We start from the raw sequence: 139,855 nt of genomic DNA, 5'->3' as shown, positions 1-139,855 counted from the left end.
GTACCTACAAGAAGGGCAGGCTGGTCCTGCAGGACCCCTGTTCCAGCCTGGAGACATGGCTCACTCTGCCGGCACCTGCCTGGCCTGGCCCCTCAGGGAGTCTCCCCTGGGCAGATGTCAGACGCTGCCAGTGGTGGCTCCAGGCCAGTCTGGGCGGGGTGTGAAGGTTTCTTGACCCTCTTTCCCACCCAGGGCCCTCCGGTGCCCTGGTGTAGATGCAGCCCAGCTGTACCTCCAGGGTCAAGCTCTTTGGGAAACAAATGCTCTACATCCCTCCTCAGGACCTGTCTCTGCAGTGAGATCACACAGTATTTGTCTTTCTCTGACTTATTATACTAGCATAATACCCTCCAGGTCCATCCATGTCTGTGTGGTTTTGGTATCTAATTGCCATTTTTGTAGGACTCAAAGAGGTTCAAGGGTCCCTAAATCCTTGATTTGATGACATAGGAGCATTCCTGAAAGCCACCCCCAAGGTAGATATACTGCAGTAACCTAGCTGCAACCAGAAGTGATTGCATCTCAACTCAGCATCCCCCAGATGCCTCCGACCTTCCAGGACAAGCTGACACATGGGAATGCAAGGAGGGCCAGTGGGAGCGTCTTAAATGCCTGTATTCACAGGAGTTGACTGCTGTGGATTTTACAAAAGCACACGACCACATGAGCTCCTTATTGGCCTTTGAAAGGGCATTTGTCCACCATTTGGGTGAAGATTAAGTAAATCAGAGTGTATCCTTAAGAAGGAATGTTACACAGCCAAAGGAAAAAAGTATTTTCAAATTCAAAAGTACTCTCCTCATGATAATGTGCATTGTAGGAAATTAGAAAAATCAGATAAAAATACGTAAAATGAGAAAATGAAAACATCATATTCCTACCACCCTGAGGTTGTCACAGTTTCTACCTTGGGATATATCCTTTTAGATGTTGAAACATTTTGATGACAGCTTGTGAAGTAAAAAAAGAAAAATCAGTGCGACAGCTGTATCTACAATGACACTGAGTTGTAAAGTTATGTACGTATGAAATATACTAAACACATTAATGGGACTTATCTGTGAGTTATGGGTTTAGGGTGATTGTTACTTTCTTAGGTTCCATACTTCCTACAACAAAAGGCATGCAGGCTTTTATAATCAGAAAAACGAGTCATTTTAGAGAATAATTTGTAGTCATTTTAAAAGTGAGATGTGATTGTGAATGTATGTAAAATCGGATAAACAGCTTATTTTATGTCTGATGATTATGTGGTTTCAGGTTTTCCTCCCTCAAAGAATCAAATCAGATTGTGATTTTATTCCCTGACACTAACACGTGGGCGTTATAGGAGCGTGTATGCCACGTGGTTAATTCATTGGCAGAGGATTATGTCATCAAGGGAATAAACGCGAAATTCTCAAGGTACTTTGCTCCTGTAATCAGGACTTTATTTGTCTCTAAGCTAAAAGAGGGGATTGAATTCTTTAACAATGATCAGAAAATGCTTTTAGGAAGATTCCTTTCCTATTAAAGATTTTCTTAAAGTAGCAGTGCACACAGTGGGACCTGCCACGCAGAGGGCTTGATGGGCAGGTCCCTTTACCTTGAAGGCACAAGAAACGATGTCATAGGATCCCCACAGGGAAAATAATTTGGAAGAGGAGAGGGTTGAGAACAAGGGCAGTCAACGTTGCTGGTGGCAAACCAGCTAGGCTTTCTGGCCCAGTCACCTTGAGGGGCTTCAGTTTCCCAAGCAAGTCTTACTTGGTGATAAGACTACCATCATGGCCAGCAGAGTGTCTCCTAAACCAGTGGAGAAACCAAGGCCTTAAAGTAAAATCAGATTCATGCAACTTAGTTGTATTTCAGCAGTTTGATTTGAGTGCAAGTTCTGTGTTTAAAATGTGAGAGTGTGTTGGTGGTCTGGTCGTGCAGGTGGGATTGGCTGGTACCCATGAGCTGACCCAGCCCCTGGAGACCTGAGGCTTCCACTGTGAATATGGTAGGCCACAGGTGCTTACCCCACCTTTTCTTTGGGGGTTGCCCAGAATCTTGGGATATTCCCTTTGACTTGTGCCATGGCATTTAGGCCTCTGGAAGGTGACAACAGATTCTGTATCCCCAGGCCACTGCCCAGAGGAGAGGACCTGCTTCCCAGAAAAAATGGCCACGTCCTGTCCTGACCAGGAGGCAAGCAGGAGCCCTAGCCCAGTCCAGAGCTTAGCTAGGAGTCTTCTACGCTCCTCTGCTGTGTTCCCAGGGGGCTTGGAGGATGGGGACACCACCTACCTGGATCTGAGTGCAGACTCCCTCCAAGGAGGAAGAATCAACTCACGGTTCTGTGTTCAGAACCACATACCAAGACGGTTGACAGTTGCAGGTTTAACCCAAGAGAAAGCCACAGCTCAGACATAAATAAGAATTGGTATTGTACATGATTCTTTTGACCTATAAACCATTGACATTAGGTTCTTTAACAATTTTCTGGACACTTGAGTATAATCTACTCCTTCTAGGTAACTGGGGAAAACGTCATGGCTGAGAACTAAGTAAGCACTGAAATATCAAAGAATGTCTATGCAAATCTCACTAAATCCTTCTGGTGTCCTAGGGATTTGCTCACATATATGGAACTTACTGGTCATAAGAGTCTTTTCCATTCCATACAAGATGATCCTGGCTGCTTTGTAAGTAAGGTTGTATGGCTGAAAAATCATGCCCTGTAGGGTTAGAATGTCATGTGTTGAATACTGTGTGATCTTGGGCAAGTTACTTAGACTCTCTTAGCACTAGATTCATCATTCTTAAAAAGGTGATGAAATGCAGTCACATTTTATGACTTTTGTAAATACAATTTCTACAATTGTGCAGAGAGAGAGAGAGAGTGAGACAAAGCATCACAAAGGATAATGTAAATATCGGTAGTCACTCAACCAGCACTCCCCTGATAAGCACGTGGCCCAGAAAGACAACACTTCCCCTGGTTGTTCTCAGCCCCACGTCATTGTGGAGTGTGAGCCTAACACTCCCATAGGTGATTCACTGAGTGAATCCTGATATTCTCAGACGGTTGAGCTTATTGAAAGGCGGTAGGTCAGCTTTCCACATAGCAGCTTCCCAAGAGATATTCAAGTGCAGTCTTGACCCTTTGAATGTGGTCCTCTGCTCCAAGCCTTGGGGAGCCCATCCTGTGGTGAGTCATGGCTCCAGCACTGCCTTGTCAAAGGCTGGTTGTGCAAAGCTTTAACCTGGGGACATGACTGGATACATTAGGAGCTCAGGAGATGTATATTTTCCCTCCTAGGGGAAATATTGAGTCTAAAGTCAAAGGATAATGTAACAAGACTGTGGGATAAGCATTTTTTTCTTTTCTTTTTTTTGGCCATGCTAGTTCCCAGACCAGGGATGGAACCTGCACCCCCTGTGGTGGAAACATGGTGTCTGAACCACTGGACTGCCAGGTTGGTGAATCTCACCTACCGGGCTAGGTGCTCCACCTGCCCTGTGGTAAAAGATAAACAGAGGCATATTAAGGGAATTCTTGGATGGTCCAGTGGCTAGGACTTTGCGCTTTTACTGCTGGGGCCCCTTGTTTGATCCCTGGCCAGGGAACTAAGATCCTGAAAGATGCATGGCCAGAAAAAAAAAACGGGGTTTGAGCAAAAAATGTTTTGCATCATGGTGTGTTAAGTCCAGCAGGTACAAAGAGCTCCAAGGAGGTGTGCCAAGTGAGACTTTCATAGCCAGAAGGGAGTGGGAACAAGGAAGTTTCACGAGACAAAAAAGTGGGTTGTTTATAGAAGGATCACTTCCCTTTAGGGGACAGCAGGGGTTCATCAGGCAGATGACCTCATGAGTGCTGACAGACAGTTAAGATTCCCCTTCTGGGAGAGTGGAGACTGGGTCGGGTCTGGGTTTGGTGACTCAGTACAAGCAACTCCACATGGCCCTGTTGTCTAGTTTTAAACTCCAGATTCTGTCTGTCCTTCCCATACCTGCGGAACACACAGTGTTCTCACTTTACAAACAGGAGCTGACAAGGGGCCACCCTATTGCTGAAGGTCACAGGTGGCAGAGGGAGACCCAGGCCAGCCCAGCCCTGGGCCCTGGTTTGCCCACCAGAGCTGCTTGGAGTCTAAATTGGAGCTTCTTCATGTGTTACACAGCCTTTGACTGTGAGGATCACAACAAACTGTGGAAAATTCTTAAAGAGATGGGAATACCAGACCACTTTACCTGCCTCCTGAGAAACCTGTATGTGGGTCAAGAAGCAAAAGTTAGAATCAGACATGGGACACGGACTGGTTCCAAATCAGGAAAGGAATACATCAAGGTGGTATATTGTCACCTTGCTTATTTAATTTATATGCAGAGAAACTTATATATCATGAGAAACGCTGGGCTGGAAGAAGTACAAGCTGGAATCAAGATTGCCGGGAGAAATATCAATAACCTCAGATATGCAGATGACACCACCCTTATGACAGAAAGCAAAGAAGAACAAAAGAGCCTCTTGATGAAGGTGAAAGAGGAGAGTGAAAAAGCTGGATTAAAACTCAACATTCAAAAAATAAAGATCATGGCATCTGGTCCCATCACTTAATGGCAAATAGATGGGGAAACAATGGAGACAGTGACAGAATTTATTTTCTTGGGCTCCAAAATCAATGCAGATGGTGGCTGCAGCCTTGAAATTAAAAGACACTTGCTCCTTGGAAGAAAAGTTATGACAAACCTAGATAGCATATTAAAAAGCAGAGACATTACTTAGCTGACAAAGGTCCATCTAGTCAAAGCTATGGTTTTTCCAGTAGTTATGTATGGATGTGAGAGTTGGACTATAAAGAAACCCGAGCGCCGAAGAATTGATGCTTTTGAACTGTGGTGTTGGAAAAGAGTCTTGAGAATCCCTTGGACTGCAAGGAGATCCAACCAGTCCATCCTAAAGGAAATCAGTCCTGGGTGTTCATTGGAAGGACTGATGCTGAAGCTGAAACTCCAATACTTTGGTCACCTGATTCGAAGAGCTGACTCATTAGAAAAGACCCTGATCCTGGGAAAGATTGAAGGCAGGAGGAGAAGGGGATGACAGAGGATGAGATGGTTGGATGGCATCACTGACTCAATGGACATGAGTTTGAACAATCTTTGGGAGATGGTGATGGACAGGGAAGTCTGGTGTGCTGCTGTCCAAGGGGTTGCAAAGAGTCGGACACGACTGAGCGACTGAACAACATATGTTACAAAGATGGGGAGAGGCCCTCATCTCCCATGGGTGTCATCCCATCCTGGGGCCCATGCAGCAGCTCCTGGGGCTTTGATTCTGGGCTGAGCATCCCTACACCCTTGCCTTCCTCTCGCCAGGTGCCAGGAGGCCCTCCTGACTCACTGGCCCCACACATGAGCCGTGAGCCTCACGTGGACTTGGAAGCAGGGGTGGGTGACTGTCACCCTGGCCATGTCCATACAGATGTGTGACGAAATTCCCCTCTAGGAATTTCCTCCTTGCCTTAGGGAAAGGGAAGACCAACTACAAAAGGGTTAAACACTTTATTTCGATGGCTGTGCTTGTTCTGGAGAATTAATGGAGGATAAGCTAAAAGTTCATTTATAAGAGTATTAAAGGATAATTATGATGGAGTAAGTGCAGAGAGTCAAAGGACATTATGCTGAACAGACTGAGAACACAGAGCTGGGGAAAATAGGCTAAAATACACTCAGTAATGTAGTACTAACGTTTCCCCGCAAATTCCAATCTCTGTGAAAATCTATCTTCTCTTTCTCCCTTCTTTTCTATTTTAATTAAAAGTATAGTAATTGAACCCCTGTTTAGGTCATCTATGAAATTATTATTATAAATTCATCTCAGGAACTAAGAGTTTGAGGCAGATCCAACTAGGTGACCTTTTAATAGCAACAAAATTAAAAAAGAAACAGACTTTGTGTAAAATCTGCTTCAATCAGATTAGATGAAAAGTGGGTAAAGCTGATTACAATCCCACTAAAGGCAGTATTTGGGCAGTATTTGTTCTAAAACAATAGTATTAGTTCTTCTTTAACAAGTATTATCTGAAAAAAAGTCAGTAATTAATGGGCACTCAATATGAACTCACAATGAATTAATGGCAAATCGAGATGACCTCCCTGTAGATGATGCCACGGGCCACGCCTGACCCGCGTCAGAGGATGGCGCCCAAGCTCCTCAGGCTTTGTGTTGAGTGAGTGAGTGAGTGAAAGTCGCTCAGTCGTGTCCAACTCTGCGACCCCACGGACTATATAGTCCATGGAATTCTCCAGGCCAGAATACTGGAGTGGGTAGCCATTCCCTTCTCTAGGGAAGGGATTGAACCTGGGATTCAACCTAGGGATTGAACCCTGGTCTGCTGCATTGCAGGCAGATTCCTTACCAGCTGAGCCACTAGGGTGGCCTTTTAAAAACATAGTAAGTTTGCTGCAGTATAATTCATGCACATAAAGTTCACCCACTAAGTGTATAGAGCAGGGTTCTCAGGGACTAGATGCCAGGTATTCCGAGCTTCTCAGCAGACACGACAGCAAAAATGGTGGGCGCTTTGCTGTGGCTTTAGCTTTGGAGTGTGGGTATCCACTTGGGAGGTGGGGGCCACAATGATTTAAACAGGATGATCTGCCCCTTCACCAGAGACAGCTCTCAGGTCCTCTGCTGTTTCCAGGGATGTTTTGTTTGACCCAAAGATTATATTAAAACAAAACTTTGAGCTACATTAAAAAATAGGAATTTTTTAATGACAAAAATCGGGATTTCTGCTGTTTACTGCAATCAGAAGATCTACAGACTCCAGGCCCTTGTTCCCACAGGGCTGTGATGACCTGGATTTAAGTCACGATCATGGGTTTCATGTGGTGTCTGTGCTTTTGAACTTGCAATCATCACTTCACACGTTTAGATTTAAAATCCTTTGAAGTTCAGCCTGGTCTTATCCATGTTATTGCTTAGATGTCTCATTTAATGTGGTTTAATGTTAATGTGGTTTTTAGTTGATTTAGCTAATTTTCATTTTCTTCTCTGCTTACTCTGTTCTGGCTTTCTGGAACTCCCATTATTGGATAGGGAACTTCCTTGTTAGATCCTCTAATTTTCCTGTCTCCTATTTCTACCTTCTTTTGCTGTATATGTTGGAGGAAGATTTCCTCATTTTTCTCTTCCCAACACTTATATAGAGTTTTAAATTTCTGCTACCACATTTTCAAATGTCAAGAGCTCCTTTTTATTTTCTGTTCCTTTCGATAGCATCTTGTTCTTGTTTCATGAATGCATTCTTCCCTCTCATCACCTGCAGGGGGAAAACTCCTAAACACTGAATTTCATTACACACCTGTATGGATGCTGCACCCTTGTCAAAGATCATTTAACCATACATGCAATGGTTTATTACTGGGTTCTCCAGTTGTCTACATGTCTGTCTTCATGCACAACCACATTGTTTTGATTACTGTATCTTTGTAGCAAGTTTTGAAATTGAGAAGTGTGAGTCCTCCAGATTTGTTCTTTTTCAAGATTGTTTTGTACAGGGCTCTTGAGATTTCATATGAATTTTAGAATTTCTATTTCTACCATAAATATCTTTGACCTATTGATAAGTACTGAATTGAATCTGTAGATAACTTTTGATAGTATGAACATTTTAACAATGTTAATTCTTCCAATCCATGAAAACAGCATGTCTTTTCATTAAAAAAAATGTTTTATTTATTTATTTGGCTGAGCTAGGTCTTAGTTGCTGCATGCAGGACCTTCATTTGTGGCATGAGAACTCTTAGTTGTCACATGTGGGATCTAGTTCCCCTACCAGGGATGGAACCTGAGCCCCCCTGCATTGAGAGCACAGAGTCTTTACACTGGATTATCAAGGAAGTCCCAGGATGTCTTTTCATTTATTGGTATCTTCTTTGATGTCTTTCATCAATGGTTTGTAATTTCAGCATTCAAGTCTTTGGTTAGGTTTATTCCTAAGTATTTTATTGTCTTTGATGCTGTTATAAATGGAATTTTTTTATTCAACTTCCTTTTCAGATGTTCATTTCTAGTGTGATTGATTTTTGTGTGTTGATTTTGTGTCCTGCTAACAGATTTGTGTGTGTGTGTGTGATCTTGAGTGTTTTCTACATATAAGATTATGTCATCTGTGAACTAGCTCTCTCTCTCTTTTTTTAATAAGTTTATTTATTTGTGTCGGTTTTAATTGCAGCAAGCGGGATCTTCAGTTGTGGTGTGTGGGATCTAGTTCCCTGACCAGGGTTTGAACCTGGCCCCCCTGCATTAGAAGCTGAGACTAGACTGCAGGGAAGTCCCCAGCTCTCATTTTTGAAAAATAATATTAGTTGTACATGCTGCTAGCTGATAGTTACTTTCCCTCAGTTTTTGAAAATATCCTGCTATATTCAGGCTTCCATTGTTGCTTTAGATGCAGAGACAAATTCTTCTCTACTCAGACATGTTCTCAGGGGCTTTGTCCAAAAATCCTCTCCATGTTTTCTGCCCTTTCTTTCCAGAATTCTCATCACCCATATGTTGTATCCCTGAAGTGATTCACTAATTTCACTAATTTTCTCACCTTTTTTCTTTTGTTGTTTATTCTCTTGCTCCTCTCCACTTGTTTTCTGAGCACCATCTTCAACCTTATCTTACAGTCTCACTACTGAATTCTTCCTTTTTTTTTTCTTTCCTGAATTCTTCTTAACTGGTTGTTTTGTTTTTAACTTCTGGAAGTCATTTTTACTTTCTAACTGTTCCTTTTTAAAAAGCCTGTCTGTTCTGGTTTCATAGACACAACATCTCTCATCTCTTTGAGGATATTAACTATAGTTCTTTTTTTGGTTATTTTATTTTTAGTAAAAACTTATTATTTTGTATTGGAGTTAAGCTGATTAACAAACAATGTTGTGATAGTTTCTGGTGAACAGTGAAGGGACTTGGTCACACACATACATGTATCCTTTCTCTCCCCAACTCCCGTCCCATCCAGGCTGCCACATAACGTTGAACAGATTAACTATAGTTCTTTTACATCTATCCATTCTGTACTTTCTATGTCCACTGTATATCCCTAGTTTTTGATGATTTGTTTTGGTCTTTGTCTCCAACATTAAGGATTTTCTTTAGCTACCCTTTCCTATGGAGAATGAGTAACTAAAATGAGATGGAGTTCTGTGTGTGAGTGTGGTGGTGGGTTTCCCTGCAGGTACTCAGACATCAAGCTGGTGCCCTGGGGTGGCCTAGAGGTGGTGGGAGGAGGCACCTCAGGGTTTTTTCTCACTGTTGCTGCTTCCTGTCTGGTGCCTTAGCCCTGCTTGCCACTGTGCTCCATGTCTGTACCTCTGGAGACTTTCTGGGTCAACTTGTCCAGAAAAAAGCCCCAGCTTCTGGAGGGCAGGGAAGAGTGGCCCATGGTGCAAGGGGCTGGCTCCCGGAAGTCACCTGGTCCCTCCTGCTGACTTCTCCACTTTCAGCGGCAGGCTTCATCCCGCCCACCCTGGGACTTGTCTCCAATCCTGGAAGCTTCTGGGTCTACATCCTCACCAACATTTGTTGTCTTTTGTGATAAGAGCCACCCTAACAGGTAGGAGGTGATAGCTCGTGGTGCTTTTGACTTGCACTTCCCTCACATGTCAGTGATGCTGAGCATCTTTTCTTCTGTTAAATTACTTCCTTAGGATAACTTCCCAGGAGAGGACTAGCCACCATCTTCATGAGCTTTGTCCTCTATTCTTCTTCTGGCCTGTAGCCACGCTTGTCTGAGGATGTGTCTACACCAACTTTTATTTTCAATTGGCTGCAACAGTGCTGTTTTGTCCCCAAGTGTCCTCTGTGCTCAGCATGGTATCCCGGGACTGGGCCGAGGATGGGGCAAGGAAGAGCATGTGGGCTCATCTCTGGGGAAGGCCAGAACCTTGCAGGGAAAGGTGGGTTTTTTTGACAAGTGGTAACACTGGCCGCAGGAAGACGGGGACAGGTTGTGGACCAGGGGAGGGGCCTCTGTACGACGTTTGGTCGTTGGACATTAATGGGGACATCTGTCGCTGTGCTCACTGGGGAGGGCCGCTTGCAGCCCTTGTGACAATATGCTCTGAGCCTCATAATCACTTGAAAAATTTCACGTTTGCAGAAGGTTCTTCTAGCGTTTGTTGAAAATCCCTCTATTTTATTACAGAAATCCTGGCAAATCCTTCAGCAAGGGGGGGACTTTCTATTAACACACAGCTGTTAAGTGAAAATTAGAACAAACAGGAGAGAAACCAAGCCAGACCTCAGATAATCACACACTGGCCTTTAGAGCTTTGAGCGGTGCTCTTCTGAAGGGAAGACAAGACAGAGACCGCAGTGTTGACGGTGTGATGAGTCCCAGAGGCCTCTGGATGGCCCTGGGTCCACACTTTCCTCTCCCGCCTCTGTCTTCCCTTCCCGTCTCCTGCTTCCTCTTTTCCTCCCCAAAGAGAGATTTTTGTCCCATACTTGCCCTTGGTCAGCACTGGGGACCCTGTGGGAACGACCTACCCCCAAGCTCAGTCTCCCTCCCCTCCTGTGAGATGCTGTCCACCCGGAGGCAGAACATTTCAAACACAGGAAGCAGGTCATGCTTCTCTTTGCCTTTCGGAACTTTTTTCTTGGTTAACGTGTTGTAAACAGATATATTTTCTCCTTGCCACAGCAACTCTTTCCCATGGTTCGTCTTTTTTTAAAGATAACTTTATGGAGGTAAAATTGAAGAGCAGTAAGATCTATCCTTTTACTTGATGCTCTCTGGCGACCTAGATGGGAAGGAAATTTTAAAAAAGAGGGGTATGGCTGATTCACTTTGCTATACAGTAGAAACTAATACAATGTTGAACAGCAGCTAACTATACTCCAATAAAATTTTTTTAAAAAGAGCCACCTGTTTTAGCATATAATCCATGAGTTCTAGTCACCGACCCTCAAAAGCCTTGGAGATTGATTGTTAAGAGTCCCATGGCTCAGGAGGGTTTCCCAGAAGCAGAGCTGGAGGCAGGGCTTTGCTGAGGGAGGGGTCCCAGGAGGAAGGGATGAGGGGGTGGGATGAGGCAGGGAAGGGGCTGGGTGGTGCCACCGAGAGCCCTTCTGAGAGAGGGGCCACCCTGGAGGACCCTTTGGTCAGCCGGTGGCCAGTCCTGGGGAGGCTGGGACCCGGCCACTTCAGGGCAGGTGGCTCTGCCCCCTGGGTGGTTCTCCAAGGAGGTAGCCCCTGTGAGCTCACAGCCATCAACATTCATGGCAGCTGGGGAATGGCCACACCAGCCCAGAAGTCACCTGGGCAGGCAGCCTGCATCCAACTGAGAACCAGAACATTCAACACACACACAAGCCATCTTGGGAACACCGTGCAGGAGGGAGGGCGCCCGCCCTGCACTCCCGACCTTCCAGCCGTAAGGAAGCTTGCAGAGGGAGCGTGTGTGTCTTCTGCACATTTTGATGTCGGGGCAAAGTGGGGTGGGCATGGTTACCTTTACTTCTCACTGATCAACATTCTATCCACATGGAAAAAGAAGATCTATGTTAGAAATAAGTTCCTAGTTCATATATTTTAAAAACACTCATCTAAGACTTCCTTGGCAGTCCAGTGGTAAAGAATCCGCCTACCAGTGCAAGGGACATGGTTTTGATCCCTGGTCTGGGAAGACTCCAGATGCGGCAGGGCAGCTGGGCCCACGAGCCCCAACTACTGAAGCCCACGCGCCCTGGAGTCTGTGCACCACCAAAGAGAAGCTGCCTCAATGAGAAGGCTGGGCCCCACAACTAGAGTAGAGAAAGCCCATGGCAGCAATGGAAAACCCAGCACAGCCGAAAATAAATAAATCAATGAAAACAAAAACAAGACGTTCATTTAGGCTTTTAGGGGAAATAGTTTCATTGACTTTTACCAAAAGGTTGTTGGGTACTGAAAATCCATGAAATATAAAATATAGGCTTGGCCAAAAAGTTTGTTCAGGTTTTTTGTAAGATGTCATGGAAAAATCCAAATGAACCCATTCAGCCAACTCAGTGTAAATGAAAGCATATTTAACCTTGGGTACAAGTATCAGGCTCACCGCTCTGCCTTGCCACAGTGGGGCCTCCATGGAGGCACTTAGAGATGACTGCGGCCAGCGGTGCCTAAGCTAGGATTTCAGTGCTCGCCCCCAGCAGAAACAGCCTCTGAAAGCATCATTGGAGAACCAATTCCCTGAATTTGAGAAAACCGGCTTCATGTGAGTGGGATTAATTCCTCCCACTCAGACCGGAGGGGCTGTGCTAAATCCGTCATAAAAGTAACTATAGAGTCAATTCCTATGTGTGTTTATGTATGTGTGTATCTGCCTCCCCATCCATCTGTCATGTCTTTTATTTTTAAGCACTTTAAGGTCACATATAAAATGGAAATCGATGGACTGTGTTAGTTTTTATCCAGAACTGCCAGGAACGTTTCCCAAATGTACATTTTCCAACTTTACCTTGGTTTTACAATTTTGTGCCTGTAACAGACCTTTGTTCCTATAAAAGACAAGAGGGAAAGCTTTTCATCTTTAGCTTGGTGGGTTCCTTATGCAGGTAGGTTTCACATCGACCCCCCCTCAAAGCTTTAGATGGTCCACAGGGCTGGCGGTGGCCTGGCATGGTCTGGGCAAGGAAGGGCCAGCTGTGCCCAGGGGTGGGGGCTGGAAGAAGAGAGCCTGTAGGGGTTCCCGTGTGTCCAGCTGCACCCCGTCCTTTGCCCCACCCCAGGTATCAGACTTGGCGTCACATTCCACAAGTCAGCAAACTTGCCTTGTGCATAAACTGACTCAGGTTGGTTCTGACACTTGTAACCAGAGAGTCTTGAAAATTTCACCTGAAGGAGAACATTTGAGTTCCATTTCCAGCCACAACTTGTAAACTGATTAAATGGAAAACATCTCCTAGAAAGAAAATAGAGCACACATCTTCTTAGTGTCATAACTTCTCTCTCAACATCTGGGGGAATTTCCAGGGACCAAAAATGAGGGTGAGAACCAGGGGTGTGAGGAAAGCTGGAAGCCAGCCCTGTGAGCCGTGCCAGCTTCAGTAATTAGACTTTCCTTCCCTCTTTATTTTTAAAAATTGAGGAGAAAGTACAGAGAATTCCCATGTACACCCCTTTCCCCCGCCCCTAGGTACCACCTATTACTAACAATTTGCATTTATTACAATTGATGAGCCAATGGTGGTACATCAAGTAAAGTCCATAGTTTCCATTGGGCTTCCCAGGTGGGACTAGTAGTAAAGAACCTGTCAACCAGTGCAGGAGACTTTTTTAAGAGATATAGTTTGATCCCTGGGTCGGGAAGATCCCCTGGGGAGGAAATGGCAATCCACTCCAGTCTTTTTGCCTGGGAAATCCCATGGACAGAGGGGCCTGGCTGGCTACCGTCCACGAGGTTGCAATGAGTCAGACACAACTGAAGCATCTTAGCATGCACACACATAGTTTACATTAGAGTTTGCTCTCTGTGTTGCATATTTTACAGATTTGACAAATGCATAATGTCACCCATACACCATTACAGCAAATTGGTTTTCCACCTGGAAAATCCTCTGCGCTCTACCTCACCATCCTTTCCCCCACCCTCTGGCAACCACTAATATTCTTATGTCTCCAGAGTTTTGCCTTTCCCAGAATGTCATAGAGTGGGGATCATGTCACTCTTGGACAGCGTGTTGCCTTTTCAGACTGGCTTCTTTCACTGACAAACAAGCATCTGAGTTTCCTCCATGTCTTCTTGTGGGCTGACAGCTCATTTCCTTTAAACACTGGATAGTGTTCTGTCTTCTGGACATGTGATTCTTTGTTTATATATTTACCAGTTGAAGAGCCACCTTGGTTGCTTCCAGTTTGGGGCTATTATGAAAAAAAGTGGCTATCATATTCATACATAGGTTTCTGTGAGAGTGTAAATTATCAACTCAGTTGGGGAAATACCAAAGAGCATAATTGCTGGATTGTGCTTTAAGACTATGTTTAGCTGTATCAGAAACCACCAAGCTGTCCTCCAAAGTGACTGCGCCAGGTTGCATCCCTAACGGGTGAACAAGGATTCCTGCTGTTCACCCACAACTGGGCAGCAACTGCTGTTGTCAGCATCCGGGATTCAGTCCCAGTGTGTAGGGGCATCTCATCGTTATATTAACCTGCAGTTCCCTAACAACATCTCATGTTAACCATCATTTTCATAGGATCATTTGCCACCAGTCTCTCTTCTGTGGTGAGGGGTCTGTGCAGATCTTTTGCCTGTTCCTAAATTGGGTCACTTGTTTCCTTTTTGTTGAGTATAGAGTGTTCTTTCTATAGTTTGGGTACAAGTCCTTCAAAGATACCCCTTTCGATCTGAGTGACCCCTCCAAAAAAGAAAAAAAAAGATACATCTTTTGCAAATATTTTCTCTTAGTCTGCATCTTGTCTTCTCATTCTCTTAAGTGTCTTTCGTAGGACAGACATTCTTAGTTTTCATAAACTTCAACTTATTTTTCTCTCTCATTGATAGTGTTTTTGTTGGTGTTGTTTCTAAAAATTCATTGCCGAACACAAAGTCACCCAGGTTTTCTCCTAGATCATTTCCAGGAAGTTTTATAGTTTTGTGCTTTACATTTAAGTCTATGGTTCATCTTGAGGTAATTTTGGGGTCAGGTGTAAGGTCTGTGTCTCGACTTATTTATTTATTTATGTATTTGCCTACAAATGTCCAATTATTATTCCAGTATCATTTGTTGAAAAGACTATATGTTTTACAGGAGGGAGTGGAAAACCTCTGAACTCACCATCTCCCAAATGACAAGTATCTACAGAGCAAGAATCATAGAGAACAACTTACACACTAGCAGGATAGATCTTCTACAACTAAAGACGAAACGAAGGAACCACAACGAGATGGGTAGAAGAGGCAGACACACAGTCAGGACTCATTTTCCAAGCGGGCGACTCACAACAAGAGGATAATCACAGTTGCCGAGGTTCTCCCCTAGGAGGGAGGGGTCTCAACCCCACATCAGGCTCCCCAGCCCCGGGGGGTCCTGCACTGGGAAGATTGGCCCCCAGAACTTCTGACTTTGCAGACCAGTGGGGCTTGTAAACAGGAGAAGTGGAGGGCTATAGGAAACAAAGCTTGTTGTTAAAGGGTACACACAAAATCATACCCACCTCAGGACCAAGTGTTAACGTCTTACACAACCATGGTATGTTTATTAAGATGAAGAAATTAACACTGGCACATTACTATTAATTAACCTCACCCTCTATTCAGACTTTTCCCAGTAGTGCTCTTTTTCTATTCTGGAACCCAAGCCAGAATACAACATTGAGGGGATTTTGTTTAATAGAAGGAAAGGACTTGAGTCCATATGAGGCAGCGTAAGGGTAAATAAAAGTGAATAAAGGGGGAAGAGGCGGTTTTCTCATGCTTCCCTTCTTAAAGTGTCTATTTGGGGGACACAGTGGCTTGGGTCATTTCTCAAACCTTTGGAAAGTAGATAAGACTCTCCAGGGACTAGAAAAACCTATTTTAAAATTCAGACATTTCTGTTGGGTCCCACTTGAAATTCGGAGTTGATGTAGCAGCATATCTTATGGTGTAACCATTTGTTTTTTTGGAGATAAGGAAGCTTTATTATCCTTTTCAGAGGAGGTCAGTTAGCTAAACAAATAGCTGTCTTGATTCCCCTGTGGACTTTGAGTCTCTATGCTGTATAAATTGTGTGGGATTTTATTCTGACTTCGTAGTCTCTTGCAAGCTACTTACACACTTGTGTTCTATTAGCTTGTCCCCCAGTGAATCAGTTATCTTTCTCTATGTTGGTTGGATTTTTACTTCCCTAACATGAGACAGCTAGAACCAGTTTCTCCCTTAGAAGCAGATACCCTTGAATAAAAATACAAGGGTATTGCTTGTGGCAACTCTATGCCCACAAGCTTGATAACACAGAGGAAATGGATCAATTTTTTGAAAGGCACAACCTGCCAAAATTTCTGTGAGAAGAAATAAACAACCTGAATTGGCCTGTACCTGTCAAATAATTAAGCGGGCAATCCATATCCTTCCCAAACAAAAAGGAGCAGGTCCAAATGGGTTCACTGTGAACATTTAAAGAGGAATGGACACTAATTCTCTTCCATCTCTTTCAGAAGATAGAAGCAGAGGGAATACTCTTCCTAACTCATTCCCAGCATCACCCTACTAACATAATGGTGGAGTCATAGTCATAGTTCAGTCGCTCAGTCGTGTCCGTCTCTGCGATCCCATGGACTGCAGCACGCCAGGCCTCCCTGTCTTATCACCAACTCCCAGAGTTTACTCAAACTCATGTCCATTGAGTCATCCAACCATCTCATCCTCTGTCATCCCCTTTTCCTCCCGCCTTCAATCTTTCCCAGCATCAGGGTCTTTTCAAATGAGTCAGTTCTTCACATCAGGTGGCCAAAGTATTGGAGTTTTAGCTTCAGCATCAGTCGCTCTAATGAATATTCAGGGTTGATTTCCTTTGGGATGGACTGGTTGGATCTCCTTGCAGTCCAAGAGACTCTCAACAGTCTTCTCCAGCACCACAGTTCAAAAGCATCAATTCTTTGGCGCTCAGCTTTCTTTACAGTCCAACTCTCACATCCATACATGACTACTGGAAACACCATAGCTTTGACTAGACGGACCTTTATTGGCAAAGTAATGTCTCTGCTTTTTAATATGCTGTCTAGGTTTGTCATAGCTTTTCTTTCAAGGAATAAGCATCTTTTAATTTCGTGGCTGCAGTCACTATCTGCAGTGATTTTGGAGCCCCAAAAAATAGTCTATCACTGTTTCCACTGTTTCCCCATCTATTTGCCATGAAGTGATGGAGGAGTAGTAATACTAAAAAGGATAAAATCTTATAATTTCTCTAAACAAATGAAATGCGGGGGACCTGGGGCGGAGAACTCACAGTGAGCACCCTGGAGGCAAGGAGTGGCCCTCTGATCGAGGGCCAGAGGACCAGGAGCAGAGAGCTCTGGAAGGGCTCTGTCGGTTGGGCAGCTGACAGCCTGGCCTGTAACCGCGCTTGAGGAACTCTGTGTCCCAGAGATCGCCGTTTCCTCTGAATAGACGCATCTCTGTTGCGCTGAGGAAGCGGTTCAGCTAACGCCGGTGCCGCGATGGAGGACTGTCTGGACTTCGAGTCGTGCCTTCTCCTTTCCCGCTCCCTCCTCCACTCTTAGTAAAGATGGCACGTCTGGGGCAGTGAGCGCGGTTCTGCACTCGGACCCGCTCCCTCAGCGCGCGGCCAGGCCCTGGAGGTCACCGCGTGCGCCCCCGCCGCCCTCGGCCTCTGCTGGCGGAGACCCCGCGCGAACCAAACACAGTACCGGGGAGGCGGCCCCGCGCACACATCCCCAAACCCCCGCTGGAAGCCGTGAGCCAAACAGCCTTGTACAGAGGCAGAAGGCAGGCGTCAAGCGCACAGCCCAGTCCTGTGAGCCGAGGGCCGGTGGCCCGGCTGGACCGCGGTTTTGAAGTGGGGCGGGGGGGGGGCGGTCCTTCCGGCCCCTCCAGCCTTAGGGGTACTCGGGAGGAGCTCTCAGTCCACTTTCCTCAGACTCGGCCCTGGCAGTGGGGGAGGCGTGGGCGGAGGCGAAGGGGGACGGAGAGGGGGAGGGGAGAGCACGGGAGGGGAGGAATACTTAAGGTTCCCCGGGGGGTGGGGGGCAGGCGGGAGGGCCCCCCACCTCAAGCTCTCATCCACCCTTGGCGGATTCATTTCCTCCGCAAATCTGGGCTGTGCGCTGAGTATCCGGCCCACAGGCGCCAGGAAGGCCCTGGTTTTGTGGAGTTTACCGGCTGAAACTCCGATACTTTGGCCACCTGATGCGAAGGAACTGACTGATTGGAAGAGATCCTGATGCTGGGAAAGACTGAAGGCAGGAGGAGAAGGGGACGACAGAGGATGAGATGGTTGGATGGCATCACCGACTCAATGGACATGAGTGTGAGTAAACTCCGGGAGTTGGTGATGGGCAGGGAGGCCTGGCGTGCTGCAGTCCACGGGGTTGCAAAGAGTCGGACACGACTGAGCGATTGAACTGAAGTGAAGTGAACCGACTGTCCAGGAGTGGGTTCCCTCTCCCACAAAGCAGGCCCTGAGACAGGGACGGGGTGAACTAGTTCATCTGGAAGGTAAAACGAGTCAGTCCTGATGAGGGGCAGGACACAGAGAAGGCTCTGATACTGAGTGGGGTTTGTGGGTCCTCTCCTGATCAGGCCCTTGGGACAACTGTGCGGAGCCCATTTCAGCCCCCAGGGACAAGGATGCTGGGGTATTTGCCCACCAATTCCCAATCACCCTTGGAGGGTGGCTGCTGGGGGCTTACCTCCCCAGGCCCCCAGGCCTGGCTGCTGCACTCCTGGGGCCTGTGAACATCGTCAAGCAGAGGGGTGGGTTGATGGGAAAGACAGCAGACAGTGCCAGCTTGGGCATCTCATAAGGGGGCCAGGTAAAGCGCAGTAAACCAGCAGGCAAAGGAGTGATTACAGTTGTGGGGGGTGCCTTGTGGGGAGCAGGCAGGAGCGAGCGCAGTGGAGGAAGGAGGACCTCCTTCTGGTGGGAGACGCTGTGTCCAACAGGGAACTTGCAGCCCCACCTCCCTGGGAGAATCCTTCTCACCCTGGCCAAGAGTGACTACATGTGAGTCAGGATGGTGATCGTGTGTTCAGTCACTGACAACGGGCTAACAAGATGCTATTTACTATTAGGTTTCTCAATTGCCAGTAGATGACCGAATGCTTGACACCGGAAAGTCACCCACAGCTCCCACCTGCCGTTAGTGACCTCTCCCCATAACCTTTTGGCTGACATGGCCAATGTCATGCCTCCCCCACCCCATGTCCAAGGAACACACCTGTTTCCATCTGCTGGTCCCTATCCCCCTGTGGAGGCCACGCAGATGTTTCTGGAGTCTCTGCTCAGGGATTCCTCGATCCGTGTTGGGTGCTGTGTTGTCTCCTGAGTTCTACTGACCTGGGATTCCTGAGGGAGCAGATGGGACTTGAAGAGTGTGGCCATGAGCTGTTTTGAGGGGCTGAAGTGAGGGAGGAGCTAAGGGGGTGGGGATGAAGAGGAAAGAGGACAGACATGGGAGGAGTCAGGGCAGAGAGAAGGGAAATACAGTTCTAGGGGGCCAAAGGGTTACCTGGGTCCCTACCTGGGGTTTCCCTGTTAACCTCAGGACCTAAAGAGAAGAGCTGGAGCATGGGCACCGGAGCCTCCTGCAGAAACCTGCCTGACTCTGTCAGCTTGGTTCCTGGGGGAGCAGCTCCCCTGGAAGGGGCGTGGCCCTCCATTGCCTAGTCCTGGGCCCTTGGGGAAGGGGAGGTGGGAGGTTAGTGGTTGACGAAATCACATGGTGGCCTTGGGGCTGTGGGATGCTTTACTCTCAGGACTCTTTCCAGGGTTCCCCCTAGTCCTTCAGTCCACACAACCCCAGCCCTCTCTGGGGTCACATGGCTTCACATAATGATTGGCAGGTGAGGAAGTTTCAGAAACCAGGAGAAAGAAGATGTTTACTTCACATCTGTCTTCGAAAGTAAACCAAAGGCAGCCATGAAGGATGGATTGAAGGTGTGTGTCCAGAAGGGACAAAAGCCTTTGAAAATGATGTCCTAAATGCATATTTGATGATACACAAAGCCGTGATCTATGTTAAGTAATAAGGCACATTATAAGTGAATTAACAGATGAGGGAAAAAAAAAAAAGAAATCCGCCTCGAGCCCATGGCAGCAGGCACTGACAGCACCTGGAGCAATGCAAGATTAAGGGCTTCACAGGACACTAAAGACAAGGCCAATGCTAAAGCTCAGATAAGTGTAGGGAATCCCTGACATTGTCATGTTCCACATCGTGACTTAGCTGCTTCCAGTGTGACAGTCAGGTTTGGGTCCAGGCCTCTCTACTCCCCGCCAGCCTCATTACAGTTCTGCCCAGTTTTCTCAACCACAAAATGGGGATAATAATAGACCTCGCTTATTAGGGTTATCACCAGTATTAAATTAATTGACATGAGTCAAGCACTTAGCACAGCACCTGGCCCAGAAGAGGTTTTTCTAGCTGGAGGAAGGGAATCTGGGAAGGACTCAGCCAGAGGAACCCTTTGGCCAGGGCTTCCATGGCAGGGTCACAAGAGCTGTGGAATAAAGATGGATTTCTGGGGCAAGGGGAGGGGCACAGAGAAGGTGGGGGAGATGCCAGAGGTGGAAGCCCAGTGCCCAAGACAGGGCTCTTGGATGCAAACCACATCCAGCCAATTCATGCTCCAGAGAAATTTACAGGATGGCATCACTGTTTTCTTTTTCTCCAGACTAATGGAAGGTTGGAGAAAAAGAGTAGGGCCATGGCAGGCCAGGCCAAATTATGCAGGGAACAGTGAGGGGGCACCAGGGAGTGCAGAGAAGTCACTGGGTACTCACCACTGCTGCTGCACAAAACCCAGAGTGGACTCTGAGCCCCTGGACAAGCGTTTATCTGGGAGGAGACTTCAGGCAACACCGGTAGGGGAGTGTGACAGTGAGATGGAGTGAGTCTCTAGAAGCAGAGCTACAAACCTGGCCTGGATGCATGAGCTTTATGGAGGGAGGTGGAATTCAGTAGTGAGGGGACCAGACAGGAGGGAAAGGGTGGACATGGATGAACACTTGGGTCCAGTTAAGCCTTGGCCTGACCTGTGAGTGGAGAGGGGTTTGAAGCAGAGATAGCTCTGCAGAGTCGTTTCTCTGAGAGCAAGGGGGCAGCCTTGTACCACTGTCATTTCAGTCCATCATCCACTGTTTATGTGGGTGTGCCTGTGGGTGGTGTGGCTCGGATTAGAGGATTTTGTCAGCACAATGTGGTTCTCCTGACTAGGGGCAAGAGCCTGCACTGGAGTGCGGTGTGGGGTGTGGGGCTGGGTGGTGTAGGGTGGGAGAGGTTCAAGAGCTCTGGAAAGGGCCAACCACAGCACTTAGGAAGAAAGCAATTTGGGATGTGATAATTAGTGACAAGGGGTTCCCCTAGGGTTCCCAGGGGTTCCTGGGTACCCAGGTGCCCAGTGGGTAAAGAATCTGCCTGCAATGCAGGAAATGCAGGCAGACTTCAGTTCCATGTCTGGATGGGGAAGATTCCCTGGAGGAGGACATGACAACTCACTCCAGCAGTATTGCCTGGAGAATTCCAGGGACAAAGCCAAGTGGGCTATAGTCCACGTGGTCGCAAAGAGTCAGACACGACTGAAGCGACTGACCATGCACAATTAGTGATAACTGGTGCAGACTCAGCTGGGGGCTTCTGGGAGGCCTGAGTTATCCCACCCAACACCTGGGGCGGTGTTTATACTCCGACTCCTGCTATCTTTGGTCCTGGACTTCTCAGGGCATGTCACCCCTTGGTATTTCTGGCCAGCAGACTCTGGAGATCAGAGAAAGCCCGCAGGCAAAGATGTGGGGCCTGGGCACTGCAGCCTGTGGAACTGCAGGCTGCAGGCAGAATGGTCAGGGCACCAATGTGAAGAGGACAAAGAGCCTCACTACAACAGCCCTTAAAGGCGACCAAAAAAAAAAAAAAAAAAAGAAAGAAAGAAAGAAAAAGCCACGAAGAAGGAGGAGACAGAGGCGGGAGGAAAATTCAGAGGCGCAGAGCCCTAGGACATCTTGGCGTAGATACATAGAGATGCTCTTTATTCCCGCAGTGCGAATCCCACTCCTAGCGCAGCTGCGCTTTATACTAGCAGCCTGGTGAGGGGGCGGCTCCCCAAAGCCTGAGACTGGTTTCCCTGAGCCACTGACATCCGGGCCAGCCTCTCGGCCTGGTGTGGGCAGGAGCCGGGACGCCTCCAGGCAGGCGGAGAGAGGGAAGTGGAGCGCACATTGGTGGTTGGCCACAGACAGCGGCTGGAAACCTTCCCTGGAAAATAATGAGCGGAGAAACCTTTACTGATTAGTTAAATCCTAGATAATCCTGGTTGATGAAGGCAGACCCGGACCCCTTAACGGATTTAGGGTTTCAAAAACTGACTTGAGGGGGGTGGGTGACCCGGGCGGGGACGATGGAGCGGGCTCCGGCTCTGTCCTCAGATTCGTCTATGTTGGGAGGGGGCTGGGAGGCGCTTCCCTTCCACCGTTCCCCAATGCTGTCGCCCAACACTATCTGGACTCGAGGCACCCGCCAGGGCGCCGGGGGACAGTGCAATGTGAGTGGGCTCAGGGCCGGCTCACTCCCTCCACGTCTCCTGAAACCCTGGGCGCACTTCCCTCACTGCGCCGACTTTGAGCGGAGCGCTAGACCCGATACCCAGGGGCTGTGGCCCTAGCCGACCCACGGTCCCACGCAACGCCTGCGGGTGGGCGTAGGGGCGCAGATTAGCGTGGCGGGGTGGGGACGATTCTCACACGAGAGGGGGCAGTGAGATTGCCCGCCCCCGCAGCGCCCCCGCAGCCACCAGGCGGCGGAAAGGAAGGCGCCCGGGGCTCAGCTCTCGGTTCATCCTGGTCCCGCCCGCGAGCGCCTTCCTGTAGGTGGGGCCGGAGCGGGCGGCAGTGACTATTCCGTTCAGGAGTTGCAAGATCTCCTTATAACTCCCACCCCGGGTCTTTCCTCTGTTTCACTTTACTTTCTCGATTTCTCTCTGCGTGTCAGGTGTGAGCGGGTTAAATACACCTCAGTTTCTCTCATCTGCAAAATGGGTTTTGTAATATCCTTCCTAAGGGGTTGGAAACCAGTGTGCTGTTGGCACTCAGCGGCGGTCGAAATTGGGCTCCTTTCGGCCGGCCTTTTGGTACCCCGGGAGTCCCTGGCCATCTATTCGAGGCCTGCTCTGGTAGGGACTAGGGGACAGAAACTTCGAGACCACGGCCCAGGCCAGCGGGTGCAGTCGGCCCTCCAACCTGCAGACAGGGCGCACACACGTCAGCCTCTGAGACCAGCCCCTGAGAAGGCCCCAGGATCGGCCACCTCAAGGCCGGTTGTCCCACCTTCCTGCCCAGGATGTTTGCAGTTGTGTGCATCTTTAGCAGTCTTCTTGACTGCGGCCCCAAATCCTGATTTACGAACTCCTGCTCTGCCGGGCGGAGAGCCAGAACATCGTGGTTGGATCTTGTACCCCAACAGTTTCCCCTAAACCCAGAGATAAATTTGGGAAGAAATTCCTGGCAGAGCCCAAAACGACGCTGGTCCCTAAAGCCGCCCCCAGCCCCGAGCGACTCAAATGACAATTATCCTAAAGGAAAGTTATGGTTTTGCTAATCTCAGGAACAGCTTGCGAGGGGGGAGATTTGGGTCTTCTTTTAATAATGAAAAGTTAATGCGCAGCCTCTTGTAATTATCTTTATCGGAAGCCCCTCACTTAATCCTGAGGTTTGCTGGGGACCCACCCGGGTGCTCAGGCTTTGCCGGATTCAGCTCCAGCTCCGGATCCTTCTCGGCTCCGGCTAGTCCCGGCTCCGGCTCGGCTCGGCTCGAGCTCGGGCTCGGCTCGGGCTTCGCCGCGGGGTGTGCGCAGAGACCCACCGGGCGCCCACGCTACTCTGGGAGAGCTGCCGCACCCCTCGCTGAGCGCCCACCCGCCGCTCGCCCTCTCAAGGGCTGTACTGAGAGGTTCGGCTTCCCGGATCCCGGGTTTGAGAAGGATGGGATCCGAGCAATTCGGGTTGGGTAGGCTCGGATTTTCCGAGTGGGAACCAGGAGAGGTTTACCCACGTGCTGCGTTTCGAGACAGCTTTAACAAATACGGGCGCTTCACGTGAAAATCAGGCTTTCTTCGAAAAATTGTAAAATCTGATAATAATTTGCTAGCTTCTGTGTGGGGTGGGTCCCAGTAGACACGCCCTATTTTCCAACTTACCTTCCCCATTTAGGTCTCGCCAGATAATATACTGGTACATACTTATAATTTAAAAATTCACTGTTCATCTGAAATTTCTATTTCACTGGACCTCCTGTAATGCAATTTGCTAAACGTGGCGCCCTTGCCCTGGCCCGGCCAGCCCGTTCAGGACTGTCTCTACTTCTTCAACTCTCGTGAATTTTGCGACCCGGGACAGTCCGGCCGCTAGAGCGCTGGGGTGGGTTTGGCTGAAGATGGAGTAGGCACGGATTAAATAAATGTTTTCCACTCCTTTCCCCTTGGGGATTTTCAGGGAAGGCCTTGGCTCAGGCGGTGGCATTGGAGGGCTGGCGGGGTTCATACTGGCGGTAGTGGGGAGAGTGTGGCTGGGAACGGAGTCTTGGTCTTAATGGGCGACTGGGTGCGGGCTCCGCGCCGGGCCCTCACCGGGGAATCCACCGGGAAGGGGAGAGAAGACTCCGAAGGAATCTGGAACTTTCGGCGTTTAGAGGTTTAGGGAGGGGACGACTCGCGCCGAGAACCGGGGTGGGCTTGGTAGGGGGGACGACTGGAGAGGAGAGAGGAGAGGGTGCTGATGGAGGGGACCGCAGCTGGGAGGGCGGCGACCGAAGGGAGGGGGGCAGGTGGCGTCCCCATGTCGCGGGGTCCCGGGCGTGACGCGTCCGCGCCGCGCTGATTGGAGCCCTCCAGGCGCCCGATTGTATAAAGCGCCCTCAGAGCTGCGCCCCCTCCGCGAAAGTGACGGACGAGAGGGTCCAGCCTTGCCGCGGGAGAAGCCATGACCGGCCGAGACGCGCTTTCCGACGGGCGTGCCAGAAGCAGGGCGCTGGTGCCCGGAGGCCCGCCCACCGGCTCGCGCCCCCGGGGCTTCGCCATCACCGACCTGCTGGGCCTGGAGGCCGAGCTGCCCGCACCTGCGGGCCCGGGGCCGGGATCTGGGTGCGAAGGCCCGGCAACCGTGCCCCGCGCCGGCCCAGGGCTCGGAGGCTCCTGCCCTGCACGCGGAGCCCTTCCGCTGGGCCTCGGCCTCCTCTGCGGCTTCGGCGCGCAGCCCCCTGCGGCCGCCCGGGCACCCTGCCTGCTCCTCGCCGACGTGCCCTTCCTGCCGCCCGAGGGGCCTGAGCCCCCCGCCCCGCGGGTCCCCGGCCGCCCACCGCCCCTGGCCGCCCGCCAGAAACGCAGCGAGAGCGTGTCGACGTCCGGTAAGGAGGCCAGCCCGCGCCCCTACTATCTCTTCCCTCGGCTCGGGTGGGTAGAGTGACACTCTGGCGCCGTGTCGGGCCCCACCCCAGCCCCCCAGATCTGCAGAAATGGGGACCCCAGAGCGTAGCCGTGCCGGGAAGCTCATTCTCGCACCCGCACCCTCTACCCTCTCCACCCCCACCCCCAGCCTCTCCTCAGGGCTTGGTCGCCGCCAACCCGCGGACACCACCACCCGATCCGGACCCGTCCTGGGGTCTCAGCGACCCAACCTCCGGGGGACACTTTCCGCCACGCGGGGCTCGGCCTCTGGGTGCCGCAGGGGTCAGGAAACCTGGGTGGGCCTGCCTCTTTCATCAGCGGCACGGAACCCGGTACCCAACGGCTCCAGGAGGGATTAGACGAATTGATTGACGGATTGACAGGCCCTTGACTAAGCGCGGGGCGGAGGCCTGGATCTGTCCTCCTCCAGGTGCTGAAGAGTGAGTCTGGGCACCCCGCTTCTCCCCTACTCTACGCACCGGGGAAGCGAGCTCGCCCGTCTTACAGCAGCTGTGCCCAGATCCTCAGAGAAGTCGGCATGGACTGTGGGGGAAAGCAGAGAGCAGTGGAAATCGACAAAGACAGGGCGGAGAAGTCGAGAGGTTTGGGGCGTGGGGGAAGAGAACGGAGAATTTCAGAAGAGTTACAGGGAGAACAGCTATGTGATAGTAGACCGCAGAGCTGAGCATCCAGGCGGCTGAATGCAGAAACTGCGCTGGTCTCCACTGCTGATTAAAGGAAGCAGGTGCAGTCAGCAGACACCCACTCTGACAGGACTTTATTTCATGAGTGTCTACTAGGTGCCAAGTTGCTTCCGTCCTCTCCGGCTCTTTGAGACCTGATGGACTGTAGCCCGCCAGGCTCCTCTGTCCATGGGATTCTCCAGGCAGGAATACTGGAGTGAGTTGCCATGCCCTCCTCCAGGGGATCTTCCGGACCCAGGGATGGAACATACATCCCTTGTGTCTCCTGCATTGGCAGGGGGGGTTCATTACCACCAGTATCTAGCAAATAACCTCCCCCTTCCTAAAAATGCAGGAACTGATTTCATACTGTGGATTTTTTTCCCTGTGAGGACCCGTAAAGCTAAGGCAAAATACAACCACATCCTAGCCTGTGAGGGTATTTCTCAAGACCAAGACCAATACTGTCCTGTGGAAACACCATGTGACTGTGAGTGTAATGAAAATTTCTTAGAGCCACAATAAAAAGGAAAAATAAATAGGTGAAACAGATTTAAATACTATGTCTCATTTAATCCAATAGCTACAAAATATTGTCATTTTATGTGTAATCAATTTAAGAGTTATTAATATTTTACTCTGGGGGGGTCTATTGTCTTCAGTTCATTGGATATTTCACGCTCACAGCTGGTCTCAATTTAGACTGGCCACATTTCAGGGCTCCATAACCTTATGTATCTAATGGTATCAGATTGGACAGCACAGATAGTATAATATCATAATCCAATTTTCTGGTGAACTCATTGATGTAGGAGTAAAACTGATATTATTTTACTACTTTTGCCTTTGTTAATTTACATTTAGTATTTTGAAACATATATGCTTTTTAACAACAAACCTGACCATAGTTTGGTCTTCTAAACTTTCTTTCAGCCTAAATCTTCACTATAATGGATTTCAAAAGATAAAGCATAGGGGAGTGTGTTCTTAAAATTTTTGACACACATCTGTGAATCATCTGGGCACCCTTGCCAAGAATGAGTTTCCCAGGTCCCACTTTCAGAGATTTGAAATCAGTACAGCAGGGCAGGGGCCAGCTCTGAGGAGGGTTTTGATGTCACAAACCTCAGTCCTCACCTTGAGAATGGTTGGCACAATGGCTAAGATAAGGAATGTGAGATGGAAGCAGAAGGAAGTGTATGAATTTGGAAGCTGAAGGGAACAGGAAATGCAATTAGTGTTCAAGTAGCTTAAGCTTCACACACATCTGGGGTTTGAATCCCAACTTAACTGTTGACAACCTTTGTGATCTTGGACAAGTTAATCTCTCTGTGTGCCTTGGTTTCCTCCTCTATAAAAAGAGGATAATAATAGCAGCTGTCATGGAGTTTTTTTTAATTTATGAAGAATAACGTTGATATGCATGTGCAGTTGGCTAAGCGTAGCACTTGGAATACGTCATCAGATGTGAAAACTGTGATCTTGTCTCGTTAAATATTCACATCCCCGACAAGTTCATAGCTTCAATCCTCAAATTAAAATCCAGATGGCAAAATGAAAAATGTGCTCACCTCTAAAGTCCTCTTCCTCTCCTTGTGCTAACAGATGAGGACAGCCCTCCTGAAGACAGGAGTGACCGGAAGGCGTCCTTGGCCCCCAGCAAGAGGAAGAAGAGGAGGCACAGGTACTAAGATCCCACATGGCATTCCCCACCCCACCTTCCTTGAGACTCTGTGCCTGAGAAGGTCTGGTCCTGCCTTGGGGCAGCATGGGAAAAGACACAGTAGCCATCTGGGAATGTAACTGTGCCATTCCTGGGGGCTGCAGGTCAGCCTTTGTAGCATTTTATTAATGATGATGATTATTATTTTAAAAAGTTTTTTGCCACACCATGTGGGATCTTGGTTCCTCAATCAGGAATGGAACTGCCTGCATTGGAAGCAGAGTCTTAACCACAAGACTGCCAGAGCATTTTGAGCGCAGCATTATTAGACCCTGGAGCATTTTGAAGACACGATTTTGTGGGCCCTTAAAATAGGTCTTCTTAAAATGAGCTGGTGGAATTTATTGAGGAGAAAAAAAAGGACCTAAAGAGCTCTGTTTTGCTTGAACCAAACTGTGGACTTCCCAGAGGCTACTCATTTGGAGGTGGGGTGCCCAGCTCTCATGAGGTGGGGAGCAGGCACGGGGTCCTCTGAGGCTGGGAAGCCTGGCCGCCTCCTGTGGTCATGTGCCCATGTGCCTCCCTGCAGGACCGTTTTCACCACCCACCAACTGGAAGAGCTGGAGAAGGCCTTCAGTGAGGCCCACTACCCTGATGTGTATGCCCGGGAAATGCTGGCGGTGAAGACTGAACTCCCCGAAGACCGAATACAGGTGCAGGGGCCCCCTCTCCTCCCAAAGGCACCCAGAGACCACGTTGTTCTCACACGCAGCGAGTCAGCCCACAGCCACCTCGAAACAGCCCCTCCATCCACAAACTGAGGGTCATTTAGATGCCAGAGTCTCCCTTTGTGTTCGTTTAGACAGGATGACCCCTGTAGCCTTCCAGCCTTTTTACCTTTTATTAAATCATTCTTAGAGTTTGTGGTGGACAGGGAGGCCTGGCGTGCTGTGATTCATGGAGTTGCAAAGAGTCGGACACGACTGAGCGACTGAACTGAACTGAAATCATTCTTAAAAATTGTACAATTTGTACCACATGTAGAAATTATATAAAGATATCAATGAAAAAAAATGACTATCCATCCATGGCAGACCCTCAAAAAACCAGTGTAAGTAGCTGATGAGGACTTTCTGCACACCAGCTCCCCGCCATATACACACTTGACCCTGAAATATCACACTCACACAGAAGACTGGTCTTTGTCTTCATGTTAAGCCATCCTATGTGCTGAGAGCACATCTTCTCCAAGTCAGAAGACATGCCACTCACTCCTTTTTTTAAGTTTTATTTTAATTAAAAATATATTTATTTTAATTGGAGGATAATTACAATACTGTGGTAGTTTTTGCTATACATTGACATGAATCAGCCCCCATTCTGAAGCCCCCTCCCACCTCCCTTCCCACCCCATCCCTCTGGGTTGTCCCAGAGCACTGGCTTTGGGTGCCCTACTTCATGCATCAAACTTACACTCGTCATTTATTTTACATATGATAATGTACATGTTTCAGTGTTATTCTCTTATATCATCCCACCCTCACCTTCTTCCACATAGTCCAGTAGTCTGTTCTTTATATCTGTGTCTCTTTCGCTGCCTTGCATATAGGATCATTGTTACCATCTTTCTAGATTTCATATATACATGTTAATATACTGTATTGGTGTTTTTCTTTCTGACTTACTTCACTTTGTATAATAGGCTCCAGTTTCATTCACCTCATTAGAACTGACTCAAATGCATTCTTTTATATAGCTGAGTAATATTTCATTGTGTATATGTACCACAACTTCCTTACCCATTCGTCTGCTGATGGACATCTAGGTTGCTTCCATGTTGTAGCTATTGGAAACAGTGCTGCAGTGAACATTGGGGTACGTGTGTCTCTTTCAATTCTGGTTTCCTTGGTGTGTATGTGCAGCAGTGGGATTGCTGGGTCATATGGCAGTTCTATTTCCAGTCTTTTAAGGAATCTCCACACTGTTCTCCATAGTGGCTGTACTAGTTTGCATTCCCACCAACAGTGTAAGAGGGTTCCCTTTTCTCCATACCCTCTCCAGCATTTATTGTTTGTAGACTTTTTGATGGTGGCCATTCTGACCGGCATGAGATGATACCTCATTGTGGTTTTGATTTGCATTTCTCTGATAACGAGCGATGTTGTTTTCATGTGTTTATTAGCCATCTGTATGTCTTCTTTGGAGAAATGTCTGTTTAGTTCTTTGGCCCACTTTTTGATTGGGTTGTTTGTTTTTCTAGTTTTGAGCTGCATGAGCTGCTTGTATATTTTGGAGATTAGTTCTTTGTCAGTTGTTTCATTTGCTATTATCTTCTCCCATTCTGAAGGTTGCCTTTTTACCTTGCTTATAGTTTCTGTCATTGTGCAAAATCTTTTACATTTAATTAGGTCCCTTTTGTTTATTTTTGTTTTTATTTCCATTACTCTGGGAGGTGGGTCATAGAAGATCTTGCTGTGATTTATGTCAGAGTCACTCACTCTTTTTAAACAATATCTGACATTAATCTTTTGTTAAGATAAAGCAATACAACAACTGAGGTTATAAGGGACCATTGCTCGGTGAACATTCCCATCAGAGTAAAAACTGGCTTCTTTGCGCAGTGTGGGATGCTCTGATTTTGTCTTGTCATCCTTGACTCCATGGAAACTTCGGTGGAAATTGATCCGGATCACCTAGCACTACCAGCCCTGTGAACTGTGATACCAGGTGCTCCCAGAGAGGGTAGCTGGTCCTTGCACCCCTCTGTGCTGGGTGGGGGGTCTCCTCCTATAAGCCTCTCTGCTTCCCCTCCCACCTCAATCTAGGTCTGGTTTCAAAACCGGCGGGCCAAGTGGCGGAAGCGAGAGAAGCGCTGGGGCGGCAGCAGCGTGATGGCCGAGTACGGGCTCTACGGGGCGATGGTGCGCCACTGCATCCCTCTGCCGGACTCTGTCCTGGGCTCTGGGGAGGGCGGCCTGCTGGGCTCCTGCGCACCTTGGCTCCTGGGTAAGGAAGAGGGCCTTGCGGCCATGCCGCTTGGGCGATGTTCGGGGTCCCTACGCCTGGAAGGCCACTGCCAAGCCAAGCAGTGTAAATTTACTCCTGTTTTTAATTAATTACGAGGCCTGGACTCTGATCGGTTGCCTTATTTTTCATTGGAACTGTGTAGGCAGTGTGTGGACAGGTCCAGTCAGGCCCTGGTTCTCTAAGTGGAATGATACATGTTCATTACGTGAAATATGTATTTCCAATGTTGAGTGCTGTCAGCCACACAGTTCAGAGCTCATGGCAACAGGAAGCAAGATGGTGCAGGCAGTGAACCTACAGGCTGTTAACCGCATGCACCCTGGACTGTGGAGGTCTAGTTCTCTGTCCCGGTTCAGCCGATAATAACCTGCGACGTAGCTGTTCTGTCCCCTAGTTTTTGTGCTAGAACAGTCTGCTCTGTTGGGGTTCAAGCTTTGAGGCTGGACGTTCTGAGAAGCTGGCATCCTTACTGGTCTGTTGGCTATTACCGGAGAACCACGGGCTTGGAGAAATGAGTTATAGACAGCATCCAGGCAAATTAGGTGGAGAAAAAAACAAGGCAGAAAGTTAGGATTGGGGGATGCTCTCAGGGGGCCAATTTTAGGCTGCGGAGGAGGAGGGTTTTTGTTCAGCAAAACTTTTTTGAACCCCTACCCACCTGAAACTATGCTGGGACTGGAGATATCAAGTCATCTTTGCCCTCAAGGACTGGAGAGCTTGAGAGGGAATTCTGGGCAGGTCACCCGGCCCACCCTTCTGAGCTTACATGAGCAGGTGGGGTGAGCTTACTGAGTCTACAGGTCTGCGGCCTTACAGGAAAGTGGGCCTCGGGTTGCCAGACACCTGACTTTTTGAGAGAAGCTGGACATCTGGCTTTTGATGTAAATCTCTTGGTTTTAAAATCTTGCCAACAAACTTTAAAATAAAAATTTAAAAACCACCATGTCATCCAAATAAGGCATTTGCCCTGGCTGTGCCCAGTGTTGAGAGTTACAACAAACCCTAATGTTGAGAGTTACCTACAAGACTCTCCGGTAGGCCCCAGACAGGCACCAGCAACGGAAATCCTAATGGGATTTAGAGAGCAATGACAAGGAAAAAATTTACTTAATTGCTATATTTAAAGACTGGAGAAGGAAATGGCAACCCACTCCAGTATTCTTGCCTGGAGAATCCCATTGACAGAGGAGCCTGGAAGGCTATAGTCACAGAGTCAGACACGACTGAGTGACTAAGCACATATTTAAAGATATCTGTTTTTATTTAATTTTTATTTTTTGCCAGGGATGCATAAAAAGTCTGCAGGGACGATAAGGAAAGCAGAATGTGAAGAAAAGCTGGCAGCACTCTGGGGCTCTGAGCACCTCAAGGAAAGTTCTAGCCCCTGTCAGGCGGGACCCCAGAGGGGCTTGGAGGAAGGCAGTCCTGTGAGCAGTGTGGAAGACGTGGTCATTGATCTCTCCAGCTCCACACGCCAGGAGACTGAGAGAGTGCAGCAGGGGGCCGGGGCCCAAGGACGTCCAGACTCAGAGGGGCTAGAGGGGCTCCAACCTGGGAAGGAGGGGGCCTTATGAAACCACAGGCCTCTACTCCCAACACGCAAAGGCTGGAAATGTGCGCATTCCTCACCAGCATTTTTCAAAAGACAAACGTTGTCCAAGACAATGCTCTCAGCTGGATTTTCTCCTTCCTGTGTCAGGATAAAATGCAATGTCACTTGCTTTAAGAAGACAAATGGTGACTCTTGGAACATTCCACTGCATTCTAGAATGGAAATCACTCCTTGAAGGCACGTGAATCAATTAATTAGATCTAAAACTTTCATTCTCTTCTATAGGTAGAACTTGAGGAGGGAGGATTCCAAGCCCCAAACGCATTCTCACTGCCAGACATCCTGAGGTTTGGTTCAGTAGACTATGTAGATTCATAGGCTAAGTATGCTGTCCTTACTGAATCAAAAAATACAGAAGTATTTAATCGACAGAGAATCATATATCTTCATAAACAGTGAAGACCTTGTGCAGCCCACATATGAATGAAATATGATATTCTTACCTTGAACTTGGCTTTAGACATTTCCATTTTTTTCTTAGACAATGATTCTGTGTCCCTCTGAGTGTCATTTGATTGGGTCTGTGTATCTTGGAACACTTTCTCCAAGGAAGCCCTCTCTCCCTTCCCTTCTGATACAGCAGGGGACCATTTCTGAACAACTGTTAAATATCTATAAACAGGTTTTAAGGTCAGATCAGGCTTCTCGGTTTGTTAAAATTTATGTTTGAGAGCACTTTAGAGACTTGATTTCATGAATGTTTCCTTGCCTCTATTTCCTTCTTTTATTTATTATTTAAAAATAAACGTTTTGTGGTTTGCTTGGTTCTCTGCACCCCCTCTGTCCACATGTTCATCTAGTGCCACCCTGACCAAAGGCATCCCCATTTCCTGCCCCAAACTTTATGCCTGAAGCCTTCATGCCTGGCTGCAGCTCTTACCCTATGTTGCTCTGTAAACTCCTATAGGGCAGTGGCTGTGTCTAACTCCTTTTTTTTTTTAAAAAAGGAAAACTTTTTATATTGAAGTATACCCAATTAACAATGTTGTAATAGTTCCAGGTACACAGCAGAGGGACTCAACCATATATTATACATGTATCCATTCTCCCCCAAGGTCCCCTTCCATCCAGGCTGCCATGTAACATTGAGCAGAGTTCCCTGTGCTAGAGTAGGACCTTGTTGGTTATCCATTTTAAAATATAGCAGTGTGTACATGTCGATCTCAATCTACCTGCAATGTAGGAGACCACCTGCAATGCAGAGACACAGGTTTGATCCCTGGGTGGAGAAGATGCCCTGGAGAAGGAAATGGCACCCCACTCCAGTATTCTTGCCTGGGAAATCCCGTGGAGAGAGGAGCCTGGTGGGCTACAGTCCATGGGGTCGCAAGAGTTGGACACAACTTAATGACTAAACCACCCTCACCACATGTCAATTTCAAATTCCTTGACTATCCCTTCCCTCGAGTCCTTTCTGAGTTCAGAGTCCAGACAGAGCTTATGGCTCACTGATGGGGAAGCTGAAGGGGAAAACGTGCCTCCCTGCCCCCCGAAGAGGCAGAGGGGAAGGAGGGTGGGGACCTTCTACAGGTGACTTCCCCCAGGAATGGGCGCAGCACCCCTCAGGCCGGACTTGGCTCTTTAGTCTCTGCAGATGAGATGACAGAGCCTCTTCCCTGTGGCCTCTTTTCTCATCCTGAGCTTGTCCTAGACTACTGTGGAAATTAAATGTCACCTATGCTTACCATCGCAGCAGCAAACCACAAGCCCCACTTTCTCTCATTCATTCTGGCACCTGGCGATCTTGCTCGAAGCCTGGGCCTGATGGTGGGAGGGCTGTTGTGAAGAGAATCTGGAAGTTGATTTCTCTGCCTCCCGCTGGACTCACAGAGCAGACCCCAAGTGACACGGCCACACTTCTTCCATTCCGTTTCCTGCCTCCAGCCAGTTCTCAGATTTTTGCCTCCATCTCTTCCTAGTTTATCCAGAGTTGAGTTTGAGGGAGAGAGCTAGTAGCCTGTGCAATTTATGTATATCCCACTCATAAAATAAAATATTATGCAGCCACTAAAAATAACAACGAGGCATATTTCTGTGGAAACATGTTCATGAAATGTTGCTGAATGGGAAAACTCCTAAATGAATCCCCCAAAGGATACAAGTAGGAAAAAATAGGTAAAGCAGAATAAAAATGCAATAAGGAAACTTAACTGGCATAAAAATGATACAGATAGTGGACAAATTTCTAGGCAAAATTACCTAAAGGAGGAGAAAGCAGGTAGAAGCAAAAGAGAAAGGTCCTAGAGACAGTAATAGAGGCCATTTAAAAAGTATATAAAAACACCGATGTCGCAGTTTTTTTCAGTCATAAAATGGGAATCATAACAGAGCACCCTTGTTCTCGAAGAGAACGCAAAGATGTGTATGAAGTGCGTACCTCCGTTTCCAGCATGGCAGAGAAAGAGAAAAATATTGACTATTGTTGCCACTGTTACTGGCACTCCTCTTAGTCTTCAAGGCTCAAGGAAAATACTTGCCATCATCATTATATAACAACATGGGACCCAATAAATAAATCATGGGATACAGGTCGGAGCACCGTGCAAACAGCTGTTAAGAGCCCCAGGGGCAACGGCTTAACTCTACTCAGTGTCTGCGGCCGCAGGAGAGGAGGTGCCCAACACGGAGAAACGCGCCTTGCCTGGTGAACTTGAACCCTGGACTGGGCCTTCTAGCAGCTAGGGGACGCAGGCACTGTCTGTCCTGACTCCTTCGCCTTCCCCCCCACCCCCCCACCCCCCCCCCCCCCCCCCCCCCCCGGCTTGTCCCCCGACAAAGCCACCGGACACTCCGCAGGCCTCCTCACTTCCCATTGGTCAGAATTACTGTCACTCTTGGCTCTAAACCAATCAAGAGGGCAGAATTCCTCCGTTGGCTTAGGCCAGAAATTCACTGCTGGAGAAGGACATGGCAACCCACTCCAGTACTCTTGCCTGGAGAATCCCAGGGACAGAGGAGCCTGGTGGGCTGCCGTCTATGGGGTCTCATAGAGTCGGACATGACTGGAGCGACTTAGAAGCAGCAGCTGCAGAAGCAGCAGAAATTCACTGCAAGGAGATCCAACCAGTCCATCCTAAAGGAAATCAGTCTTGAATATTCATTGGAAGGACTGATACCGAAGCTCCAATGCTTTGGCCACCTGATGTGAAGAACTGCCTCATTGGAAAAGACCCTGATGCTGGGAAAGATTGAAGGCGGGAGGAGAAGGGGATGACAGAGGATGAGATGGTTGGATGGCATCACTGACTCAATGGACATGAGTTTGAGTAAACTCTGGGAGTTGGTGATAGACAGGGAGGCCTGGTGTGCTGCAGTCCATGGGGTTGCAAAGAGTCGGACATGACTGAGTGAACTGAACTGAACTGAACTGAAAAATTAACCTGTGGTCCCCAAGCTCCTCTTGCCCTGAAACTACCACTGGGCTTCTCCCAGCAAAGAAGAAAAAGGAGTGGCCACTGACCAGCCAAGGGTCAGGCTGGCCACAGGCAGGATGTGAAATAATGTGTATGACATTTAAAAAACAAAGCAGGTGAAAATCCTTTGAAATGTTCAGAGCGTTTATCTTTGAATCATGGGTTAATAGATACTTCTTTTCATATTTTCTATGTTTTGTAAACTTAGTATGTAAAAATAAAATAGTTAATATGAATAATATTAAAATGCTAATTCCTCTTTCTCGATTTAGGGCTAAGTACACACAGGACAAGAATCTCATTTAAAAAACAGTGAAAACATTTTATAATACAGAGTCTGTATTTTACCTGCATTTCTTGTTGGGTCAATACAAGTGCCAAGTTGATAGAAAACACATGGTCCCTTTAAACCTTCACTCAAATCATGCAGCCAATGGGAATCTGACCACTGACAGTAGGACAGAATTGTTCCCAGCTTTCAAAATTGCTTGCCAGCTGAAATTTTGGCTGTAAAAGCCTAAAAGGAGATTTTTAAAAATTATAATTTTAGCAAGGTCAATTTGGACGAATTCTGACTATGAACCAGTGTCACCCTGGCTGCCTTTTGGTGACAGGAGCAGTCCATCAGTGCATGAGAAACATGTATGACCCCAGGAGATATTTTCAGAAATGATGGAAGAACAAGATACAGTAATCAATGTTATTTCTGTGGGTCCACCAGTATAAATACAATAAACTATTGTTCTCGGTGGTCTACAAATCATGCCCATAATGTCTTTTTTGATTCTCACAGCAGGTGAGAAACTGAGCTGCAGAAAAATTAAGTGAACTTGCTAAGCTGATTCTCAATTTCTAGGGCTCAGGGCTAGAAGAACTAAGTCACCCTTGAAGTAGACGGAGGTGGTGACTTGCTCGGCCACATGTGAGCCCTGCCTGAAGCTGTCTGGTCAAGCCTGAGAGCAGACAGACTGAAGAGCAGGGAGAACAAACGTGTGCAGATACAGAGGTGGCAAGGCTGGCCACCGAGGAAAACATTCACTTTATGTTTAAAAATAATTATTTGGCTGCACCAGGTCTCAGTTGTGGCATGTGGGATCTAGTTCCCTGATCAGGGATTGAAGTTCAGAGTCTTAGCCACTGAACCACCAGGAAAAGTCCTGAAAGCGTTCACTTTTTGATACATTATTGGGACAACTGTTTATCCAAACGGGGAAAAATGAAATGGACTTGTTTCATGCCTTACAGGAAAATACGTCCAGATGAATCAGACAAACATGAAAGGCAGAACTATGGAGCTTTTAGATGTCTGGGTCTAGAAGATGCTTCAGTTGCCCCAAAGTGGTGGTTGAAAACAACCACTTTATTTTGCTCACAGTTTCGTGGGTCTTTTTACAGCATGAGACTTACCAAGCCTCAGCCTCTCTTTCCATCCATCTATCATCTCATCTCTCTGTTCACATATTAGACACATTTTTCTGAACCATTTGAGAGGAAGCTGTTATCTCTGTTTTTCCAGCGTTTATTGAGATATAATTGACATATACCATTGTGTAAGTTTGAGGTATACAATACGATGATTTGATACACATATAAATTGTGAAATGTAATAAGGTTAGTTAAAACATCCACATGGTTACTATTTTGTTGTTGTTACGAACATTAAACCTTTAGTTTCATAGCATCTTTCAGATATACAGCACTGTTACCTACAGTCATTGTGCTGTACATTAGAGCCCTAGAATGTATTGATCTTGTAACTAAAAGTCTGTACTCTAACATCTTCCAACTTCCCCCATTTCTCTGCCACCTGGCCACTACCATCCTACTCTCTATTTCTGTAAGTTTGATATTTTTAGATTCTGCACAAGCCAGGTCATACCTTGTCCCACCTTCTCTGTCTGACTTGTTTCACTTAGCAAAATGCCTTCAAGGTCCATCCATGTTGTTGCAGATAGTAAGATTTCTTTTCTTTCTTTCTTTTGGCTGTACCAAGTGGCCCATGGGATCTTACTTAGTTCCCTGACCAGGGATTGAACCAGAGCTCCCTGCAACTGAAGTGTGGAGTCTTACCACTGGAGGACTGCCAGGGAAGTTCCTGGATTTTCTTACTTTTTAATAGTGACTAGCATTCCACTGTACACACACATACTACACACACTACATCTTTACCCATTCATCTGTCAATGGACACTTACGTTGTTTTCATACCCTGATTCTTGCAAATGAAGTTGTAGTGAACATGGGAGGTGAGGATAACTTTTCCAGACAGTGAGTTTTATCTCCTTTGGATAAAATATCCAGAAGTGGAATTGCCTGATCGTATGGTAGTTCCATTTTTAATTTTTTGAAGACCTCCCATGCTGTTTTCCGTAGTGGCTGTTCAGTTCAGTTCAGTTCAGTCACTCAGTTGTGTCCTAATCTTTGTGACCCCATGGACTGCAGCATGCCAGACTTCCCTGTCCATCACCAGCTCCCAGAGTTTACTCAAACTCATGTCCATGGAATCAGTGATGCCTTCCAACCATCTCATCCTGTCATCCCCTTCTCCCACCTTCAATCATTCCCAGCATCAGGGTCTACAAATGAGTCAGTTCTTTGCATCAGGTGGCCAAAGTATTGGAGTTTCAGCTTCAGCATCAGTCCTTCCAATAAATATTCAAGACTGATCTCCTTTAGGATGGACTGGTTGGATCTCCTTGCAGTCCAAGGAACTCTCAAGAGTCTTCTTCTACACCACAGTTCAAAAGCATCAGTTCTTTGGCGCTCTGGTTTCTTTGTACCTACCCCTTTATCTCTTGATACTGTGTGTATTTTCTAAAAATAAGGACATTCTCTTACATAACCCGAGTAGTTATAAACTTCATAAAACTTGAGTACAGTACTTGAAATCTCAATACAAAATTCTAAACCTGAGTAGAACACAATACTCTGAATACAACACTTTTATCCAACACAAATACGGAGTTAATTAGATACAATATCAAATAGTGGATTAAATACAGTGCTCTCATTTGAATACAAAGCTATTATTTGGTGCTTCTATCTAGCATTGATTACAATATTCTAAATCTGAATACAAGACTTTTATCCACCTCTTTGCTCACATTCCAGTTCTGCCAACTGACAACAATGGCCTCCACAGAGCCTTTGTTTTCCACCCAGGATCCAGTCTAGAGTCTCATGTTGCATCTAACCATCATGTCCTTCATGACATGATGTCCTTCTGCAGCCTTTCTTTGTCTTTTGTGACATAGACATTTTTAAAAAGAAATTATTCATTTGACTGCACCGGGTCTTGGTTGTGGCATGTAAGATCTACTTCCCTAACCATGGATCAAACCCCGGCCCCCTGCATTGGGTTTTTGGAGTCTTAGCTACTGGACCACCAGGGAAGTCCCAGTATTGATATTTTTGAAGAACACAGATCAATTATTTTACAGGATATCCCCTCAATCTAGGTCTGCCTAATGTTCCTTCATGATGAGATTTCAGGTTATCCATTTTTGGTGGGAACAGCACTGAAGTGAGCAGCATCAAGGACTGAAAGGCTGACTCTGAGCAGAGAGTGAGAGACAGGAAGTCAGGGACTCCCAAGTTAACTTCTGGAGAGCTTCCTGTGTGATTGAATTTTTAACAGGGACATATTGAGCTTCCCTGCCAATGCAGGAGATGTAAGAGATGCAAGGTTGATCCCTGGATTGGGAAGATCCCCTGGAGGAGGGCATGGCATGCCACTTCAGTATTCTTGCCTGGAGAATCCCATGGACAGAGGAGCCTCCCAGGCTACAGTCCATAGGATTGCAGAGTTGGACATGACTGAAGCAACTTAGCACACATCATCGATGCAGTTTTTTAGCATAAGAGAAAGGTACTACCGGAGGTCACCTAGTTTGGAGGTAAGCAGGCAGGCTAATCATCTTCTGAATCCTTTGAGTAGGCCAAAGACTCAGTGGACAAGACTCAGTATTTAGGAAAGCTTCCTTTCTGCTCAGTAGAGAAAGCCACTCTCCTCCCTCACCCCTGGTATTTACAGACTCTTGCAGCTGCTAAATGCTCAGAAGACCCCAGAAGGTCAAGAGTCCTGCCTTCTGTCTGCTCTGTTTTTCCATATTCCTGCTGGGCATGTAATAGCAGCGAGCAAACCCAGGGCTGTGGATCTGATCTTGCCTTGGGTATTCTTAGGGCCTCACTGTGGAAGCTAAGCAGGGGCTGCAAAGGTTTCAGAATCCTGGGCATGGGATCAAGGATTTTGTCCTGTGTACAACCCTAGTGTGACCTCTCTCAGAGAATTACTGGGAAACTTTTTGTTTTCCAATGTTAACTTCTGCTTACCCAGACCCTGTTCATGGGATTTTATCAGGGAGCCCACCTGGAGAAGGGCATGGCAACCCACTCCAGTATTCTTGCCTGGAGAACACCCATGGACAGAGCAGGATGGCTGGCTACAGTCCATGGAGTCGCAAAGAGTTGGACACGACTTAGGGACTAACACACACACACACACACACACACACACGCACCAGAGCGCCCACAGGGTATTCCAAACCCTGTTTGGGTGAAGACCACCTTCAGCCACACCCTCTAATGCCGCAGAAGTTTTCTCCTCTAGGGAGTTTCTCATGCAGCCATATTCAACCCAAACAAGCGTGCCATGTCCCTGTCATCACTGACAGTCCCTGTTAGTGGTCGCCCCATGCTCGTGTAGGGCTCCCCGATGATGCAAAGAGTGCAACAACTTCCGAAGAGAATGAACTGACGAGTGTGTTGTGCTCTTTCCCATACCCGTAACCCGGCTGGAGAGAGCAGAACTGTACCCATGACATCCAAGCTCAAGGCCCAGATGCAAGCGTTCTCTTCCAGGAGCATCTTACATTACGGCTTCCTCTGGAGTGATCTGTCAACAGGGAACCGTAGGAACCCATGGCTTTGTTCTGACTTCTTTGGACCCTCTCCACTTAAAAATTCATCCAAGGGTGACTGCCTTCTTGCTCTTTCCATCAAAATAAATGGGTAAGGAAATCCTCACGGGAGCTTCCCTGGTGGTCCAGTAGCTAAGACTCCGCGCTTCCAATGCAGGAGGCCCAGGTTTGATCCCTACTCAGGGAGTTAGATCCCACATCACAAATAACACGCTGGCGCCACCTGTTGGCAGAACTGTGGCTGTGCTTGGGCCTGAGTCAAGAGTCTGACTCTGTTTTGTCAGACAACCTGCCGCCCCCACCCTTACCCTTAGGCTGCACAGTGCAGAAACGGAAATCCTAGTTCCCCCAACCTGGCATCCAAGCAATGCCTCCTGCGTTGGGAACCCTGTGTTGGGACCACGGAGTCTTAACCCCTAGACCGCTAGGGAAGTCCCACAGGTCTGATCCATCTAAATGCACAGGTTGAACACATCTGTGTAAAGAAATTTCTGTTTTTCTATCGTCTTCCTTCCAACTCCCTACCGCTGTGGGTGTCTCCCTTTTGAAATATCTTCAGTCACATAATTGTCCTGTTAGCCACCCGTTGCTGTGGTTAAGTGCCCAATTTATGGTATTTTGTTATAGGACTCAGACATAAAAACCTCTTCTTTTCTCAATTTATGGTAATTTAAAATAAAGAACCCACGTGCCAATACAGGAGACATAAAAGACCCAGAGTCGATCGCTGGATAGGGAAGATCCCCTGGAGGAGGGTTTAGCAACCCACTCCAGTATTCTTGCATGGAGAATCCCATGGAGAGAGGAACCTGGCGGGCTACAGTGCATAGGTTCTCAGAGTTGGACAGGACTGAAGTGACCTAACTGCAATTCCCATTATTCCCCCTGCCCAGTCCACCACCTTGATCTCTGATGGCTGTGTACAGTAGATCTCTTCCCTCCTTCCCCGTCCCCAAGTTCAAGGCTGCCCTGGGCACAGTCAACCTTTGCTGACCAGTTCCTAGAGAGATGAGGACTGTTTAGAAGGCCTTGTTGTTCAGGAGATGCTCCTGGACTTCCCTGATAGAGATGTGACTTCAAGACTCCTGCTCTGTTCTGTCTGGTCCTGAAGCAACTTAGTTAAAGGTAGAATCCATCACTTCCCTGGGCTTCCCTGGCAGCTCAGACAGTAAAGAATCTGCCTGCAATGCGAGCCACCTGGGTTCAACCCCTGGGTCCAGAAGATCCCATGGAGGAGGGCATGGTGACCCACTCCAGTATTCTTGCCTGGAGAATCCCCACAGACAGAGGAACCTGGTGGGCTGCAGTCCATGGGGTCGCAAACAGTCGGACACGATTGAGTGACTAAGCACAGCACACAGAATCCATCACCAGGTGGCAGTGTTGGCCAGCTTTAAAATTTGTCAAAATCCACACGCCTAGAAATTTGAGTGCTGTTTTCTATCCCTCGCCTTTTCATTCAATCGGTCATCAGTCTGTCAATCCAGATTCCTAAGGCCCCGACTCAGTCCACACATAACCTTCCTGGGTCCTCAGCTGGTGCCTGCAGGGTTGGGCTCTGTTTATTCTGGGGCCCCCCAGGGGCTGACCCCAGAGGAAGTGATGTTCACACCAGGAGGTCAGCACAGATTTGCTGCTGACCCTTCCCTGCTGTGGCCTTTGTCTCCAAGTCATGCTCCTATCATAAACCTCCACATTTGGGGTGGTTGTGCTGAGAGGCGGGGGAGCCCCAGAGACTGGTGGTGAAGTGGTTTCAGCTACCTTTGCTGTCTGGGGCAGAAAAAGGAACTTTACTTCTCCGATCAGCCCAGAGGCTGCTCCCCAGTTTCACTCTGTCCCTCTCATCCCCCTCTTATCCTGAGGAGCCCAGCATCCAGAGTGATCACTGCCAAACAAGCGTCTAAGTAAGGATATCCCCTGGCCTGAGACCTGGAGAGGGCAGGGCGGCCACTGCCATCCTGACCACCCCGTCCCCTTGCCCTTGGCAGTAGAACCATCCTCCCCCTACCCCACCTGCCTGTTGCTTATGGTTGGGTCTCAAAGGAAACCCTGAGATTCAGCAGAGGGCGTCCTCCCTAGCTGCCCAGCCCCTGAATGTTAATTTTAAGCATGTTAAAATACAAACCTTCCCAGCCCGAACTGCAAGTCGCCCTTCTCAGAAGCTACTGGACCAAAATCTGTCAGTTGGTCTACCCCTGAGTGTACTTGAGTCCAGTATGGAGTTGGTTCCAGGGGAACTGACTTCAACAGGAAACTGCAAGTGATGAGTTGGGAGGTGGAAGGGGGTGGTGATATGGCTACTGGAGTCCTGAAGTGGGAAGACAAACAGTGGCTGCAGACTGGGGGTGGGACAGCACCCCTTGAGCTGGGATGATGACAGTCTGCTGAGTTGGGAGCCAAAGAAAGATAGGGAAGGGGTAGGGAGGGTGTAAGGTATGCAGAACTGAAGCCCCTCAGCCCTTAGATAAGTCTGTGTATCCCCCACACCTCAGAAGCTATGATTTTACATAAATCGAAAAAGGCAGCACATCCTTATTGCAATGAACTCACCACTAGACCTCTGAGAGCTTAAGGGTTCAGGGTCTCTCTCCCATGCATTCATTCTGCAAATGACAACACTGAGGTGCTTGCCTTACACATGGTGGACTGGGGGCAGTGCAAAGGCCTAGTGCAGGGCTTTTGGCTCCTCCACAATGCCCTCTGTCTACCTGGCTTCCTCAACGTGGGTGGAGGAAGAAGCCAGGGCTTGATCCATGGGTGACAGTGGTCACGGCTCACAGTTGTTAGAGCTTGGCCCTGAGAGGGACCTCCTGTGTCCTGTGGTTGCCCCTGGCTTGCTGTCAATGCAAGTGTCCACGCAGAGAGGTGGGAAGAGCCGTGGGTGTGAGGTCCCTGTGGACCTGGGCAGTGAGAGAACCGGTTCCTTCAGGTACCAGTGACACTTCACAGGCAAAGCCACTGTCTTCTCTGATGGCGCTCTTGACCACTGTGGGCTGTCAGGGGTGTCTCCTGGGGGACACAGAGAACCCCAAGGCCAAAGTCCTTTCTGTGCTGTGTGGGTGGTTGACACCCCAGTCTTTCCTGCTCACAGGAGGCTGGAGACAGTTAAGGGCTTCCAGGGTCTGGTGTTGTCGGCATTTAGGGAACTCACTGAGGGAGTTGCCTGAGAACAGACCTACCCGGAAGTCTGGTGGCTCCTCATATGGGGGTCCTTGGCTCTGGGCGGGCACCACTGCCAGCCCTGAGCCACCTGGAATTCTCTTTGGTTTTCACCTGTGGTCTCTCCCACTCTTTGGTGGTGAACCCTCTCACCCTGGGGCCACTGTGTTCACCCTCCCTCCCGGGGATCCAGTGTGCATGTTATGGGGCACTGCGTGGGGGTCGTGGAGCCCACCCCTGCTGAAGCCAGGGAGGCATGTCACCACTCTCCATTGCTGAAACTGAGGTCATGGGGACATTGGGAAATGGGGACCGGAGGGCAGGAAGCCTGACAGCCTTGTGCGGCCAATCCCAGACCTCCAGCAGCTGCGTGCTCTCCTTCCTTCAACCCACTTTAAGGCTCGTAGTGTGGATTCTCCTTTTCGGTTTTGCTTTGCATTTCAGTCATTTGAGCTGGTGCCTGTTTCCCTGCCCCTCCCTCTCCTTGGGCTCAAGGGGCGTGTCCAGTTCATCCTTATCCAGCTGACAGCCTCCACACTGGCCCATGCACACAGCAGGGAGGGACTCCCCAAATCCTGTCATTGAAGGGAGTTGGGGGAGTGATAAGAAGGGCCAAGGAGCAAGGGGGTCCAGTGACTCAGTGCTGAGGGTCTCCTGGACCCTCATCTACAAAGCCGCTCCTTAGGAGGGTCCAGTGGCGCAGCTCCGAGCAATGTGGGAGGTGGGGCTTAAGAAGGCAAACACCTTACAGCTGCTCAAGTTGTGAGCGCTGAGGCTCCCCACTTGCCATCCATGAGATCTTGGGTGGGCATCTCCCCTCTCTGCGTTTGCTAAGTGAGGATCGGAGCATCCTTCTCTTTGGATTGTGAGGGTTGCCGTCTCCAACTTGAACATCGGGCCTGAGATGTAAAGTGAGCCCAGTTTCCTTGAAAATCCTCTCAGGCCTCTCATGGCTGCACCTGCCAATGCATGGCTTTCTTCAGCGGAGGGCACTGTTTGTGTTTTAAGGGCCGGGGCTTCGGTGATGCGGGCTGCCTGGAGGGCTGGCTGTTCTCAGGACTGTCCAGGCCCCATGGGAAGCTGTTCTGTGGACGTGGCTGGGTGTGGCTCCACCTGCTGTAGTTCCCGGAGGAGAGTCGCTTCCAGCAGGTAGTCTTGGCCTTGGCCTCTGTGACCTCACCTCAGATAACCTGGGCTGCAGGACATGCAGTTCCGTACCACCTGGCTGGTTCTGCAATGTTTTCTGTACACACAATCACTTCTATTTATCCAGCCTGAAGGAAAGCCAGCTTCATACTTCTTTCTTGAGAGTCAATTCCGTGTACTTTCCCTATTGTTCTTGCAGTAGGGGCAGGCAGGGGGCGGGGCAGGGCTGGCCAGCAGTGCTTATCGCTCCGCAGCGGCGGTTAGAGGCCCTGCTCCACCAACAGTCAGCTTACAGCTGTCCTGGGCGGCACAGAGCGTGGTGAAAGGCGGATCGTGGCCTTCTTCCTCGGGCCCTCCCGGCCTTCCAGCCTCGGGGTGGTGGGTAAGCCCGGGGCCATAGGGACAGGCTGAGGACTGTGTCTGGCAGAGTCCTCACTAGTGCTGCCCACCACCGAGGCCAGACTCTAAGCGGCAGCAAACCTCTTCCCCATCCCACCTCCAAGACCTGATGGCAGCAGCCGTCTCCATGGATCGCCGTTTGTGGAACTCCATCCCACTTTGGGTGGCCTGAGGAGCCTGAGTGCCATCTGGGGCTGGGTGGGATCTAGGGACTGGGCTGTGAGGGGCTGCCTGCTGAGCTCTGCCTCTTCAGCACACCGTGTGCTGGTGGGAGGACCCAAACTGGATGCTGGATGATTGCTCCTAGGCAGGGTAACTGGCCTGCACAGCGATCCCTCCTCTTACCAAGGACCTGGGCCTCGTAGGGCAAAAGCTGAGCCTTGGGACCTTGAACCCGTAAAATGAGGGGTAATCATGTTGTTTTGCTTACCAGGTTTGTTATGTGTTAACAGCTGCAAGGAGGCACGGAGACAGAATTATATGACTCCCCTTCCCTTTCTTGTCAGAACAGATACTAATGTTTGTTTTGGTGGAGGTTTATAGGAACATCCTGACTTGACCATGGGCTGACCTCAAGAACAAAGGCTCTGACACCATGAAGTCTGCAACAACTACCTGCCCCCCTGCCATTCCTAGAAAAGGGCTTTGCTGAAAAGTTTTGGGGAGTTCAGGGTTTTTAAGGCATGAGCCTCCTCCCTCCTTGCAGGGCCCTGCAATAAACCTTTCTCTGCTCCAGACTTGGGTGTTTTGGTGTTGTTTGGCCTTATGTCGACTTGCATTTGGTAACATTCTCTGCAGGGGTCTCTAGTCCAGAAGGCTGGAGCTTATGGCAGGGCAACCCGCCTCCAGGAGAGCAGGGCCTGCCTCTGTGGCCTCTCAGGGCCTGGGCTGGGACAGTTAGAGCAGCATTGCTCATCTACTTGTGGGGAACAGATCCTTCCTCTTGAGGGGGAGCCTCTCTCCTACAGAGCAAATGCCTGGGGGTTTTCAGCCACTGCTCCAGCATCTGTAGTCTTCTTTGGGACCCCTGGCCACACTTACAGTCTTTCTCTATTTCAGTTTTATTATTTATTCTATTAAAAATGGTGATTCAGGGAATTTCCTGGCAGTTCAGTGGTTAGGAATTTGTGCTCTCACTGCATAGGGCCCAGGTTCAATCCCTGACTGGGGAACTAAAATCCTGCAGACTGTGTGGCGAGGCTAAAAAAAAAAGAAAAAAGAGGTGATTCCGGCCAAGTGCTGCTGCTGCTGCTAAGTCACTTCAGTTGTGTCCGACTCTGTGCAACCCCATAGAAAGCCCACCAGGCTTTCCCGTCCCTGGGATTCTCCAGGCAGGAACACTGGAGTGGGTTGCCATTTCCTTCTCCAATGCATGAAAGTGGAAAGTGAAAGTGAAGTTGCTCAGTCGGGTCTGACTCTTAGCGACCTCATGGACTGCAGCCTACCAGGCTCCTGCATCCATGGGATTTTCCAGGCAAGAGTACTGGAGTGGGTTGCCATTGCCTTCTTCTCAGGCCAAGCAGTGAAGCAGAAATTGAGGTGGGAGTGGGGTTGCTGCCCAGCATGTGTTTATTTCTTAGGGCTCAGCGTCCTCATATGTTCCACTTGGGAGCTGAGAGTGGGCAGGACTTGATAGCACCAGATAATTTTTAAATTAAGTAGAAAAATGCAGGTCAAGCATTTGGCACAGAGCAGTGCCTATGTCTAAGTGCAAACTGTTCTCACTGGGCCCCAGCCCCCCAGCCTTAAAAAGCAGGCACCATGTGCAAGCAGGCAAGTGCACGCAGGCGCACATGAGAGGACACACACACACACACACACACACACACACACTGGGGCTGACAGTAGAAATTCCTCTTACAGCTAATAGGACGGAACTCAACCAACCAACTTTCAAAATTCCCTTTTCCCTTCTGTTTATCTTATTTAGTTTGTGGGTGTTGCGATATTCGAGTCTAGCTGAGGCAAGTTTCTGTGGGTTCCCTTCTATCTTTCCTGGCTTGATAACTGGGACACAGCCTCCATTCCCGGGCTCCCTGGGTACAGCTGGGGGAGAAAGATATCATGTGTTTCCCCCTCCCCAGGGCTGCATAAGAATAAATGAGTTGGTGTCTGAAACTTGCAGCCTGCAAGGGGCACACAGGGAGCTCAGTAGCGGGGGTGGTGCAGGCACAGAGACCTTAAGGAACTCACCGGATGTCAGAGAGCTAGAAACGTCAGCTTTTGAACCCAGGACACAGAAGCTGGAGCAGCGGGCCAAAACCCCCAGGGGTCTCCTTTGCTGCCACAGAAATGCGGCGGACCCTAGACCACCACCCTGGATACCCCCACAGCCTCTTGGGCAGAGGACCCCATTTAGTCCACGGGGCGGGGGTGCTGCTTGTGTGTGTATATTTTGGCTGGGGTCCGGTGCAGGCAGACCTGAGGGTTCCTTCTCCAGGGCGCATGAAGAGACGAATGCCTTCGGCCTCTGAGATGCTGAATGGACCTAACTGGTAGTTCCCCGGCTCCGCGGTCGCCCCCCGCGCCCGGGAGAGCCTGCGTCCCCGGGTTCCCAGTCTCTGCGGTTCCCCGCGCCGCGCAGCCGTCGGAGCTGGAGGACGCACCAGTTGAAACGCCAGCAGCCCGTCCCGGGACCCCGTACCCCGCGCTCCGGTGGGCCCCCCTTCTCCAGCTGCTCCCCCTCCCTTGGCGCCCGGCTCTGAAGCGCGAGCAGAGGGATGCGGGGGGCGGGGCGGGGGCGGGGCCGGGGCGTTGGCCGGAGGGGCGGGGCGGGGCGGGGCCAGAGAGGGGCGCGGGCATGCGAGGGCCGGGAGCGGGGGCGGGATTGGGCGAGGGCCGGGGCGTCGGCCTGGGGGGCGGGGCCTGGGGCGGGGCCTGGGCGCGCGGCGGGGCCGGGGCGGGGCGCGGGCACGCGGGCGCCCGGTTGCCACAGGGCTCTGAAGCGCGGGACTCTGAGGCGCGATGGCGGCGCGCTGCTTGGGCCGCGGCGTCGGGCGGCTACTAGGCGGCCTCCGCGGAGTTGGGGTGCGGGCGCTGGCGGCCCCCAGGCTCTGGAGCAGCGCCTCCGCCCCTGCAGCGCCGCCCGGCTCCTACCAAGAGCGAATTGCACTGGCAGCTCGCGAGCCCGCCGCCTTCTGGGGGCCACTGGCGCGGGACGCTCTCGTGTGGGACACCCCCTACCACACGGTGAGCGACTGTGACTTCCGCAGCGGCAGGATCAGCTGGTTCCTGGGAGGCCAGTTAAACGTGTCCGGTGAGTGAGCCTGGGGACAGGGGCGTCCCAGCTCGCACGGCCGGGGTACCCCGAGCCCGGCGGCTCCACACGCCCCCTCCTCGGAGCTCTGGCTTCGCTCCCCGGCAAGCGACGCGGCCACCCCGCCCCCACCCGGCCGGCCCGGCCCCGACTCCCCGGTCGTGGCTCGGGTCTCCCGGTGCCCCCTAAGTCTAACGGTGGCTCCCACTGGCCCTCACACCGAGCGTGCCGCCCGGGGGTTGGAAGGCAAGGGGTGCGCCAGGAGCAGGATTTCTCGCCCCCGGGGCCGGCCGGGGACAGAACCGAAAATCTTCTGACCGTTGTCACCGCCAGGTGCCGGCCGGCGACCCGCCTGGGGAGCAGCCTGCCCGTGTAAACAAACGGAGCTTCGCCGGGTGGTGGGGAGGAGGAAGCCGCGCCGGCAGCCGGAGTCAGCCGGCGGGCGGGCAGGCGGGAAGGAAGCAGTGGTGGGGCCTCCCTGCTCTCAGTTTCACCTTCACCCCGAAGACCCAGGGGGCCGGTCTTCCGAGATCTCAGAAGCCAGTTCCATCGCCAGTTTGTCCTCTCTGGCCCCTACTGGAGATTGAATCCCCTACGCTTCTGTCCAGACTTGGGACTGGGGTTCACACTGCCACCCATGCCCCGGGCCAGCCAGGGGCAAAAGGCCCAGCAACTGAAGGAAGGAGGAGGCCGGCTAGGCCTGGGGTGTGGGCAGCCAGGTTGGGGGGGAGCGGTCAGAGGGGGCTGCCTGTCAAGGAGGAAGGGGATAATGGGATAGATGGGAGTCTAGGGGCTGTTTAAGGAAAGGTCTTCCTGACCAAGGCCTGAACTGGGCAGTGGGGTCTAAGTCTCCAGGTTCCACTTCTTTACTGGTCCAGTTTTTCTGTTCCTCTGCGTTTCAGCATCCTCCTGGGTAGACTAGAGGTCACAATGCCCACCCGAGGGGCTGATTGTGATGACCAGGCACACAGGGGTATGGAAAAGGCCCAGCACTTACTAGTGACCAATAAGTGGTAGTGATTTCGACTTGTGAAATTTAGAAGTAGCCAGAATTACAGGTAGTATCTTGCAGTTATTTTTCAAGCAAAGAAATTTAAGGGAACTTTGGACCAGACTTTTTTATATTGTATATTGCTTTGCTGGTTTAATAAAAATGACTCAGTAGATAAGTGTCTTCTCTAAAATTGAGTCAGCAGAAAGTGTCCTTGGACCAGTGGGAGAAAAACTAAACCCTTAGGTTTGCAGGGTTGGTGGAGTGAACCCTGGATTGAGAGAGCCGCGTGCAGAGAGAAGGGGTGGAAGGTTGCAGTTCCTTTAGAAGCTGCTTTGGACTTGGGAGACCTGAGGCTGCCAGGGACATTCAAGGTGAACACGTGCCACCTTTCACTCTCAGATAAGAAGGGGGGAGTGGTGGTGGTGGTGGTGGTGTAATGACAGATCCAATGCTACGGGCAGCCAGGGCCTCGTGAGCCCCACTCAGTCAGGTTCAAGGTCAGGGTTAGGGTGTGCAGCAGACACTCTTCTGCCTCTTTTTCTTCATTTATTTCTCCTTAATGGTTACCTTAGCCAGAAACTGAACTTCAGAAAATTACCTTGTAGTAAAACATCATTTCAGCCACGTTCTCTCATCAAATGTGTATGTGACCCACTCATCTGTCAGGAATATCTCTGATGGTCGCCAGTGTCTGCAAATCACAGAGGTGATCATATGAAAAAGGACCAGACCAAGTCATGGCTATCCTGGAAGCCACTAAAAAGTTGTGGACTGGAGTGGGAGGAGGTGTGTTTTGGCATGCTCTGTCTGTCTGTGTGATGGTTGTGTGATGATGGCTTATTTCAAAGAGCATCACTTAAAACTCCATTTGCCCCTTTAGGAAGGTCTGTACATACAGTTCTCAAAGTGTGGTCCCTGGACCAGCAGCATCAGCAAGACCTGTGAACTTTGTAGAAACATCCTAGATGGCCAGAGCCAGGAACCTGGGGGTGGATCCTCCAGGTGATCCTGATACACACTTAAGGTTGAGAACCACTGACCTGTGTCCAACCAGGGCAGGTGGGGCACCACTAAATGGGCAGATTGGGATGAATGCCAATTTGTCTCTCTCAAACAAACAGAAAGAGTCTGTGGGTGGTACCGTACATTTCAGTGGTGCTGGGTGTGTCTTTGGAACCATACCTAGGTATGAATCTTTGTTTTCCCTTGACCATTTTTTTTTCTATCTAAAATCTTGCCAAGTGCTTAATTTTAATTCATTTTTTAAATTGGAGTATAGTTGATTTACAATTGTGTTAGCCACACAGCAAAGTGAGTCAAGTGTATATATATATATATATCTCCACTCTTTCAGATTCTATTCCCATATAGGTCATTACAGAGTACTGAATAAAGTTCCCTAAGCTCTACAGTAGGTTCTTATTAGTTTACACTATTTTATGTATAATAATGTGTCTGTGTCAATCCCACTCTCCCAACTTACTTACTCCTCCTGCCCTCCCCTGACTGTTCTTTGGTGAGTCTCCTCATTTGTAATGTGAGAACAGTGCGTAACTGAAATTCTTTTCCAGTTCCTATCCGTGCCATTTTCTTAGTCTCTCGATTCCGTGGGTCAGGACTTTGGACAGGGCCTGACGGGAGTGGCTTGCCTCTGCTCCCCGCCTGTGGGACTCTAGTCATCTACCTTGTTCACTCCCAAGTCTGTGGCCTGGCCTGCAGGCTGGGCTTACCTGGAACTGTGGCCTGGAGCACCCACAAGAGGCTTCTCACAGGGTGGTGACTAGACCCAGGGCTGTTGGCTACTGGAGGTCCCAGAGACCGAGGCAGAAGCTGTTAGGCTTCTGACCAGCAGCAGGTGACCTGGGACTGCTGTTAGCATTGAATGTGAAAACGCTTGTGAAGCACTCTGCACTGTCTTCAGAACATTCCTTGCACCCAATCACTGGCCTTTGTTATTTATTAATGAATCCTGGGAGGAGGCTGTGACCTTGAACCTGCTCTTCTCCCATGCTGCTTCGCCTCTGAATGGGACCACACAGGTTTTCCATCTGACCAGCCTATTCTGGGAAGCAGGCTGGGGAGGGCACGCAGGTGGCTGACGTGGCTCTGAAAGCCCTCCTGGACCCTAAGAGAGCCAGGCCATGGTTGGGGGAGGGGCGAGTTGTGGTGTCATAGGGCCCTAGGTGGAGTGGGGTGGAGGTGGGGAGGTAGAGCCGACACCCCCTGCAGTGAACTGCTTTGCACGGAAATTCGAAACTCTTCAGAAAGCCACGTTCTGATAAGGACTCTTTCCAGCTTTTGAAGTTTGGCTCTTTCCCTCGCAGGGCTCAACAGATGTCTTTGCTCCGTGGGTTTAAACTTGAGATGTCAGGAAGCTGCAGATGCAGAACTGGAGGGTAGTGATGTGTTGCTTTCAGAATACAAAACGAAACTATTATGAGTCTGAATTTGAAACACAAGTGTGTGTATTCTTACTTTCAAGCTCGCGGATAGGGACACTGTTTATAACTAGCATTGAACACAGAAATTCCTTGGACGTTTTTTGGAACATTCCTTGCAGCAGTGGAAACCATTTCGCTGTAGCTCTCTCCTCTTCATGACGTGCCTCGAATAATCCAGATGGCAGAAACGTTGAGATGGCAAAAGCCTGCCTCCTAGGCTGCATTTCCTCTCAGTGGCTGAAGTAGCTCACTCAGGTCTTTCAAGGAACTCTCAGTGGACACACAACCTTAGGTCTCAGGAGGAGGGAACCTCGGAAAGCTCTGAATCCTCCCCAGTTGTCAGAGACACAACTTACTTTAAATAGCAGATGTTTCTGGAAAGTTGGCAAATACAGTTTTTGTGATTGACGTAATACCTCAAATTGTGCCAGGGAGGTTTTCTATTTAAAGAAAACCTATTGTGACTCCTCTTGTGAATATTAACTCCCTCATCTCTTTGGATTGAAATTAAATTTTTGTAAAGGGAGGAGGGGCAGGGATGCATTTAAACAACCAAGAAGTTTGTTGGATGGAAATGCCTGCATTTGTGTGTACATGTTTATGATGAAACTGACGACCCTCTGGTTACCTTTTCTTTTTTTAATAATATCTTAATTTTTTTATGTGGGCCATCTTTTAAAAGTTTTTATTGAATTTATTACAACATTCCTTCTGTTTTATGTTTTGGTTCTTTTGGCCTCAAGGTTTGTGGGATCTTAGCCTCCTGACCAGGGGTCAAACCCACAACCCTGCATTGTAAGGCGAAGTCTTAACCACTGGATTGGCAGGGAAGTCCCTCATCACCTCTTCTTAAAAACAAACCCAAACTCACTACACACACCTGCTTACCTGCTTGCAGAGCCACATCAGGCCCGGGTGCAGACTTGCCCTTAGGTGAACTTTGTGATGCCTCATCTCACGACACCCTTGTGAAGTGTCTGGTGGCTCCATTGTACAGATGTGGATGTAAGGACTCTAGCTTGTGTTTGGTGGGGATCATGCATAAAATGCCCCAGTGCCTTGGAGCCTGTGTTCTAATGAGGAGAAGGCCCACAGATCAGTAAAGGAGCAGATCCACATTGGGGACAGTGTTCAAGGTTTTACAGCTGTTAAGGGGAGAATTAGGAAGTTTGTCCCATTGTCCCCTGCCCCCCTTCCAAGGTGAAGGAATCTTAGGGACGTGGTCCCTGCCCATGGGGACCTTGTGACCCAGATGGGGGTGGATTTAGCAGACCTGGTGTTGTGTCAGAATGGGGGCTGCTGGGAAGATGAGTCAGTGCTGAATGGGGTTGTGGGAGGAGAGATTGCTGTGTGCTGGGAAATTTGGAAAAGGATCAAAATAAGAGGTCGGGTTTGAGCCAAGCCTTAAGTTGCTCTATCTCCTTGCCCAACTTTTCTTGGAAATACTTGGAAATGAAATTCTGTTGTCTTGCTGCCCAGTTTGTTGGTGGAGACTTTTTTTTTTAAATGAGAGATGTAAGGGTTTCCTTCCCTTCTTCCTTTTTTTTTCCCTCCCCTCTGCACTTGAGGCAATAGCAGGAGCCATGCAGATGTGTTAAAAGTCAACATACACATGGCATCATAGAGCCACGTTGCCTCAGACCCGGCCCTGTGCTTTCTCTGGACACTGTCATCTGAGGGTTGTCCATGGCAGCTGTGAACTCAGTTTCCCTTGGGGACACAGTCACACCATCTGACCCCATGGCAGGAAAAGTCGAGTAGCATCTAATTACTACCATGCCTCCTAGAGTCCGGAACCGTTACCACCACCAATTAGGAGAGTAAGATTTAGAGGTGGTGTTTAGAGATAAATAGACGAGTCTATGGTTAGTGAGTGGTCGGACAGTGGCCTGACTCTAGAGTGTGGTTTTACCCATGACCCCAGGCTGCCATCCAGTGAGGGCATGGCCGGATGTCTTGCAGAGATGGCAAGGGTCTTTAATTACTCTTATCCAGGAGTCGGACACGACTTAGCGACTAAACCACCACCACCACCACTGGAAAAAGAAAGCTCCCCTGGACTCTGGACTGTACATACCAGGAGACATATGTGCATGTGTGTATGCACCCGCCTGTGTGAAAGAGGTCCTGGACCTGCAGTCACAGCATCAAGTTGAATCTTGGTAGAAGTGAAATCCTCAAGCCCACCCAGACTTGTTCAGTCAGAGACTAAGGGTGGGGCCTCGAAAGTTACATGCTCACAAGTCATCTGGGATCCTCGGGAAGTCAGAAGCCTTAATGTAGTCCCCAAAAGGAACTTCTTGAGGGACAAAGCCAGGAAGATGAGAAGAGGTCTGTTCCTTCTCCCAGGCACCACTCAGCCTGGTGTCACCTGGACCCCACGTCATCCTCCAGCTTGAGGACTCGGCAGGTCCATCCATCATCCAGAATTTGGGGCTTCCTGTGCTCGGAGCCCTGGGTCAGGCTGCAGGTGTCCGAATAGGAACCGGGCATGTGACCCCTGCCCACAAAGGGGCAGCAGGCTGAAAACACCACAGGGGAGTTAGAGTCTGGGAGGCATAAGGTCCCAGGGAGGAGTAGTGCTCCATAGTGGAGTGAGGACATAATGGCTGAGACCTGGGGGCTGAGACCTGGGGGCTGAGTACCAGATGATGTGCAGCAGTGGGGAGGGTGGGACGATGTCCCCCAGGCAGGGAGAAAATGTGCAAAGGCTCAGAGACAGGACCCTGAGCTGACTTGGCATGGCCAGCAAGGGGAGGTGACAGGACCCACCTCAGCTGACAGGTGTGGGTATGACCTCATCAGCAGATTGTTCAAGAGAAGCCAGAAATCTGTGGTCTTAGTGTGAAAACTCTTCTAAAGTTTGGACCAGGGACTTCCCTGGTGGTCCAGTGGTTGGGAGTCTGCCTGCCAATGCAGGGGACTCAGATTCGATCCCTGGTCCAGGAACTAGGATCCCACATGCCGTGGGACAACTGGGCCTGTGTGTCACAATTACTGAGCCCACGAGCCACAATCACTGAAGCCCATGCCCCTAGAGCCTGTGCTCCACAACAAGAGAATCCAGCATGATGGAAGGCCTGCACACCACAACTAGAGAGTAGCCCCTGGCTTTCTGCAACTAGAGAAAGCCTGTGTATGAGAGTGAAGACCCAGCACAGCCAAAAATAAATAAATATTAAAAAAAATGAACTTTGGACCAGACCGACACACCCACAACTGATGTCAGGTTTATTGTGTAAATCCAAGTTTTGCCACCAAGCCCCTTCTTCTCAGTTTGTCTTTCTGCTTTTTTTTGGTGCGGGGGGGGGGCGGGGGGGTGGCATTTATTCTCTTCTGTTTTTCTAGTAATTCAAAGAACTTTCCTGTGGCAGTACGTAGGAATTTTTCCCATGACATCCACCTTTCATTTATCAAGTTTGTGAGGTGTAGCTTATATACCTGTTAGAAACTTGTAATTTTTTAAAAATTTTATTTTTAATTGAAGGATAATTGCTTTACAACATTGTGTTGGTTTCTGCCATACATCAACAGGAATCAGCCATAGGTTTACATATGTCCCTCCCTCTTGAAAGTCCCTCCTACCTCCCAGAGTAAGTGATAGATGAAATATCCTGAGAGGGAAAAAATGTGATTCACATGCAGACAGGCACACAGACACAAGTTAAAGTTCGTAAATGTTTCCATGGGAGTTCACCCTCTCAAGGATTATGGGTTTGTTATGGGGAGAGTCTCCCATAACTTCTGTCAGAATGGTTTTCCATCAGGAAATATTTGTAGGAACTCCCAGCAGAATGATTATCGGGTGGTGACTGACCTTGTATTCTTGTGGTAACCTCTCAGGATTGCTTTCCATCTGATTCTGACCCAGCCCTGTTAGACGTGGCAAAGGGTACATCTCCCATTTTTGTAGGAGAAGATTAACTTGGGAGAAGATAAATAACTGCCCCAAAAAGACAGGAAAGGAAAAATTTATATACCTTGACATGAGGGTGACCCTGAAGACCAGGTGGGCAGTGGCTGCTGGTCCCAAAGCTGTTCTTAGGTATTTATTTCCCTGCTGATGGGGAGGTGAGGAATGAAGACAGGCCACGAGGGCCGGCTGGAAGGGGCTCTGGCAAAAACCAGCCAGAGCCAAGCTCACCTTGAAGTCCAGTCAGTGGTGGTGAACAGGAAGTTAGCAATGAACATGATCCTACTGATCTTCAGGTTGACAGTAAACCACCACAACCGACCTGTTTTTGTGGGCAGTCATATGACCTGAGCTTCAGTAACGGAGGGGGAGGGGAGCGAGCCTCCTGGAAAACTAGCCGGACGTTTCCCTTGTCAGTGCATCACTTCTGGGAGTTGGGTGCTGACTGGACACCTGAGAAGGGATGTGGGTCCTTGTCCTGGATCGCACCCCTACCCCATGAGCACCCTCCCCCTGCACTGCATGGAATCAGGCCATCCTGTTTGCATCCAGTCTTCTTTCCTGCAGCCCAGGCTGCAGTGCTCAGCCCTGGCCTGTGTGTCAGAATCGCCAGGGAGCCTTGAAAACCGCAGGGCCGGTTGGGTCAGGTCGCTGGTCGGGGGTGGTGGCGGTGGGGGCAGGGAATGAGGCTGGGGATTGGGACTTGGGGAGTGCTCCACATGTGAAGCACCTGCTTCAGAATTCCCAGTGGTCACCTGCACCTGAGAGATCTCTCAACCGAGGGAGAACGGCGCAAACCACGCCGACCGGACCCTCCCCATTCCGACTCCAGGGGCATCAAGTGTAACGTCCATGCACCTGTTTTTGTGCAGTCAACTGCTTGGATCAGCACGTTCAGAAGTCCCCGGAGAGCATCGCTTTGATCTGGGAGCGAGATGAGCCTGGAACTGAAGTGAAGATCACCTACAGGTACGGTGTGTCCCCTGATGGCGGGTGCCTCTGCATGCACATGTGGGCGCTAGCACCAAACGCTGCTGCCAAGTTGTGGATGGGAGCAGGCCTGGCGTCCTCATCCACCTGGGCAGTACCTGGTGTCTTTAGATTCTGCTGGAGAGAACAGGGTCCTCAGAAACAAGTATGACGAATGTTCAAGGCACAGGGTCACTCTTGGTCAAGCAGTCTCATGTGCCTGTGACCAGTTCTTGGCAGGGCATTATATGGGTATCAGGGGGTATTTCCACTTTGGAAATGTTCTCTGGTCTCTGGAAAAGTAAACATGAATGTGAGCTGAATCACATACATGCTGGGGTAACTAAAATCAGCTCCTCTTAGTGCGTCATGACAGTGGCACAACAGTAAACCCGAGTTTTTGAAATGGGGTTAAAGTAAAACAAGGGCTATGTACAGAGTCCTTCCCGTATTCTGTATACCAAGTGTGTGCACTGGGCGGGTTTGTGCGGACCTGGCATTGGGAGCAGGTACTTGTCTTCCTGAAGCCCTGCTCCTTCCCGGGCCTGTCTTGCTCAGAGGTGTCTGGTCTGTGGCCACATCCTCGTGGGAAAACCCCTTGGCTCAAGCTTCAGTTCACCTTTACAGGGCTATTGCAGGCCCACTGGGAGCCTAGGTTGTGGTCCCTTAGTACCCCAGGTAGTTGTGGGTATGATTACCCTCCTGGTGGGTGGCTCAAGGCTTCTTGGCCAGCCATTCAGCAGGTGTCACTGAGTGCCACTGTAGCAGTCAGGGCAGGCTGGGATACATTACAGTAACGAACATCCCCACTGTGGGCCAGCGACCCAGTGAAGGTCGCTTTGCATGACCTTCAAGCTGAGGTGCTGCTGACAAGGAGAGGCCTCAGGAAGATGGAGGGAGAACGCCCAGGGATCCCAGGAACAGAGAGAAGGTGCAGGTGTGCTTGGCTGATGGGGAGGGGAGGAAGGGGACACAGCAGGAGGAGAGTTCAGAGTTCCAGGCCCCGGGGACCCCTGGTTTCCTGCTTGTTTCTCAGACTCAGGTTTTATCACAGTTTGAGTGCACCAGGCCTGGTGAAGCTGTGTTCAGGTGGACTCCTGGAAGCAGCAAAGTGACGTTAGTTAATCTGCTGTGGCTCCTAGTGGGCCCTGCCCCGCTTGTCCCTCCCCCTGAGTCCGATACCCTCAGCTGTCACAGTCCCTTTCAGCTTTTACTGCGCATCACTGCATTGAGCTGGGTCCCCTGGACAGATACCCTCCTGACTCCATGTGGCCTGGGAGCCCCGGGCTCTGCACACTGGAGTCAGGGGCACTGCTCTAACCACTCCAATGTTCTTCACCCTCACTGGCCTGACTTGATCTATGTGTGATTGTTCAGTAGAAGATGAAGGCTCTGTGATGGGGGTGAGGAGGTGAAGGGGGTCCACCTATGGACTAATTTCCTCCTGTCCTCCTGTGGGCCTGGACCATGAGCTGGTGTTGGGCCACGTCAAGCCTCTGAGGGCCTCTGGGCGAGCCTCTGAGTGTGTGGTTGTCACTGTGGGGGAGTCTCAGGAAGATTGCCAGCTCGTTAAAACAAAGAACAACTTTATTTCCATTGCAAAGCAGCCCCGAGCAGGTATAAACCTATAAGTGCAGGCAAAGAATTTATTATTGTCTCTAAAAATAAACAGACTCAGCCTAACAAAATGGTTTTACAAACTTCAGCTAGTCTTAATGCCCCGTGACTGTTGCTATTTACTGTTTGAGAGAAAAGAGAAGCGTGTGACCAGGTTGTCTGTAATGGCAGCTAGTTTTTGAGGGACCTGGATTAATCATTTTCCTGGTCATGTTAGATTTTCAATGTGAGGTTTTCTCCTTTCTGGCTCAGAGGAGAGCTGCCTACACATGGTGCTGGTTGTCCTGCCAGCATACAAACTGCCACTAAACTGACGTGCACTCCTGCCAAGTGTCTCACGTGGTGGCACCCAAGGTGCCCCAGGACGGTCACAGGCCTTGGTGGCCTGAAGACAAAGTTCCAGACCCGTGACCTGAGAGCCCTTGAAGGAGGCTGTGTGTGGCTGAGGTTCTCAGGGACCAGAGTGCCAAGGGCAGTGTGTTTTCCTGGGACCCCACATGCCTCGTCTGTCTGAAGCTCGGGGGACCCGTCTTGTTGCTCAGGGGCACAGGCCTGTCCTTTCTGAGTCTGCCGAATTCTTCTGAGGAAGTGCATCTGAAGAATCAGCAGAGAGCTTGTAACATGAACCCCCTTCTGCCCCAAATACTAGTGACACGTGGGTCCACATGTGTGCACACACCCTTGCACACATGCCTGAAACATGCACGTATCTACAGCCTGCTCTCCATGTCCAAGGATCCTCACTGGACCGCTCTCCAGGGTTGCGGAGACCGCCCTGCTCTTATTCTGGGAGTTGGGCCATTGCCTGGGGGGTGGGGTCTATGCTGCCTTCAAGTTCTCAGTGTTGTTGGCATGCATTTCCAACCGTACCTCCCTAGGGTGCAGGAGGTCTGGCAGGACCTGCTTTGGGAACGGGGCAGCCCAGTGTCCTCATCCTGTCCCTTGCCCGTCTGCAGCGCTGGCTGGTGCCAGTTCCCAGGCGCATCCTGCCCACCGGGCCGAGGCCATGGGGAAAGCTAGGCAGCGCGGTGGGGCTTGTGCTGGTGCCGACCGCGTGGCTCTGGGAGAAGGACAGCCTGTTGGCTGGGGTTCTGTCCTCCAGAGGCACTTCCTCCTTCAGGCGTGGTGCTCACTTCCTGATGGGAAGCAAAGGGGCAGGCATCTCTGCTGGCAGGGATCAGCCTGGGATGGCCGGCAAGCATCTCCCGGGGAGGAGGGGCAGCCTGTGACCTGAGGCCGGAGCCCGGGCCAAAGGGCCTCCCAGCTGATTTCCAGCCTGCCTTTGCACAGAGGTGTGCCTGAACCCGTCTGAGGGAGCCGGCAGGCCAGCAATCCTGGGCCCTCTGGCACCGCCTGAGGTCTGTAACGCCAGGCAGGCACAGATAACCTGGGTGTCTCCCCGAGGGGGTTCAACCAGATAGCACTGGCCGCTGCTCCTCCCAGCCATCCACGTACCTATTTCACAAGCTGGTCCTTCATGGTCGGTTCAAGCAGACAGATTCTAGAGATGCTTGGGGGTGGGGATGTGTGCAAACACAAATCCCTTTCCTCTAGACAGGTGGGGGGCAGTTCAAGACCACTGCCTGCCTGGAGCTCTGGGGTCTGGCCCAAGGATTTCCAAGCGGGGGATGGACAGAGGGCGTGGAGCAGAGTGGACAGCTGTGGCTGGTCCCTGTGTACTGCATGTGGGGCCTCTCAGTGGGGGTGCCTGGTGCCCAGTCAGAGCAGAGAGTGGGCTGAGAGTATTCACCAGGCCCTGACCCAGGATCTCCCATCTGAGGTTCTCTGAGGAAGGGTTCAGACATGAGCCCTTTACAGTTTTTTAAAAATTTATTTTATTGAAGTATAGTTGATTTACATGTTGTGTTACTTTCCGCTGTATAGCATAGTGATTCGGTTATGCATATACATATATATATTCTTCTTCACATCCTTTTCCATTGTGGTTTATCACAGGATATTGAATGCAGTTCTCTGTGCTCTACAGGAGAACCTTGTCACTTATCCAAGACGTGACCTTTTAAAAAAGCTGGAGCAGATTTTAGCCCTGGCGTGGCCTTCCTCTGTGAATGTGGGTTACTGTGAGGGCAGCGCGGCTGCGGTCGTGGTCAGGCTGTGCAGCTGAGCTGGGCAGCTGGGCTGCAGTGAGGAGAGCAGGCCTGGTCCTCCCCGCCCCCCATGTGCCCACGCGTGAGCTAAGTGGAGTTTCCATTGTGGCTTCAGCCCTGGAGGGGGTGATTTCTGTGGTTGTTCCAGCTGGGCTTTCTTATGTAGAGGGTGCACAGTGAGGAGCCCCTGGTGGAGGCACAGAGCAGAGCAGACACATAGCCCCCTATCTCCCCCCACCAACCCCCCATGAAGGACACTTCCTCCCTGGGCCAGCCGACTAGGCACTGAGCATTACTGGTCCCTAGTGTGGAGGGGCCACAGAGAACACAGGATGGGTCCCAGTCTCTGAGGTGCCCCTCTGCCTGGCAGTCAGACCAGCAGCCCTGGGCAGAGGGAGCGGCGAGGTCTGAAGCCTGGAGGTACCTCCTCAGAGGCTGGCTCGTGTCCCGGTTGTGGCCACTTGTTACTGTCACAGAAGGGCCCCCTGGGCTCTGGCGGGAGGAAGCAGGAAGTCTCGCTGGGACGTGGCTGGAGACGATGTTGAGGAAGTCCTGGGAGTGAGTTTTGAGAGGCCAGGAGGGTTTCGCAGGCCAGTGTACTGTGGGGTGGGGCAGCTGGGTGGGCGCCCTGTGTTCCCACCCGCTTTGTCCCTGACTGTGGGCGACCTAGAGAACATTTCTGGCTCCCTGAGCCTGTTTTCTCCTCCCCTGGGTGCTGGGTGCTGAGCAGCCCAGGGGAATGAAAGCCCAGGCCAGGATCTGGGAGGATGCAAGCCTCATTTAGCTGTAGGTCGGGGCCAGGTGAAGGGATGCCAGGAAAGGATCTCAGATTTGACGAGGGGAAGGGTTGATGGCCCTGCTGCTGCTGGTGCCGGGAGAGGTGGGTGGGTTTTCCAGGGAGAGGACCTCACCTTGGGAGAACAATTTAGGGTCTGTTAAAAGGCAGCACTTCTGCTCCTCCCAGCCCCCAACCTTGCACCTGGCATTTCTCACCCGCAGATTAATTACAGTTTGCAGTGAGCAAACTCCTGTATTAACAAATTAGGACAACTGAAGGGGAGGATTATTAACTGGTATAGTGAGGTGGAGAGGTGGGGTGCTTTAGGATGAACCAGCGCCATTTACTGTGAGGCACCAGGACAGGGGTACCTGTCAGGCAGGGGAAGTGGGTTTGTGGGGGTGGGCTCCTCTGGGTGGGGGCACAAGAGGCCAAGGGCCGCCAGGCTTGTGTGCGGTGTCCCCTGCCGGCCCCTGAGTAACTCTGACTGCAGAACTCAGTCAGGAATCCCCGTGCAGGCTCCCAGAATCCGGCAGGAGCCCTGGGTTACTTGGATCCAGCTGGTTTTAAACCAGTATTTAAGTTTCCTTGAGGCTTTAGCTTGAAGCTGGCAAGTGCTTTGAGTTCTTTTCTATGTGATACTGTTCTTCCCCCTTCTTTCGAGCAAGCTCTTGGAATCTCACATTTTAGAATGGCCCTATTTTGGGACCGCAGTGGGAATGACCTCCACGAGAGTAGACTTTCTTGACGGGGCCCTTCTGGGAAGCCCCTGGCTGACGTTCAGTGTGAATAACAATCGCCTGCCTTGGCACTGGCCCCCTGTTTCTGTAAGCCCCCTTCGGCTGTGCGAAATGCAGGAGGGGCTCGTCTTGTGGGAGGGAGCAGCCTGCCGAGGAGAGGGGCGGGGCGCAGGCACCCGGTGGGGGTGGGGAAGGGGAGGGGTGAAGGCCTCCGCCTGGCCCCTTGGGATCAGCCTTCCGGGAGGGGAGGGGCTTCTGTTCCAGCTGTGTGGTTGGTCTTCTGGCGGCTGCAGACCCGGTGGGCTGGAGGTGGGGGGGGCGGCGAGAGCTGTGCCTGGGCGGTGCGGAGGCCCAATCGGCCACGCTCCTCTGCCACCCTCCCCGCCCCCTCCTTGGCCACTTCAAGACTCCAGGAAGTAGAAAATCAAGGCCCCCTGGAGGGAACGGCCCAGGGAGGCTGGCAGCCCTGAGATCTTGCAGGGCCACCCCGAGGCTCGGCAGACATGCAGCTCCCAGTGCCCACTGTGCCAGACCCTTCCATCTGCTGCCCAAGACCTGCTGCCTGGAGGGCTTCCTATAACCAGCCAGGGGCCTGCTGTCCTCTGGTCACCTGACCCCGACCCTGGCCCTGACCCTAGGGCTGGGCAGCCTCTGCTGTGTGGATGGCTGACGCCTACAATCTTCACTGGAATTCGCGGTTGTCCTTAGTGTAAAGGGTGGGACCTGATGCCCAGCCTGCCTCCAGGGCTCTCAGGCTCCCCCAGCTGGAAAGGCCAGAGACAGGGTCGGACAGTGCAGTGTCTGCTCTGTGGATTGTGCTCTGGAGCCTCGGAGGCGGTGAAGGTGTGAACAGTGGGGCTGCTGGGTGCCCGAACCTGGTGACAGGCCTGCACGCCTGTGTGCAGACAACACATCCCTTCACTGACCAGGGCCGTGTGTTCCTGGCCCCCCGCGCCCGCCCCAGGACAAAGTTAACCATGAATACTGACCGGAGGGGTCAAGGTCAGAGAGCTCCAGGTGGCCTCCAGGAGGGACAAGGGACGGCTGCAGAGCAGGTGGGCCTGAGGGCGGTGGAGTCCTGGTGTGGCTGTGGGCTGAGGTGCAGAAAGTGCAGGTGCTGGAGCGGCTGGGGGGTGGGGCTTGGGGATCTCAGGCCCTTAGAGGCAGGAGGGGTCACTGTGGGTACCAGGGGAGGGGTGATGGCCTGGGAAGGGAGGAGGGGCTACCTGGCCCTTCATTTTCTCTGCTGGCCCCCGTGACTGTTTTGGACCTCATCCGAACCTGGGAAGGAGGGGGTCCGGATCCGGGGAGGCTTGACAATTTCCCATCAGCAAATCTAGTCAGTGTCCTCTGGGAAGCTGGTGCAAGGTTTCTGGGCCATAGGGAGGGTGGATTCCTTTGCTAGGTCTGGGCTGACAGCCCCATCCTCCCTGCTGGTTATGGTTGGACTGGGGCCGCAGACCGCTCTTGCCTGGGGCTGGCAGGAACCTCAGGGTTTCTTAGTGGGTTAGTGCTGGCTCCTTCCTTGTGAGCGGGGCTCTGAGTCTGGAAAGGAAAGAACTCCTTTTCCGGAGACAAAACTTGGGCTGAAGGCCGGTGCTGAGGTCCAAGGGAAATCAGGCGTGAATTAGGGAAGAAGTCAGAAGAAGACCTGTCACTTCTGTGCCACAGGGTGGTGTCTGGGTGGGAGAGACTTAGGATGAGCGGGAGACAGACCCTGGGGCAGGTGGTTCGGAATGTGCAGCCAAACACTGAATCGTGAAGGAAATCCAACCCCCACCCCATTCTCTTCCGTCCTGATTAGGCTCAATTCAAGTACTGTGAGTGGCCTGGAACACTTCTCTTGCTAATTTGAACCAACCCAAGTGAAAATGTTGGCCTTCCCTGGTGGCTCAGTGGTAAGGAATCCACCTGCAGTGCAGGAGACTTAGGTTTGATCCCTGGGTCAGGAAGATCCTCTGCAAAAGGAAATGGCAACCCACTCCAGTACTCTTGCCTGGAGAATCCCATGGATGGAGGAGCCTGGCAGGCTACCCATGGGGTGGCAAAGAGTCTGACAGGACTTAACAACTAAACAACAGCAACAAAGTAAACAAAGTAAACACGACTTAACAACTAAACAACAGCAACAAAGTAAAACTGTTACATTGGAATTGGCCAATGGCAAAATTGTCAAGACTATTATAAGATTATAATGTGATTATATAATTATAATTATATTATATTATAATATATATTTTATATAATATATAATTTATATATAAATATATTTATATATAATATATAATATATAATGTAATAATTATAATATATAATATATATAATATTATATATATTATATATAATATAAATATATAAATATATATGTTATATAAAATAATATATATTATAATATATCTTATAATCTTATAAGATTATAAAGGTTCCCACCTTTATAATAGGATTCAAGTTGTTCTGAAGCTGTGGGTTTTGAGAGCAGTCCCTGGGTTTTAATCTTGACCTGATTCTTGACCCTTTCAGCTGAATAGCCTTGAGAAGTCACTTAACTCCTCTGTGCCTTGGTTTCCTCATCTGGAAAATGGGATGGATGATGGTAATTTCCAACCCTTGAGCTGTTGTGAGGCTCCATGGATGTGCCTAGGATTCAGAGCAGTGCTGGGCACAGGACATCCGCTCAGTAGCTGTTGTCACTGAAGGAACTGTGAGTAGGAGTGGGGTGGGGTGGGTAGGAGGAGAGTGCTCTGGGCAGTGATTTGGGGGTTGGGGAAACCTCAGAGGCCTGGGGGTGGCTGAGGCTGTCTGGATAGCAAGGTCCTTGTGCTCACAGTGGGTGGTGAGCATGGCTGGAGAAGATGGGGCAGCTGGTGGAGGTGGGGGGGAGACACAACAGGTGGTGGAGGGACAGGGTGCACCTGCCTTCCCCCAGCCTCTCAGAACCCTGGGCCGCGGCCAAGTGCCTAGAACCTGCTGCTGGCAGTGGCCCCAACTGTGGGTGACGTATCCTTCTCAGACTCCTCCCATCTCAAGCAAGGGCTTCCCATCAGTACCCACTGCAGGGCATGGGGCTGTAGGGGAGGGGTTCTGTAACTGTATTCAGATACAGCGGTGACCCTTATTCACCCTGAGCCAATGATGCAGCTGCCTGCGATTCACACAAAAGCAAACTGACATCCTCACACTCCTTCCTGCTGTTAAGGAACCACCCATTGTCACCCGTTTTCTTTTTCTGCCTTTTTCTGCAGTAATTATAGCTACTGTTTGTAGGATGCTTTTATATGTGCCTAGAACTTCAGATTTGGTCCTGTCCTTTTTTTTTTTTTTTCCATTGGAGTATAGTTGCTTTACAACATTGTGTTTTTTGGCTGTACAGGCCCTGTCTTAGGTCTGTTTGGACTGCTATAACAAAATGCCACTGACCAAGGGGGCTGAGAAAAAACAGAGACTTGTTTCTTACAGTTGTGGAGGATGGAAGCCCAAGATCAAGGTGCCAGCATGGTCATCTGCTGGTTGGGTTCTCCTGGTCATAGCCAGTGCCTTCTCTCCGTGTCCTCACCTAGTGGAAGGAAAAAGGGAGCTCCATGGGGTCTCCCATATAAGGGTGCTAATCCCATCATGGGGCCCCACCCTCATGACCTAATTTCCCCCCAAAGACTTCCCTCCTAATGCTACCCTCTTTGGGGGTAAGGACTGTGCAGACATTCAGACCACAGGAGTCCTGGAGACTGCCTTAGAAATACTCCTATTATTGGATCATACTATGGTTGGGTCAGTCAAGACCCAGGTGTATGGGGAGTTGGGGGGTGGGGGGGAGCCCCATCTCTAATCAGATGTCCTTCACTGAGACACTGTCCTGAGAGGGAAATTCTCTTGAGTCCAGAACTTTCCACAGAGTATAGCAAAGCCTCAAGGAGACTACATTTACTTTTTGTAAGGAATTTAGAAAACATGCAGCTTCAGTGACCCCCAGTTCACTGGCTGGCCCAGGGTCAGCAGTGGTGGTTCAGCTCTTGTTTGCTTTGAACCCTGAGTGTGTCCGGAGCTTCGTTGGCAAGGGCAGCTTGGGCATTTTCATGTTGACATGTGGCAATGGCTTAACAGTTCCCTGCAGCTTACCTTTGCTCAAGGTCATGGTCACGAGATCAAATCATGATGTGAGAGGAATTTCATACTTGGGTTATGAGCCCGCTCAGCTGAATTTCCTGGGCTTCTGTTCTCTGGTGGCAGTAAGTAGCAGAGTAAGCACATGGCCCTGTGTTAGATCAAATTTAGTGGCTACAGTAATGTCTGGGCCAGAGGACTGTGCCAGAGGGAAGGGGATGGTCCCGAGACCTGGCGAGCCTCTTCTGTGGGAAGGGGTCTCTTCTGCCATGCCCTACTTTTTCTCTTGCCAACCTTCACTTCTCTTTCCATCTTTACCTTCCAGAAATGGCTTACTGAAGAGAATAGCAAAGTCTAGAGAAGTAGGGGCTTCCCAGATGGTCCAGTGGTTAAGAATCTGCCTTGTAATGCAGAGAAGGTGGGTCTGACCCCTGGTTGGGGAACTCTGATCCCACATGTTCCAGAGCAACTAAGCCTGTGTGCCACACCAAGATCCCGCATGTCACAACTAAGACCTGGGGCAGCCAAAGAAGTCAAGTCTAGAGAAGCAGACTGAAGGAAGACCTGTCCTGTTCAGTCCTGCATCTGGACCCTGGGTTTGACCCCTCCCCTTAGCACCAGGCTAGGGGAGAGAAGACACTGTCACAGACCTTCCACATACCCAGTGACACCGTTCCCTGGGCTCCTTCCCTTCTCGGCAGAAGGAAATGTAGACAGGAGTAGCCATGGGCTGGCCTATCAGTGGGGTTGTCCTGCCCATCGCCCTCTCTGAGGGGCAGGATGTTTCCTCCAATGTGACCCTCTCTCAGTGCAGGAGGCTAGGAGGCATCTGCAGGTGGACCTGCGCTCACAGTTAGACCCCAGGCTCCAGTCACCCTGTGCCTGCCTGGGCTCTTTCAGGCTTACCTGCTGGTCTCTTCCATTCCACAGACATCTGTCACACACCTTTTCTGCACTAGGCCCGGTTCTGGATACTGGGAGGAAGGCAGTGAACAAATCCCTGCTGAAGGGAAGCTGATACTCAGTGGGGCAGGTGGACAATGAAGGAGGTAGCCTCTTAGCTAGTGTTTAATGAACACAAGAGCCACAGTAATTGTAGCAAGTAAGCAAGTTGTGTGTTCCACATTAGTTTCTTAAATACAGCAGCAGTGCGTGTGTGCACATACACATGTGCACACATGCGTACACACACACACACACACACACACAGAGCTTATCTTACTTCCCCGGGTCTGTCCAGCTGTGTCCTGTTTTGGATTGAGCTGGACCAGAGGTGGCTTTCTTCTGTGTTCAGGCAGGTATTATGTTGGTTGCACATACTTGTGGTTAGATTAGCATTGGATGCGTTCCTCCCAGCTGAAGCTTAGAGTTGGCTGTGAAAGGTCTCCTTTCTTCCCCCAGGGCCAGGCAGCCTTTTGCAGTTCAGCACCCTGAAGGCAAGGCCAGTCTGTGTATTTGTGCCTGTCATTTTCATGCCTCCACATGGAAGGTGTGGCCCTGAGACATCTCCTGGCAGACAAACGTAGATAGCTTGTTCAGAACCTGATTGACAAATAATGTATTTCTCCTCGCACTGGAAAATAGAACTCGAACTTATTTTGTTAGGTGATTTCTCAGAAAGCTGCATGTCACTGTCCCTTGGAAAAACCCCACAGACAAGGAGGAAGCAGTGTTTCCTGCAGGGATAGCCCAGAGCACTGGTCACTGAGTGACTGCACTATCTATTTGATACAGAAGCAGCATATCGGTTTGTGAAAGTCTGAGAAGTCATGAATATCCAAGGACAGCTTTTGGGTGATTTTTGGGTACTCTGGAGTAAATTTTTAAGTACCTGGAGGATCGCTTGCATAACACTTACATTTTCATGATTTGAAGATCTAGGTTTGCTGACCTTAGTCTCCAGTGGTGTAAGTCTGGAGAAAATCGTTACTGAAAATTCAAGTTTAAAAAAATAATGGGTGAGCTGGAAAGATGAGTAGAAATTGAGGTGGAATTAAATAGGGACAAATAGATAGTCTGGAAAGTCTGATTTTGAAAATTAATTCCCCGACTGTGATAGGGCAAAGCCCTGGTTAGAGTCCTGTTCTGGGTGTGGCAGTGGTTAGTGGGTTAGTGACCTCATGTTGAATTGGGGCCACCTGTGTTAGGCATTAAAAATAAATGTGTTCTTCATTTACATGGTTAAATATAGAATTGGGATCAAGGGTCTGGGTTCCCTTATTCTGACCCGGGCAGACACCATGGGAGTGCTGGGGTCTATTTGGTGACCTGGGGGTTTCTAGGGTATGAGAGTGGGTTCCTGGAGGGCTGGGGGAGAGAAGCTGGGAGAGAAAGGCTTTGTGGGATGGTGGAGGGAGTGTTCCAGGAATCTGAAAGGCTGTTATTACATGACAGAGTTATTCTGGATATCTTTAAAGGCCTGAGCTGGACCAAGGGCTGGAAGTGGAACAGCCACAAGTCTTGGCCTGATTCTAGGAAGACTATTTCTCTATTGAAGTAGCAAAGAAAGAGGGAGTGCTGTGCGAGGTGACTCCCAGCCCCTGATTAAGCAGAGGCTGGACTGCTGAGGCCAAGAACCCCCAAGGAGGCTTCAAGGATTTCTTCAACCTTGAGTTTTATGGCCTTGGTGGAGAGGACAGGAAGGGCAGTGAACTCAAGAGCTTTACCTGGATCAGATTCTTTATCAGAAACTTCCCTGGAGGCAGCAGCAAGAATGCAGGACCCGGGCTTTTCAGGTGGCTCGGTGGTAAAGAATCTGCCTGCCAGTGTGGGAGACACGGGTTCCATCCCTGGTCCAGGAAGATCTCACATGCCATGGAGCAACTGAGTCTGTGTGCCTAGAGCCCGTGCTCCACAACAAGAGAAGCTACCACAATGAGAAGCCTGCACACTGCAACTAGAGAGGCGCCCCCACTCGCCACAGTGAGAGAAAAACCTGCAAGGCAACGAAAACCCAGCACAACCAAAATTAAATAAATATGAAAAAAGAGTGAGGGACCTAGCGGACTCAGTTTCAGGGCCCGTGGGAAGGCCCCTTGATCCTCCAGGGAACACCTTGGCTACTGCCACTGGGTCTCCACGCCTTCCCAGGGCCACACAGGTTGGTTGCCCAGCTCTGGCCGCCAGGCAGCTTCTGGCCAGAAGGAATCCTCTCCCTTCTGCTGCCTTCCTCTTCCTACCCACCGCCGACCTTTCCCGAAAGTTCTCCCTGCTGCCCTCAGCAATCGTACCGAAACTGAGGCGGTGAACGCCCTTCACGCTCTCACGTGCCTTCACTTCCCCATCAGAGCTGTGCTGCCAGAGGACACTCTCCTCTCATTTCTTTGGTCTGGTGCCCAGCTTACCCTCATGGTACCGAGAACAGAATTTCAACCATCTTACGAATTCACCAAAGTGAAAGAGTTGATTTTAGTACTTTTAGAAAGTAATTTCAAACAAAGATGCCTGATGGTAGAGATAATCTCTACTGAATGTTTGGCTGGGTCCTGAGTGGGTGATGCTTCTCAGTCACACGTGTGACAGTTCAACAAGGTGGAGGGGCCTGCTATTTCTCAGGTGATCTCGTGGTGTCTGTGAAAGCTGAGCTCCCACGCCAGTGCAGCTACTGTAGAGAGTAACCCAGGCCGCTCTGTCTGGGCCGTTCTGTTCCTTCTTCTACTTCAAAATGCTGCCTTCCATCCTTCTGTCTGTAGAAAAAGGACATGGTTTCATCACCACTAATCTCTGACACACTTGAGCCTCCATCTCCTCAGCACCAACCATGTAAGTCCTTAGGGCTGTTGGAAACAGCATGTGGGCTGCGCTTAAGTCACCTTCTGGGTGACTGACCATGACTGCCTCTTCGGTGCTGTCACATGCAGGAGGCATGTTTCCGGGCCCTGGTTCTGGGGCCTTTGCTGTTGGGGGCCCTCTGGGTGCTCTTTCTTTCATCACAAGCTCAGGTGCAGGGTGCATGGGGCGCCAGTGAGTGGTGCTTTTGTCCTAAAGCCTTAAGAGAGGGGATGGGGTCTGTGCCAGTCTGGGCAGGAGTCGGGGGAGAGTGCAGGCCACACTTGTGTTACCAGACCAGACTTGAGTCACTCCGCTCACCTGTGCCCAGTAAAGCAGCCTACTGACAGCGGGTTGTGGTGAAGGAAAGTGCAGCGTTTATTGCAGGGTGCCAAGCAGGTGTCCAGGGTAGCTGGTGCTCAAAACACCTGGACTCCCCGATGGGTTTTGGAAAGCCTTTTAAAGTCCAGGTGAGGGAGGGGAGTCCCAGGATGTGTGACCAGCTTGTGCAGAGTTCTCTGATTGGTTGGCGGTGATGTAACAGGGCTATTAACATAATCAGTCCTCAGGCTTCAGTAGGTCTAGAGGCTACAAGTAATTCATTTCTTCCATCTGGTGGGGGTTTTAGCATCTGTAAGAGAACTCAGGAACATGTTTGAGATACGGTTATCTGAGTGTTTCAGAGAGGAGCTAAAGCAGAGGATATGGGGGAGGGGTGTGTCCCACAAGGTTCTGCTTGGTTACACCAGTGATCTGCTCTCATCTGGTCTCCCCTAAAGCCTATCACCACCCACCCTTTGTTTCCTGGTGGCCCTTGCAGGGCTGCCCCTTTCTGGGTCTCTGACCATGGGGCAACCACAACCACTCCTGGGTCCTGGCCACAAGGGTGGAGCCATGTGTGTGGGGTGAACTCACTCTGCCCTTCCATGCCAGCTCTTTCTGTTAAATAACAAATACAATAAAACAAGAGCAGCAAAAATGGGGAACTTCCCTTCCTGTGGGAAGTGAGGTTCAGCAAGACAACTTGGGAAACAGGGCTGAACTCATTGTGCAGCTGCTTCTTCCCCCCTGTACTTCTCCCACCCATGGTTCTGCTGCAGACCCCTGGTTTCCCAGGGACTGTCATCCTCTCTGGGTTGGGTTGGGTTACGCAAACCTCAGGCCAATCAGTCAGCTTGTTCAGGGGATGCTGCACTCTGATTGGCCAGCCAAGCCTAAGCCTAGGAGTGGAGGCAGGGGCCTTGTGGGTGCGTGAGGTGAGGGCATGGTGTTCAGTGTTCCCATCCTTCACCCCCATAGCCCTGCCCCAGGCCGTGGGCTGCCTTCCCTAAATCTCTGTGGCTTCACAGAGTTGGGGGTCCCCTGCTCAGCAAGGCCTGTGCTGACCTAGAGAACTGGGGCCTCTCAGGGTGGATGTGTCAGAAGCCTTGGGGACCGGATAACCCAAGTCTGAGAAGCCCTGTTCTCTGTGGACAAGGGGCAGGTGATTTTCCTTAGCAGTGTGATTATGAATCCATGTCAATACTAGCCTACAAAGTTATGTTTTCTGAAAAGATCTTTCCATGCACCAGGTGTTCGAGTGGCTGCCCTCTCCAGGCTGATTGGGGTTGCAGTGCCTGCAGTTCTGCAAACTGTCCCAGCCCTCCCCCTTCTCTGACGGCCCTCCCTCCCTTGTGCTGCAGGGAGCTACTGGAGACCACGTGCCGCCTGGCCAACACACTCAAGAGGTATGGAGTCCGCCGAGGGGACCGAGTGGCCATCTACATGCCTGTCTCCCCGCTGGCTGTGGCTGCCATGCTGGCCTGTGCCAGGATCGGAGCCATCCACAATGTCATCTTTGCTGGCTTCAGTGCGGGGTCCTTGGCTGGGAGGATCAACGATGGTGAGCACATGGGCAGTGGGATGGAGGGAGAAATCTGGGTCCCCCTTGGCCTTCAGGGACTCAGGGTGGTGGCAGACATCACTGAAAGTCACGGAGACAGGTGATGGGCACTGCCAGGCACAATGCATGGCTGAATGAGCATTTGCTCTATGAGCTGAGATCCAAGTGCACTGGATTGAACCACATGAAGAAGGAAGATTCCAGGTGGAGCGAATGGCATAGGTACCTGCTGGAGGAGGCCATGTGGCTGCAGTGGAGGCGGGGAGAAACATAGGGTGAAAGGAGGCTGGGGAGGCCTGGGAAAGGTTCCACCAGTCAACAGCCTTTGTGGTGAGGAATGAGTCAGGTGTGGGCCTTGTGGTGTATCTTTAAGACTTTCTGTCTGCAGGTAGGTCAGAGGATCCCAGACAGGTGTGTAGAGCAATATCATCTTTTTTTTCCTGGTGTCAGAGGGCAGAGTGTCTGTATGGTGGCCCTGTGTTTGTACAGCCAGATCCCTGCTCCCTTGAGATCCTGGAGGGCTCGCTGAGCTGGCTGCCCCAGGAAGGTGCCAAGTTCTGGGGGCTGTTGGGAATTTTTTGTGTCTCACAGAAGACTTGCCTTTGGGTAGTGGGCAGAGTTCTCAGACCTCTGCTGACCACCCTCTTTAGGGAAGACTGGGGAGCCTTTCCGCTTCCTTTCAGCATCTCCTGCTGCTTTCACGGTTGGTGCTGCCATTCCCTTCTCTTTCTCTCTCAACTTTAGCACCTACTGTGTGCCAGGCTCTAAGAAATCTGTAAAGGTCATCTCCTACAATTTTAATTTAGTCTTCATAAATACCATATGAGATAAGACTTTTGCCATTTCCACCCTCTCCCTTTTCCTATTATCATTGCATCACTTTAAAGTGTACAATTCAGAAACATTAAGCACATTCACAGTATTGTGCAACCATCATCACTATTCCAGAATTTTCCATCCCTCGAATGGACATCTCATATCCACAAAGCAGACATTCACCATTTCCCCTCATCCAGCCTCTGGCAGCCACCGATCCACTTTCTGTCTCTGTGATTTGTCTGTTCTGGATGTTTTGTAAAAATGAACTCCTACAATGTGTGGCATTCTGTGTCCTACTTCTTTCACTAAGAATGGTGTTTTCAAGGTGGACCTGTGTTGTAGTGTGAATCAGTATTTCATTTATTTTTGTAGCTGAATAATGTCTCACTGTATGGATAGATTACATTTTATCTATCCATTTATCTGTTTATGGGCATTTTGACTTGTTTCTAATTTTTGGCTATTGTGAATAGAGCTGCTATGAATGTTTATGTACAAGAACACCTCCTTTCAATTGTTTTGGGTGTATACCTAGGAATGGAATTGCTGGCACATGTGGTAAATCTATTTTAACTTACTGACGAACTGCAAAACTTTTCCAATGGAACTGCTCTGTGTTCCATGTCCACTACCAATGTGTGAGGGTTCCAATTTCCCCAAAACCTCATCAGCACTTATTTTCCTTTTAAAAAAATTATAGCCATCCCAGTGGGTCCGAAGTGGTATCTCATTGCAGTTTTGATTTGCATTTTCCAAATGACTAATATCACTGGATATCTTTTCATGTGCTTGTTGCCCATTTGTGTCTTCTTTGGAGAAATGCCTATTTAAGTCCTTTGCTCTTTTTCTAGTTGGTCATTTGTCTTTTTTTGTTGTTGTTGAGTTGTGAGTTGTCTGTATATTGTAGATACTTTACCTTTATCAGATATATGATTTGAAATTATCTCATTCTCTGTGTTGTCTTTTTGCTTTCTCAATATTGATCTTTCATGCACAAAAATTTTAAATTGTGATAAAGTCCAGTTCATCTATTTCCTTTTGTTGTTTGTGTTTCTGGTGTATTATTTAAGATTCAGTTGCTGAATACAATGTTATGGAGATTTGTCTCTGTGTTTTCTTCTATGAGTGTTTTAATAGTTTTAGCTTTTTCATTTAGGTCTTTGATGCATTTTGAGTTAATTTTTGTATATGGTGGGAAGTAAGGGTCCAACTTCATTTTTTTAAATCTGTGCATATCCAGCAATACCAGCATCCTTTGTTGAAGAAACCATTCTTCCCACATTGAATGGGCTTGGCACCCTTGTCAAAACTAACTTGACTGTATATTTGAGGGCTCTGAGTTCTCTATTATGCTCCACTGATATGTATCTATCCTTGATTTTCGTATGTTGAACCATCCTTGCATTCCAGGAATAAATCCCTCTTAGTCATGATGTATAACCTTATTGCTATACTACTGGATACAGTTTGTTAGCATTTGGTTGAGAATTTTTGCATCAGTGTTTGTAAGGGATATTGGTCTGTAGTTTTCTTTTCTTGTGATGTGTTTGTTTGATTTTGGTATCAGGGTAATGCTGGCCACATAGAATGAGTGAGAAAACATTTCTACCTCTGCAATTTTTAGGACGAGTTTGAGAAAGATTGATGTTAATTTATTTTTATTTGGTAGAATTCACCAGTGAAGCCATCTGGTCCTGGGGACCGAGGCACAGAAAAGTGAAGTGACTTGCCCAGGATCATACTGCTGCTTAGTGACAGACCCAGGGTTTGAACCCAGGCATCATACTGATGCTTTTAACATTACATTAGGCTGCTCCTTTTCTGTCTTGCTGATGTGGTCATAGTTACCAAATGTTTTTGTTAAGATTCTCTGAAATAAGCAAAAGCAACTGATTCTGGGGAATTGGGAATTGGTAACTGGATGCAGGGCAACTCCTAGACCTCGAGAATCCTAAACAGCCAGGCCATGGGAAGGCAGGGCCCAGTCAGCTCCAAGAAGCTCAGTAGGGAAAACTCCTATAGCTTTTCTCCAGAACTTTGCCATTAAGCAACTCTTCCCCAATACCCTACACCTCCATTCAGGTGTCAGTTTCCTGAGGATAAGACCCTGCTGGGACAAGTGTCTGTGTTCTCTTGGGTCAGTGAGGGTAGTATTTTGGTTATCTGTTGCTGTATTAGAAGCTACTCCAAAAGTTAGTACTTAAAATAAGTATATTTTCTTATTATATTTTATGATTCTGTGGGGCAGGAGTCAAGTGGGTATAGTGGGAGTGGCTTCACCATGCTCTGTGGTATCTGGGATATCAGCTGGGTTGGCTTGAATGGTTGGGGGTGGCCAGGGGTCTCTTCCTCTTCATGTGGCCTTGCACATGATTGATGTAGACTCCCTCATAGCAAAGGCTATGGGGGCAGAATAGTGGCCCGAGCGATTGCCAGTGCCCAAATCCCCAGTAGCTGTGAATACGTCCCTTCCGTGGCAGATGGCCTCTGCAGGTGTGATGGGGTGCTAAGATGGGGGATGATGCAGGTTGTCCCAATCTAACCACCTAAGTCCTTAAAAACAGAGAACTCTCTTTGGCTGAAGCTGTGGCAGAGAGGAAGGTCAGAGAGAGTCAAAGTGGGGCAAGGACTTGACCTGCCTTTGCTGGCTTTGAGGATAAGGAGGTGTTGCACCGGGGGAGTGTAGTGGCTCTAAAAGTTGAGGATGACCCCTGACTGACCGTCAGCAAGGTGGGGGCCTCAGTTCTGCAGTCACATGGAACTAAGTTCTGCCAACACCCTGAACAGCCTGGAAGCAGATTCTCCCCTGAGCTTCAGGTGAGATCCCCAACCCCTGACCCCTTGATACTGGCTGTGAAACTCTAAGCAGAGAACCCTGCTGAGCTCACCCAGGCTACAAACCATGAGCTAAAAAAAAAAAAAAGTAGGTGTTCTGAGACACTAAATTTCCGGTAATTGGCCATGGGAGCAATTAAAAACAAATATAGGACTCCTCTGGTGGTCCAGTGGTTGGGAATCTGTCTGCCAATGCTGGGGACATGGGTTCGATCCCTGGTCCCAGAAGATTCCACATGCCACAGGGCAACTAACCTTATATGCCACAATCACTGAGCCCGCAAGCAGCAATTCAAGAAGCCCTCATGTCCAAGAGCCGTGCTCTGCAACAAGAGAAGCCACTGCAATGAGAAGCCCATACACGGCAACTCGAGAGTAGCCTCTGCTCACTGCAACTAGAGAAAGCCCATACACAGCAACGAGGACCCAGCATAGTCGAAAATAACTAAATATTAAAACAAACAAAGACAAATACAGATGCTGAGATCTGGTAAAAAAAAAAAAACTAGGGTGAAAGCAAATTCCCACAGACAAAGTGTCTGTGGTCCTGCCTGTGCTGACGCACTTGCCACAGCCCTGCTGCCTGTCCTCAGGGGCCTCAGGGAGTGGAGGCTCCCCAAGCACCTCCTAGGGACTGGGCCTGCCAGGGCCTAGAGGTTCCAGTCCTGGAGGACCGCTCGGGCAGGGAGGCCTCGCACAGGTGGGCACCAGGAGTAAGGCCTGCATCACGGAGGCTGGGGTCCCAGCACCCAGGATGGGCAGGGGCTGCTGTCTCCTCCAGGGGATCCTGCGCATCCTGCCTCACATACAGTTGAGGGGGTCCTTTTCCCCCTGCTGGCCCATCTCCCTTCCTGCCCGATGTGAAGCTTCCCTGGACAGTCCCAGCCCAGGGAGACAAGCCTGGAGAGTCTCAGCCAGGCTCTGTCCACCTGTCTCAGGTGGCTGGCAGGGCTGTGCCATCTCCAGGGTTCTTGCTTGGGAGGAAGAGAGGCTGTGAGCATGCCTTTCGAAAGAGCGTCTCAGACCGCAAAGCTGAGGGAGACTAGTGCCTCAGGCAGGGCCCTAGGAGCTGGTCCTGGAGTGACCGTTCAAGTACAGGCAGTTCACTGGGGAGGGGGTCCTGGGAGGCACTGTGGTCTGTAAGGTGTGAGGCCAGGGAGCTGCCCCCGTGGGTGCCCAGGTCTCAGACCGCACGGGAATCCCCAAGGCGATGGGGCCCCATGCATCAGCATGACCCCCGAGGGGTAAGAGACGGCTGGGTGGGGTGGTTCCCTGGCACCTCTGCCCATGGCTCCGAATCAGGCCTCTGTGCCCACATCACAGGTTGAGGGCCGTGTGTGGTCGTCAGCAGGGCAGCTGGATGTTTGTTTCAGGCACTTCCTCAGGGGCCAGTGGTGTAGTAGCCCACCTTAGCCCTGATCCTTTCAGTTTATTCTGGGTTGGGGTGTGGTGGGTGGAGGGTGGGTGGTGGAGGGTCCCCCCAGAGCAGGTGGGAGCGGGAATCTAGAAGAGTTGAGCTACCGGTGGTTCCTCTCCATTATACCCACTCCTCCCAGGTTCTGAGCATGATGTTCCCAAAGCAGACAGAACGTCACGTTTCTGTGTGGACTCTTCTGCTCAAGGATGGACTTCCTCCATCATACCCTTAGGCCTAGGGTGTGTGGTGGTCTGGGTTGTGAGAGAGTGGGGAGGAAACTGACCAGAAATTCCTGGATTTGACTCCGATAGCCCAGTGCAAGGTGGTTATTACCTTCAACCAAGGACTCCGGGGAGGGCGTGTAGTGCAGCTGAAGAAGATCGTGGATGAAGCCATAAAGGTCTGCCCATCTGTCCAGCACGTCCTGGTGGCTCACAGGACAGACAACAAGGTCCACATGGGGGATCTGGACGTTTCCCTTGAGCAGGTGAGTCTATCTTTTTTTGTATAGTTTGAGCAGAAGAGGTTGTCATTGGATTAACTGGGTCTTATCAGAGTGTGGTTCTCAATCTGGGTCCCCCAGAGGTGCTCTTTCCTCTGTGTTATCTGATGGGCTTCCATCCTGGTGGGGAAGATGGAACTCAAAAGTCCACAAACAGAGGGAAACACTTCACATAACGAAATGATTGGATCCATCCTTTTATTTGGCATTAACTAGGGCAGGCTAGATAAGGTGAACTCCGAGCCTGGTCTCCCAAGTCCTGTGGCCGTTGGGGAGAGGAGGTCTCTGGGAGGTTGGGTGGGGGGCGAAGCTTCTATCCTCAATGGGCCATCTTATCCTCTCCCTCACAGGAGATGGCCAAGGAGGAGCCGGTGTGTGCCCCGGAGAGCATGGGCAGTGAGGACACACTCTTCCTACTGTATACCTCGGGGAGCACTGGGAAGCCCAAGGGGCTCGTCCACACCCAGGCGGGCTACCTGCTGTATGCTGCCGTGACGCACCGGGTAAGGCACCACCCTGGGGACATCCGGGGGAGGGGCGAGGGGAGGCTGGACTGGGGGGGCCACAACTGCTGCTGTGTTCAAGAGCAAAGCCAGGAGTCCTGGCACCAGTGTGGTTGCAGGGGTGGGCTTGCAGGGCAGTGTCTGTGCCTGTCAGAAGGGCTTGGGTCCTGCACGCGTGTCTCCTGCTTGTCCTCAGCCCATCACATGTGTGCTGAGCCTTTGTGGGGTCTGCCCTGCTGCTGGCACGGCTGCTTTCCGGCACTGGGTGCCCCAGACACTCCAGCGGGCCCTTCTCCCATATGACTGCGTTGGTGTAAGGACGAGTACATTGCTGTTATTTGTTAAAATGCTTTCTTCTATTTTAAGAGATCTCTTGGGTCTGATTTTAAATAAAACATTTTCATGGGCCTCTAAAGTGCTGTGGCCTCTAGGCTCTGCTTACTGGGGCCTCAATTTAAAAGGAAAAATATTTTAAAAGATTTGTTTTTATGAGGAGACTTAAATTTAGTGCATGGAGATTACATCCAGGGGGCCATCCTTTAAGGATTATGAAGCAAATGATCTGGAACAGCTTTATTCCAGTAAATGCATTTAAAAATCAGCACTCATTTAAATATGAGTGGGTGGGTGGGGGGTTCTGGTTACTGCGCATCCCTGATTGCCTTGGGGAGGAGCTGACGCCTCCCAAGGGGTCAGGGATGGGGTCTCAGGATACTGTCTGTGGACCTGACTTTTTCTGGCCAGAGGCAGAACTCAGCCCCTACCAGCGTGAGCAGCAGTGGAGCAGACTGGCCAGGTGACCCGGAAGCCCAGGTCCATCCAAGCAAAGCTTGGACGCTGAGAGCACCCACAGACTGGCTGAGGGCCAGGGCCCTGTGCTCTCAGTCACTGGCGGGGTTGGAGGCGGGCTATGCTGATCAGCCAGGTCAGTCACTTGGAGGCGGACCTTATGGATGAGTGTGGACTAGGAGCCAGTGATGGGAGGCAGAGATGCGGCCTGTGAGTGTTGGCTACTTGTGGGCAGCACTGAGGATGTAGAAGTGAGGCAGAAAGACAGATAATGGCTAGAACCAGGCCAGGCAGACGAGGTATTATGCTTGACACTATCCATGTTAAAGCCCCTGTCTTCTGGCTGCTGGGTGACTGTGATCATCACAGAACCGTTCTTGTCTGAAAGTCCCTTGCTCAGCTCTGGGTAGGCATGTTGCAAAGACTGAAACATTGGGTAAGTCAGATCACTGGAAAATGTAACTACTGAGACTGAACACTAAGGAAGTCGAAGAATGGGTCAAAGTGTTTCCCTATTTCCCTAATGCTAACAAAATTAGCATTAGGGCTTCCTTGGTGGCTCAGATGGAAAAGAATCTGAATGCGGGAGACCTGGGTTTAATTCTTGGGAAGATCCCCCTGGAGAGGGGAATGGTAACCCACTTCACTATTCTTGCCTGGAGCATTTCATGGACAGAGGAGTGTGGTGGGCAAGTCTATGGAGTCACAAAGAGTTGGACACAACTGAGCATGAACATGACTAAGACACACACAGCATTAGGGAAGCTGTCAATGTGGTGAAATAGTCTTCATTTGTTTTCCAGCGTTAGCAGGGCACTGTCTGCATGAGCAGAAGCAATGGGGATGCAAGGGCAGGACCATCTTTTGAATTTCTCTTCAATACAGTGAGGGCATTTTAAAACATTAGGAATAGAAACTTTCAGCCTTTTGTACGTAAGCGTGTGTTTGTGAGTGTGCACATCTGTGTGTGTCTGTGCATGTGCTGAAGGTGTTAGGACTGTTGGTTTCTTCAGGGAAAGGGCAATTGAGTCTGCAGGGGTGTTTGGGACATGAGCAGGCTTCAGGGATGTGAGTGGTTATGCTGGGGTGCCTGGCTGGTCCCGGGCACCTGCTCTCCTTCCAAGAACAGCAAGGAGAGAGAACACCAGTCTCTTGAAAGACGTGGCACAGTGGGTATGCATTGTATTAAAACCCTCTCAGTCCCAGGATGCTGTGGGCTTTGGGCTGTGGATGTCCTGCTTCACTGGTGGAGCAGGAGTGCTGTTTCCTTGAGACTCAGCCTCTGCTCACAGCTCCTCAGGGTCCCGGCCAACTCGGGACCACTGTGCTGTCTGGGAACTGCTGGGGAACCTCAGGGTGTGTCTGTGGCAGCAGCAGATGGGACCACTCGTCCAAAGGTTAAAAAACACCTTTACCACAAAAGAGAACACAGACACAGGGACTTCTCTGGTGGTCCAGCGGTCCACACTCCACACTCCCAATGTAAGGGGTCCAGATTCAATCCCTGGTCAGGGAACGAGATCCTGTATGCTGCAGCTAAAGATCCTGCAGTGAAGGCTGAAGATCCTGTGTGCCACAACTAACACTCGGCCCAGCTAAATAAATAAAACAAAAACACAGATATAGAAAACCATAGAAATGAAATGTGTGATTTCACAAATGACTGCTCAACAAACCCACTTCAGTCAAAAACCGGAGTATCTCCGCTTGACACAAAAGCCCCTTCATGGCCCATCTGATCACAGTCCCCCCTTGCCCCTCAACATGTATCCTGGGTTTTATAGTGTTCCTGCCCTGTTTTCCTAGTTTTGTCACCCTAACGTGCATCCCTAGATACTGTAGCTTACTGTTGCCCACTGATTGTTGTTCAGTTACTCAGCTGCGTCCAACTTTGTGACCCCATAGACTCCTTCACTATCTCCCGCACACTGATAGTTGTGGGTAAGCCATGTTTAACTGGTGGATTTTCCTCCATCTCTTGATCACCTTAAACATTGTCAGTCATAGCACCCGGCCCTGTGTCCCTCTATCTCTTTGTCTCCTACAAATGGGCAGTTGGACCTGCAGACTGAGTCAGGCTCAGGTTTGACCCTTTTGCAAGAATAAGGAGATGGCTATGTCTCACGCTCTTAGAAGCTGATGATGCTTGATGTGTTTCTTGGTCGATTTGGCTTTTGTTTTGCTCTTTTTAAAAGATTAAAAAAAATTATGGCGTAACTTAATGTAGAAGAAAATGGCAAGCCACTCCAGTAATCTTGCTTGGGAAATTCCAAGGACAAAGGAGCCTGGTGGGCTACAGTCCATGGGGTTGCAAGAGTCAGATATGACTTAGCGACTAAACTACTAAAGGCAGAGGTGCCCTTATTTTAGACATAGGACTGGATGGAGTTCACCTGTGGGTACACGTGTGGCTACCATCTGTGTTAGGACACAGTCTTCTGTAGTTCCCCCAAGGCCCTGACTTCCGGCCCCCACAACCCCACCTCAGGACCAGTGCTGGGTGACTCCTGGCATGCGGGTGGGCTTTGTGCTGGACTCCCGGAGTGTCCCCTCTGGGGCCTGGCTCCCTCTGCTGTCCCCAGTGACCTGTCTCCTCACTGCCGTGGCTGCTCTGCCCTCACTGCTGCTCTCGGGGGCCGTGGGAATAGCTGGGCTCGGTGACAGAACACACCCAGTGACGTGCAGGAACTGGTGCCAGGCTCCTGATAGTCCCTCCCCTGTCTCTGCAGCTTGTGTTTGACTACCGGCCAGGTGACGTCTTCGGCTGCGTGGCTGATGTCGGCTGGATCACAGGACACAGCTATGTGGTGTACGGGCCCCTCTGCAACGGAGCGACCAGCGTTCTTTTTGAGAGCACTCCAGTTTACCCCAATGCGGGTGCGGGCTGCAGAAGGGGCCAGAAGAAGGAGCAGAGGTTGGGGGGTGTGGGGCGAGTGGTAGAGGGTCCCGGTGACAAAGCTGCCGGGTCTGGGCCAGGTGTGCAGAGGGGTCATATGAGCAGTGGAGAGGGTCTGACCTCTGAAGGCTTCAAGAGACCACCCACTCTTAACGTCCCTCTCACCTCTGCGGCCACCTGACCGGATCCTGCTCTTCCTCGAAGCCCAGGCCAGTGGCAAGCCTCCTGGGTCCCCTGCTGCCTGTCCTTAGGGCCATTCGGGCAGTGTGACCTGGAGCCGCTGCCATGGAGTGACATCCTTTTGAGGACCCCCGTCTTGCTCTCCTGGCATCTCCCTCCCTCGTGCCACCGCGTCCTCCAGCATCTGTTCAAATGTGACCGGATGTTGGAAGTTGTGCCGAGGCTTTTGCCCAGGTGGTCCATGGCGATGATGGCTCCGTGCCCAGAACTTTGGTCCCTTGCCTGGGTCCTCTCCAGCCTCCTGCAGAGGCCAGCTGTGCTTCTGGAAGACATGCAGGGGGCCTGGCTAGGGATGGGAGGCGTGTCTCAGGTGGCCTCAGTGAGTTGAGGGTGATAGGGCCTGTGTGTCCTGTGTGTCACCGCTGCTCCAGGGAGCACTGGTCACCTCTGGAGGCCATTTATGTCCTCCTGGATGTGGGTTCTGCATTGGTGCTACCTCACTGTAACACCCCTTTGACCGCTTCCTTGCTGTGTCACCTGGGTCAGGACATGGGCTGTCAGTGCCTAGGGCCAGGCAATGGCTCCAGTCCCCCATGTGGGGTGTGCGGAGGTGGTGCTCAGGGAGCCCCTCCCATTCCAGCAGTGGTGCAGAGTGGATTTTGTGGACACTGTAGGTGTTTGCATACATCCAGCACATGGTAACATGGGTCACCTCTGAGTGAGGCTCATGGAGGTGACATGACCTGGGGCCTCTCATAGGTCGGTACTGGGAGACGGTGCAGAGGCTGAAGATCAATCAGTTCTATGGCGCTCCGACGGCCTACCGGCTGCTGCTGAAGTTCGAGGACTCCTGGGTGAAGAAGTACGACCGCTCCTCTCTGCGGACCCTGGGCTCAGGTGAGCAGCTGCAGGCACGTGTGTGTCAGAGCCCCGCAGGCTTCTCGATGCTTCATCACAATGGCCGGGTCTGCGCTGAGTCCACTTGACGTGGCCACAGCCAGTAGAAAGCAGATGTCCTCCCTGGAAGCCCTTTCCCGGAGCCCACAGCCGTGGAGGGACTGGAGCTCAGCACTGCGACCTTGTCTGTGCTCCGTCTTCATTATGAAAACTCAGCAGTGTGGGAAGGTCAGGCCTGGGCTAGTTTCCCACAGCTGCCCGGGATTTTACCCGCTGTGTTCCCAGCACTGGCATCTGTGCCATTCTGCCCTTGGGTGCGTGTCTCCAGGCAGGGACGGTGTTTCGAGATCAGAGGTTACCTTCACTTGTATGATAATTTGGATCCATGTCGCCAGGTCACATGAGGGCAGTTTGGAAAGGTGACCTAGGTGACTTTGAGTTGAGGTGGTCCTGGGAGGGGGAAGGTTTTAGGCCTGTCTCCCTTAGGGGATTGAGTTGCTAAGGAAGCAGGACCAGGTAATGAGGGAGATGCTGCTTGAGGGTCTGTGTGTCCCCCAGGCCTGGCAGACTCCTGTGGGCCTCACTCCCTAAAGCCCGTGACCAGAGCCACTCTCTGGGACCAGGAGTGTGCCGAAACCCCCTGCTCCAGGGAGCCCTCACAGGCTAGCCGGGCCTCTGTAACAGGGGGCAGCTCAGCTGCATGACCAGTACCAACAGCAGGGCCCTGTGGGGTGTTCTGAGACCAGGGTATTGTTGAGGAAAATAATCAGTAACCAGTGTATAATAAAAATTGTTGTTTAGTTGCTCAGTCATGTCTGACTCTTGGCGAGCGACTAATAAGAATAGAAGAGAGTTTATTCAAGCCAAGCTGAGGAGGATAGCTCTGAGGAGCTGTTCCAGAGAAGTATGGTTTTTAGCAATTCTGTGTCTTATCAGAAAAAAGTACATCAAACAAGTCAGGGATACATGCCTTCAAGGTTCCGAAGAAGCCCATCAGCACGTACACAGAGAGTCAGTACAGCCGTGGCCCTGGGAGAAGAGTCTTATCATCAAAGGAGACCCAGCGTCGGCATTCCAGGCAGGGGGCATTTATCTCTATCTCCTAAACTTTTGGTCGGTGTGCCCTTTTCCCTTTTCTTTAATGACTAAGGCAGATTATAGGGTCTGTTTGACAGGCTGTTGTCATCAGCCTAAGTCCAAGTTAAATGGCATGTGAACCAGAACGACTTCCCTGTACCTCGACATGTGGCCACCCCGGCAGAGGGGTGATCAGCATGGCGGCTCCTGCGCTGGGACGACGGCTCCGTGCTTTGGCTGGTGCTGCTCCATCAGGAAAGCACCATGATTCACTTTGCCATTCTCTGCTCCACGGACCCTTTTTAGCTCCAGGCTGCAGGAACACCCTCGTCCGTGTCTCCTTCTGGGGCTGGGTGCTGGGAGTGGCCTTCTCATCACAGAACTAGTGTGTGTGGCTTTACTGGGTTTTGCCAGCAGCACGCGCCTAAAGTAGTTGCAGCAGGAGTGTCATTTCTAAACAGGAAGAGAGGGACTTCCCTAGCAGTCCTATAGTTAGGACTCTGAGCCTCCACTGCAGGGGCATGGATTCGATCCCCAGTTGGGATGACCATAAACAAACAGGAACAGAAACACCTGCATCGCTCCCAAGCTGTACTCAGGTGGTGTATGTGCTGCTGTTTCCTCCACACTCTTGCCAGCCTCTTAGTTTTTGACCCTCTGCTGGTGAAAGTATCTCACTGTCATTTTTATTCTTCAATGGCCATAAATAGGATGATGTCACTGCTTTCTCAAGTCTCCCGTGTGCCTTTCAGGACCACTAACAGAGCTGTTTTCCTCATGAAATTCGCTCCTTTGGTTCCAGCCCTGTTGAGTCTCTTAACACTTCTGTCTCGTGTGGTTGCAGTGGGAGAGCCGATCAATCACGAGGCCTGGGAGTGGCTGCACAGGGTGGTGGGGGACGGCCGGTGCACGCTGGTAGACACCTGGTGGCAGACAGGTGAGCCTGTCCGTGGGGGGAGGCTCAGCCCCACGGTTGCCTGGCATTTGGGGAGAGGAGCTCGGGGCTGCTGCTGCTCTGCAGCTCTGACACGTGGGTATGAAGGCTTCCCCAGGCCTCCTTTCCTCGTCTGTAAGGTGGGGCTTGGGTGGGCGTGGAGGGGGAGACACAGGAGCCCACAAGGGTCCTGTTTATGGCGGCCCACCTCCTGACCCTGGCACAGCCCAGCCTGGGGTCTGCCGTTTAAGGGACCTTGAGTCTAGGATTAGATGTTAGTGGGAAAAGAAGTTTTATTTCCATTGTTTTGCTTTGAATTGCCCCTCTCCTCTGGGGTGTCTGCCTTATCAGGATTTGGGGGCCAAGAGACCCCCACTGAAGTGGCTGAAGTCTCATCCTTCAAGAAGCCAGAAAGAGATGTTCCCAGTGGTGCAGGCCTCATGGTTCAGAAAGGCCCTGGGTGTTCCCTGAAGCAGAGCCCCGGTGGGCCTTCCCCTGCAGGCTGATGGATCCAGAGAAATGCCCAGGGGCAGAACCCGGGGCCGCTCTTCTCCCGGTCTGGGGTCCTTGCCCTGAGCACTTCCTTCCCTCTGTCCTCCTTTCCGCTGTCCCCATGTCCCCATGACACAGGTGGGGCCCTCAGCTCCTGGGGCTGCCCCTGGTGTGCCCTGGTTTCCACAGTGGAAGGACCAGCACTCCAGCCTGGTTTCTCCTCAGACAGAGGTCCTTTTGTCACCAGGGCCATTTCCTTGCCCCGGATGGCAGGTGCTCCCCCCCCTGGAGTGCACCCTTGTGTGCCGACCCAGTGCCCATGTGGTCTGGATGCACGTGTCAGTAGCCCCAGGCCCACCAGCGTTTCTTCTTATCCCCTGCAGAAACGGGGGGCATCTGCATCTCTCCGCGGCCCTCAGAGGAGGGGGCAGAGATCCTGCCCTGCATGGCCATGAGGCCCCTGTTCGGCATTGTTCCTGTTCTCATGGATGAGAAGGTGAATCACCCCGTCCACGCACTCTGCCCAGCCCCACTGCTTGTCCTGCCTCCCTGGCCTCCGCTGCCCTCTCCCCCTCACGAGGCTCCCACCACAGGGTCTCCTCTTAGAGGGGAAAGCCCCTCTGGTGTGCCTGTCCTGTTCCTGCCTTGGGCCCGGCATTTTGGAGAACAGGAGATGGTCACTCCTTCTGTCTCCCTGTCTCCTGGGTCTGCAGGGAAACATCCTGGAGGGCGGAGATGTGTCTGGGGCTCTGTGCCTGTCCCAGGCCTGGCCGGGCATGGCCCGGACCATCTATGGAGACCACCAGCGATTCCTGGACGCCTACTTCAAGGCCTACCCTGGTGAGCCTTTCCCTGCTGCTGCTGCTGGACAGTCTCAGAACTGTTTCCGAGGGGCCGGGGGTTATGTGAACTGTCCCTGTTTTCCTTCCCTCTGAGCCGGAAGTGGCCCCACTTGGGGTCCTCCTGGGGGCTCAGGCTGTGGGCTCCCAGGAGAAGCACAAGGATGCCACCCTGGCAATGACGGTGGTGGCCCCAGGCCTTCCCTGTCCCCCTGTTATTGTCCTCCTGACTTGTGTAATGTGGTTGGGCGGAAGTTCGCAAACATGTGTGCCCGTGGGAACTGATGTCCAGCAGTGGCAAGCCCGTCAGAGACACTACTGGGGAAGCTGGAATGGGCTCCTTGCAGCTCCTACTTCCAGGTTCAGCCTCCAGCCGTCTGGGAGCCGCTCTGCCCTTTACTGGCACCAGCCAGGCAGCACCTGGGGGGTGTCTCCGGGCGGCGGTCTGTTGGGGGGGGTTCAGCACTTCCTCCCGTTCAGGGGGTCCCTCGTGGAACGACGGGAGCCCTACCGGTCCTGGCCAGGAGCTGGGGCCGACTCCCACGCTGTGGTGCAGGCTACTACTTCACGGGAGACGGGGCTTACCGAACAGAGGAGGGCTACTACGAGATCACTGGGCGCATGGACGACGTTATCAACATCAGTGGCCACCGGCTGGGGACGGCTGAGATCGAGGACGCCATGGTGAGCACGGCCGCCGCTGGTCTGGGGGCTGAGTCCGAGTCAGTGCCTCACCTTTGAGTGTTCTGTCCTGCCCAGGCTGACCACCCCGCAGTGCCTGAGACCGCTGTCATTGGCTACCCGCACGACATCAAGGGAGAAGGTGCGTCCCCCACCCTCCGGCCCTGGGGGCGGGGCCTCAAGGAGGCGCGGACTCATGGGCGGGGCCAGGGCTTTCCCTGGGGTCAGGCTGCTGGCTCACCCTTGCCTCAAGCAGAGGTTTGGGGGAGGGGGCGGAACAGCACCAATGGTAGAAAAAAGTCCGGATTCTGCACCGCTGCAGCTCCGCGTCTTTGGGGGACACTCACTCGCGGTGAGCAGTCCTGACCTGTTGGCCCAGCCGACGGGGGAGCTTCCTCTCCGTCCACAGGCCCCCCTGGCCACCCTGCTAGGGATATGTGTGCACGTGCCCCTCGCTGCCCGCAGGTTGCGCGCCTCGACGGCCCGGACTCTCTCTGGGGGAGTCTGACCTGGGTTCCCCTGCACAGAGATGGGCCAGGGAAATGCAGAGCCGGTGACAGGACTGATCCTCACTGACCCACTTTGTTTCAAAGCCTGCCGGATTCTAAGCGGTGGGTCTGGGAAGGAGCAGGCTCATCTGAGCGCTGTAATGCCAGGCAGGCAGTGGCCACACTGGCCTGGCTTGACCGACTGTCCGTGTTGCTCTTCAGGATAGACGGAGCTCTCTGCCTGGAGCAGCCCAGGCACACTTCTTCCTGGGGTCCCAGTGTCTCCAGCTTCCCGGCCATGTCTTAGTGCTGTTCTTCTATTAGTTACTCAGTGTCTCTAAGCCAACCTTTAGGAAAACTCAACACTTATTAAGTGCTTTAAAAAAGCGTTTTCAGTTACCATGGAAGGACACACCCATGAGGCTGTTGCCCTTGTCAACTGGCTGAGACTCAAGGTGGGGGGTGTCGGGTTGAGGGGATGAGACAGGACAAGTCCTTGCGTGTGTGTCTCAGGGCCCTTGGGCCATGCCACGTTCCACCAGCTTCCCCTGCCTCCTGCCAGGCTCTGGGAGAGAATTTGTGTATCGGCTATGGTTATGTGCATTTTCCTGATTTCTAACACATTTGAGCATTTGTCCACTTGTAAAACATGAACAACAAAAACTGTGGGTGTGTATTTTTCCCCACTCTCTCTGCACTTGACCTGACGGAGGGGAGCCCCCCAGGTCTCATGTGATTAGGATGCAGACCTAGTGAGTGACCTAAGTCCCTGCCCTGTGGGCTCTCATGCTGGAGGGGACTGGGGAGAGGGGAGAGGCAGCTGGATTGGCTCAGTGGGGTTCGTGGGCACCTTGATCAGGCGTGGGCTCGGGGCAGGCACAGGCAGGCCAGCAAGCAATATGGAGGCTGCATGTGAAGGGAGCTGCGGTGGGAGGGGGCAGTGCAGGTCAGACTGTCCAAAGTGGCGCTGGGACAGTGACCGCTCACACGGACAGAAATGGAGTTGGGTCCGTATGTGACATCGTAGTTAAGGAGACCCCTGGGAGCCCCTCTGATCCTCGCTGGAGTACTGAAAACAAAACCTGGTGTTTATGCTAAACTATTGGTTGACCAGCGCAGCCCAATAGAGCTTCCTGCGACCAAGCCATTCATCTGTGCTGTCTGCACAGTGGCTCCCAGCTGCATTTTACACTGAAGTTGCATTTAAATAGCTACGGGTCTGGTGCCCACAGGCTGGACACAGGTCCACAGACTAGTACCCAGGGAGTGATTCCTCGCCTGGCACACATGGTGGAAAGTGACTCTCTGACAGCCTATGTGTCACAGGCGTAAGGACAGAGGTGAGTCATGGCTCCAGGGTCTCTCTCTCCACACATGTCCGCCACCCCGGGGCACTCAGAGGAGCCGCTGGAGTCACTTCCACCTTGAATGAAAATGGAAATGCACCTTCAGGAGGGCAGCTACAAGGACCAGTTGCCATGGGTGCACCGGCCTCTGATCTAAAACCCGTTTGGACTTAATGGCGATTGTGTGAAACACGCTGCCCCGGGAGGTGGTTTGTGGTCTGAACCTCTCTGCTCTCCTTCCAGCCGCCTTTGCCTTCGTTGTGTTGAAAGATGACGCGGGTGATGTGGACGTGGTGGTGAAGGAGCTCCGGTCGGTGGTGGCCGACAAGATCGCCAAGTACGCAGTGCCCGATCAGGTCCTGGTGAGTGGCTGCTCCTCAGGGGCCACCGAGCTGCTGCTATTCAGCCTCCTTTCCACTTCCCACCATTGACAGGGTGGCAGCAGGAGGTGGGCGAGGGGGTGGCTGCTGCATCCTTGGAGTGGGGGAGGAGACATAGTATCAGTGGGGACAGCGCCTGGGCACTTAGGCCTGGCTGGGCTACAGAGAGTCAGGGATTGTAAACAGGGAGGCCTGGGTCTCCTGTGGACCAGAGGTCCCTGGGCTCATGGGGAGATGCTGACCGAGTCTGCCTGGGAGCCTTTCCTGGGGTGGGTTTTGGGGAAGGACTGGGCCACCTTCTCAGCCCCACTGGCTTTTCAATCCTTCGTTCAACACCAGCCCACAACCTTCTTTCGCTGGGAGTTAGGCCTCTGAGGCAGGAGGGCCCAGCCTCACTTGGTGCCGTACGAGTCACACTGTTGGCCTGGTGACCAGAGCTTCATCTGAACTCCCCGTCGGTGAACAAGTTTCTTTCTAAGTACCGGCCACTGTTATAGGCCCTAAATGCAGCCCTTCATGTATTGCCTTGACATTGAATGCCTGTGGTTGGATAATGCCAAACGCTAAGTTTCAAACACTGAGCAAGACGACATTTTCCTCTCAAGCAGCTCCTTCTTCTTATGTTAGAAAAGCCAACTATGGTCCCAGCCAGGGGAGGAGACAAGGTGCCCCTCGAACACCTGGTTCTGCTGTCACCTGAGAGCCCTCCTAGCTTAACTGGTGGGAGAAATGGGTGTCGGCAGTGAGCTCCACCAGGTATGGGTACAGCCTCCATGGTGGAGGTTCAGCTGACGCCCTGGCAATGGATGATTTCAGCTTTAGATCCAGATGGAGGAGAACAAGGGCTTCTCAGGTGGAGCTAGTGATAAAGAACCCATGTGCCAATGCAGGAGATGTAAAAGATGCAGGTTCGATTCCCAAGTCGGGAAGATCCCCTGGAGAAGGGCACAGCAACCCCCTCCAATATTCTTGCCTGGAGAATCCCATGGACAGAGGAGCCTGGTGGGCTACAGTCCATGGGGTTGCAAAGAGTCGAACACGACTGAAGTGACTTAGGATGCATGCTTGGAGAATAAAACCAGAGGCCGCAGCCCCGCCGCTCTCTGGGCGGTGCTGCACCTCAGCCATTCCTATTGGGTCCTTGGGGAGGGGTGTCTTCCTCCAGGACACCCTCATCTCAGTACAGCTGGACACTGGCTGGGAGTCTGAGCACCACCCAAACGCTAATGCTGCGCCTTTCCTGCCAGGTAGTGAAACGTCTTCCAAAAACTCGGTCTGGAAAAGTCATGCGGAGGCTCCTGAGGAAGATCGTCACGGGCCGAGCTCAGGACCTGGGGGACACCACCACCCTGGAGGACCCCGGTGTCATCACGGAGATCCTGAGCGCCTACCAGGAATACAAAGACAAGCGGGGGGGTACCAAGTGATGGCTCTGCTGAGACCCCGAACCAGGCCCCTGTGTGCTCCTAGAACACAGCTCCTGGGTTGGCTCGTTCCTAAATGCCCTAGCAGAACCCAGGCTGCCCTCCTCGCGAAGCCTGAAGTCCCTGCCTCCCCTCCCGGGGACCCATGACAGGTCCTTGCCCAGGGCGAGCTTCCTCCCACTTGTCCCGAATCTCGTTTCCTGGTGAAAAGTCCATCCCCCTGTCCTCCTGACAGCACAGGAAGGTGGAGCCCCTGTGTCCGCTCAGGTGGACTGGGAGCAAACAGCCGTCATGTTTCCTCCAGATGTTTCTAGAAACAAAAGGTGAAGATTTTATTTTTATACTTTTATATTTTAGAAGAAACATGGTGCCCACACACGTGCTGTGTGTGCTTTACTTGTACACACTCTTCTTAACAGTTACGAAAAGCTCCTTTTTTGCCTCCGCTCGTGGGGAAGCATGGCGGGCTGGAGGGTGCACTTTGGGTTACTGTTTGGCCTGTTGGAAATGTTAAGTTGGAAATGTTTGTGCCTCTGTCTTAACACAGCTATCTTGAAACCTCTCAAGCCCACAGTATCTATTTTTGGTGTGTTTCCACTTCTCTTGGGTTGTGTGTGATGAAACCTAGCTGCTAGAAGCACCTGTGGGGATGGGCTCTGGTCGCGTGTGTTTGCGCAGGCTGTGGTCTGGGATGATTCCCCTCCCCTGGCCTGGGATCCTCTTAGCTGCCGGTTGGTGTGCTCCACTCTTGGAGCTTTTCAGGGAAGCTGGGGACTCACTAATGCAGCTGAAACTGGGTCCCCGCAAACTGCCCTACCTCCCTGCTCTGAGCCAGTCTTTCTCTTTGCCAATGTGCCTTGAGTCCTCTGGACTTAACAAAATGATGCGGACTGGTAGACTGCAAAGGGTCTATTTATAGCCAAGCACACGAGGGTCCACTTGTGGATCAAGGGGAGGATGGCCTGCTGAGCTGGGTCCCAGAGAACAGGGAAGGCTGCCCCCACCTGGCCCTGAGCCCCACAGTGGGTGGTGCCCTGCAGGTGTTCACAGGGCATCGGGTTGCTTAACACCTGCTGTGGCAGCGCTGGGTGGCCAGGCAAGGATGGGTGGCCTTGGCTGTAGCGCACGGCTCTAACAGAACCACACACCTGCACTTGTAGTGTTTCGATGGACTTAGTTCATTATGGGCAGGGCACTACTTAGGAAATGACTTCACTATAAACTGGGACAGTGACCAGGGCCTCAAAATGATCTGCAGGGCCGTTCAAATAAAGCTTTATTTTGTTCATTCTCTTCTTTTTGTGGTGACGTTTTCTGATTAAAAAAAAATTGCTATTCTTGGTTGCTGAATACAATCCTTGGAACAAAACTGGAAGAGACCCATTCACTCAAAAGAGAAAACTTTAAAAATTCACTGTCTTCCTGGAGGAAGTGCAACTCCAGGAAACTCACCTATCTTAGGATGTTACTTGGTTAATGTGTCTCTAGACCACTGGTGCTGGCCAATCACTAGTTACATGTGTCTAGTTAGATACGTTAAAAAAACTAAACTAAAAATGTAGCTCCTTGGTGGCACCAGCCAGTAATGCTCAGGTGCCACATGGCTGGGAGCTACCAGGCTGGATAACACAGACCGCTTGTCAGCCATGGGGGCTGATCTAGAGCACAGAGCTCAAGGGGGCAGAAGCCCACCCAGGCAGTACCACCCGCCCCGGCACTCCCCACCCCCCTGCCGCCAAGAGATGGATAGGAGTTGTTTCCTTCGGTGGATGAGAGGCAGGCTTCAGAGAAAGACACGTCAAATGGGCACCCTGAGAGGTGGGGATGAGAAATGCTTCTCAGAGCTGGAGCCCGGTGGCCCAGGGACAGTGTCCCTCCTGAGCCCCGGGCGCGGGGAGGAGGCTGGGAGGATGCTGAATTTATGAAGGTGGCTCACCAGGGAAAGACCTGGATCTACCTCTGGCTGCCTGGGAAGTCCCAGCCACAGCACTCTGGCCCCAGGCAGGGCAGTGGGAGAGGGTTACAGGCCGACTTTTAACAAGTCCAGTTGCCCAGTGTCCCCTTCTGTTGAAGCCACCCTGATCTTGGTCTCCTGGGGGCTTGTGACCGTCATTCCCAGGGAAACCATGTACAAGCCTCTGTGTCCTTGTCTTTTGAAGTAAAAGGCTGATTCAAGAGTTAACGATTGGGAAATGTGAATATGTAGAAGCAAAGAATAGCTCTTGGGCAGGGAGCTGTGATGGCAGAACTACCAAATTCTCAGTTCCCTGAAAGATATGGATAAACGTCTGACACACATTCCTAAGTTGTTTTTACAGGCAGTAGATCCCCTCTGCATGAAAACTGCAGATCCCAAGAACACAGACCCTAGACTGGTTGAAACCAGAAGGCTGATGATACTTGAAACTCCACCTTGATGCCAGCCAACCTAACTCTCCATGAACTGATCCTGCCCTGCCCTCTGAACACTATAAATGCCTCCCTACTCCCTCGGTGGCGGGGGGGGGGGGTCGTCACCTGGTCTTGAAGGCATTAGCCCACTCTGCCCTGCTTTGCCTGGCAAAGCAATAAAGCTACTCTTTTCTACTTCACCCAAAACACAATCTCCGTGTTTCTACTTGGCGCTGGGAAATAGGCCAAGTTTCGGCAACGCTGGCATCACAGTCCTTGGCTGTGTGATGCGTCTGGCCTCTAAGAGGACTCAGAGAGAGCTCCAGCAGGGCCTGCCTGGGACGGAGTGGGGCACACTGTCCTGCCCAGCTCAGTCCCAGGCTTCGCTCCCTGCGTTACCTCTTCTGTCAAGACTGACAAAGACCCAACTTGGAGCCACCGACAGCAGAGAGCAGAGCGGAGATGGATGACTGATGGCGTGGAGGCAGAGCAGGGACCAGCGGGACAGAGACCACTGTGCTGTGACGGCACGGCACCGACCTAACGGCAGGTCCCGAGGTGACGCAGGCACACCAGGACACACGTGCCGGTCCCGGGTCACGTGGCTGCACGTACGGAGCAGGAGTGGTCGTGTCAATTCTCACCCCACTGCCTCCGCCTGACTCGAGTGCAATTAACTCAAGTCCTCCCAGACTGACTCGCCCTCACCTCCAGTCCTCAAGATACCCAATGTCATTACGGAAATGCTTCCACGGGGCTTGCCTGGTGGTCCAGTGGTTGAGAGACTCTGCCTGCCATTGCAGGGAACACCGGTTTGATCCCTGGCCCAGGAAGATTCCATATGCTGTGGAGCAACTAAGCCCACATGCCACCACCACACACACCCAGTGAAGCGCCTAGAGCCCGCACCCTGCAAGAGAGGCCAGCGCACTGCAACCAAGAGTAGCCCCATCTTGCTGCAACTAGAGAAAGCCAGAGAGTAGCAGTGAAGACCCAGCATGGCCAAAAATAAATATGTGAGTTAAAAACAACAAAACCACTTCTGCTGCTGAAGGAGGCCCTGCCAGGTGCTCAACTCAGCCCACTTCACCCTCACGGCGCCTCCTGAATAGACACTTGTCCCCACTTGGCAGAGGAGGTGGGAAGGTGGTGGAGTTGGGTTTGGATGGAGCCTGTCTGACTCCACCCTTGACTTCCATGCTCAGACCCCTCCTGAGAGAGCTTAGGGGAGCATCAGTATCTAACTTTTATAATTTTGAAGGCATCTTGTTGGCCTTTGAAATGCTATCTGGAATGAAGAGAGCTGAGGCAGGTGCAGGCCCACTGGAAGCCTTCCGGGAGGCGGTGACTTTGGTGGGAGGAGGCAGGATGCTGACCTCTAACCCGAGTTAGAGGTTTTCCCTTCATCGTTCGGGAATTCTGCTGCATAACAGGGTGAAACCAAGCAAACAAATCCTTTCTGGTCTGAGAACACCAGTTGTCTTTGGTTTCACAGTATTTCATTTCACAAATAAAGCCTATTTGTCTTGCTTGGTCTCCACAGAACTTCTTGAATCTGTGGGTTGATGTCCACCTGAATCAGTTTTGGAAATACCTCAGTCATTTACTGTATCTTTAAATATAGTTTTTGTTATTCTCTCTTCTTTTCTGAGGACACAGACGTCTCACGTTGCAATTTCTCACATTCTCATCTCTCTTCCTGCCTTGGTCTCACCTGCCCTGAAGGAGCCGCGATAAAGGCTTGTATGTGACTTACTCAGGAATGTGATTCCAGGAACAAGTGTGAGGGATAAGGCTGTGAAACAGGAAAGCAGGCAAATGAGTGCCATGGCAACCATTGCTGACCTCCCAGGACTCAGGAGTACTATAGCTGGGTCTCTGAACTGGCTGGCCTCTCAAATCTCCTCCTCTAGACCTGTGAATGCACTTGGGGAAAAAGTGGCTCCCAGGCCTGGGCTCATCTTCCCGGGCCTCTGTCATTCCTGGATCCTGATCACCATGCTGGGCTCGGTGGTGAGTTCATCGTTGTCCCCACTGTGGGTGTGAGTCTATTACCTAATCTGCCATTACAGGAATAGAAAGTCATGCATAATGTTCCTTACATGTGAAAGGTTCTGAATTCCAACATCCGTTTCACTCAAGCATTTCCTGTGAGTTACTGAGGTTGTTTACATACCACTTTGTATTGTTTATTCCCTCCCAGTACAATGTTAAGTATGTGTGCGTGCATGTGTGCTAAGTAGCTTCAGTCGTGTCCCACTCTTTGTGACCCTATGGACTGTAGCCTGCCAGTCCATGGGATTCTTCAGGCAAGAATACTGGAGTGGGTTGCCATGCCTTCCTCCAGGGGAAGTTCCCAACCCGGGCACTGCACCAGCATCTGTCTCCTGCATCAGTATATTTCAAAGATTCCCAGATGATCTAATGAGCAGCTAAAGTTAAGAACTCATCTTAAGGAGTGGTGGCATTGCAATCAGCACCCCGCAGGGCATTTGTCACTGCTGCCTGGCAAACATGTTTATTTTCACCCTCATATTATGCCTTTGGGTCCAGCTGCTGACACAGAAGGCCTCAAGAGACTGACTGTGGCATCTAACCGCTGGGACGGTCCTCCTGGCCCAAATGACTTAAGAGCAAGCAACTGGGAAGGCAGCACCACTGGAAGTGGGCCTCAGCCCCAGGCTCAGGGTGCGGCCATGAGTAGGTGGGCTGCTGCTCAACACCCTACAATGTGCAGGAAAGCTCCTTTCTCTCTTCTCTCCAAAGAATTATCTGGCCCAAATTGTCAACAGTGCAGAGGTTGAGGAACCTGATCTAACCAACCAGGTGGCCCCATCCCCCCTTGCCAGGAATGGGATGACAGCTCTCCTGGAAGTTATGGGGGGTGGGGGGTTCTGAGAAGGAACCACAACTAGCACTAACTTAAAATGTTAGCGCTAATTTAGCTTCTTACGACACCTGAACAGAAAAACAGGACTAAACTGTGGCGTTCAACATGTGGCTCTGCTTGTGCAGAGAACATGCTCCAAGACAAAACCACTGACCCCTCCAGTGACTCTTCTGGTTATAAACTCTGACCCATCCTTGCCAAGACCATCTATGGTTAACTCCAGCCCAGACCCCTTGGAGAACCTTCTATTACACTGCTGTCTGGAGGAGACTCATGTGTCCTTTGGTGCATTTCTTTGCTGAAGCAAGTTCAATAAACCTAAGTTTTTTTATTATTTTCTTGTACAGCCATGTTCCTGTTTCCGGTTGGCGTGGAATACAAAAAATTCCAGTGAGAGTGCCTTAGACACAAAGAAGGTGTCCTGCTTGTGAAATCAGGGGAAAGATTTGCAGCAAATATCATCGGTCCTGAGAGATAAAAGTGGTTTTGGCCAAGAGAATGTGAAGGAAAGCTGTATCAGAGAGACAAGGAGTAACAGGGAATGCAGGGAGGCACAGAATTAGAAACAGCAAGCAATCCTGAGGGTGTGAAACACAGGATTCAGGGCGGGAGGGATGCTCCAGAAAGGCAGGAAGGGGCCCATCCTGTAGCGCTGTTAAAACCCATCCCTGGGACAGCAGCCGTCCTGGTTGCATCAGCAGAGAAAGATGTTGCCCAGGTGTTAATTATATAACCTGGAACCCTACAGACCTCGATTCACTAAGAACGCTTCATCCCCTCACGCTGGGTCTTCCAGGTTTTTCTCGGGGGCAGTCGAGTGCGGAGTCTGACCCCACCCCCTCCGCCCCGAGCACCCAGAAAGGCCCGGGGAGCACACTGGCCTGAGGAATGCCTTGTGAAGCAGCAAGGAAAGCGATTCTCAGGGCTTCATTCTGAGCGGTCTTTTCTGGAGACGCTGCATAGTAAAAGAACCCGGTTTCCTCTGCTGGAAAAGCCCCCTCCCAGGGTCTTTCCCGTCCCGTCCATCTTTCGCTCCTTCATTTGCCAAACGCCCCCACGAGCCCGCTGGTTCCTTTCGGCGTAACTGCTCCTCAATACCTCCAAGTGTCTGACTACCGGCTAGAGGTGGCTCCTCCGGGAGGACCTCGTGCGGGCCCGTGGGCGGGCGCGGGCCTCGGCCTGCCCACCGCGCCCGGCGACAGACCCGGCCACACGCTTACAAACCGCCCACCGTCGCTGTGGCCGTCACAAAAGCAGACACGACCAGCCGCCCTTTTCCAGCGCGTCTTTCCTTCAACCCCGCCGGTTCGGAAACGGCCCCGGGATTCCCGGTGGGGGGGCCGCTTCCCGCCCGCCACCCGTGGGCCCCGCCTCGCGGTCAGATCTGACGTGAGGGGCTGGGGCCGCCAGGGGCGAGGACGCGGCAGTCCGGACCCCGGAAGCCGCTACCCCTCACGGATGGCGCGCTGGTTCGGACTCGCGCGAAAAAGCCTCGCAGCCACCGCCTTCCGGGCGGCCGGAAGGGGCGGGCCCTACGTCACTTCCGCGCGCGCCCGAGCAGGGAGGTGGAGCCTCGGTCGTCACTTCCGCGCGCGGGGCTGGAGGTGGTCAGCGCGGGGAGCTGACCGGCGCTTCAGAACCATGACCGAGGCTGACGGGCTAAGGCAGCGCCGGCCCCTGCGGCCGCAGGTGGTCACGGACGACAACCGGACGCCGGAGGCCAAGGGCGGCAGGTAGGCCGGGCCCGGAGCCGGGCCGTGCCCCCAAGGCGGCGACACCAGCTGGCGCCTCATTTAGTCCTCGGCAGCCTCGCTTCACGGGTGGAAGCGGGCTCTCGTCGCGAGGTGCACCTGCGGCCCTTCGGCTCCGCCGCTGCGTCATTGCCTGTCCCCGGAGCCCCCCGGCCTCGGCTGTGCCTCACTTTGCCGCAGGGGCGTGCACGGAGCCGCTTCCTCACCTGCCCTTTTCGGAAAGAGCGGGAAGCAGAACGGATGTCATTGGGCAATTTCTGTGAGGGTTCGGCCTTGCACGTTTTCCCGGTAGGGACAGACATGCATAGGGCACCGGCGATGTTGGTGCCTGATAAAGGGAATATCAGATCTTCTCCCAACTTCTCTTCTTCTAACCTTCCCGAGTCTAAATATACTTTGCTTTGTTATCTAGAAACTGAAGTAAAAGCCTTTAAAGTTCTTAAAATTCTCCTCTTAACTTTGTGCCCCAAGTGGCATAATTTTGGGTTTTTAAGAACCAAGAGGCCCCATATAGACCCAAGTTCAGAGTTTGGAACTGATTGACTAATATGTTGATGGTAATACTGGGATATTTTTTGCCGTGCCATTGGGTGTGGTACATACTGAATGCAGCACAGTTTTTGCTCAGAGACACTGAATTTATTCCCTGATGATAATGAAAGGAAGGAGTGTTTGGTTTCTAAAAATCCACGATTCTCAGAGAAGATTTTTCACTAGCAAGAGTCCCGGGACCAGTGGAAAGGCCGGGAATACACTCCTCTTTGTGGGGTGACTGGCCATTCTGGTTTCCTCTGGACTCTAGGGTGTGGGACTTTCAGTGTTGACCCGGGGCAGACCACGACAGGTCGGTCACCCTTTTGACTGTGGATGTTGTGAGATCATCTGGTGATTACTTAGGAGTCTTCAGAGCAGACAGGCTGGGACTAGCAGTGCTGTGCAACCATGCCCACTGGTGTTGCCACACACTTGTGCCCAGGAGACCAGGGGGCACCTGGCCCGGGTCTGCTGTGAGGCACAGGGCATAGAGCACCCAAGGGCACTAGTTGGATGGGCCCAACTCTTAGCTGGGCCCTGTAGGCCCCAGGGCAGGGGGCAGAGTTAAGTTAATTGTTTTTCAGTTTCTCTGGGATTTCCTTAATGGCAAGGTTACTTTGTGTTCCAAAGTCCTCACCTGTTGCTAGTCTTCCCCTGGGTGCCTTTTGCTCTCTGTTGATTCAAGACATTTTCTTGGCTTTCTTGTGTTTCCCCTTCTCTTCTTTGATCCTCTTCTGGGTCTTTGTAACAGTCTGTTTCCTGTCACCCACCTTTCTTTCTATGTGTATATTGTAATTCTTTAGCTTTTTCTTATTTTTATCATGCAGTTTTCTAGTTTTCATTTCTTTTGTAGTGGTTTCTAGTAGTTCATCTGATTGTCATCTTGATTACCTTAAAATTTGAGAGTTCACTCTAAGACAAGAAAGTATTGTGTATAATGAGTGAAGGAAAGGAATCTGAAGGAAATAGAAATGTGATGACTATATAGTAAACTTTAGATGTGCTGAACAGAATAAAGAAGGGAAAATTTACAAAAGCAGGAAATGTGCTTCAGTTTACAGAAGCAGGACAATAGATTTTAGTGGATGGGACACTGAATGATACCTTGCCCAGTCTCCTGGCTTCTGGCATGAATGGTGGCATTAGCTCTGTTTTGTTGGTGAGGTCATTGAAGTCTTTGTGAGTGGCGTGGTTTTTGTAAAGTTACAGAGGAATAGAGTCTCAAGAGACATTAAAACAAATGAAAGACAGAATTGGCTTCTGGACAATGAGAAGTTTATTTTTAAAATTAGGTTTTGGAGATGTTTTATTTCAAAGTTGTTGAGTGTCTGTATCTGAACAGTAATCTTTTTTTTTGGTGTGGCATGCAGGATCTTAGTTCCCTGACCAGGGGTTGAACCCGTGCCCCCTAAAGTGGAATTGCAGAGTGTTAACCACCACTGGACCACCAGGGAAGTCCCCAGTGCAGGTTTCTAATGATTGTCATTTGGCATCAGTTTCCCCACATGTTTAAGAAGTTTATTGACAGAGTGATTGTAACCCAGAAAGGATTCCTTCCCTTTTGGAACATAGTTCTGTCTGAGAGGAGAGAACAACTGTTTAATGTCCATGTATACTTGTTTAGGAGTGAAGAGTTGAAAAGTTACCAGCTTTTTTTTCAATAAGCTTCCAAAGAGTTTCAAACTAATTAAAAATCTCTCGTAGGTCCATTTTCATTTTTAAGACTGAAGCGTAAGGGAGGCAGTGGGGAGAGACAGCTGGGGCTGTCGTAATTCTTGAGGTTGTGGGGAGCTAGGATTCCGGAGTTTTCTCAGCCCTTCCCCTGGGTGTGTGTTTTCAAATTGCTCTTTTACTATGTTTTCAATTTGGCGTCAGTGCTAAAACAATGCCTGCAGTCTCGGAGCCCTGGCTTAAAGGACTGTGGAAAGTGAACCAATGCAGGGCGTGGTCACTTGAGAGGACTGGGCCATTGTGTGTGAGTCTCGGGTTCCAGGGATCACCTCAGCACCCGGGGCTCCGGTCTCTCATGGATTTGGGCCTGAAATCACAGGTCTGTGTTGATCTTATGGAGCGTGTGGGTCAGGACTTCAGTCTGTGCCTCGAGGCCTTGATGTCTTGTATGCAGAAGCCATTAGAGGACACCTGTCGCCACATTTTGCCCCATTAAATCCCATTTAACAGGATTTTGTAAGTTGTGACTGAGCCGTTGGTAGTTGTCAGATCCTGTGCATCCCAGGCGTGGATCTGATGGTGCAGGTGTAGGGGTTGGGGCAAACAAGCTGACCTCCCGGGTGGCACCTGGGAGGGAGGGCCTGGCCTTCTGGGGTGTGTCAGCACAGACTGAAGAGAGCAGGATGGGCCTGTGCAGCACTGTGTTGGTGAAGATGGTTTGGATAAACGGAGGTCCTTCAGATGACTGGACGTAGTGCAGTTGTGCACAGCTTCCCATGTGGCTCAAGTGGTGAAGAATCCGCCGGCTAGTGCAGGAGACGCAGGCGGGTGATGTAGGTTCGAGCCTTGTGTTGGGAAGATTCCCCGGAGGAGGAAATGGCAACCCACTCCAGTATTCTTGCCTGGAGAATCCTGTGGATAGAGGGGCCTGGTGGGCTATAGTCCCTGAGGTTGCATAGAGTCAGACATGACTTTGCAGTGGAGCACAGTGCAGTGTGTGGTCAGGCAGTTACAGAGCAGACGCAGAACTGTAGTTGACTCTGAGTTCACAGGAGTCAGAAGTGAGATGGGCCTGCCAAAAAAGTTAATGAACCTTGGGCTACAATAATTGTGCTCCCAGAGCCTGGGTCAGGAGCTCTGTGACCTCACCTCCAGGACCTGTGCACCCGCCAGTTACAGACTCAGTGCCCAGGGTCACATGGCTCTCACCTGTGCCCGGAGCTCCTTGAGTCCTGTGTTTCCTCGGCCGCGTGGCTTTGCCCGGTTGCTTCTGAAATCTCTGTGCAGAGTCCATGGGCTTCAAACCCTCCCCACCCTCTGCCGACCTGAGGCACTGCTGCCCTCTGTGCTGGTCGCTACCTGTCTGGCCTCGCCCACCCCAGGCTGCACGGAGGGTGGGCACTTGACTGCTCTCCTCTTAGGGCCGGGCTGCCTGCCTGCCGTGTGCGCAGGTGGTCATGGAGTGTTTGTGGGCTCCCAGGGGGTGCTGTCTGATGTGGCAGCCACTTGGCCACATGTAACTACTTAAGTCTAAATTAATTAAAATGAACCAAAATTAAAAATTCACTTCCTTGTTTGTGTGATGTAGTGGGTTTGGGGTTTGCTGGGGCTGATGAAGGAAAGTGATATGGCTGTGAGGTGACAGCAGCCACCTGAGCTTTGTTGGTGACACTGACAGGTTTGCATGTGGCGGAGTCTCATAGGGGAGGGGACAAGAGGGGCTTCTGGGTCAAGGTGAGGGTCAGAGAGCTCCAAGGGCAGGAGTTGGGGTGGGAGTGGAGTTCAGTTCAGTCATTCAGTCGTATCTGACTTTTTGCTACCCCATGGACTGTAGCACGCCAGGTTTCCCTGTCCATCACTGACTCCCAGAGCTTGTTCAGACTCATGTGCATCGAGCTGGTGATCATCCTCTGTTGTTCCCTTCTCCTTCTGCCTTCAATCTTTCCCAGCATCAGGGTCTTTTCCAAGGAGTCAGTTCTTCCCATCAGGTGGCCAAAGTATTGGAGCTTCAGCTACAGCATCAGTCCTTCCAATGAATATTCATTGGAAGTGGTGAGGCTCTGTTTTATTGAAGGGTAGCCACTGTCTGGATGAAGCGAAAACTGGAATCAAGATTCCTAGGAGAAATATCAATAACCTCAGATATGCAGATGGCATCACCCTTACGGCAGAAAGCGAAGAAGCACTAAAGAGCCTCTTGATGAAAGTGAAAGAGGAGAGTGAAGAAGCTGGCTTAAAGCTCAACATTCAGAAAACTAAGATCATGGCATCTGGTCCCATCACTTCATGGCAAATAGATGGGGAAACAGTGACAGACTTTATTTTCTTGAGCTCCAAAATCACCGCAGATGGTAACTGCAGCCATGAAATTAAAAGACGCTTGCTTCTTGGAAGAAAAGTTATGACCAATCTAGACAGCATATTAAAAAGCAGAGACATTACTTTGTCAACAAAGGTCCGTCTAGTCAAGGCTATGGTTTTTCCAGTAGTCATGTATGGATGTGTGAGTTGGACCATAAAGAAAGCTGAGTGTCGAAGAATTGATGCTTTTGAACTGTGGAGTTGGAGAAGACTCTTGAGAGTCCGTTGGACTGCAAGGAGATCCAACCAGTCCATCCTAAAGGAGATCAGTCCTGAATATTCATTGGCAGGACTGATGCTGAGGCTGAAACTGCACTACTTTGGCCACCTGATGCGAAGAACTGACTCATTTGATAAGACCCTGATGCTGGGAAAGATTGAAGGCAGGAGGAGAAGGGGACGACAGAGGATGAGATGGCTGGATGGCATCACCGACTCAATGGACATGACATTGAGTAAATCCCGAGAGTTGGTGATGGACAGGGAGGCCTGGCATGCTGCAGTCCATGGGGTCTCAGAGTCAGACATGACTGAGCGAATGAACTGAACCGAGCCACTGTCTGGGGATGTTTCACTGAACACATAAAGCAGGCGGGCTCTGAATGGCTAAAAATTTCTGTGTTTGGGCCATTTGTCAAGTTACTGGATATGTAACGTTGGAGTTTGATGGCCCTGCAGAGCTAGAGTCTCAGCCTGCAGTGAGGAAGTAAACAGTGTGGGGCTGAGCTGCCGGTTCTAAAACTAGACCCTGTACGGAGCTTTCCAGTAGGAACTGGCTGGCGGTCAGCTAGGGTGCTGATGGACTTCTTTCTCTGGAGAGGGGTTGGATCAGGTCGGCGGTGTCCAGCCGCACATCAGGAACAACTGGAGCTTGAACCTGCCCGGCAGGTTGCACCGTGTGGACCCAAGGCTTTGCTGGAGTTCTGGCCGCCTTTCTAGCTGCAAGTAGTCACTTTCTATCCAGGCTGGACTTCTTGTTTTCCCCGTTTTAGGAAGGGGCAACCAGGTCTTCAAGCACGCTGTGACAAGCTCCGAATCACATTCCTAAATTAAGATTTTAAAATATACACTACCACACAGAAAAGGAGAGTTGGCATAGAGTCCAAGTTAGACAGGAAGGATCTGTTTTATGTGGAAATGTGTTTGGCAAGGAAAAGGGAAAGGGAGACTTTGGCCAGTGTCACCACTTTCGTTAGTGAGTTTGCACAAGACAGCTTCCCCCAGGGGCTGCAACTCTATTCGGGGTGAGGGCGGGCTGATTGCATCAGCCCCCTTGGCAAGACACCCGTCCTTCCTCGTGCGCTCTGAGGGACGGTTTGTGCAGTGCCATGTGGCCCGCTCTTTGGGACTCTACTTTCGAAGGAACCACAGGACCATGTCATTCCTGCCGGAAGCCCTGGCAGACACCCTCTGCTCGTGCAGTCGCCAGCTGTGGTCATCTCACTGACTGACTGGGCACCGAAGGAAGTCCTGAGTGGTGCATGTCCCAGCCTCTGGATGGCGGTCGCTGACTTTTACTTTGTGGACATCTTTGTGGAGCTGTAACTCGCATATCATCGGTTTAGAATGTCCAATTCAGGGATTTTTAGGTTATTTAGAGAGATTTGCTAAAGTGACAGATCACCACAGTCTAAGTGAAGAACATTCTTGTCACTGTTAACATCTTTTTGAGGTGGGGTCCATAACGTAAAAGGAACCTCCTTAGAGTGCATACAGTTCAGTGATGTTTACTGTTGGGCAACCACCACTCTTTTCTGGTTTCAAAACTTGTCCTCATCCCACAAAACTCCTTGTTGCCATTAAGTAACCCTTTCCCATCACCCCTCCCAACAAGTGTCCGTTAGTAGATGAACGGAAAACTTTTGTGTTGTTGAGCAGTGGAAGGCATGACAGGAAGTTTTGCCATGGGCTTCTTCTGGGATGAAGCGGGGGACACGGTGCTGAGCGCAGGCTTGCCGGGGCCACACTGGGTGTTTGCCTTCACCCCAAAATCCCCCAGGAGAGCAGACATGGTTAGCTTGTGCAGCGTGTTTGAAACCTGACTCTGGGCCCTGGGTCCAGGCATCTCCTCCTGTCCTCGGCAGGCAGTGTTGTTAGTGGTGACCTCAGACTTTGGGTCAGACGTGACCCTCAGTCCCGTCCTTCTGGCAGCGGACTGCCCACCCCCGGCCCCCAAATTTCTGCATTCTACATTGAAACCATCTTGTCAAAAATCAAATGAAACATTGCCCTTAGTTTGTCAAGTGTGAGTCCTAACTTTTTTCAAGTCAGCTTTTTTGGATAGAAAAAGATTTTCCACTTTAGGAGGTCAGGATTTTAATTTGCTCTAAGTTACTCTTGACTTCAGGTGTTTAGTGAATCTGAATATCCTGATGCAGGCAAATAGTGATCCCGGCAGTTTCTTTCTTAGCAGGAGGCTTCACGTGCTGCCTGGCCCTCGAGTGAGTGAGGTCGTCTGTGAGGGTTGTTGGAGGGTGTTTCAGCCCCCAGTGGTCACTTGCCCACACACTCTGCTTGAGGTCCCAGGCCGCTGTCAGGTCTCCCCGTGGCTTTTGAAGAGATGGTCTGGAGGTGTGGCTTTGTAGGTTCTCAGTGTCTGGTAATGGTTGGGTTTGGACCTTCAAGATGTTCTGTCTCCGTTTCCTTTGTGAATGTGTCTCTCATTCTTGCTGCTCTGAGCCTCGGTGGCCAGAGGTGGTAACTGAGGGCCGCCGTCTTCCCGGTGGATGAGGGCGGCTCCTTCCCACAGCTTCACTCACACCTCCGTCACTTTGGGCCCATTGGTTCTTTGGGTTTGCCGGCTTTTAGCATCTGCCGGAGGATCCAGGATACTGCTCATCAGACTACCTGGGAGGTAACTGTTGAGTGTTCCACACCCCGCAAGATTAAAAAAAGAACAAGGCATGATTGCCATCCTAGCAAACAGTGCTGACCTTTAGTCACTGCCACGGAGGTGGTGGCCTCGAAAGGGGCAGGCCCGGTGGGAGGGCTGCCCCTGCCTGGAGGGCTGAGGGCGCGGCCAGTCGGTCTGAGCCCCGCAGGTGCCTTCGTGTGCTTTGTCTCTGGCAGCTCCTTCAGCGGCAGAGTGTTCCGAGCCACCTTCCTCATGCTGGCAGCCTTCCTCACCGTCCCCCTACTTGGTGCCCTGGTGCTGCTGGACTCGCCTATAGACCCGGAATCTCTCAGGTGAGTAGCCGCACAGCTTGGGCAGGGTGGGTGGCTCTGCTCAACAAAATCGGGCTGTGAGCTTCTTGGCTAATAAGTTAACCTGCTGTGCAGGATGGGTTATGCCGAGCAGTAGAGAGCGTGAGCTCTTTTAGTGCCTGTGCCCTGTGTTGAATCAGGTGTTACACAACATGTGCCCAGCGTTAATGCATGCTACTCTTTCAAGAACAAAACTCTGCAAACCAAAATTAAAAACTAGAAAGATCCCAAACAAGAGAAGCTTAAGTATTAGAGGTGATTAACCTGAATTCATTTAAAGTGTTGAGAGCACAGACACACAAACGAAAATTAAGTTCAAGTTGCTGTGTTTAAATTTTTTAAGTAGCTGATTTTTAAAAATTGTCGATAAATGCTATTTATTTGGCAGTCAAGACTATGTTTCCTGAAGTAAGGATTTATGAGTAGTTGATTTTTAATAAACTTTATATAACAATTACTGTTTTATTTTTTCTAAATTACCATTCATCAGTGGGGATATGTAGGTAGTGCAGTCCGTTATAACTTGAAAAACTAGTGTGCACCTCAGGTCTCGTGAAGGTATTCACATTTGTAGTTACAGTCATGCAGAGCCAGGCTTCTCTGGATGTGCTTGTTCATGACGTTAAGGGCTGTGCAGTCTGGTTTCCCCTCAGAGCCGCTCATGGTGGTGAAGCTGCCTGAAGTTTGCTGTGAGTTCATGTAAAGTTGAAAAGTTCAGATAAGAACCCCATCTCAGTATAGAGGGAAGCTAACAGGTATAACTGAATGATGTGTTGTTTTGTGAGTGAGAGTTGAGGCTTCATAGTGGGCAGTGTGTTGGGCGTCCTCTGAAGGTTTCCCTCCTGCCAACCCCCCTCACTCTGTAGAAGGAGGTGGCTAAGCTGGCCTCAAATGCAGACTGCCTGGGCCTTTCTGCTAATCCAGTGCGCCATGTGGAAGTGAGATTTGTGTCCAAAGCTGGGGGTTGAAACCTGGGCTGGAGAGCTGGCCATGGAGAGTGAGGTGGTGGGGAGCAGGTGGACATACGGCTTCTAAGGGGACCCAAGACCTTTCATCTCAGTAGAGGTTGTTAATTTTGCCAAGAGTGGTGAAGAAATTCAGGGGAAAGGTAGTGTGACATCCTGGCAGCCTGGAGAAGAGCCAGGTAGGGAAGGCTTTGAGGCTGTGCAGAACGAGCCCGTCAGTGGAGTAGATGTGCCTGGTGAGGAGAAACCCATAGAAACCGGCGTGGCTGATGGGTCTCTTCTGGGCTTAGAGTTGGGGAATGACTGGCTCCCGCTATGGGGGTGTGGGCCCCCGAAGCCAGAACGAAGGCAGAAGACTGGCAGACAGTGAGAGCGGGAATGAATTGAGGTTTGGGGAAAAGTACTGCTAACAACAGCAAAAAGGGTTTCTGTGAAACTGATCAGAGCAGAAAGAGCAAGGACGGGGCAGACACACTGCCTGGGAAGAGTGGTGCAGTCTCTAAGCTGGTGGGCTCAGCTGGCGGGGGTGCCTCGGGGCTCTGCCTTCAGGAGACTCAGGAAATCAGAGGACAGACAGACCTGGAGGGCCCGGGCCCGGGGGAGACCCTCCCAGGTGGCTGGTTATGCAGATGGTGGCAGCCTTTGAGCGAGCAGAGTCCCGGGGAGGCCGCCAGGCTTGGCCAGACCTTGCTGTGCACAGTAGCCTTCATTTTTCCTCGTTAGGAAGATCTGGGCTGGTGGACACAACACCTGGGACGTCCTGATTCCTGGAGGGTGTTGCCCAGTGTCTGTTGGGACACGTGTGTTCCCAGAGGTGGGAGCACAGTGGTGTCATCAGGCGTGGATGATGTGGGCTCAGGAATATCTGCTTGGTGGATATTCGCTCCTCACCACAGGGAGCGTCTGCCTGTGGAGCCAGAGAGTTGGGGTCAGAGGGGGGCTCCACGGGTTTCCTGAGCATCTGTGAGGAGCCCAGGCTGTCTCCCTGCCTGAGGGTCGGGGGCATGGGCCACCATCCTGCTCCTTCCCCTGCAGGTCTCTCATGGGCCTTTCCTGAGTTTTATTATTTTGTGTTTCTGTTTGCCCCTCACATCGCTGACCACTGGTAGCACTTTGTTGCTACTTTCTATTATCTTCGAGTTTTACAGTTTCACCCTGTTAATAAAATGCACCCTGTTGACAGTTAACGGTGATAGTTTTCAGCTGCTACAAGAGTTACTGTCCCTGTTGGTTGTTTTTTTCCCCTGTTATTTTTAAAATCATAGGCACAAAATCTCTTCTTTACAACACTACTGTGTCTTTTATGTTAAATTTTACAGAAACTGAAATATGTTTTAAACATGCCAGAAACAGTCCTGTCTTTTCGTGAAAACTCATGTTTCTGTTTCTTTCTGGATGGAAAGAAAGAGGTTCGGGCAAGCCTGAAGCCCAGTCCTTCCCCAGAGTTGGGGGTGGAGGCCACAGTGACTGCTGCTGAGTTGAGGCCGCCGGCCGTGTCCTCGCCCCATGCTCGTGAGACACACTCACAGCTGGTGGGGACATTTTTATCAGTTTGATTTCAGAAGAAAAATTAAAGAATGATCCTAATCAGATAGGTAGAACCATGGGGAGAAACAGGACGTAACTGGAAACAGCATAGGCGGTGACTGAGTTTGGAGAGTCAGCAAGAGCGAGCAGGAGGTAATAGTTAATGAGTTAACCCGAGTGCCTGGGCTGCTGTCCCTGGTGCCTCTGTGCCCAGCGGAGCGCCCGAGCCTTTCTGCCGAGCTGCTGCATTTTCTCCTGTGTTTTCTCGTCTCCCCTTGGGGGCAGGGACAGCGCACCACCCTGACTAGATTGACGCTGCAGCCCTTCAGGGTCTTCCTGCGTGCAGGGAATCTGGCAGCGCCCACGGGGATGGTGGGGAGGCTCGGACTCCCTGCTCCGTGTGCTTGTCTGTCGTCTGTCTGCACACGTCCCTGCCCCTCCGGAGGTGTGACCTTCCAGCACAGAGCTTGAACCCAGGTGTGTTGCAGGTCCCAGTCCTACTCTCCCCCTCTGGAAACAAAGCTCTTTAGTTGAACCACGAGTGTGCTTTTGAAGAGCAGGTAGGAAGCTGTATTTGTGAGACAGGGCCAAGGGTGGAGGGGGAGGTTTAGTTCCAGGGGAGTTGTGCTGAGCCCTGAGTAGGGGCGGCAGCAAGTGAAGAGCTTTGTCTGGAGCGGGTGGGGATGGAGAGCTCCCAGACCGCCACCCCCCACCCCCTCCAGTTGGTTCTCCTACTCTCCGGCCGGGTGAGGGGTGGGAGAACTCCCCTCCCCCGCCCCCTCTCTGGGAGCCTCCTGGGGGCCGCGCGTTCAGGATACAGCAGTGAGAACCCAGCAAGTCCCAGACCTCGTGTGTGCTCGGGGGCACAGGCAGCTGACAGAGGAGCGAGGAGTCAGTCAAGTGGTGTGGGGTCTGGGCTTCTGGGGGCAGCGCTGAGTGTTACATTGCGTGGTCAGAGCAGGCTTCACTGAGGAGGTGATGGGAGGAGGCAGCGGGTTTAAAATGGGAGATGCCCAGGGCCCTTGGGGACCTGCTGGGAGAGCAGAACAAGGGGAGGAGACAGGAGGCTGTGGCCGGACTGTTGGGTGAGGAGCTCGTGGGAGACCTTGGCTCCAGGGAGAGGGCCCCGTTTGCAGGTATTGAAGGATGGATGCCATTGATCTGTGTTTCAGAGCACAGGTGGGCTGCTGGGTCGCAAGCAGACTTGGAGGGGACAAGGGAGGAAGCAGGGAGGGAAGATGGTGGCCTGGCCATGGGTTGCTGACAGCTTGGAGAAACAGCGTGTTTGCCTGTGGATGGAGGAGACGGGAAAGCTCCCAGGCACTTCTGCGTGAGCCTGGGTGGGGGGCGGGGGGCGGGGGGACCCAGGCCCAGCTGTCTTCTGTCCTCTCCATGGATCAGGAGGCAAGGCTGTCCCTGTGAAATGTCCACTCCACTCTCTCCGTCTCAGTTGGGCCTGGATGGCTGGGCAGCTAGTGAGAAAATAAATGCCGGGCTTTGTGAGCTGGAGGGTGAAGCAGTTGGACGGGTTGGGGAGGCCAGGCACCCTGGGCCTTGGGTGGGAGGAGAGTGTTCTTATGTCAGCCACATTTACGCCTTCAGTTTTCTTCTGTGCTATGACCTTTCCTGATATCCTGGGAGGTTTTCTCTTTTAACTAGTGCTTCTGGCAACTAAGGATATTATTGAAATGTGTGCCCTTTGTCAAAGAATGGGGAGTTATACATGTAGGTCCTTGCAGGTTTTCAGTAAATACTTTCTTCATATATTTTTATAGACAAATCCCTATAATTGCATTATTTTACAGCTTCAAAGAACCCCCTCTCTTCCTTGGTGTGCTGCAGCCAAATACGAAGTTACAACAGGCGGAAAGGCTATTTGAAAATCAGCTTGTTGGGCCAGAGTCCATAGCAAATATTGGGGGTAAGTAGACTTGGCACTGTCTGCCGCCTGAGTGGGGTCCTGTGGGGACAGTGCCAAGGGGAGTCCTGGGCAGCCTTCTTGGCTGTGATTGTGCCTGTTTGTCTAGCAGATGCCCCGAGGGAGCCTCTTGCCTCTCTGAGTTTCAGGCCGTTTTAGTGCTGGGTGATTTTGAGTTCCTGTCTGACAAGCTTTATTCTGCTCAAACTGTTGGATCCTTTAAAGTGAAAGGAGAAAGGAAAAATGTGAACATTGGTGTTTAGTTCATTGGTCACAGTTGGATAGATGTTATTTGATGTAGCATAGGTTGTCTTTGTGTAGATTTCATTTTTGACAAGAACAGGAACCGTTCTCAGTATTTCCACTTTTTTTAATGATCACCTTGGTGGGGACATTTTAGGGTAACCATCTGCTTCAGGCTTGCCCGAACCTCCAGACTAGAAGAGGGTCTGGTTCTAATTCTTGAGTCTGTAGCAACCTGGAACAGGCCTTTCCTGTCTGTTAGAACGAGAATTAAGCTTAGGAGTCAAAAGATACGGTTAGTGAAAAGGTTGGCAAGGATTGAGGTGTGAGGATTTCCTGCAACTTGTTACCTCAGCTTGCTGGCCATCACGTCAGAGCGTGGTGGAACAGTCATGGGTGGCTGCCCATGCTTCTGTTTCCTTCTGAAGGCCCGTCAGGCCCACGCCTCCACCTCCGAAGCTGTTAACCAGCCTGCCTTTCTGAGCCCTGCTGTTTGGCCAGCCTGAGGTATTTCTGTAGTTGGTTGTTACTTTTTGTCCGGCAGAGTCAGAATTGCTCAAGAGAGATGGGCACTTTGTGATAGAACTTCATATTTCTCTTAAAAAGACATTGATGTTTATTAATTTCACAAATTTTGTATTTTTGGTTAAGAAATCTAGTATTGATGTTTAAAATTGGAACTTTAAGGAGTCCCAGGGATCCCCCCTGCCCAAATCTCCCAGAGAATGCTTTTCTTGTCTTTTCCGCTGGGCCTGATGCCTTATCTTGCTCTGTCATCGCACCTCCTTTCCTCTGTTAAGGGAACTGCTTGTCTTTTGGTGACATTTCTGGTTATCCCCTGCAGGTGTGAACTGCATGAGGGCACCTGGACCCACTGCTGCTGACAGTGGAGGGAGGTACTCACCTCAGGAAGTGCCAGGAGAGGAGTCACCGATGAACATCATTTAGACTTTACTTTTTAGAGCAATTTGAAGTCACAGCAACATGGAGGGGAAGATACAGAGATTTACCATATATCCCCTACCCCCTACTTGCCTTATTATTAATATCTCCCCCAAGATGGTACATTTATTGAGAGTACAGTTGACAACTCCTCATTGTCACATCATCACCGGAGTCCATAGTTTACGTTAGGGTTTACTCTTGGTGTGTACATTCTACGGGTTTGGACAAATGTTTAATGACATGTATCCATCATTAGATTATCATACAGAGAATTTTTACTGCCCCCTGAAATCTGCTGTGTTCAGCCTCTTCATCCCAGTCTGCCCCCAAGCCTCTGGCAACCACTGATGTGTTTCTTGTTTCCATAGTTTTGCCTTTCCCAAATGTTTTAGAGTTAGAATCATATATCAGGTAGTCTTTTCAGATTGACTTCTTTCACTTACTGTTATGCATTTTAAGGTTCTACTTACTCCAGTATTCTTGGGCTTACCTGGTGGCTCAGACGGTAAAGAATCTGGTTGCAATGTGGGAGACCTGGTTTGGGAAGATCCCTGGAGAGGGGAAGGCTACTACTCCAGTGTTCTTGCCTGGAGAATCTCCACGGACAGAGGAGCCTAGTAGGCTACAGTCCATGGGGGTTGCAAAGAATCAGACACGACTGAGCGACTTTCACATTCACAAGTCTTTTTACAGTTTTGTAGCTCATTCCTTTTTATTAATGAATAATATTCCATTGCCTGGATATATCATAGTTCATTTTTCCATTCACCTTGTTTAGTTTTATAAGTTGCCAAACTGTCTTCAGAAGTGGCTGTACCGTTTTGCACTCCCCCCGTCATGAGTGGGAGCTCTTGTAGCTCCGGATAAATCCCCGGTGTTTGGTGCTGTCAGTGTTCCAGATTTTGGCCATTTTAATAGGTGTGAAGTGGTATCTCATTGCTGTTTTAATTTGCAGTTCCCTGATGATATATGATGGGGAATATTTTTTCATATGTTTGTTTTCCACCATAGTAGATCTTCTGTGGTGAAGTGTCTTAAGTCTTTGGGATATTTTTAAAATTGGATTGTTCATTTTCTTATTGTTGAGTTTAAAGAACTTTTTGTATATTTTGGATGCAAGTCCTTTATCAGATGCATTGTTTTCTTCCAGTCTGGGCTTGTCTTCCCATTCTCTAGACAGTGTCTTTCTCAGAGAGGTTTTTAAGTTTTAATGAAGCCCAGCTTATCAATTCTTTCTTTTATGGATCATATATTTGTTGTATTTAAAATGTCATCACCACACACAAAGTCAACTAAGTTTTTTCCTTTTTTATCTTCTAGGAGTTTTGTAGTTTTATGTTTAGGTCTGAAATCCATTTTGAGTTAATTTTTGTGAAGGGTGTAGGGTCTGTGTCTAGGTTCCTCTTTTTGCATGTGGATGTCTAGTTGTTCCAGCAAGATTTGTTGAAGAGACCATCTATACCTCATTGTGTTGTCTTTGCTCTTTTGTTAGAGATGAGTTTTGGGTCTACTGCTGGGCTCTGTATTCTGTTCCATTGATTTGTTTTTCTGTTCTTTTGCTGTTACCACATTGGCTTCGTTATTGTAGCTTTATAGTAAGTTTTTTTTTTTTAAGTCTTTATTGAATATTGCTTCTTTCATTTTTTTTTGGCCGAGAGGCATCCCTGAACAGGGACCAAACCCGTGTCCCCTGCATTGGAAGGTGAAGTCTTAACCACTGTACCATCAGGGAAGTCCCTATAGTAAGTCTTGAAGTCAAGTAGTGTCCGTCCTCCAACTTTGTTCTTTTTCAGAATTGTGTTGGCTCTTCTGGATCTTCTGCTTCTTCCTGTAAGCTTTAGGATAATTTTGTAGATTATCTACAAAATAGCTGCTGGGATCGCTCTAAATCTAGAGCTCAGATTGAGAAGAACTGACCTCTTGACAATGTTGTATCTTTTAATCCATGAACATGGACTCTCTCTCCCTTTATTAAGTTCTTTGATTTCTGTTATCTGAATTTCATGGTTTTTCTCATCTAGATCTTGTATATATTTCATTATATTTAGACCTAAATATTTCATTCTTTTTGGAAGGTAGTGACATGCCTTCTGATGCTCTGATTTTAATTTCAGATTTCACTTGTTCATTGTTGGTATATAGGAAACTGATTGACTTTAGTATATTATCTTTGTATCCTGCAACCTTCCTATAATTGCTTATTAGTTTTCAAAACTTATTGTTGTTGATTCTTTGGGATTTTCTACATAGACAGTCATGTCATCTACAAATGAAGATAGTTTTATTTATACCTTTTATATCCTTTTCTGGTCTTACTGCATTAACTAGAACATTCAGCCCAGAGTTGTAAAGAAGTGATGAAAGGGGACAGCTTTGCTTTGTTCCTGATTTTAGTGAGAAAGCTTCTAGTTTTCACCATTAAGTATGATGGTAACTGTAGGTTTTTTGGTAGATATTCTTTATCAAGTTGAGGAAGTTCCCCTCTGTTCCTAATTTGCTAAAAGTTTTTATCATGAAATGGGTGTTAGATTTTTGTCAATACTTTTTCTGCATCTGTTGATACGTTCATGTAATTTTCTTTAGTCTGTTGATATTTATGGGTTACTTAACTGATTTTCAGATGCTACACTAGCCTTACGTACTTGGGATAAATCCCATTTGGTTGGGGTGTATAATTCCTTTTATACATTTTGGATTTGATTTGCTCATATTTTATTGAGAATTTTCACATCTTTGTACTTGAGAGATATTGGTGTATAGTTTTCTTGAAATGACTTTTATCTGGTTTTGGTATTAAAGTGATGCTGGCTTCATGGAATGAGTTAAGAAGTATTCTTCTTCTGTTTTCTGGAAGATATTATAGAAAGTTGGTACCATTTCTTCCTTCCTAAATGTTTTGTTCAGTGAACCCATCTCAGCCTGCTGCTGTTTTGGAAGGTTATTAACTATTGATTAATTTCTTCAATAGAGATAGGCCTATTCAAATTGTCTCTTGTGTGAGTCTTGGCAGATTGTGTCTTTCAAGGAATCGGACTGTTTCATCTACAGTATCAGATTTGAGGACTTAGAGTTGTTCCTAGTGCTTCTTTAGTATCCTCTTAATGCCCATGGGGTCTTTTGCTTCTGATATTGGTAATTTCTGTCTTTGTTAGCCTAGCTAAAGGAGTATTTATTTTATTGATTTTTTTCAAAGAACCAACTTTTGTTTTTGTTGATTTTTCTTTATTGATTTCCTATTTCAATTTCATTGATATCTGCTCTAATTTTTATTATTTCCTCTGCTTACCTTGGGTTTCCTTTGCTCTTCTTTTTCTAGTTTCCAAAGATGGAAGCTTAGATGACTGATTTTAGGTCTTTTTCTTTTCTAATGTGTGTCTTTGATGCTGTAATTTTCTTTCTAAGCACTGTTTTCTCTGCCTCCAGGAAATTTTTGATAAGTTGTGTTTTCATTTTACCTTAGTTCAAAATGTTTTGTAATTCCTCTTGAGATTTCTTCTTTGACCTATGTGTTATTTAGAAGTGTGTGGTGTTTAATCTCCAAGTATTTTGGGATTTTCAGCTCTCTTTGTTTTAGTGATTTCTAGTTTAATTTCATGTTGGTGTGAGAGCAGACATTGTATCATTTCTGTTCTTTTAAACTTATTAAGGCATATATTATGGCCCAAAATGTGGTCTACCTTGGTGAATGTTTCATGTGAACTCAAGAAAAATATGTATTTTGCTGTTTGTTGGATGAGGTGTTGAAGGGTGTCAATTATATCCAGTTAATCAGTGGTGCTGTTGAGTTCAACTGTGTTTTTATGATTTCTTATTTATTTATTGTTTTTGGCTGCACTGGGTTTTCTTTGCACGGGCTTTCTCTAGTTGTGGCAAGTGGGGGCTACTGTTTGTTGCAGTGCAGGGGCTTCTCATTGTGGTGGCTTCTCTGGTGGAGCACCAGCTATAGGCGAATGGGCTTCAGTTAGGGTTGATTTTTTGTTGGCAGGATCTGTCCATTTATTTATTTTTTTGATGTACAGTTGATTTACAGTGTTGTGTTAATTTCCGCTACACATTAAAGTGACTCAGTTATACGTATATGTACATTCTTTTCTGTTATATTTTTCATTATGGTTTACCCCAGGACATTGCAGATAGCTTCCTGTTTTCTGACTGTGCTGTGCAGTCGGATCTTGTTGCTCATCAGGGTCTTTCCATTTCTGAGGGAGGGATGCTGAGGTCTCCTCCTCTAATCATGGATTCCTGTGTTTCCTTGCAGTTGTATCAGTTTTGCCTCATGTATTTTGACAATTGTTATCAGGTGCACACATGTTAAGGACTGTTGTGTCTTCTCTACAGTTGACCTTTGTTGTTACCTGATGGTCTTTATCCCTGATCATGTTCCTAGCCCTGCAGCTTTCTTTTAATTAGTGTTAGTGTGGTGTATTTTTCTTTACCCCTTCATTTTTCATCTCTGTGTCTGTATATTTAAAGAGAGCTTCTTACAGACTGCATTTCATTGCGTTTTGTTTTCTAATACGCTCTGACAATCTCTATCTTTTGATGAGGTTTTTATACCATTAACGTTTAAAATGATAATTGATATACAGTTGACCCTTGAACAGCTCTCAGGTTCACTTAAACATGGATTTTTTTCCATTGAACACATTCTGCAGCACAGTTGCTTAAATCCGTGGGTGTGGAATCTTGCAATGCAGAACCTCACAGATTCAGGACCTTGAGGGTGTGAGGGCTGACCATAAAGTTATCCACAGATGTTTGACTGTGCAGAGGGTCAACGCCCCCTAACCCCCAGTTGTTCAAGGGTCAGCTGTTGTTCGGTTACTCTCTCCCATGTTTGTTACTGTTTTCTATTCATTGCTTATGTTTTTTTCTTCCTTATTTTCTCATCCACTTTGGGAGTTTAGTAGTTTCAGTTGAGCATCTTATATGATTCTCTTTTCTGTCCATTCTTTGCCTATCAGTTATACTTATTTTAAATACTTTTTTTAGTGGCTCCCCTAGAGTTTGCAATATTTACATTTAAAAATACGGAGTGTTTCATGAATTTGCACAGCATTGCAAGTTCTGCATGGTTCTGGTTCTAGTATATGTGCTGCTGAAGTGAGCACTTGATTTTACACCCAGGGACCTTCCCAGCAGTTGTTTCCCTTTGGTTGGATAGTCACCTTCAGCAATTAGACCCTGCCATGAGGCAGATGTGAACAGACCCAAGCACTGAGCACCAGCCCGAGGGTTCCCACTTCTTTGAGGGTAGAAAACCCTGTTTTTATCTGTGGTGTCTGCTGTGCCCTTGCTCCAGCCTCAGGGTCACGCCCATGCTGGTTCTAAGGCCTCTATGGCGTTATTGCTGCACATGTTAAGGCTTTGGCCCCAGACACCACTTGCTTTCATTTTCAAAACTGCCGTTTCCCCTCTGGAGACAAAGCACAGACTGACCACCTCTGTTGTAGGTGGTGGTGAGAGCATAGTTCTTAGGCTAACCCAGTAACACCCTTACTCTTTCCTTTCTTTGAACAGATGTGATGTTCACGGGTACAGCAGATGGCCGAGTTGTAAAACTTGAAAATGGTGAAGTAGAGACCATTGCTCGATTTGGCTCAGGCCCGTGCAGTAAGTTTTGGTGACCGCCTTTGTATCTCTTCCAGGCATCCAAGGAAGGTGCTGAGAGGAGCTGTGTTTCCTGGAAGTCAGGTCTTTGGAAGAGGAGAGCCCCGCTGCCCAGCTGAGGCCCCCTGTGGTCATACTTTCCCTGCAGGCCCCTCACACCCCTCACCTCAGCACGTGCTCCAGAGCTGCTGTGGGAGGCGCTAGGCTTTGTTCCTCAGGTGCTGAAGTGCATTCCCGCAGTAGCCTAGCACGGACCTCAGCCCTTCATCCAGAGTGAATTACTCTTAGGTCCCTCAGGATTTAGAAATTCACTGTTTAAGCACTGGTAGCAGACTTACTATCCTTTTGTTAGGAGCTAGAATGTTTTTGTAAAAATGATGCATTTTTATAGTAAAATGCGAACAGCACAAAGAAGAAAGTAAAAATCACCTGGAGTCTTCTCAGGTGTAACTTGTTAACAATGTAATGAATAACTTTTCAGATCTCTTTCTGTTCATGGACTCACACCCACACATGGTTGTAAGTGATGGGATCATACTCTGCATATGAGTCTTTAACCTGCTTTTCCCACTCCGTATTGTGGCCATAAGTGCCTCTGCAGTAAGCATCCTGTGGTAAGCATCCTAATGTAAGCACGCATGTTAAGTGCCTCTGCAATGAGTGTCCTGCAGTAAGCCCTCTGCAATAAGCACTCTGGTAAACACCCTGCAATAAGCACTGAATAGTAAGCACCCTGCAATAAGCACTCATTAGTAAGTACCCTGCAATAAGCACCCTGTGGTAAGTGCCCTGCAGTGAGTGTCCAGCACTAAATATGCTCTGCCACAGGTTTAAAAAGAATATAGGTAGTAGAGCAGGAGAATGGATCTAAGGAGTAATATGGTAGCTTTTCCTTTATGATGGGTGGAGGGACCCTGCCATGTCCTTAGACAGGCACAGCATTCTGGTCCAGCTGTGGGGCTTCAGTCCCACTCCTGGAGTGCTGGGGGGTCCGGGGGTGGGGCCTGTGCCTGCTGGGGGGTCCGGGGGTGGGGCCTGTGCCTGCTGGGGGATCTGGGGAGGGGCCTGTGGCTGCTGGGGGATGGGGGGGAGGCCTGTGTCTGCTGGGGGATCTGGGGAGGGGCCTGTGGCTGCTGGGGGATCGGCGGGGGGGGCCTGTGGCTGCTGGGGGATTGAGGGGGGGCCTGTGCCTGCTGGGGGATCTGGGGAGGGGTCTGTGGCTGCTGGGGGATGGGGGGGGCCTGTGCCTGCTGGGGGATCTGGGGAGGGGCCTGTGGCTGCTGGGGCATCCAGGGGTGGGGCCTATGCCTGTACTGACTGAGTCTCCAAACGCTGATGTGAGTGTGATTCTTGAGTGCTAGTTGCTGTGCATGTGTCCACATCCTGACTCTCCGGTGGGCTCTCTGGATAGACTGGACAATTGACCTAAGCTCTTGGGGCCTGGAACACGGTGGGGGCTGTGTCAGTCTCTGATGCCATGGTCAGATTTGTTCTCTGCAGCACGATGCAGGTTTAGGATGGGATAGATGAGGTGACTGGACACTGATGGGCCACAGGCAGAATCTGGGGCCAGCCACTGATTCCTGTCTGTTTCCCTAGAAACCCGAGATGATGAGCCTGCTTGTGGGAGACCCCTAGGCATCCGGGCCGGGCCCAACGGGACCCTTTTTGTGGTTGATGCGTACAAAGGGCTGTTTGAAGTAAATCCCTGGAAACGTACGTGCCAGTAACTTGCTTCCTTCTGTGATGATTGCTGATCTTTTAAACAATGTGCATTTATTTATAAATGGGTTTAGTAGAACTTGTTCAGTACAGCCTACCGGAGACCCTGGTATTTTTCTTACGTACCGAATGGTACTGAAGGTCTTGCCTGCAGAGAGCACCAGTATTCACATCGTGTGGCTCCTCACTCGAGCCTGCCTCAGGTTCATACCTCCCTCTCCTCTGACCGCTGGGTCCCAGAAGGTCTCATTCCGAGGGTGTGAGGCTCCTCTTCCTATCTTCACTTTTCTGTGTATCCATCTGGGCTCCCTATTTGTTTTCTGCTTCTCAGTCTTCTCTTTTTCCTTCCCCTTCATCTTTTGTCATTTTACTTTTCCTTCCTCCAGCTCCTTCTACTGTTTCCCTCCCCTGACTGGTCATGGTGTCCTGTGGACCAGTGCTGTGATATTGCTGTGTGTGCTTAATGGGGAGGGTCATGTGGAGGGAGGAGTTGTCATTGTGGGTGGTGCACAGGGCCCCTGGGTGGTCCCCACTCTGCTGGGTGCTGGCATGTGCCAGTTACCCCCAGCCTCTGAGCCCACTTGCTTCACCACAGAGTAGGGCTGACAGGAGGGCCTGCCTTGTGGGATCATTGTGGTGGTTTAAATGGGGTTAGACGTAAAGAGAACTGAGCACTCCATGAGTGTGCTACAGTCTGAAAAGACTTACTACTACTGCTTTTTGCATTTAAAAGCAGGTGAGGGGAGCATTGTATATTTCTCTCAAATAGAAAATTGCCTCATTAACCCAAGACTCTTGACAGATTTTTAAGTCAGTTGGCCTTGGGGAAGGAGTTCCTCGTCCAAAGGGAGGATTCTGCCTTTAGTGGGGTTGTTCTAAAAATTTCATCACTGAATAGAAAGGAGGGAAACACTGTGAGAAGTACTGCATCTTCTGACATAGGGAGTGGAGAAGCTCCCTTAGTTTTTCCTTTTAAATAAGTTAGATTGATTAATATTTTGAAACTATTGAGTTACATGTTCTTATAATGAAAGCAAGTCTCCCCCCTTTCTTTTTTCTTTCTTCCCGTCTTTTCCTTTTCTTCCTTCCTGTTCTCGCAGGTGAAGTAAAACTGCTGCTATCCTCCGAGACCCCCATTGAGGGGAGGAAAATGTCCTTCTTGAACGATCTTACAGTAACTCGGGATGGGAGGAAGATTTACTTTACAGATTCTAGCAGCAAATGGCAAAGACGAGATTATCTGCTCCTGTTAATGGAGGGGACGGATGATGGGCGGTGAGTGTGCTCCTGAATCTTCTGCCCAGGGAGGCTGTAGATGGGCAGGATGACGTCGGAGAATATATCATGCCCAGGAGTTGGTGGGTGTTTTTGAGCATCTGCTCAGCTTTTAAGGGAGGATCTTAATGTCTCCTGGAAATAGATGGTGGACACAACAGGGCAGCGAGATGTTCTCACTTCTCTTTGGAGAAATGAAGCTAAGAACAGCCAGGCCATCTGAGGGTGTGGGGGGTGTTCTGGCACTTGTTGGGAACCTCAACTCCTGTGAGGCTGAGCCATGGTGACCCACCCTGGTGTGAGCTAGCGCCCAGGTCAGTGAGAGAACTGATTGTAGCCTTGTCTGGAGGTGGGTGCCTGGGTGGCCCTGTAGGGCCAGCCTGGAACTGGTCTGAGTGGAGGATGGGAGCCCTGCTGCTCTAGTGGAGGCCAAGTGCCCCTGCAGAGGCCCTGGCCAAGGGCTCCAGCCCAGCAAGGCTCCCAGATGCCCCATGTGACCCTCTGCGTTGGCGCCCGCAGCCTGCTGGAGTACGACACCCAAACCAAGGAGGTGAAGGTTTTGCTGGACCACTTGCGGTTCCCCAACGGGGTGCAACTGTCTCCTGCGGAGGACTTTGTCCTGGTGGCGGAGTTGGCCATGGTGAGGATTAGGAGGTGCGTGAGCTGGCCAGGCTGGGGTGAGGGGCGGGGCAGGGCCGGGGTGAGGGGCGGGGCTGGACCGAGGTGAGAGGCCGGCTGCAGAGCCTGGGACGCGGCAGACGCCTGTTGTTTGTGAGGAGAGAGTTGTCTTCCCTTGCTCTTCCTCAGCCTTCTTGACCATCACAGGCTAGGGAGAGTCTCGACGGAACGCTGACTGCGGTCCTGGCCCGGCCTGGTTCCCGCCCCTGCTTCTCGCTGGACCCAGGGCTCTGAGGCCTTTGCAGCAGGCCCTTGCATCATGTGCCCTCGTTGGTGATGGATGCATTGGTGTTTGGCTCCAATTTTTTGTTTGGGGGCTGCTGTTCATTGCCTGCTTGGTTGACTTTTTCAGGTTTTACGTGTCTGGCCTGATGAAGGGAGGGGCTGATGTGTTTGTGGAGAATTTGCCTGGCTTCCCAGACAACATCCGAGCCAGCAGCTCCGGAGGGTACTGGGTCAGCATGGCGGCCATCCGGGCCAATCCTGGCTTCTCCATGTTGGATTTCTTATCTGAGAGGCCTTATCTTAAAAAAGTGATTTTTAAGGTAAACACAAAAACTATGATTTCAAGAAACAAAATGAAACTGCATCTCATTGTGGGTTTTTTTTGACCCTTGTGAAAGCTCTAAAAATTCTAGTTCTGCTTATGATACCTTATGCTTATGATTTTCAGTGACTTCTTTAAACTTAACCTTTGGCTTAAAATGTAAATTTACATCTTTGAGCCCTCTGACTCTTTCCCTCCTAGTTTCCTCGTCTGGAATTGTCACCCTCACCATCATGATCTGTTGGGCCTCTGTCCTGCCTGTCTCTCTTGCTCTCCCCAAGACCCGCAGCCTTTGGCTCTTCCTCGAGTGGTTTAGGTGCCCCTTCCTCCTGCCTCCTCGGAGCCTTGTCTTGCCCTCCGTGGGATCCTGCCCATGTCCTTAGTTACTGGTACTGAACTGTTTGTAACCTAAGGTCCTGCAAGGTGCCAGGCGGTGGTTCCTGAGTCTGTATGTGCACACGTGTTCATGGACAGACTTTTGTACCTACATTCATATATCTTTGTTCCTTTAAACTGAAAACTCTAAGTAAGACTGGTGTTTCTGGTCCAACACCACAGGATCTATGCCTGTCTTCTTACCATCCATGTTGGTACTTCCTTTCTCTAAGGGTGAGAAACCTGGGTCCCATGCTCCCTTATGTCTGTTTGACCAGATTCCCCAGGTGTCCACATTTGTAGCCTTTGTCCCCAGGACCACATGGCCCTGGCTAGGGCCAGGGCCAGCCCTTCTCACTCCTCCCTGCTTCTCCCTCCCAGCCATGTGCAGGGGCCTACCGTCCCCTTGGGGGCCCACAGCCTGTGCCGGCCGCCCCACTGCAGCACACCGTCTCCTCTGCTTGGAGCCATGGCCTCTCTTCCAGGGTGGATGCTCCCTACTCAGACTGACTCCCTGGTCTGGGCAACCCCTGTACACACCTAGCCTGCTTAGCCCCACAAGCCATTTTTTGACTAAATGTTTTGGGACCAATATTTTAAAAAGGCACTCGCACTCCTGTGTGGAGGGGAGCAGGGAGGGAGGTGGTTCAGCGGAGGGCAGGGCAAGGTGGGATGCACCCAGCAGGTGACAGGACTGGATGCCCGGCTGCGGGTCTCCAGGTGGGCCTGTTGTCTGGGCTGCAGGGGCCACACCTGTCCTGCCATACTCTCTCTGCTCTGTGCTTCTTTTGCAGCTATTCAGCCAAGAGACGGTGATGAAATTTGTGCCGCGGTATAGCCTTGTCCTGGAGCTCAGTGATAGCGGGGCGTTCCGGAGGAGCCTGCACGACCCCGAAGGGCAGGTGGTCACCTACGTGAGCGAGGCACATGAACACAACGGGCACCTCTACCTGGGCTCCTTCAGGGCCCCCTACCTGTGCAGACTCCGCCTGCAGTCTGCTTAGGCCTGCTGTCACCCTATGCGCGTTGTCACCCGGAGCCCACTGTCAGCCCATGCACCGCCCCTGGGCCTGGAGGCACGTGGACACCCTTCCCCCCATGCCCACTGGTCCGGGACGTGTGGTGCGGCCCCAGGACACCCTCACCTGGGCTCGGCCTTGCACTTGCTGAGGGGAGGATGAGTCCTTGTAAAGCCATTTTCTCTTAAAAACCTCTCCAAGTGTGGTGATTGTCTATGGGACCTGGGGACTTGGTGTACTCTGGTGGGGATGGACTTGTGGGTGAGCAGCTTGAGGTCTTGTCCCTGCTGCTGGCTGTGTCTCACCAGCCTTGGTGTCTTTGCTGATAAACAGGTGATACCTGCCTTTGGGGGAGGGACCGCAGGAGGGTGAGGAGAGCGCAGAACAAATGTGTGTGAGACCTCAGACGGGCTGTGCGGGCGAAGACTCTTCCCCAGAGTCCTAAGGGACTGGGCCTCAGCCCTGGGCGTCCCTCCTGTGGCTCCCACCCTCCTTCCCTGCCTGGCCCCCTCCATCCCTCCCCTCCCTGGGCCCCCACCAGTGTTCTGAAGGCAAGGACCCAGATGTGTGTGGAGGAGGAACATGTTTATTCTAGCCACTCAGAGGACTAGCCAGCTTCTCTGTGGACAGCCCGCTGTGCAAATCACAGGATGGGGATGGAAGGTGGACGCCAGGCACCAGGAGCCCTGTTCACAGCTGGTTCCTCGTCCCCAGACCCAGGCGTGAACAGTGCATGTGCCAGGGTAGCTTGTCTTCTGGTGTCATAAGCCTGACGGATGTGTCCACACGTGGTCCTGGTGGTGGGCGACCCCTGTGGATTGACCTGTGGATGGTGTTGCCGGGACTTTGTTCTCTGCTTTGATTCGCTCCAACAGTGAGTGAGGTCTGCTTTTCCGTGTGTCGTGAGGGCTGTTCTGCTGGGATCGTGCTTGCTTGCTTGGCGCCTCCCCCATGGGTCACACACTGACTTGGTCCACACGACACCGCTGTCCTGTCTCCAGCCTACCAAGCAGGGCTGACGTCTGCTCCTCCCTTTCCTGGTATTCGTGAGAACACATCAGGGATTGTGTATCTGGAGTGGTCTTTGTTAGTTGAAAAGACGGTGTTCTGAATAGATGACGACGGTGAACGTCAAGGAGGGCCGACAGCAGTCGTGAGACCTGAACCACTTGTGTCGTGTGCTGACTCAGATACCCCCCTCCGCCCCCATTTTAGGGGAGGACAGTCAGTCTGACGGGGGCCCATCCCGGGTTGTCCTCTGCTCAGGGCCAGCTTCCCACACAGCTGCGCAGAGCAGTCAGACAGGCTGCGTGGCAGTGACCCGTGTCCTGTCAGGTGATGTAACCTCACGAGAAATGGTGTTTAATAGGCAACAGTGCACCCGTGTATGACGTCTGCAGGAACAGTAGGGTAAAACCTGACCATTCTGCCATGAAAATGCAGCCCAAGTGCGCTGACCCTGAACGTTTCTTGGTTGGGAGCCGGGAGCCGAGGGCTGTGCTGTCAGCGCAGAGGAGCTGGTAGCTTTTCACAGTTTTCAGCAAAGTTGTCTTTTTTTTTTTCTGACTCAGGTGTTGCTTTTCTTTTTCAAAGTGTCGTTTCCTGTGTTCTTTGTGGTTATTGCCATGGCAAGGTGTAAAGCATAGCCTTGTTAGTCTTAAATATACGATAGGCTTTTGTTGTAAACATAAAATGGATTTGTTCTAATGTGAATTGCTAACATGCTCTTAAAATTAAAGCAAGTGATTCATTGATTGTGTGCTGCTTTATCATCTGTTACAGAAACACCGTCAGTACTCCGTCACTGCCTTTTATAGGACCGAGGCCTCACGTTGAGGTTCTATCATCAGCATTCGCTCTGTTGTTCTAAAGGGTTTTCACTTGTGCTGACCTCTTAATGATACAAGGAGACTGGCCAAGTCTCACTGGGGAGCTGAGGCTGGGGAGGGACCTGCCCAGAGGTGCAGGTGGCCGGGGGTTGGGGACAGGGTGACCGCCTAGCCCAAGGTCAGACCTACAGGTACCTGGGTCCCTGGCACTGAGGCTGGGCAGCAGTGAGACTTAGCCTTGCGGGCGGTTAGTACACCAGGCTGCAGGCGTTCCTCAGAGCCTGGTCCGTCTGCAGCCCGGGGTAGGGGTGGGGAGGGAGCCTGGAGCCGGATCCCAGAGTCTCCACGGCTGATGGGCAGGGGCAGAGGGCCTGGCAGGGAGGCCGGGGAACATTCAGGGTGGGCTGGCTGGCTGGAGTTTGGTTTTGGTCAGTTTGAGACCTGAGTGTTCCTTCTTAGTGGTAACTGTACGTCTTAGAATCCCGGGTCCTTAACTTGACGTTTTCCTGGTGACACTGAATGAGATGGAGGGCCAGCTTGCCGCTGTCAGAATCATTCTGAGGGCAGAGCCGCCGAGTTTTAACAAGCACGCAGACTGGGTGGCAGTGCGGGCCAGAGGCCCCTGCTGGCTGGCACCCACCCCTGCAGTGAGTGACGCTGTCACGGGCACGGGGTGGGGGGAGCGGTCAGGGTTGGGGGTGCCCTGGAGCAGCTCCCCCAACACCTCTCCATTCTGATGTCCCGTGAGGCCTGTGGGGCAGCGTCCAGGTGGCCCCGTGGTTGTCAGGAAAAGCCTGGCTTTGTGCTCCAGCGCATGTTGGTGCGTGAGGACAGAGGGGAGTTCAGAGCCTGTGTGCTGCGTCAGTCACGGTGGCCCCACGGGGGTGTCCCAAGGCGTTTGGCCCTGGCGCTGGACCTGGGGTTCCCACTGTGCCCCACCGTACGGCGGGCCCTCCCGTCACTGAGCTGCCTTTCCAGTTCTCCCCTCAGTGGGTCAAGCACCAGGCAGAGCTTCAAGGGGGTCAGTTCTTTATTCAGGTTTATTCCTACATGTTCACCTTGGAGGTCGTGACTGAGCTGGTCGGGTCCCTGCCCAGTGCTGGGATGATTATTCAGCCTGAAGGACAGCCCTCTGGGTTTTCCTTGAGGGCCTGGGACCTCAGGGCAGTTGGGTGGGAGGGCCCTTGGGGTCGAGAACCCATGTAACTCGCACCAGAAGACTCGCCCCATCTGTGCAGACCGGCTTCCTGTCCCAGCGACGACGTGGCTGTCCATGGGCTCCTGGTGCCACCATTGTGTTCCTGGCAGGTGCCATTCTCGAGGACGGGTAACAACAGGGACGGAGCTGGAAGGCGGCAGTCAGTGACAGTGGAGCACGGACACCTCGGTGGTCTGCAGCCAGGGGATGACCCAGACTTCAGAGTAGCAGCTGAGGGTCTGAAAGGAGGGGTGGCCTGAGGGTTCCCTTCCTGGAGGCTGCCCACCCCATCAAGGCACCCCCACCCACTGCAGAAGCAGGTTCCCAGTGCCACTGCCTTTGGGGGGCGGTTATGTACTCACGTGTGCTTATGTGCATGTGTTCACATGTGTGCACGTGTGTGTGCACACCCATACATAGGCATGTGTGTGTTCTTTCCTGAAGAGTTCTGTTCCTGCCCTGATTTTATTTTGAAAAACTCAAATCTACAGGAAAGTTGCAAGAGTAATTCAAGAAATGACACTTGGGCTTCCCTGGCAGTCCAGTGGTTCAGAGTCCACTGCCAGCATGGGGGCATGAGTTTGATCCCTTTTAGGTGAAGTTCCCACGTGCTGTGGGGCAACCAAACCCGTGAACCACAACTACTGAGCTTGCGCTTCGCAACGAGAGAAGCCTCCGCAGTGAGAAGGCCCTGCACCATGACTAGAAAGTAGCCCACTTCAGCAACGAAGACCAAGCACAGCCAAAAAGAAAAAAACAGTACATCCTCCACACCTCTATTTACAGATTACCAAGTTTTGCTCCTGGCAACCCACTCTAGTACTCTTGCCTGGAGAACCCCATGGACAGAGGAGCCTGGCAGGCTTCAGTCCGTGGGGTCACAGAGTCAGACATGACTGAGCGACTAACGCTAAGTTCTGCCGCCTCCGCTCTCCCCGAGTGTGTATATATAATTTCTGAATTATGTCAAAGGTGTTTCTGCTCTCCCTGCACCTCCATGCCTTCAGTGTGTGCTCCTGGACACGTGCCTCTGGGAGCGAGGAGGGCTGGGCGTTTGGGACGTCCCGGGGGGCTGCCTCCCACCTTCCAGTGTCAGGGTGGGATCTGGAGCCTCATGGGGAGAGAAGTGCTGAGGGTGACCTCGAGGCTGTGGAGGTGGTTGGGGGGGGTGCGAGGGGCGGGGAGGTGAGACCCCCTCTTACCCACTGCAGGGTGCGGTTGGTCTGGAAGCTGCAATCATCCAGGTTTGCATGCCTGGTCTTCTTGCAGGTAGTTCTGCCGATATCCATGTCCAGCATGAACTTCAGGCCTTTCACTATCTGAGGGGACAGAGGGTGGGCCCGGGACACTGGGTCCAGGACATGGTGAGAGAGGGGGTGAGCTGGGGGCCACCTCCCTCCCTCCAGGCTTGGGCCCAGGTTCCTACAGGCGGTAGGGAGGGAAGACCCCGGTCCCCTGGTCTGGGCCTCTAGGGCCCAGGCACAGCTTTCACCCACGAAGACTGCCCTCCCTCCATGATCCAGGCAGCATTCTGCTCTCGAGTTTGCAATCGCCAGACAATGGGGATAACACAGTCACCTGCCAATCCTGTGCCCAGGGGTTGACCATGAGTGTGTGTCAGCATGCTGGATGGTGTGGGGCAGCATGGGTCCTCGGGTCAGTGGATGCGAAGCTTGTGACTGGCTGCCTTGGGCCCCTGCTTTTAGGGGGTGAGTGACTGTGTCCTGTACCCTCGACCTGTGTTCTCAGGACCCAGGATGAGCCAGGTCTGGCTGCCCCATGGGGTCTCTGTGTGGGGAGCATCAGGCCTCCCATACAAGGTCACTTAGGAGCATGGGGACCTCCCAGGATGTGACGTGTGTGGGGACGGGGCATGGTGGAGGCAGCGTGGCCAGAAGTGCTTTGTGGTTGCGGCATAGCCGCCTGCAGGGAGCTCTGAAGGTGGGTAGCAGTACAGCTTGTGCCCCTGCCCCAGGGGCTGCACTGTCCACCCTGGGGAAGCCTGATCCACTGAGAGATGGTGCTGGCCTTGGAGCCTGATGCAGGTGGCCCCAGGCTGGTTCTGGGAGGTCAGATCTGGTCAGACCTGGCTGCCCTGCGCTGTCACAAGCCCAGACCTCACCTGGACAAGGGCTCTGCTGACGCGGGACTCCCGGAACAAGAAGGCATCGTTGCTGCAGTTGTTGAAGCTCTCAGCGCTGTGTCGGGCCGCCCTGAGGACGTCCGGGTCATTGGTCTTGATGGTCTTGGGAAATCCTGGTTTCACATCTGTCTTAAGGATCTGGGAGCAAAAGTCTGGACGAGAAACAGAACCAGATGAGAACTTTGCTGAGGGGTGGGGCTTGGCCCAGGGATCACGCCTCCCACCTCTGCTCCCAGTGTGGCCCCCATCCATCCACCCCTCCCATCCGACCACCTTGCCTGTCCCTGCCTCCGCTGGCCATATACCCTCCTGGCCCATCTACCCCGAACCTCCTGGTGCATCTCCTGTGCGTCCTCGTGGCTGCCCTGTCCCCAGCCGAGGGCCAGTGTGGTAGGGGGCAGAGAGATGGATAAGAAGAGGTTCTGTCCCTGCCCACCTGGCCCCTTTCAGAAGCCAGGTCATCTCTGACAGTCACAGGAACCTGGACAGCCCCCCAGAGCCTCTGTCAGAATGAGCCCTGGTGTGCAGAGAAGTCGCCCCTGGCCTCCGAGGCTGCCCTCTGGTTCTGACCCCTCCGCTTGTCTCCAGCAAGTGGCTGAGGGGGAAGTGCCTGGAGGCCGTCCATCACTCCCGGGACCCTGGACTGAAACCACCAGGCTGCCAGGTCCCTGGGGCACCCGTGTGCTGCTCCTCTGGAAGTTCAGGAAGCAGGTGGATGGCAGAATTCGTAGTTGGCAGTTCAGGGCTGACTTGATCTCAAGCCGACATTTCTCAGTTTTGCTGCGGTGGTCACAGACTACTTGTGCATTAAAAATTGTGGGGGAGGGAGAACGGGAAGAGGGTTTGGGCGGTAGATTACTTCTCTTTACTAGGAATTCCCCCGATTTTCCTGAAGTCATCTTGTGCCTGAGGTGACCCGGAGCTGTCCCATCCCCCCGGTGCCCAGTCAGCTGTGGTCTTCCTCTGAGTCACGTGGAGTGTGGGGTCCCCGTTTCATGCACAGCCCGTCAGGGCTCAGCTGCGTTCTGGCCGGTGTGGAGGGTCTGTTGGCCTGTGCTGCCTGGAGGGTTACTCTGCCTCCCTTGGCCGTGACCTTGGGGAGCACCTTGAGGATTCAGTGGGGCTGGGGTCAGCACAAGGTGGGCAGGCCGGAGCCACAGACGTGTGGATGAGCTTCCAGGCGTAGAGTGTGGAGAGAAGGGGTCAGTGCTGCCCGGGTCCCTCCTCATAGGGGACTCGCTGGGACTGCAGACTTGGGGTGCTGGGTGTGGGCCCCACTATCAGAGGACACACAGCTCCCTGGTTGTGAAGAAATCTTGACTCCCGGGAGGAAAACCATGCTGTGAGGTCAGCAGCGCATGGGGGCTTCATTCCTCAGGGGCCGGACTGGGGAACAGAGACCCCAAGTCATGAGGCTGACAGGCCGAGAGGACCTTCAACTTGAGCTGGGGGTGGGTGGGGGTTAGGCCCAGTGGGCTGGTTGGGCCGGGGTCCGGGAACCTGGCAGGATGGCCTGTGTGGGTCTGTGTGCTCAGGAGCCCGGGCTGGATGCTGAGTCAGAGATGCTGGAACCTTTCCTGGGGCCGGCCTGTCTGTGGGTTCTGGCAGAGGCTGGGACGTGGCGGACGCCTGGCTTAGCTCTGCAGGGTGATCTTGCCGGGGTGTCACTGATCCCGTGGCTTAGATCGAGGCTCCCGGAGGGGGCTGGTTCCCCCGTTGCCTGAGGTCATCACGAAGCCCTCCTTAGAACTGGGCGTCTGATGTGGCAGCACGCACAGGAGACCCCCACCAGGAGTGAGAACCAGGCCGGCCGGGCCGGCCACATCAGCCCAGCTGAGGGGTGGAGCATGGAAGGGGCGCTGGCCGTGGGCAGAGAAGCCGCCGGCCCCATCTGGGTCTGGGTAGGGTCTCTGTAGGGCCCCTGACCCGCCGTGTGACCCGCTGGCGCCTGTGACAGCCTCTTTGTCAGGGGGACTGGCACTGGCTGCCCGAGCGGGACCCCTCCTGGCAGGTGGGCCCAGCTGGGTCCCTGGTCGAGTCGGAGCTCCGGACGGCTCTGCGAGGCCCGCTCAGCTGGGGGCCTGCTCCACCCTGGTGAGAACGTCCCGGCACGGGATCCTGTCACTGGTCCCCCACCAAGCTCTGTCCCCAGCGTCTCTGAGACTCTCCTTTGCAGTGACCCGGTCCTTGTGATGTCCCACAGAGGCTGGCCGTGCCTGAGGTCTCTGGACATGGCAGCTATGTTGGTTGGCCGTCTGGGCCCTGAGCCCGTGGCTCTGACTCTGGTGCTGGAGAGCTCCTGGCCTGCTGTTGACAACGGGAAGTCCAGTGTGGTTTTCTGTTGGGAGAACAGCTTGATTTCTGCTCATCAGCATAGTCTATAAACAGCAGGAGCACCTGCTGGACAGCCCAGTCTCCCGTGTGTTTATAGATCTACTTCCATGGCTGTCGATTTTTCCTTTGTATGAATCACATATGGTGCCTTTTATGATTATTAGCTTACCTATCTGGTAGGAAACTTGAAAAATATAGAAAAGTATAACAAAAATGTTAGAGCTCACTCTCAGTGTTGCAAAGATAATCACTGTCACCTGTTTTTTAAATAAAATGTATTAAATTTCATTTCACTTGAACTTAACGTGATTGTATTAATAATAACGAAGTGAAACTAGGTGAGGCCAGACCTCTGATGAACGTCCCTCCCAAACGTGTGACGTCAGTTCCTAAGTGATTTCGGTAAAATTACAGAGGTTGTGAGAATCATTGAATTTGGTTTATTTTTGACTACATTTCCTAAAATATAGGCTTCGGGTCACTGAGGCCTTGTCAGCAGAGTAGTTGGAGCAAACGATAGAACCTCATTTTTAGTTTGAAAACGTTGAAAAGTCAAACCTATTTTCAGAACGATTCTTCAAGACATCAACAGGGAAAAGCGGGGGGCAGAATAAGCCCAAGGTGGGGGGGGTCTTCTTCCAGAAGAGAGGCAACCGGGTGGGGGCCAGGGTCCTAGCCAGGTAGTCTGGCCCCCCACCCCCACCGAAGGGGTCCCGGGGGCTGTCTTCCTTGCACCTGTACCCCATCTACAGGGAGAAAACAGGCCTCCAAGAAGTGCAGGGCGGGTTTAACTCCAGGTTTTAAAGCCGCGCTCTTTTTTTCTCTCAAGAAGTATTTCTGGAGGGGTGCTGGGAGTGATGCCGGGGGCTAGGGGGGCACACAGTCCAGAGGTGGGGGGCAGTGATGGTGACAGTGACCTGGCAGAAGAGGCTTCAGGAGGGAGCCAGGTGGGGACCAGTTGGAGGCCCGGGAGGTACGTGGGGGTGGGGGGTGGAGGGTGGGAAAGGAGAGCAGAGAGAGCCCTGAGCTGGAGGCTGGGTGTGGGGCCCGGAACCGGACTGTGACTCATGCTGGTGGCAGGTGGTGGCCTGGTGACGCGGGCTGAGAGGACTACCAGGAGGTGAGGTTGTGAGGAGGAACAAAAGCTCTGCCTCCCACACCCAGGGGCGGTGTGGAGGGAAGTGAGGTCTCCAGATGAGGTGGGGCAATGGGGGCTGCGGCCCAGAGGGGCACAGGGGAGACAGAGGTGGGCAGACTCCTGAGATGGGTGGGCCCCTCACGGCTCTTGGGAGAGAAAGAGCTCTTCAGCTGGTCTGGAAGAAATAACTCAAGCAGCAGGAGATTCGGCAAAGAAGACATGGAGGGGCCAGGGACTTGGGGAGGTTAGGGGGATGGCGGCAGGTGGTGGGCACTGGGTCAGGGGTCTGGCCGCCCCCGGAGACACAGTTGTCATGATACCCGGATAAGCCCCTGGGCAGGAGCGCAAAGGCCTGGAGGGAGGACGGCAGAGGCCCAGCCTTCCTGCGGCCAGAGCAGATGCCCCTGGTGGAGACGGGGTGTCGTCTCAGACCAGGGTAACAGAACTGGGCCCGGATCGGTCATGGGCAGGAACCCGTGTGGGCCCGGCCCCTGGCAGACCCTGCCCACCCGCCCTGACACCGCCAAGGCTGCTCCCACTGACCCCCAGATGGCTCGGACCAGGCCATCCCGGTGAACTCCCCGGCCACTCCCTTCTGTGAAGTCACCCCAGGCCCTTTCAGCGCCGGATACAAGGGAATCTAGGACTCTCTCCTCTCCTGGTGGTGAGAGTGGGAAGCAAAGCATCAAGGAACCGTTCTGATGTTTCTGGCTGATAAGTTAACTTTCCATCAGAATCCAGAGTGACCCCTCCTCCAGTTGCTGTCCTCCCTGCCGGACAACCCCTTCTTCAGAACCAACGCCAGCCTCCCCCCGTGCTCTCAGTGGCCAGGCCCTACGCTCGCCCTCACGGGGTGGGGCACTCCGCTCCCACCAGGAGTGTGTGGGCGCTTCACAGGCCTCTAGGGGTCAGAGCAGGTCCACTGCTGACCAGGTGGACCGGAGCTCAGGGTACGCTGTCCGCAGCCCCGGGAGTGGCAGCAACCATTAACTGTTCCCACGCAGGTTACAGAGGACAGGGTCTGCCCTCGAATCACCACCAAATGTTCAGAAAGCGTCCCGGGAGAGGACAGCAACTTCCTGACAAAGACCAGCTGTAAAATGAATCAGTAGCAAATGTTTTGCATAAACAAACGTCCCTCAACTTACTTTTCTAAAAAATGAAGATACATGGGAGGCACTGAAGCCTGGGACGCTGGCCGTGGTCCACACACTGAAGATGGGGAGGGAGCCGGGCCCTTTGGGGAGTCCGTCCCTCCGGCCTCGCGGTCCTTCTCCGTGGGTGGGTGAGCTGCCCTGCGGGGAGGGGAGTTTCCTGGTGTGGAAGGGCAAGGGGGCTCCTGAGTGGCCCAAGGCTCCCCACCTCTTCCTGTTTCAGGAATGTTCTTCTAGGTGTGCCTGGGAGGGGGGTAACCCGAGAAGAGAACCAGGGTGCCCAGGAGTGGAACACTCTGACGTCTCTGCTGAAGGCCCGTCCCCCACGCCATGTGCCTGGGGGTTTCCTCCTGGTGGTTGCTTCCCTGCCAGCTTCATGGGGCCCTTGTCGTGGGCAGGGCCTGGGGCTCACGCCGGGGGGGAGGGGTCGTGCCCAGGGACTGGGATGCTGGTGTCCATAGTCTGCCTGGAGGTTCACCCCGAGCCATGCCCCCTCATGTGACATCACGTCTCAGTGAGCCGGTGGTTGCCCTTAATTCTGTGGGGCCACACCCACCGGCTGGCTCTGGGGGCTCTCAGGGATGAGTTGCCCTTCGTTTAGGGGGAGTGTGTGTCCCCCGGCACAGACAGGATGCTAGTTAGTCCCAGCCTTAACCCACCAGGACCTGCACAGAGTGAATCCCAGCTCTGTCTCTCAAAGGCTGTGTGGTCTTGGGGAAATTGCTTGACCTCTCTGAGCCTCTCTTGACGGCACCTACCACTCAGGGTTGTGGTGAAAGTACAAGAGACCATCTGTAGGAAGGTCTTGTCACTAATGGGTGTGTAATAGTGTCGCAACTGTCAAATATCAAATATGCAAAATGCATATATGCAGTGGGGGTAAAGGGTGTCCCAGGTGGAAAAAAACCTCAGAATGCAGAGGGTGGGTCAGGGGCCCCCATGCCGAGATGTGGCATTCCCCCCCATGGGATGCAGCCCAGCATGGGCCTCCCTTGTGGACGGTGGTCTCTGGGTGTGCCCAGGTCCTGGGCCCCAGGCCCTGCCCAGGTGGCCTGTGGTGAGAAGCTGGGCCCCTGGGAGCCTGAGTAGGGGGTGCTTCCCAGGAGAGGGGAGAGTCAGCTTGAAAGAGAGGGCTTTCCATTCTCAACTGAAGGCAGAGCAGCTGAGGAAATCAGCGCAGCGGTTTTCTAGGTTCTGAAGGGCTCAGGTCAGCGCAGTTCAGCGCCAGGGGTGGGGAGAAGTCAGGTGCCCAGGGCGTGACAGTGGGGACCCCTGTCCCACCACTGTGGAAGGCTCTGGAATCTGTTCTTGGAGGAGGGCTGTGGTGAGGGCAGACTCGGGGCCAGGGCTGAACTGTCTCTGCCGGACCACCAGCCAGGGCTCTCTAAGCCCCTCACTCTATAGACAGGGCCAGAGGCCTTCGCTGGGCCTGGGCTCCATCACAGCACAGAGGGTCTGTGTGGCGTGGGGGCTGCGGCCAGCAGAGACTCAGGATCTGGGGTTTGGGCGGGAGACTGCCCAGCACCCCAGACCCAGGGGGACTGCCTTTCTTGGGCCACAGCAGCCAGGCTCCTCCTGGGCCTCCGGCGGTCGGGTAATTTGCCCATTTCGTGGACGGTGAGACTGAGGCTCAGACAGGCTCGAGCTCCCAAGGCCTCTGCATGTGAGTTGGATCCTGGGCCCTCCTTCATCTGGGCTGCAGGGCTGTGAGCAGAGCTGACAGGGGAGGGCCCGGCCAGCCAGAGGGGGCACAGCAGGGGCAGGCACAGCACGTCTCTCCCGTGGGGTTTGAGACGGCTGGGTTCAGGGCCAAACCCCGGCAGAGGACAGGCAGTCCCACCCAGGGAAGAGGCCCACGCCCAGTGCCTCTGGGCCAGGATTTCCCTCACCATCCCCTTGTTAGGGGAGGAAGGGAGGCAGCAGGAGCAGCTTAGGGCCGGGGAGGGCAGGAACGCCCATCCCAGTGTGGTGGAGACGTGGGCCCCTCACTCAGGCTTTTCCTTCGGATGGGCACTCGGGGGTCCCAGGCAGACAGATGGCCCAGAGGAGAGGCCCTGTGGGGTTCACAGTGTGCGACCCAGGGGAGGGGACCGCGGCGGGGTGTCTGGTCCCTGTGATCCCCGAGATGGGCCAGAGCCCCAGGCAGTGTCGCCCACTCCCAAGACTGTGACCCCTCCAGGGACTGAGAAGCTCGGGCTGTCTCCTTGTCACCTGCCCGGGCACCTCCACCTGGTCACCTGTGGCCAGGCTTCAGCCTCCTTTGAAGACAGAGGAAGGCAGAGAACAGTTGCTGCCTGGGCACTGACCCCACGCCCTGCACTGCCGCTGGTCATTTCAGCTCCGGCCAACAGCTTCCTTGTGCACGTGGGGCCAGGTGCTCAGGGGCTGTGTGACTGGGTGCGTCACCTACCCTCTCTGGGTCTCATTTCCTGGCGGCTCCCCTCGCCTTCCCCTAGTGGTGGCCTGGCCGGAAGGATAAATGTTCCCCTAGACAAGTCACAGGGCCGCAGTGGAGGCCGGAAGGATGCACTCTCAGAAATGGCCTGACCCTGCGAGCTGTCCCCACGAAGGGGCCCTGGGGGTGGGCCTCCTCTGGGCACCCACAGACACCAGGAATGGCGGGGAACAGAAGGCGGTTCATTGGCCCCCAGAACCCCCAGTATCCCTAAAACCTGTTCCCCACAAAGGCAGCCTCTATGAGGTCCCCTGGAACGTGCCTTGGTGACGTGTGAGCAGCAAGCTCACAGCACCCAGGCAGTGGGGAGATCCCCTCTTACCTGGTGAAGGCTTCCCCAAGACACCGAGGACCAGGCCACAGACGGCCAGCAGCGCCCCGGCAGGGTGCATGGCTGTGCTCAGACTGTGCTGGGCAGGGGTGCCTCCCCGAGGTGGTGGGGGAGCCCCGCCCTGCGAACCGCCTCTCTGGGGCGGGCTGGTGGTTTCTTGCTGTTCACCTCCACATCTCTCAGCTGCAAACTCAACCGCTTCCTTTGTAAGAATTTCCAAACAACGATTATTTGTAGAGGGAGGAGGAAGAAGTGAGAGCAATTAGCAAAACCTCTGCAATTTTCTGCCCTGGAAACACGTGGAAGAGACGTCCAGAGAAAAATGAGCAGGGATTTTCAGAACAGCTGCTCGGGGTTTCTCCTCCAAAGGCCCAGATTCTGGGGTCCGAGTGGCCCCCTGCAGGAGACTGTCCTCCTGGCATGAATGGGCCAGTCTCCCTGGGAAGTGGCCAGAAACCAGGGCGCAGACTGCAGTTCAGAGGAGCCAGGTGAGGAGCAGGGTTTGCTGATGAGTGACTGATCCTCCAACCTTTGGCTCAGAGCTGGCAAAGGAGACGAAGGAACAGGGCCTGGCCCAGTGATCCTGGCACCCTGCCTGAGCGCCCTCTACAAGCCCAACCCATGGTTAGGAGAGGGGCTCTGGAAGCACGAGGCCTGCGGCTCAGCCCCTGAACACCTGGGTGACCTGGGGGCGAGGGTCTCCAAGCCTCAGTTCCTCAATTAGTTTGTGCTGAGGATTTGGGGACATCGTGAATGTAACAGCCCTTGTTATAGCCTGTTAGTGTTAGTTAGTTAGCGTGAGTCTCTCAGTCATGTCTGACTCTTTGTGACCCCATGGACTGTCGCCCACCAGGCTCCTCTGTCCATGTGAGTCTCCAGGCAAGAATACTGGAGTGGGTTACCTTCTCCAGGGGCATCTTCCCGACCCGGGGATCGAACCTAGATCTCCTGCATGGCAGGTGGATTCTTTACTGTCTTAGCCACCAACTACCTGTGCTTTCCCCCAGGTGCGGCAGGGAGTCGGGCTGCCCTGTGCTCATGGCCTTGACCCTGCAGTAACTCAGGGCCCATGGTTACTGCTGCCGGTCCTCAGGGCCAGGGGTCATTCCCACTTTCAGAAGCTCTGGGGAAGGGGGGCTCAGAGTGGTTATGGGATCTGCTTACGGCCCATCTCCAGGCCTCAGCCCTGTTGTCTGTGAATGTGGGTGATGGTCTACTTCACCGCCCAGGCCTGTGGGTTAGCAGAGGCCCGGAGATGAGGAAGGAGTGGGGATTACAGTGTGTTACAGGACCTGGGGAAGTGTGTGTGTGTGTACTGTGTATGCATGAGTACCCTGGGGAAGTGTGTGATGTGTGTGTACTGTATTACATGTGTCCTGTGTATGCATGTACACCCCAGGGAAGTGTGTGTGTGTGTTACATGTATGCATGTGCATCCCGGGGAAGTATGTGTGTGTGTATACTGTGTTACATGTGTCCTGTGTATGCATGTGCACCCTGGGGAAGTATGTGTGTGTGTGTTCTGTGTATGCATGTGCACCCTGGGGAAGTGTGTGTGTGGTGTGTGTGTCCTGTGTTACATGTGTCTGTGTTACATGTGTCCTGCGTATGCATATACACCCCAGGGAAGTGTGTGTGTTACATGTATGCATGTGCACCCCAGGGAAGTGTGTGTGTGTGTGTCCTGTGTATGCACATTCAGCAGTCTTTGTTTCAGTCTTGACATGTGTCTGAACGTGAAAGTGAAGTCGCTCAGTTGTGTCCAACTCTTTGTGACCCCATGGACTGTAGCCTACCAGGCTCCCCTGTCCATGGAATTTTCCAGGCAAGAGTACTGGAGTGGGTTGCCATTTCCTTCTCTGAACGTGAACATGTGTCTGAATGTGAACCCATGTGTAAGCATGTGTTTCTGAGTATGAATGAAAGGTGCATATGTTCTTATGAGCAGATGTGTGTAAGTGTGAGTGGGTGTTTTGTATGTACGTTGTGATGTTGGTTTTATGTGTCAACTTAACTGGGCCACTGCGGGCCCAGACACTTGGTCAAGCATCATCCCCTGTGTGTTCATAAGCAATGTTTTTAGAAGGGATCAGCGTTGGAGCCAGTAAACTGACTAAGGCACCCAGCCCTCCTGTGTGGTGGACCTTGTCCAATCAGTTGGAGGCCTGAATACAACAAAGGCTGAGGAATAGGAATCCTCCCTGCTTGCCTGTCTTCCAGCTGGGTCATCTGTCTTCTCCAGACTTCAGACTTGAACTGGGACTGTCCTGGGTCCAGACTTCTCAGCCTCCTTGATCCCACAAGCTAATTCCTTGTGATAAATCCTGCCCCACTGCCTCTGTCTGTCTGGAGAACCTGACTGATACCCTTGGGCAGGTGTCTGTGCGTGTGTATCTGTGTGAGAGTGTATACAACCTGAAGTCTGCCTGTTCACGTGTGTGTCTATGCATGTGTGTGTATCGTGTGAGAGTGTATACAGCTTGAGAGTCTGCCTGTTCCTATGTGTGTGTGTCTATGCATATGTGTGATTGTGTGTAGGTGTGTACATGCACTCTTTCGGCCCCACCTGTGGCCTGGCTGCTGGGGGTCTCGGACTCTGCACTGAGCCCCACTCATTCATTCAGGGCCCATTCATCACTCACCTCCTGCCGCTTCTTCCTGCATGAAGCGTGGTGTGTGGTCCCCTGCTCGGTGTGGTCAGGACTCCCTGCCCCAGATGTAAGTACAGCTTCCTTCTCAGGCTCTACTCCTGATCAGGCTCTGTGAGGGGGGCCCAGGAATGTTCCACAAACCCTCCATGAGACCTTCGGTCTCCAAGGTCAAGCTTTCTGGCCTGGAGGGTCACTGGCATGCATGGTGTCCTTCTGACTTCCACGTCGTGCCCGTTGCTGATTGGCTGGAGCCATCCAGGTCTCAGACTGTCCTTCCCGGGCAGCCCAGCCACATGGCCATGGAGTGAATGGGACACCGGAGCCGTCCTGCGGCTCTCGGGTCCTGAGCTTCCTGCCTTGTGCTGCCCATCTTGGCCATGGCTGGGCTCAGGGAGCCGGGGCTCTGCCTGCAGTGCTGCTGCGTTAGTTCTGATGACAGTGGTGGTGACGATTAGAGGGTGTGTTCCAGCACTGGCTCCATGCCCAGCCATTTTCTAAGCTCCGTCTTTTTAATCCCCACACTGTTTGACAGGGAAACTGAGACACATGGGTTGAGGAGTTGCAGGACATTCTGAAGAGCTGGGGCCCAGGCGAGCAGTGTGGTCTTGGCCACTGTCTTGCACCCCCTGACCCCAACCCTGCCCAAGGGCCCGAGCCGGAAGTGCTGGCAAGCCTACAGACGTCAGCTTGGCCATGGGGATCCCCGATGGTGGCCTGAGGGGGCTGCCATCTGTCCAGCACAACTGTTAGCAAAAGCATTACGAGGCCCTGCAGAGCAGGGAGTATGGGAGCCTTGGGAGTAGTCTGGGGGGGTGTGTGTGTGTGTGTGTGTGACTTTTGTGCACCCAAACAATGTACAGAAGAAACACAAAAACAGATTGCCCCTGGAGAAGATTATCCAATGGTCCTCTGACCCTTTATGTCTGCATGTACTTTATTTTCTAAAGTCCACAGTAGTTGTCTGAATGGACAACAGGAGGGTGCTTTTTGGTCCAAAAAGAGCTGCTGGTCTGAGTGGGGGGCGAGCAGACTTTGTCCACATGGTGGTGCTGTGACCCAAGATACAAGCAGGTCTAGCCTGGCGTTTCCCAGGCTTGGGGCTGGGGCCTGGGGGCTTCCTCCTCTGCTCTGGGACCCCCCTGCTCCTGTCCTCATGTCTGCACTGTTTTGGTGATGGATTTCAGCAGACCTCGGCCCTCTCTGGGGAAACGCAGTTCTTAGCAGGGAGGACTCTGCAGGTCTTCGGCCTGGGGACTCTTCACCCTCCCCAGGCCGGGCCTCATCCTGGGGGAGTTTGGTGCTCGTGGGGGTGGGGTTTCCACACCCAGTGCTACCCACAACCCTTTGTCAAGGCCACGCTTCTGCACTTGGGGGCTGCATGACTGGACACAGCTGCTCCACTAGATCTGGGACGTCCCTGGGGAGATCCCCAGGGGGTGTCTGGAGTCACCTAAGACGCTGACGCCCCGTCTGGACAGATCTCTGCAGGGCTGTTGGCCTGGTGGCTCCTGAAGCGGCAGGCAGAAGCTTCATTGCCTTTTATGAACTAGCCTTCGAAATCACACGGGGTTACTTCTGTCAAAACCACAGACCTGTGCTGTGCTTATCACTCAGTTGTGTCTGACTCTTTGCCACCCCATGGTCTATACAGTCCATGGGATTCTCCAGGCTGGAATACTGGAGTGGGTTGCCATGTCTTCCTCCAGGGAATCTTCCCAACCCAGGGATCGAACCCAGGTCTCCCACATTGTAGGTGGATTCTTTACCATCTGAGCCACCAGGGAAGCCCAAGAATCCTGGAGTGGGTGGCCTATCCCTTTTCCAGAGGATCTTCCTGACCCAGGAATTGAACTAGGATTTCCTGCATTTCAGGCGGATTCTTTACCAGCTGAGCTACGAGGGAAGCAGACTGACTTAGACTTAAAGGACAGGAAACAAAGCCAGCCCCGTCTCTCGGGGCCGGGGTCACTGTAAGAAGAGCGTGGGGGAGGGGACATGTCTGCTTCGGGTGGGTCCAGAGAGAATCAAAGGCTAAACCTCTCTGGAAGGGCCCCTGCCTCCCTGACTTTACCACCTGCTGCAGCTAAGCCTGCAGGTGAAACTTTACCACACCTGTTGCTGCCTGCATGGTCAGGACAGGGCTGTGGGGTGGTGGGGCAGTGGGCCATCGGGCCCCACAGCCCAGGGGTTCTGTTTAGGAGGGGCTGACACCGGCTCTTGGAGTGGGCTCTGATTGGCCCATGTTAGCTCAGTGGGTTAACAGATGGACAAATGACCAAAGGACTTATGTCTGTGGTGGGGGCGGCGGGGGGAGGAAAATGTGTCTTGCTTTATGATCCTGTTCCCCCCTCTTTCTTCATGTACATCAGTTAAGCAGCACATAGCCCCCCAGAGCTGCTGGTAGCCTTCTTGGTATAGGAGGACAGCCTGGCTGAGGAGGAAGTTCTAACGGCAGAATTTTAGAGACTCAGCTATAACAAACTCCTGGATCAAACCCACCCTGAAGCTCATATGCTGCTAGATCTTCCAGTTATGACCGCAGGCACAGTGGGCCTTGACTCCTGGACACTGCCTTACTCGTGGCAGTGCTGTGGCTTCTGTCCAGAGGTCACCTAAAGGCCTGGCTTGGCCTCTGATGCCCATTACATAAGGTTGCCAGTTAAAATGCAGGGTACCCCATAAACTTGAATTTTAAAGAAATTAAAGTAATATTTTGGTATAAGTACAGTGTAATAAAACCTAAGTAGACTTCCCAGGAGGCTCAGTGGGTAAAGAACCCACCCGCCAATGCAGGAGACACAGGTTCAG

The 139,855-nt window shown here is 51.4% G+C and overlaps 4 protein-coding genes and 1 long non-coding RNA gene across 5 annotated transcripts; 4 read left to right on the top strand and 1 right to left on the bottom strand.

The window, feature by feature from the left end:
* Positions 1-24,607: 24,607 nt before the first annotated feature.
* On the top strand, positions 24,608-32,849 carry VSX1 (visual system homeobox 1). The gene is made up of 5 exons (XM_043884240.1): positions 24,608-25,064; positions 27,393-27,471; positions 28,040-28,163; positions 30,276-30,456; positions 31,762-32,849. Exons 1-5 carry the CDS (start codon positions 24,641-24,643, stop codon positions 32,049-32,051), a joined length of 1,098 nt encoding a protein of 365 aa, XP_043740175.1. The 5' UTR covers positions 24,608-24,640; the 3' UTR covers positions 32,052-32,849.
* Positions 32,850-45,011: 12,162 nt separating this feature from the next.
* On the top strand, positions 45,012-45,862 carry LOC122681033. The gene is made up of 2 exons (XR_006336876.1): positions 45,012-45,108; positions 45,669-45,862. It is a non-coding gene; the product is annotated as an uncharacterized LOC122681033 (long non-coding RNA).
* Positions 45,863-48,028: 2,166 nt separating this feature from the next.
* Positions 48,029-91,483, top strand: ACSS1 (acyl-CoA synthetase short chain family member 1). Its single transcript, XM_043882704.1, has 14 exons — positions 48,029-48,381; positions 56,602-56,698; positions 71,490-71,689; positions 77,072-77,247; positions 77,613-77,765; positions 81,284-81,431; positions 82,390-82,527; positions 84,449-84,541; positions 85,414-85,526; positions 85,744-85,870; positions 86,426-86,553; positions 86,629-86,692; positions 88,628-88,746; positions 90,012-91,483. The coding sequence occupies exons 1-14, from the start codon at positions 48,090-48,092 to the stop codon at positions 90,189-90,191; spliced, it is 2,028 nt and encodes a 675-aa protein (XP_043738639.1). The 5' UTR covers positions 48,029-48,089; the 3' UTR covers positions 90,192-91,483.
* A 5,551-nt stretch (positions 91,484-97,034) lies between these two features.
* Positions 97,035-123,568, top strand: LOC122681023 (adipocyte plasma membrane associated protein). The gene is made up of 9 exons (XM_043882705.1): positions 97,035-97,202; positions 104,856-104,972; positions 109,288-109,403; positions 116,109-116,201; positions 117,798-117,914; positions 119,021-119,195; positions 119,715-119,849; positions 120,226-120,418; positions 121,590-123,568. The coding sequence occupies exons 1-9, from the start codon at positions 97,111-97,113 to the stop codon at positions 121,797-121,799; spliced, it is 1,248 nt and encodes a 415-aa protein (XP_043738640.1). The 5' UTR covers positions 97,035-97,110; the 3' UTR covers positions 121,800-123,568.
* A 1,087-nt stretch (positions 123,569-124,655) lies between these two features.
* Positions 124,656-134,516, bottom strand: CST7 (cystatin F). The gene is made up of 4 exons (XM_043882706.1): positions 134,388-134,516; positions 126,964-127,136; positions 126,044-126,160; positions 124,656-125,080 (listed from the first exon to the last, which is right to left on the bottom strand). Exons 1-4 carry the CDS (start codon positions 134,455-134,457, stop codon positions 125,003-125,005), a joined length of 438 nt encoding a protein of 145 aa, XP_043738641.1. The 5' UTR covers positions 134,458-134,516; the 3' UTR covers positions 124,656-125,002.
* Between the last annotated feature and the right edge of the window lie 5,339 nt (positions 134,517-139,855).

This window comes from Cervus elaphus, chromosome 23 (genome assembly GCF_910594005.1).
Source record: "Cervus elaphus chromosome 23, mCerEla1.1, whole genome shotgun sequence".
Classification (NCBI taxonomy): domain Eukaryota; kingdom Metazoa; phylum Chordata; class Mammalia; order Artiodactyla; family Cervidae; genus Cervus; species Cervus elaphus.
The sequence above is the reverse complement of the archived record's forward strand: the minus strand, read 5'-3'. Positions and strand labels throughout refer to the sequence as shown.

Excerpts from the sequence above, each read along its gene's own strand:
- ACSS1 (XM_043882704.1), top strand. The coding sequence starts at position 48,090 with ATGGCGGCGCGCTGCTTGGGCCGCGGCGTCGGGCGGCTACTAGGCGGC. Across the intron at positions 85,871-86,425 it reads CTACTTCAAGGCCTACCCTG|GCTACTACTTCACGGGAGAC; the intron begins GTGAGCCTTTCC and ends GCTGTGGTGCAG. Across the intron at positions 86,693-88,627 it reads GCACGACATCAAGGGAGAAG|CCGCCTTTGCCTTCGTTGTG; the intron begins GTGCGTCCCCCA and ends CTCTCCTTCCAG.
- LOC122681023 (XM_043882705.1), top strand. The coding sequence starts at position 97,111 with ATGACCGAGGCTGACGGGCTAAGGCAGCGCCGGCCCCTGCGGCCGCAG. Across the intron at positions 109,404-116,108 it reads GTCCATAGCAAATATTGGGG|ATGTGATGTTCACGGGTACA; the intron begins GTAAGTAGACTT and ends TTCTTTGAACAG. Across the intron at positions 120,419-121,589 it reads TTAAAAAAGTGATTTTTAAG|CTATTCAGCCAAGAGACGGT; the intron begins GTAAACACAAAA and ends CTTCTTTTGCAG.
- VSX1 (XM_043884240.1), top strand. The coding sequence starts at position 24,641 with ATGACCGGCCGAGACGCGCTTTCCGACGGGCGTGCCAGAAGCAGGGCG. Across the intron at positions 25,065-27,392 it reads CGAGAGCGTGTCGACGTCCG|ATGAGGACAGCCCTCCTGAA; the intron begins GTAAGGAGGCCA and ends TTGTGCTAACAG. Across the intron at positions 28,164-30,275 it reads TCCCCGAAGACCGAATACAG|GTCTGGTTTCAAAACCGGCG; the intron begins GTGCAGGGGCCC and ends ACCTCAATCTAG.
- CST7 (XM_043882706.1), bottom strand. The coding sequence starts at position 134,457 with ATGCACCCTGCCGGGGCGCTGCTGGCCGTCTGTGGCCTGGTCCTCGGT. Across the intron at positions 127,137-134,387 it reads CTTGGGGAAGCCTTCACCAG|ACTTTTGCTCCCAGATCCTT; the intron begins GTAAGAGGGGAT and ends TTTCTCGTCCAG. Across the intron at positions 126,161-126,963 it reads TCAGCAGAGCCCTTGTCCAG|ATAGTGAAAGGCCTGAAGTT; the intron begins GTGAGGTCTGGG and ends CTGTCCCCTCAG.